The sequence below is a fragment of the Vicugna pacos genome, chromosome 17, assembly GCF_048564905.1.
Source record: "Vicugna pacos chromosome 17, VicPac4, whole genome shotgun sequence".
Taxonomy (NCBI): Eukaryota; Metazoa; Chordata; class Mammalia; order Artiodactyla; family Camelidae; genus Vicugna; species Vicugna pacos.
In genome coordinates this window covers 4,889,207-5,033,385 of record NC_133003.1, presented here as the reverse complement: position 1 = coordinate 5,033,385, position 144,179 = coordinate 4,889,207, and the positions used below count along the sequence as shown (strand labels likewise).

The window sequence follows — 144,179 nt, the reverse complement described above, 5'->3', positions numbered from 1 at the left end:
TGGCCAGAGTCCCTCTTCCGGGGTGCCGTCGCTCAGGAAAGGTTGTGCCTTTTCCAGAAGGCTGGCGTCTGACAAGAGTTCATCTAAGAGGCTCCCTGAGCCTGTGGCGCCTGAGGGCTGGGGCTGCGGGTGGAGCGGAGGAGACGTGAGTTGATCGGATGGGGCCTGCTGCTGCCACAGGTGTGTCTCGGCCTGTTCGGGCTGCAGAATTGCCGCGTGGGGGCTGCGCGGCTGAGCCGGATGCTGCCCGGTCTGTGGAGGACCGCTGCGGGGGACAGGCTGAGGGGGTGCTGCCGCGCCAGGGTGCAGGCTGTCGTGCGGGCAGGGCCCTCCGTGGGCAGAGGGCGTGAGTGCCGCGTGCACGGGTGCGAGACCCCCTCTTGGACTCGGCCCTGCTGTGGTGCCGCTTGGGTCTGTTCCCGGATGTGGAGGGTTCTCAACTCCCTGCCACGCCGGGGTGGGCTGGAGCACCAGGAGCATGAGTGGCTGGCCCACCCAGCCACCAGGGGGCGCACAAGGCACAAAGAAGCTGGGGGACAGAGGAGGGGCTGCCGCGGCAAGGGACCGGAAGCTGTCCAGTGGATCAGTTGGAGGCAAGTGATGAGCGCCGTGGTGGATGTTGGGCGGGGGCCGTTGGTCCGATGGGACAGTCGGGGCTGGTCTGGCATCGGGGTCTTCTGCCCGGGCCTTGGCAGGCGCCCCACTGCTCTGCTCCGGGTGCCGAGCTCTCCGGTTCTGAAACCATATCTAGGCAAGATGAGAGAAAGGGAGACAGGTTCATGAGAAGCAAGATCTTCCAAGTCGCCTTGCAACCGCCATGCCAGCACCGCTGGTCTAACAGGCTCCGGGCAAAAACACTGCCTTCGGCTAGGTTTTGACCCAGGGTCATGTGACCTTTGCCGGTCCCCAGGTCCTTGCAAAATGAGGGGCAAAGTCAGGGCCACACTGGAAGCCTGGCTTCCATGAGAGATCCCTCGCCGACTGGCTAGAATGTCGGGACCCCTCCCAGGCTGTCCGGCACCTCCTCTGCCCCGTCCCCTTCAGGAAATGGATGCCTTCAGGTCAGGCACCTGAGTGAATGCCTATGGGGAAACTTACCCACCCCATCCCTCTCCCCAACCCCCCAATGACCCACCCACACATCCAAAACCATCTCAAGTGCCTACGTATATCCAGCACCAGCGCGGGAGGAAAACGGCCCTCCCACCTTGGGACAAACCGTCTTCCACCTGCTGAGACCTTACCTGGATCCGAGGTTCGGGAAGTCCCGTTTGACGAGCCAATTCTTCCCTGGTTGCAATGCCAGGAAAGCGGTCCCTCTCAAAGGCTTGCACGAGGATCCTTGTTTGAGAGGGTGAGATGAATGTGCGCTTTCTCCCGGCCTCTTTTGGGCGGCGATCTAAAGGAGCACAAACAAAGAAGAGAGGACAATGAAGCCCACTTCACATTCAGGGCACACAAAATCTGCCGTATGTAGGAAATGGCACAACAGATAGATACGTAGGTAGATAGAGAGATAGAGGGATTGATAGATAGATAGATAGATAGATAGATAGATCGATCGATCGATGATAGGTACAGAGAGAGACAGATAGATTGAGAGATAGGTAGGTATTGATTTTCATAGGTTGATAGATCGATAGGTAGATTATAAATAGAGGGTTAGATACATTATCTATACACATATATATTTATATACATATAACTATCTCGATGTCTATAGTGTATTATCATGTGTATGTATAAGTATACACAGGCACAATGCATTCCCCCACCCACACAGACACATCCACACAGACACACCCACACAGACACACCCATACCCACACACACACACACACACACACACACACAATCACGGTTTCCATTTTTCATTATATTTTTTCAATTTTAAAAGTTTATTTATTGCTTGAATGTTTGTTTGCTTGTTTCTCTAGTTTGCTGTTTGGTTGTTTTCCCAGCATGTTTTCTGGAGTGCTCTGAAGCCCTGATGGGACAATGCTGGAACAAAGCTTGCTTAAGGACCAAAGGAGCCCGAGCATAATCTTTGTGAGTTGATAAGAGAAGGGAATTCTGCACTTCGGACAGTTTCAGGACCAGAGGATTTAAAGCCTTCCTGGCCATGCAAGACCCCACCCTCCACACAGGGCCACGATGCTCATGGTATGAGCACCAGCAATGCAAGCGCCAAGAAGGCTCGTTTCCTCTCCTAAGGCTTCTCTGCTGACTCCTTGTCACCCACGTTCAGAGATGAATCTGTCTCCAGGAACCCTTCTGGGAAAATGCCTTTGGAAAGCCAGGGACTCACCTTGAGTCAGAGCCTGAGGCTCGTGCATTGGATGCGATTGCCCGTCTGGTAAGATGTTCTCCGATGACGGACGGCTCTGCCTTAGGCTTCTTCTTCGTTGGTTTTGGAACCAAACCTAAGTAGAAGGAGAAAAACCCTTGTCACTCAAATGCTTAGGGATAGATCTCAAGAGCTATCACAGTGATTCACCACAGAACAAACAGACAAGCCAAGAATGGACAAACTGTAGACTCCATGTGCCCCCAGGGGAAGGATTTAGCCCCCAAAGGGACTGAACTTGCCACAGATTATGGCTTTCACCTCGGAAGAACTGCACAGGAGTCCAGAAAACACAATACGCACGGAAGAAAATCAGCATTTCCCCTGCCATCCTCCCTCTGGAATCCAAAGACTAAAACCCGTGAGGCAGGAGGCAATGTTTCCCTTCCCAAAGTCAGTCTGAAGGAGCTTGCTAATATTCTCTCTCTCTCTCCTCCTCTCACTTTCCCTCATTTCCTCCCCCGACCCACTCTCCCTGATCATCTCTCTCTCTCTCTCTCCGTTTCTTTCTCCCCTGGTTAGCTCTCTGTCTCTCTTGACATTTTCCATTCTTGTCAAACCTGCCACGGTCCCTGTTGGCCTGGTAGCCTCACTCTCCGCTCCTATCAGTCTACCTGTTTATGCCTGTTTGTCTTTTCCTTTGTCTCAGTCCCTGTCTCTGACCCTGTGTCCATTTCTCTCTCTTGTTTCTCTCACTTGCTCCCTCTGAGTCTTTGTGCCTCCTTTTTGGCCATGCTCAGTGCCCGAGAAATGTTCCTCTGTTCTCCCTTCTAGCCCCATGGACAGCACCCTTTCCTAACACACCACGCATAGGTGAGTGCTCTTGTCCAAAATTCACTGAATGCGGGCGACCCCCTGAAAAGCCCATGCTGCCTGGAAATGACTCCTTGCCAGGGAGCTCTTAGGAGCACAAGGTCCTGCCACTTCCAGGTCTGGAGGCTCTTAGGTCCCCGATCCCCACCTTTGAAATCTGTGTCACTGTCTTCAACTGTGAAGCCACATGTTGCCTTGCTCGTTCCCCAAGAAACAAGTGCAGAGTTAGGTGTGGATGGAGTGGAGTGGAGTGGAGTGGCGTGGAGAAGGGTAGGGTGCAGCGGAGTGAGGTCGAGTGAGGTCGGGTGAGGCTTAGGGGAGGGCAGGGTGGCGGGGGTTGGGGTTGGGGTTGGGGTTGGTGAAGGTGTGGCCATTGGGGTGGGTATGGGTGTCGGTGAGGGTGTGGGCGTGTTTGTTTGCATTTTTAGGCATCTCTGATGGGGCTGGGTGGGCAGTTTGTTGAACCTGCCAGTCAGTTCAGTAAGGGAAGCCTGCGCGTGTTAGTGCCCCTTGAAATGTCGCAGGCACTGTGCTCCTGCTCCTGCGGTTCTCCCCTTTCAGGACTCCTCTCCCAGCTGACCAGACAGGACGCCTTGAGCAGCGGTAGTGCCTCGGGGGTGAGCCACAAAGGACCGAACTCCCTGGCACGAGCAGCCTCACGCACCCTCGTTCCCTGGGCTTGGATTCCTGCCCACCCGTTGGCATAGGACCCAGGGCCACTCAGCTCCCCCTGGCCCTGTTCTCCCAAGGGACAGCCATTCCTTCTCGGGAGTGGAGTCCAGGCTTGCCTCAAGCACCCAGACCAGGAGCACCAAGGGGAGGAGACGGGTCCTCTCCCTAGCGTGCCCTCCACCACCAAGTGTCTGTAGCCAATTGCATATTGGGCTCGGAAGCCACGTACAAACCCTGCAGCACAGACGCTCATTAGAGGACGCCCCTTTCCCTGATGCTGGCTGGCTTATCTTCGGGTCCCTCCCAACGCACGAGAGACAAAGCCAGGCTAAGCCTCGGCAGCCAGCTTCCCGACCTGGAAGTGGGACTCCACACGGCTCGGGCCGGGGTGGGGGGCGTCCGGACACGGACCCCGAGAGAGGAGGAATTCAGAGACTGAGATTTACCTGAATTCTGCTTTCGGGAATGCCCAGGTCTCGGGCCAGGCTTTCTCGGGCCTTGATGCCAGGGTAGGGGTTCTGTTGAAAGAGGGCTTGCAGAGCGTCCTTTTGACTGAGCTTCAGAACCAGCCTCCTTCTCCGCTGTCCACTTGGGCGTGGGCCTGCCAAAGACAAGAGGAGGAAACGTCTGAGAGGGAATCCGGTCAGCCGCACCAACGGTGGTGCCGGGTGGTTACGGGTGGGGCCACGCCAGCCTGCCTTTTGTGTCCGGGAGGCCGGGGGGAGTAGACCCAAGTGTACAGATGAACATCCCTTTCTATCTAACGGAAGCACACGCAAAGCCCTGCTGAAGGGGAGACCCTGGGCCTTCCATCTTTGCCAAGTAGCAAAGATGAGAAGGTGCATGCTCTTGGGATCTACCCCCACCCAGCGGCAGCCCACAGAGCTACAAAGCATGCAGCTGGGAAGGCCTAGGACAACAGGCTCACGTTCCAAATGGGTGGAGGATATTCCCACCCAGGGGACGAGGCCGCCGTCTGCCGGCTGTGGAATGTGTGGATGGCCCCTGGCAGGATGGACCTCGAACTTTAGGCCAGCTAGAAGAGCCCGCCTTGCGGCTCCTCACACATCCATGGCACACCTGCTTGAACTACCTGAAAATCAAGCCAAGCACGGCCACATGTGGGTAGGTTGTGTCGGATAGCCACATTGCGGCCCTCGTGCCCCGACCCTGATTCTGACGGTGCCCGCGCTGGGACACCACAGAGGAGGAGCACCCCATCCTGGACGTCAACGTGTCATGTGGACTGGCTGCGTACATGCAATTCTTTCTCTGTGGAAAGCTTGGTGTGATGGAGCCCTGTCCTAGTGGACACTTGTTTTTGTAATGCAGAGGAATAGGACTGTGCTTGTTTCACACGTTCTGTGGAAAGCCCGACGTGGTATCGGGCACGTCCCGGGCTTCGGGACGACTTGGATTTCCTGAAGTGTATTCAAACTCTAGAACATCAGCCCTCCTGAGAAAGGAATTCCCTGCTAGCCGCTGTCAGATGCCAAACTAGGGTGTCAAGGTGTCTGCCTGGAAGGACGCAAGGCATGGCTTGCGCACCGCAAGCGACGCTTCCTTCACAAGCACCCTTTCTGCTTGCCTGCTCCAGTGAGATTTCTTCGGACAGAAGTCATGGAGCACACGGTAGCCTGGCCTTGGGGGCTTCCCCTTCAGAAAGCCCCACCCCCACAAGTGCCCCCAGCCGCCCCTGCCCCAGGCCCCACTCCCCACTTTGGAGTCGAGTGGGAGGCAATTCAAGGGCTTCTGGGATCAGTGCCTCCCGAGCCCTAGTGTGGAGTTTGGTGGCAAGGGAACCTATGCTCCTGCCGTGCTTCTTGGGAATTCTGCGTGTGGACTATTTCCTGGGACAGCAGAGAAACGGACCTTTTCCCATGGAACTCAAGCCGAGAGAGAGCTGCTAAACCACCATGAGAAAGAACCAGCGACACCAACTCAAATGTCCAAACGTGGTCCACTAGAAATGCACTTCCTGCAGTCGGAAGCCTTGGACAACGGATGCAGCTTTCTGTGCAGCTGCACGTCAGGACTTGTGAGAGAGGAGCTGTGGGTGGGCCACAGGGCTACCGCTCCCATGTCCATTTCAACGGGGCCAAAGAAATTAATGAAAGGAAAAACAAAACTACCTCAGCCACTCTCAATCATTTGGCCCAATGGCTTCCTTAAACACAGCCCAGCCAAAGCCTTCCCTGCAGTCTCAGGGGGCCGTTTCTCCCCTCGCCCACACCCCTGAGAGGGCAGGAAAGCATTTCAGATGAGCCAGCAGGTGAGCCCAGGTGCTGATGTCTACTTACCGTTGGACGTGCGTGAGTCATCCATGGCCGGAGAGACACCCGTCCGGCACAGAGGCTGCTGGCCAAATGCTGAGTTCCCGGGAGCACGGGCCTTATCAAGGGATCGGGCACGCCCCGCCCCTATTTATGGAAATCGCTGCCTCGGGATCCCAGCCCCCCCTTCCACCTTGAGAACGTTGAAGTGTTCCCATTTCCCATGTTTCCACGTTAGGGGACTTGGACTAAAAGGCCAATCCAGAGGCCAGCAAGGACCTTTATCTGGAAGCCTGGCATCCTCCGTTCCCCGGGCTGAATGGACTCCAGGGCTCTCTGGTTTTCCCACGTTTTCCCGTTCCACACAGTGTTTGCTCTCCCTGGCGTTCCCCGGCCCTGGCTTCGTGGTGACAAGGCTTGGCCCCACTCTTCTTTCCAGTGTGGAGGGACTAGCTTCCCGGTGCCTACTTCCCACTTCCCTCGGCATCTCCTGGACCTCATTGCATTCCAGGCCTGAGGCATTTCCTTGACTGGAGGCTGAGGTCCCACTCATTCCAATAGGAAGGCTGAATGCGCCGACGGACACAGGATTCGACACACGGGTCATGCTCTTTGGTCACAAATTTGGGAAACTTTTCCAGCTGTCATGTGAAGCCCGCCCCCTTCCTCACGGGCCAGGGAGTGCCAGAAGACAGGGGCAGACCCCACTACCACACAAGCTGGGCCACATGAGGTGGCTTCGACGTGCGAGGCTTGTCCTGGGCGAATCCAACATGGCTAGTTGCCCCTCCTGTCTGCCAGCATCTTCAAAGCCTTTCCAGGGAGGCCTGATGAGGGTCCGGTCCCCTAAAGTCCATCCAGGCCAAAACGTGGCAGCTACACCCGGCTACGTCCAAGCAGTTCTCTTGGCAAGCCTGTCTCCCAGGGAAGCCAGGCCCAGTGCACCTTCCAACAGTGGGTGGGGGAGGGGAGAAGAGGGGGAGCGGTGGGGGAAGAGCGGGAGGGGGAGGGGAGCGGGGAGCAGCCCTCAGTCGCCTGGGGCCATCTCCCAGGTCAACCCAGGTCAGAAGCTCTCCAGCAGCCCCAAGGACGCATGCCCAACGGCATCGGGTGCTCCGCCGGCGGGAATCCGGCCCACGCAAACGGACGGAATGCATTCCTAAGCGAACTCCCCAGCCGAAGCCGCCAAACGGGAAGCAAGGCCAAATCGATTGATGGTGAAAAGACATGGAACCAGGCTACCTGCAGACCATCATTCCTTCTCTGGACGGCGCGAGTCCGGGAAAGTCAGGCAAGAAACCAGAGCTGAAAAGGAGGGCCCGGCACCAGCACTTGGGAGAAGAGACAGACAACTCAAATCACGTTGGGGAGTGCAACGGTAGCCCCGCCTCAGCCAAGATGGACCCAGTAGGACAGAGATGGGAAGCGAGGGTGTGTTTTCAAAAATCGAATACCTGGGCAGGAGGAGAGGGAAGGGAGGGGGATTGGGAGGGGGAAGGGGAGGGGTGGGGTGTGGGGGAGGGGAGCGGGAACGGGGAGGGGAGGGGGAGTCGAGGACAAGCAGGAGGAGGAGGAGGAAGAGAAGGAGAAGGGGAATTCCAAAGCTTCCTTGAGAATGGTGGCAGAGCTGTGCTAGGAAGAAATATTTGGCTGCAACATACAAACCCATCTGACATTTGAGCTGAGCCTAGGCCCTAGATCCTTGAAACATGGAAACCCAAAACACATAATGGGCCATCTTTAGTGTACTGTTTTGCCACCCTTGTTCATGAGACTCATCCATGTGCACTGAGATGGAGACTGCAAGCTTCTTCAGCAACAATTGGGGTTGAGTCGAATTCTACCAGCACTTGGTTCAAACGATGCTTGTGTGTTTGTGTGTGTGTGTGTGTGTGTGCGCTGTAAGTATTTGTGGCCAAGAGACCATAAGAAAGGGAGAGAGAGGGATAGAGAGAGAGAGAACAAGAGAGAGGCAGAAGGAGACACACAATTGAGGGAGGTAGGGATGGAGGGCGTGAGCGAGAGAGAGAGATTGATTTCCTGGCTGATATCCCCAGCACCTTGGTTAATTGGAGCCCTGCTGAGAATAATCTGGCTATAATCTGGGAACCAAGAGAAGTGCTAGGAGTGTTGAGTAACGGTGCTCCCCTCTACTGGCCCTAATGGAAGCTCTCTTGCTCCCAGAATCCCAGTGACGGTGGTTCATTGTTGTAGGAATTCCAAGAGAATCTAGTTTGCAAGTTGAAGCTGGATTCTTATCAAGGGCCCCCGACCCCCTTCCCATTCATTCCCAGGCAACGGGGGACATGGTGAATCTCTGAGGAGTGGCATGGATGCTGGGGCCCAGACTACAAAGGGACCAAAACAGAGCCAAAGGCTTTGCGTTGAGTTCAAAGCCAGGTTTATTGGATCAAGGAAATGTCAGAGAGAACCCACAAATCCACCTCTAAGGCAAGAGGACTTGGGCCATCCTCTTGCTGGTTGGCATGCTAGCATCCCTTCCGACATCAGGGAGGATGCCCCTGCTAGTGCCCGTGCGTCCTGAGAGCGCCCGGGGAGCACGGCAGGGCTGAGGGAGGCCACGCAGTGGCGCCGGCAGTCTGGGCGCCTTGCCCTTGCTGCCGAGCCCTAGGAGTGTGGCTGGCTCCTCGTCCTTTGTTCTCAGCCGTGGCTCGGCATCCCAGGGAAAGAGGCCTGAATTGGGCTCGACCAAAGGCTTTCCTGAGGCCCTGGTGAGCCTGGCAGCATGTCCAGGAGGGCCTGGAATTCGTCATCACTGAGGGGTTCTTCCAGGCTTGGCCAGAGTCCCTCTTCCGGGGTGCCGTCGCTCAGGAAAGGTTGTGCCTTTTCCAGAAGGCTGGCGTCTGACAAGAGTTCATCTAAGAGGCTCCCTGAGCCTGTGGCGCCTGAGGGCTGGGGCTGCGGGTGGAGCGGAGGAGACGTGAGTTGATCCGATGGGGCCTGCTGCTGCCACAGGTGTGTCTCGGCCTGTTCGGGCTGCAGAATTGCCGCGTGGGGGCTGCGCGGCTGAGCCGGATGCTGCCCGGTCTGTGGAGGACCGCTGCGGGGGACAGGCTGAGGGGGTGCTGCCGCGCCAGGGTGCAGGCTGTCGTGCGGGCAGGGCCCTCCGTGGGCAGAGGGCGTGAGTGCCGCGTGCACGGGTGCGAGACCCCCTCTTGGACTCGGCCCTGCTGTGGTGCCGCTTGGGTCTGTTCCCGGATGTGGAGGGTTCTCAACTCCCTGCCACGCCGGGGTGGGCTGGAGCACCAGGAGCATGAGTGGCTGGCCCACCCAGCCACCAGGGGGCGCACAAGGCACAAAGAAGCTGGGGGACAGAGGAGGGGCTGCCGCGGCAAGGGACCGGAAGCTGTCCAGTGGATCAGTTGGAGGCAAGTGATGAGCGCCGTGGTGGATGTTGGGCGGGGGCCGTTGGTCCGATGGGACAGTCGGGGCTGGTCTGGCATCGGGGTCTTCTGCCCGGGCCTTGGCAGGCGCCCCACTGCTCTGCTCCGGGTGCCGAGCTCTCCGGTTCTGAAACCATATCTAGGCAAGATGAGAGAAAGGGAGACAGGTTCATGAGAAGCAAGATCTTCCAAGTCGCCTTGCAACCGCCATGCCAGCACCGCTGGTCTAACAGGCTCCGGGCAAAAACACTGCCTTCGGCTAGGTTTTGACCCAGGGTCATGTGACCTTTGCCGGTCCCCAGGTCCTTGCAAAATGAGGGGCAAAGTCAGGGCCACACTGGAAGCCTGGCTTCCATGAGAGATCCCTCGCCGACTGGCTAGAATGTCGGGACCCCTCCCAGGCTGTCCGGCACCTCCTCTGCCCCGTCCCCTTCAGGAAATGGATGCCTTCAGGTCAGGCACCTGAGTGAATGCCTATGGGGAAACTTACCCACCCCATCCCTCTCCCCAACCCCCCAATGACCCACCCACACATCCAAAACCATCTCAAGTGCCTACGTATATCCAGCACCAGCGCGGGAGGAAAACGGCCCTCCCACCTTGGGACAAACCGTCTTCCACCTGCTGAGACCTTACCTGGATCCGAGGTTCGGGAAGTCCCGTTTGACGAGCCAATTCTTCCCTGGTTGCAATGCCAGGAAAGCGATCCCTCTCAAAGGCTTGCACGAGGATCCTTGTTTGAGAGGGTGAGATGAATGTGCGCTTTCTCCCGGCCTCTTTTGGGCGGCGATCTAAAGGAGCGCAAACAAAGAAGAGAGGACAATGAAGACCACTTCACATTCAGGGCACACAAAATCTGCCGTATGTAGGAAATGGCACAACAGATAGATACGTAGGTAGATAGAGAGATAGAGGGATTGATAGATAGATAGATAGATAGATAGATAGATAGATAGATCGATCGATCGATGATAGGTACAGAGAGAGACAGATAGATTGAGAGATAGGTAGGTATTGATTTTCATAGGTTGATAGATCGATAGGTAGATTATAAATAGAGGGTTAGATACATTATCTATACACATATATATTTATATACATATAACTATCTCGATGTCTATAGTGTATTATCATGTGTATGTATAAGTATACACAGGCACAATGCATTCCCCCACCCACACAGACACATCCACACAGACACACCCACACAGACACACCCATACACACACACACACACACACACACACACAATCACGGTTTCCATTTTTCATTATATTTTTTCAATTTTAAAAGTTTATTTATTGCTTGAATGTTTGTTTGCTTCTTTCTCTAGTTTGCTGTTTGGTTGTTTTCCCAGCATGTTTTCTGGAGTGCTCTGAAGCCCTGATGGGACAATGCTGGAACAAAGCTTGCTTAAGGACCAAAGGAGCCCGAGGATAATCTTTGTGAGTTGATAAGAGAAGGGAATTCTGCACTTCGGACAGTTTCAGGACCAGAGGATTTAAAGCCTTCCTGGCCATGCAAGACCCCACCCTCCACACAGGGCCACGATGCTCATGGTCTGAGCACCAGCAGTGCAAGCGCCAAGAAGGCTCGTTTCCTCTCCTAAGGCTTCTCTGCTGACTCCTTGTCACCCACGTTCAGAGATGAATCTGTCTCCAGGAACCCTTCTGGGAAAATGCCTTTGGAAAGCCAGGGACTCACCTTGAGTCAGAGCCTGAGGCTCGTGCATTGGATGCGATTGCCCGTCTGGTAAGATGTTCTCCGATGGCGGACTTCTCTGCCTTAGGCTTCTTCTTCGTTGGCTTTGGAACCAAACCTAAGTAGAAGGAGAAAAACCCTTGTCACTCAAATGCTTAGGGATAGATCTCAAGAGCTATCACAGTGATTCACCACAGAACAAACAGACAAGCCAAGAATGGACAAACTGTAGACTCCATGTGCCCCCAGGGGAAGGATTTAGCCCCCAAAGGGACTGAACTTGCCACAGATTATGGCTTTCACCTCGGAAGAACTGCACAGGAGTCCAGAAAACACAATCTGCACGGAAGAAAATCAGCATTTCCCCTGCCATCCTCCCTCTGGAATCCAAAGACTAAAACCCGTCAGGCAGGAGACAATGTTTCCCTTCCCAAAATCAGTCTGAAGGAGCTTGCTAATATTCTCTCTCTCTCTCCTCCTCTCACTTTCCCTCATTTCCTCCCCTGAAACACTCTCCCTGATCATCTCTCTCTCTCTCTCTCCGTTTCTTTCTCCCTGTGGTAAGCTCTCTGTCTCTCTTGACATTTTCCATTCTTGTCAAACCTGCCACGGTCCCTGTTGGCCTGGTAGCCTCACTCTCCGCTCCTATCAGTCTACCTGTTTATGCCTGTTTGTCTTTTCCTTTGTCTCAGTCCCTGTCTCTGACCCTGTGTCCATTTCTCTCTCTTGTTTCTCTCACTTGCTCCCTCTGAGTCTTTGTGCCTCCTTTTTGGCCATGCTCAGTGCCCGAGGAATGTTCCTCTGTTCTCCCTTCTAGCCCCATGGACAGCACCCTTTCCTAACACACCACGCATAGGTGAGTGCTCTTGTCCAAAATTCACTGAATGCGGGCGACCCCCTGAAAAGCCCATGCTGCCTGGAAATGACTCCTTGCCAGGGAGCTCTTAGGAGCACAAGGTCCTGCCACTTCCAGGTCTGGAGGCTCTTAGGTCCCCGATCCCCACCTTTGAAATCTGTGTCACTGTCTTCAACTGTGAAGCCACAAGTTGCCTTGCTCGTTCCCCAAGAAACAAGTGCAGAGTTAGGTGTGGATGGAGTGGAGTGGAGTGGAGTGGCGTGGAGAAGGGTAGGGTGCAGCGGAGTGAGGTCGAGTGAGGTCGGGTGAGGCTTAGGGGAGGGCAGGGTGGTGGGGGTTGGGGTTGGGGTTGGGGTTGGTGAAGGTGTGGCCATTGGGGTGGGTATGGGTGTCGGTGAGGGTGTGGGCGTGTTTGTTTGCATTTTTAGGCATCTCTGATGGGGCTGGGTGGGCAGTTTGTTGAACCTGCCAGTCAGTTCAGTAAGGGAAGCCTGCGCGTGTTAGTGCCCCTTGAAATGTCGCAGGCACTGTGCTCCTGCTCCTGCGGTTCTCCCCTTTCAGGACTCCTCTCCCAGCTGACCAGACAGGACGCCTTGAGCAGCGGTAGTGCCTCGGGGGTGAGCCACAAAGGACCGAACTCCCTGGCACGAGCAGCCTCACGCACCCTCGTTCCCTGGGCTTGGATTCCTGCCCACCCGTTGGCATAGGACCCAGGGCCACTCAGCTCCCCCTGGCCCTGTTCTCCCAAGGGACAGCCATTCCTTCTCGGGAGTGGAGTCCAGGCTTGCCTCAAGCACCCAGACCAGGAGCACCAAGGGGAGGAGACGGGTCCTCTCCCTAGCGTGCCCTCCACCACCAAGTGTCTGTAGCCAATTGCATATTGGGCTCGGAAGCCACGTACAAACCCTGCAGCACAGACGCTCATTAGAGGACCCCCCTTTTCCTGATGCTGGCTGGCTTATCTTCGGGTCCCTCCCAACGCACGAGAGACAAAGCCAGGCTAAGCCTCGGCAGCCAGCTTCCCGACCTGGAAGTGGGACTCCACACGGCTCGGGCCGCGGTGGGGGGCGTCCGGACACGGACCCCGAGAGAGGAGGAATTCAGAGATTGAGATTTACCTGAATTCTGCTTTCGGGAATGCCCAGGTCTCGGGCCAGGCTTTCTCGGGCCTTGATGCCAGGGTAGGGGTTCTGTTGAAAGAGGGCTTGCAGAGCGTCCTTTTGACTGAGCTTCAGAACCAGCCTCCTTCTCCGCTGTCCACTTGGGCGTGGGCCTGCCAAAGACAAGAGGAGGAAACGTCTGAGAGGGAATCCGTTCAGCCGCACCAACGGTGGTGCCGGGTGGTGCCGGGTGGGGCCACGCCAGCCTGCCTTTTGTGTCCGGGAGGCCGGGGGGAGTAGACCCAAGTGTACAGATGAACATCCCTTTCTATCTAACGGAAGCACACGCAAAGCCCTGCTGAAGGGGAGACCCTGGGCCTTCCATCTTTGCCAAGTAGCAAAGATGAGAAGGTGCATGCTCTTGGGATCTACCCCCACCCAGCGGCAGCCCACAGAGCTACAAAGCATGCAGCTGGGAAGGCCTAGGACAACAGGCTCACGTTCCAAATGGGTGGAGGATATTCCCACCCAGGGGACGCGGCCGCCGTCTGCCGGCCGTGGAATGTGTGGATGGCCCCTGGCAGGATGGACCTCGAACTTTAGGCCAGCTAGAAGAGCCCGCCTTGCGGCTCCTCACACATCCATGGCACACCTGCTTGAACTACCTGAAAATCAAGCCAAGCACGGCCACATGTGGGTAGGTTGTGTCGGATACCCACATTGCGGCCCTCGTGCCCCGACCCTGATTCTGACGGTGCCCGCGCTGGGACACCACAGAGGAGGAGCACCCCATCCTGGACGTCAACGTGTCATGTGGACTGGCTGCGTACATGCAATTCTTTCTCTGTGGAAAGCTTGGTGTGATGGAGCCCTGTCCTAGTGGACACTTGTTTTTGTGATGCAGAGGAATAGGACTGTGCTTGTTTCACACGTTCTGTGGAAAGCCCGACGTGGTATCGGGCATGTCCCGGGCTTCGGGACGACTTGGATTTCCTGAAGTGTATTCAAACTCTAGAACATCAGCCCTCCTGAGAAAGGAATTCCCTGCTAGCCGCTGTCAGATGCCAAACTAGGGTGTCAAGGTGTCTGCTTGGAAGGACGCAAGGCATGGCTTGCACACCGCAAGCGACGCTTCCTTCACAAGCACCCTTTCTGCTTGCCTGCTCCAGTGAGATTTCTTCGGACAGAAGTCATGGAGCACACGGTAGCCTGGCCTTGGGGGCTTCCCCTTCAGAAAGCCCCACCCCCACAAGTGCCCCCAGCCGCCCCTGCCCCAGGCCCCACTCCCCACTTTGGAGTCGAGTGGGAGGCAATTCAAGGGCTTCTGGGATCAGTGCCTCCCGAGCCCTAGTGTGGAGTTTGGTGGCAAGGGAACCTATGCTCCTGCCGTGCTTCTTGGGAATTCTGCGTGTGGACTATTTCCTGGGACAGCAGAGAAACGGACCTTTTCCCATGGAACTCAAGCCGAGAGAGAGCTGCTAAACCACCATGAGAAAGAACCAGCGACACCAACTCAAATGTCCAAACGTGGTCCACTAGAAATGCACTTCCTGCAGTCGGAAGCCTTGGACAACGGATGCAGCTTTCTGTGCAGCTGCACGTCAGGACTTGTGAGAGAGGAGCTGTGGGTGGGCCACAGGGCTACCGCTCCCATGTCCATTTCAACGGGGCCAAAGAAATTAATGAAAGGAAAAACAAAACTACCTCAGCCACTCTCAATCATTTGGCCCAATGGCTTCCTTAAACACAGCCCAGCCAAAGCCTTCCCTGCAGTCTCAGGGGGCCGTTTCTCCCCTCGCCCACACCCCTGAGAGGGCAGGAAAGCATTTCAGATGAGCCAGCAGGTGAGCCCAGGTGCTGATGTCTACTTACCGTTGGACGTGCGTGAGTCATCCATGGCCGGAGAGACACCCGTCCGGCACAGAGGCTGCTGGCCAAATGCTGAGTTCCCGGGAGCACGGGCCTTATCAAGGGATCAGGCGCGCCCCGCCCCTATTTATGGAAATCGCTGCCTCGGGATCCCAGCCCCCCCTTCCACCTTGAGAACGTTGAAGTGTTCCCATTTCCCATGTTTCCACGTTAGGGGACTTGGACTAAAAGGCCAATCCAGAGGCCAGCAAGGACCTTTATCTGGAAGCCTGGCATCCTCCGTTCCCCGGGCTGAATGGACTCCAGGGCTCTCTGGTTTTCCCACGTTTTCCCGTTCCACACAGTGTTTGCTCTCCCTGGCGTTCCCCGGCCCTGGCTTCGTGGTGACAAGGCTTGGCCCCACTCTTCTTTCCAGTGTGGAGGGACTAGCTTCCCGGTGCCTACTTCCCACTTCCCTCGGCATCTCCTGGACCTCATTGCATTCCAGGCCTGAGGCATTTCCTTGACTGGAGGCTGAGGTCCCGCTCATTCCAATAGGAAGGCTGAATGCGCCGACGGACACAGGATTCGACACACGGGTCATGCTCTTTGGTCACAAATTTGGGAAACTTTTCCAGCTGTCATGTGAAGCCCGCCCCCTTCCTCACGGGCCAGGGAGTGCCAGAAGACAGGGGCAGACCCCACTACCACACAAGCTGGGCCACATGAGGTGGCTTCGACGTGCGAGGCTTGTCCTGGGCGAATCCAACATGGCTAGTTGCCCCTCCTGTCTGCCAGCATCTTCAAAGCCTTTCCAGGGAGGCCTGATGAGGGTCCGGTCCCCTAAAGTCCATCCAGGCCAAAACGTGGCAGCTACACCCGGCTACGTCCAAGCAGTTCTCTTGGCAAGCCTGTCTCCCAGGGAAGCCAGGCCCAGTGCACCTTCCAACAGTGGGTGGGGGAGGGGAGAAGAGGGGGAGCGGTGGGGGAAGAGCGGGAGGGGGAGGGGAGCAGCCCTCAGTCGCCTGGGGCCATCTCCCAGGTCAACCCAGGTCAGAAGCTCTCCAGCAGCCCCAAGGACGCATGCCCAACGGCATCGGGTGCTCCGCCGGCGGGAATCCGGCCCACGCAAACGGACGGAATGCATTCCTAAGCGAACTCCCCAGCCGAAGCCGCCAAACGGGAAGCAAGGCCAAATCGTTTGATGGTGAAAAGACATGGAACCAGGCTACCTGCAGACCATCATTCCTTCTCTGGACGGCGCGAGTCCGGGAAAGTCAGGCAAGAAACCAGAGCTGAAAAGGAGGGCCCGGCACCAGCACTTGGGAGAAGAGACAGACAACTCAAATCACGTTGGGGAGTGCAACGGTAGCCCCGCCTCAGCCAAGATGGACCCAGTAGGACAGAGATGGGAAGGGAGGGTTTGTTTTCAAAAATCGAATACCTGGGCAGGATGAGAGGGAAGGGAGGGGAGGGGGAGGGGTGGGGTGTGGGGGAGGGGAGCGGGAACGGGGAGGGGAGGGGGAGTCGAGGACAAGCAGGAGGAGGAGGAGGAAGAGAAGGAGAAGGGGAATTCCAAAGCTTCCTTGAGAATGGTGGCAGAGCTGTGCTAGGAAGAAATATTTGGCTGCAACATACAAACCCATCTGACATTTGAGCTGAGCCTAGGCCCTAGATCCTTGAAACATGGAAACCCAAAACACATAATGGGCCATCTTTAGTGTACTGTTTTGCCACCCTTGTTCATGAGACTCATCCATGTGCACTGAGATGGAGACTGCAAGCTTCTTCAGCAACAATTGGGGTTGAGTCGAATTCTACCAGCACTTGGTTCAAACGATGCTTGTGTGTTTGTGTGTGTGTGTGTGTGTGTGCGCTGTAAGTATTTGTGGCCAAGAGACCATAAGAAAGGGAGAGAGAGGGATAGAGAGAGAGAGAACAAGAGAGAGGCAGAAGGAGACACACAATTGAGGGAGGTAGGGATGGAGGGCGTGAGCGAGAGAGAGAGATTGATTGCCTGCCTGATATCCCCAGCACCTTGGTTAATTGGAGCCCTGCTGAGAATAATCTGGCTATAATCTGGGAACCAAGAGAAGTGCTAGGAGTGTTGAGTAACGGTGCTCCCCTCTACTGGCCATAATGGAAGCTCTCTTGCTCCCAGAATCCCAGTGACGGTGGTTCATTGTTGTAGGAATTCCAAGAGAATCTAGTTTGCAAGTAGAAGCTGGATTCTTATCAAGGGCCCCCGACCCCCTTCCCATTCATTCCCAGGCAACGGGGGACATGGTGAATCTCTGAGGAGTGGCATGGATGCTGGGGCCCAGACTACAAAGGGACCAAAACAGAGCCAAAGACTTTGCGTTGAGTTCAAAGCCAGGTTTATTGGATCAGGGGAATGTCAGAGAGAACCCACAAATCCACCTCTAAGGCAAGAGGACTTGGGCCATCCTCTTGCTGGTTGGCATGCTAGCATCCCTTCCGACATCAGGGAGGATGCCCCTGCTAGTGCCTGTGCGTCCTGTGAGCGCCCGGGGAGCACGGCAGGGCTGAGGGAGGCCACGCAGTGGCGCCGGCAGTCTGGGCGCCTTGCCCTTGCTGCCGAGCCCTAGGAGTGTGTCTTGCTCCTCGTCCTTGTTTCTCAGCCGTGGCTCGGCATCCCAGGGAAAGAGGCCTGAATTGGGCTCGACCAAAGGCTTTCCTGAGGCCCTGGTGAGCCTGGCAGCATGTCCAGGAGGGCCTGGAATTCGTCATCACTGAGGGGTTCTTCCAGGGTTGGCCAGAGTCCCTCTTCCGGGGTGCCGTCGCTCAGGAAAGGTTGTGCCTTTTCCAGAAGGCTGGCGTCTGACAAGAGTTCATCTAAGAGGCTCCCTGAGCCTGTGGCGCCTGAGGGCTGGGGCTGCGGGTGGAGCGGAGGAGACGTGAGTTGATCGGATGGGGCCTGCTGCTGCCACAGGTGTGTCTCGGCCTGTTCGGGCTGCAGAATTGCCGCGTGGGGGCTGCGCGGCTGAGCCGGATGCTGCCCGGTCTGTGGAGGACCGCTGCGGGGGACAGGCTGAGGGGGTGCTGCCGTGCCAGGGTGCAGGCTGTCGTGCGGGCAGGGCCCTCCGTGGGCAGAGGGCGTGAGTGCCGCGTGCACGGGTGCGAGACCCACTCTTGGACTCGGCCCTGCTGTGGTGCCGCTTGGGTCTGTTCCCGGATGTGGAGGGTTCTCAACTCCCTGCCACGTCGGGGTGGGCTGGAGCACCAGGAGCATGAGTGGCTGGCCCACCCAGCCACCAGGGGGCGCACAAGGCACAAAGAAGCTGGGGGACAGAGGAGGGGCTGCCGCGGCAAGGGACCGGAAGCTGTCCAGTGGATCAGTTGGAGGCAAGTGATGAGCGCCGTGGTGGATGTTGGGCGGGGGCCTTTGGTCCGATGGGACAGTCGGGGCTGGTCTGGCATCGGGGTCTTCTGCCCGGGCCTTGGCAGGCGCCCCACTGCTCTGCTCCGGGTGCCGAGCTCTCCGGTTCTGAAACCATATCTAGGCAAGATGAGAGAAAGGGAGACAGGTTCATGAGAAGCAAGATCTTCCAAGTCGCCTTGCAACCGCCATGCCAGCACCCCTGGTCTAACAGGCTCCGGGCAAAAACACTGCTTTCGGCTAGGTTTTGACCCAGGGTCATGTGACCTTTGCCGGTCCCCAGGTCCTTGCAAAATGAGGGGCAAAGTCAGGGCCACACTGGAAGCCTGGCTTCCATGAGAGATCCCTCGCCGACTGGCTAGAATGTCGGGACCCCTCCCAGGCTGTCCGGCACCTCCTCTGCCCCGTCCCCTTCAGGAAATGGATGCCTTCAGGTCAGGCACCTGAGTGAATGCCTATGGGGAAACTTACCCACCCCATCCCTCTCCCCAACCCCCCAATGACCCACCCACACATCCAAAACCATCTCAAGTGCCTACGTATATCCAGCACCAGCGCGGGAGGAAAACGGCCCTCCCACCTTGGGACAAACCGTCTTCCACCTGCTGAGACCTTACCTGGATCCGAGGTTCGGGAAGTCCCGTTTGACGAGCCAATTCTTCCCTGGTTGCAATGCCAGGAAAGCGGTCCCTCTCAAAGGCTTGCACGAGGATCCTTGTTTGAGAGGGTGAGATGAATGTGCGCTTTCTCCCGGCCTCTTTTGGGCGGCGATCTAAAGGAGCGCAAACAAAGAAGAGAGGACAATGAAGCCCACTTCACATTCAGTGCACACAAAATCTGCCGTATGTAGGAAATGGCACATCAGATAGATACGTAGGTAGATAGAGAGATAGAGGAAATGATAGATAGATAGATAGATAGATAGATAGATAGATAGATAGATAGATAGATAAATAGATAGATAGATAGATCGATCGATCGATCAATGATAGGTACAGAGAGAGACAGATAGATTGAGAGATAGGTAGGTATTGATTTTCATAGGTTGATAGATCGATAGGTAGATTATAAATAGAGGGTTAGATACATTATCTATACAAATATATATTTATATACATATAACTATCTCGATGTCTATAGTGTATTATCATGTGTATGTATAAGTATACACAGGCACAATGCATTTCCCCACCCACACAGACACATCCACACAGACACACCCACACAGACACACCCATACACACACACACACACACACACACACAATCACGGTTTCCATTTTTCATTTTAATTATTCACTTTTAAAACTTTATTTATTGCTTGAATGTTTGTTTGCTTGTTTCTCTAGTTTGCTGTTTGGTTGTTTTCCCAGCATGTTTTCTGGAGTGCTCTGAAGCCCTGATGGGACAATGCTGGAACAAAGCTTGCTTAAGGACCAAAGGAGCCCGAGCATAATCTTTGTGAGTTGATAAGAGAAGGGAATTCTGCACTTCGGACAGTTTCAGGACCAGAGGATTTAAAGCCTTCCTGGCCATGCAAGACCCCACCCTCCACACAGGGCCACGATGCTCATGGTCTGAGCACCAGCAGTGCAAGCGCCAAGAAGGCTCGTTTCCTCTCCTAAGGCTTCTCTGCTGACTCCTTGTCACCCACGTTCAGAGATGAATCTGTCTCCAGGAACCCTTCTGGGAAAATGCCTTTGGAAAGCCAGGGACTCACCTTGAGTCAGAGCCTGAGGCTCGTGCATTGGATGCGATTGCCCGTCTGGTAAGATGTTCTCCGATGGCGGACGGCTCTGCCTTAGGCTTCTTCTTCGTTGGTTTTGGAACCAAACCTAAGTAGAAGGAGAAAAACCCTTGTCACTCAAATGCTTAGGGATAGATCTCAAGAGCTATCACAGTGATTCACCACAGAACAAACAGACAAGCCAAGAATGGACAAACTGTAGACTCCATGTGCCCCCAGGGGAAGGATTTAGCCCCCAAAAGGACTGAACTTGCCACAGATCTTGGCTTTCACCTCGGAAGAACTGCACAGGAGTCCAGAAAACACAATCTGCACGGAAGAAAATCAGCATTTCCCCTGCCATCCTCCCTCTGGAATCCAAAGACTAAAACCCGTCAGGCAGGAGGCAATGTTTCCCTTCCCAAAATCAGTCTGAAGGAGCTTGCTAATATTCTCTCTCTCTCTCCTCCTCTCACTTTCCCTCATTTCCTCCCCTGAAACACTCTCCCTGATCATCTCTCTCTCTCTCTCTCCGTTTCTTTCTCCCTGTGGTAAGCTCTCTGTCTCTCTTGACATTTTCCATTCTTGTCAAACCTGCCACGGTCCCTGTTGGCCTGGTAGCCTCACTCTCCGCTCCTATCAGTCTACCTGTTTATGCCTGTTTGTCTTTTCCTTTGTCTCAGTCCCTGTCTCTGACCCTGTGTCCATTTCTCTCTCTTGTTTCTCTCACTTGCTCCCTCTGAGTCTTTGTGCCTCCTTTTTGGCCATGCTCAGTGCCCGAGGAATGTTCCTCTGTTCTCCCTTCTAGCCCCATGGACAGCACCCTTCCCTAACACACCACGCATAGGTGAGTGCTCTTGTCCAAAATTCACTGAATGCGGGCGACCCCCTGAAAAGCCCATGCTGCCTGGAAATGACTCCTTGCCAGGGAGCTCTTAGGAGCACAAGGTCCTGCCACTTCCAGGTCTGGAGGCTCTTAGGTCCCCGATCCCCACCTTTGAAATCTGTGTCACTGTCTTCAACTGTGAAGCCACAAGTTGCCTTGCTCGTTCCCCAAGAAACAAGTGCAGAGTTAGGTGTGGATGGAGTGGAGTGGAGTGGAGTGGCGTGGAGAAGGGTAGGGTGCAGCGGAGTTAGGTCGAGTGAGGTCGGGTGAGGCTTAGGGGAGGGCAGGGTGGCGGGGGTTGGGGTTGGGGTTGGGGTTGGTGAAGGTGTGGCCATTGGGGTGGGTATGGGTGTCGGTGAGGGTGTGGGCGTGTTTGTTTGCATTTTTAGGCATCTCTGATGGGGCTGGGTGGGCAGTTTGTTGAACCTGCCAGTCAGTTCAGTAAGGGAAGCCTGCGCGTGTTAGTGCCCCTTGAAATGTCGCAGGCACTGTGCTCCTGCTCCTGCGGTTCTCCCCTTTCAGGACTCCTCTCCCAGCTGACCAGACAGGACGCCTTGAGCAGCGGTAGTGCCTCGGGGGTGAGCCACAAAGGACCGAACTCCCTGGCACGAGCAGCCTCACGCACCCTCGTTCCCTGGGCTTGGATTCCTGCCCACCCGTTGGCATAGGACCCAGGGCCACTCAGCTCCCCCTGGCCCTGTTCTCCCAAGGGACAGCCATTCCTTCTCGGGAGTGGAGTCCAGGCTTGCCTCAAGCACCCAGACCAGGAGCACCAAGGGGAGGAGACGGGTCCTCTCCCTAGCGTGCCCTCCACCACCAAGTGTCTGTAGCCAATTGCATATTGGGCTCGGAAGCCACGTACAAACCCTGCAGCACAGACGCTCATTAGAGGACCCCCCTTTTCCTGATGCTGGCTGGCTTATCTTCGGGTCCCTCCCAACGCACGAGAGACAAAGCCAGGCTAAGCCTCGGCAGCCAGCTTCCCGACCTGGAAGTGGGACTCCACACGGCTCGGGCCGCGGTGGGGGGCGTCCGGACACGGACCCCGAGAGAGGAGGAATTCAGAGATTGAGATTTACCTGAATTCTGCTTTCGGGAATGCCCAGGTCTCGGGCCAGGCTTTCTCGGGCCTTGATGCCAGGGTAGGGGTTCTGTTGAAAGAGGGCTTGCAGAGCGTCCTTTTGACTGAGCTTCAGAACCAGCCTCCTTCTCCGCTGTCCACTTGGGCGTGGGCCTGCCAAAGACAAGAGGAGGAAACGTCTGAGAGGGAATCCGTTCAGCCGCACCAACGGTGGTGCCGGGTGGTGCCGGGTGGGGCCACGCCAGCCTGCCTTTTGTGTCCGGGAGGCCGGGGGGAGTAGACCCAAGTGTACAGATGAACATCCCTTTCTATCTAACGGAAGCACACGCAAAGCCCTGCTGAAGGGGAGACCCTGGGCCTTCCATCTTTGCCAAGTAGCAAAGATGAGAAGGTGCATGCTCTTGGGATCTACCCCCACCCAGCGGCAGCCCACAGAGCTACAAAGCATGCAGCTGGGAAGGCCTAGGACAACAGGCTCACGTTCCAAATGGGTGGAGGATATTCCCACCCAGGGGACGCGGCCGCCGTCTGCCGGCCGTGGAATGTGTGGATGGCCCCTGGCAGGATGGACCTCGAACTTTAGGCCAGCTAGAAGAGCCCGCCTTGCGGCTCCTCACACATCCATGGCACACCTGCTTGAACTACCTGAAAATCAAGCCAAGCACGGCCACATGTGGGTAGGTTGTGTCGGATAGCCACATTGCGGCCCTCGTGCCCCGACCCTGATTCTGACGGTGCCCGCTCTGGGACACCACAGAGGAGGAGCACCCCATCCTGGACGTCAACGTGTCATGTGGACTGGCTGCGTACATGCAATTCTTTCTCTGTGGAAAGCTTGGTGTGATGGAGCCCTGTCCTAGTGGACACTTGTTTTTGTGATGCAGAGGAATAGGACTGTGCTTGTTTCACACGTTCTGTGGAAAGCCCGACGTGGTATCGGGCACGTCCCGGGCTTCGGGACGACTTGGATTTCCTGAAGTGTATTCAAACTCTAGAACATCAGCCCTCCTGAGAAAGGAATTCCCTGCTAGCCGCTGTCAGATGCCAAACTAGGGTGTCAAGGTGTCTGCTTGGAAGGACGCAAGGCATGGCTTGCGCACCGCAAGCGACGCTTCCTTCACAAGCACCCTTTCTGCTTGCCTGCTCCAGTGAGATTTCTTCGGACAGAAGTCATGGAGCACACGGTAGCCTGGCCTTGGGGGCTTCCCCTTCAGAAAGCCCCACCCCCACAAGTGCCCCCAGCCGCCCCTGCCCCAGGCCCCACTCCCTACTTTGGAGTGGAGTGGGAGGCAATTCAAGGGCTTCTGGGATCAGTGCCTCCCGAGCCCTAGTGTGGAGTTTGGTGGCAAGGGAACCTATGCTCCTGCCGTGCTTCTTGGGAATTCTGCGTGTGGACTATTTCCTGGGACAGCAGAGAAACGGACCTTTTCCCATGGAACTCAAGCCGAGAGAGAGCTGCTAAACCACCATGAGAAAGAACCAGCGACACCAACTCAAATGTCCAAACGTGGTCCACTAGAAATGCGCTTCCTGCAGTCGGAAGCCTTGGACAACGGATGCAGCTTTCTGTGCAGCTGCACGTCAGGACTTGTGAGAGAGGAGCTGTGGGTGGGCCACAGGGCTACCGCTCCCATGTCCATTTCAACGGGGCCAAAGAAATTAATGAAAGGAAAAACAAAACTACCTCAGCCACTCTCAATCATTTGGCCCAATGGCTTCCTTAAACACAGCCCAGCCAAAGCCTTCCCTGCAGTCTCAGGGGGCCGTTTCTCCCCTCGTCCACACCCCTGAGAGGGCAGGAAAGCATTTCAGATGAGCCAGCAGGTGAGCCCAGGTGCTGATGTCTACTTACCGTTGGACGTGCGTGTGTCATCCATGGCCGGAGAGACACCCGTCCGGCACAGAGGCTGCTGGCCAAATGCTGAGTTCCCGGGAGCACGGGCCTTATCAAGGGATCAGGCGCGCCCCGCCCCTATTTATGGAAATCGCTGCCTCGGGATCCCAGCCCCCCCTTCCACCTTGAGAACGTTGAAGTGTTCCCATTTCCCATGTTTCCACGTTAGGGGACTTGGACTAAAAGGCCAATCCAGAGGCCAGCAAGGACCTTTATCTGGAAGCCTGGCATCCTCCGTTCCCCGGGCTGAATGGACTCCAGGGCTCTCTGGTTTTCCCACGTTTTCCCGTTCCACACAGTGTTTGCTCTCCCTGGCGTTCCCCGGCCCTGGCTTCGTGGTGACAAGGCTTGGCCCCACTCTTCTTTCCAGTGTGGAGGGACTAGCTTCCCGGTGCCTACTTCCCACTTCCCTCGGCATCTCCTGGACCTCATTGCATTCCAGGCCTGAGGCATTTCCTTGACTGGAGGCTGAGGTCCCGCTCATTCCAATAGGAAGGCTGAATGCGCCGACGGACACAGGATTCGACACACGGGTCATGCTCTTTGGTCACAAATTTGGGAAACTTTTCCAGCTGTCATGTGAAGCCCGCCCCCTTCCTCACGGGCCAGGGAGTGCCAGAAGACAGGGGCAGACCCCACTACCACACAAGCTGGGCCACATGAGGTGGCTTCGACGTGCGAGGCTTGTCCTGGGCGAATCCAACATGGCTAGTTGCCCCTCCTGTCTGCCAGCATCTTCAAAGCCTTTCCAGGGAGGCCTGATGAGGGTCCGGTCCCCTAAAGTCCATCCAGGCCAAAACGTGGCAGCTACACCCGGCTATGTCCAAGCAGTTCTCTTGGCAAGCCTGTCTCCCAGGGAAGCCAGGCCCAGTGCACCTTCCAACAGTGGGTGGGGGAGGGGAGAAGAGGGGGAGCGGTGGGGGAAGAGCGGGAGGGGGAGGGGAGCGGGGAGCAGCCCTCAGTCGCCTGGGGCCATCTCCCAGGTCAACCCAGGTCAGAAGCTCTCCAGCAGCCCCAAGGACGCATGCCCAACGGCATCGGGTGCTCCGCCGGCGGGAATCCGGCCCACGCAAACGGACGGAATGCATTCCTAAGCGAACTCCCCAGCCGAAGCCGCCAAACGGGAAGCAAGGCCAAATCGTTTGATGGTGAAAAGACATGGAACCAGGCTACCTGCAGACCATCATTCCTTCTCTGGACGGCGCGAGTCCAGGAAAGTCAGGCAAGAAACCAGAGCTGAAAAGGAGGGCCCGGCACCAGCACTTGGGAGAAGAGATAGACAACTCAAATCACGTTGGGGAGTGCAACGGTAGCCCCGCCTCAGCCAAGATGGACCCAGTAGGACAGAGATGGGAAGGGAGGGTTTGTTTTCAAAAATCGAATACCTGGGCAGGAGGAGAGGGAAGGGAGGGGAGGGGGAGGGGTGGGGTGTGGGGGAGGGGAGCGGGAACGGGGAGGGGAGGGGGAGTCGAGGACAAGCAGGAGGAGGAGGAGGAAGAGAAGGAGAAGGGGAATTCCAAAGCTTCCTTGAGAATGGTGGCAGAACTGTGCTAGGAAGAAATATTTGGCTGCAACATACAAACCCATCTGACATTTGAGCTGAGCCTAGGCCCTAGATCCTTGAAACATGGAAACCCAAAACACATAATGGGCCATCTTTAGTGTACTGTTTTGCCACCCTTGTTCATGAGACTCATCCATGTGCACTGAGATGGAGACTGCAAGCTTCTTCAGCAACAATTGGGGTTGAGTCGAATTCTACCAGCACTTGGTTCAAACGATGCTTGTGTGTTTGTGTGTGTGTGTGTGTGTGTGCGCTGTAAGTATTTGTGGCCAAGAGACCATAAGAAAGGGAGAGAGAGGGATAGAGAGAGAGAGAACAAGAGAGAGGCAGAAGGAGACACACAATTGAGGGAGGTAGGGATGGAGGGCGTGAGCGAGAGAGAGAGATTGATTGCCTGCCTGATATCCCCAGCACCTTGGTTAATTGGAGCCCTGCTGAGAATAATCTGGCTATAATCTGGGAACCAAGAGAAGTGCTAGGAGTGTTGAGTAACGGTGCTCCCCTCTACTGGCCCTAATGGAAGCTCTCTTGCTCCCAGAATCCCAGTGACGGTGGTTCATTGTTGTAGGAATTCCAAGAGAATCTAGTTTGCAAGTTGAAGCTGGATTCTTATCAAGGGCCCCCGACCCCCTTCCCATTCATTCCCAGGCAACGGGGGACATGGTGAATCTCTGAGGAGTGGCATGGATGCTGGGGCCCAGACTACAAAGGGACCAAAACAGAGCCAAAGGCTTTGCGTTGAGTTCAAAGCCAGGTTTATTGGATCAAGGAAATGTCAGAGAGAACCCACAAATCCACCTCTAAGGCAAGAGGACTTGGGCCATCCTCTTGCTGGTTGGCATGCTAGCATCCCTTCCGACATCAGGGAGGATGCCCCTGCTAGTGCCCGTGCGTCCTGAGAGCGCCCGGGGAGCACGGCAGGGCTGAGGGAGGCCACGCAGTGGCGCCGGCAGTCTGGGCGCCTTGCCCTTGCTGCCGAGCCCTAGGAGTGTGGCTGGCTCCTCGTCCTTTGTTCTCAGCCGTTGCTCGGCATCTCAGGGAAAGAGGCCTGAATTGGGCTCGACCAAAGGCTTTCCTGAGGCCCTGGTGAGCCTGGCAGCATGTCCAGGAGGGCCTGGAATTCGTCATCACTGAGGGGTTCTTCCAGGGTTGGCCAGAGTCCCTCTTCCGGGGTGCCGTCGCTCAGGAAAGGTTGTGCCTTTTCCAGAAGGCTGGCGTCTGACAAGAGTTCATCTAAGAGGCTCCCTGAGCCTGTGGCGCCTGAGGGCTGGGGCTGCGGGTGGAGCGGAAGAGACGTGAGTTGATCCGATGGGGCCTGCTGCTGCCACAGTTGTGTCTCGGCCTGTTCGGGCTGCAGAATTGCCGCGTGGGGGCTGCGCGGCTGAGCCGGATGCTGCCCGGTCTGTGGAGGACCGCTGCGGGGGACAGGCTGAGGGGGTGCTGCCGCGCCAGGGTGCAGGCTGTCGTGCGGGCAGGGCCCTCCGTGGGCAGAGGGCGTGAGTGCCGCGTGCACGGGTGCGAGACCCCCTCTTGGACTCGGCCCTGCTGTGGTGCCGCTTGGGTCTGTTCCCGGATGTGGAGGGTTCTCAACTCCCTGCCACGCCGGGGTGGGCTGGAGCACCAGGAGCATGAGTGGCTGGCCCACCCAGCCACCAGGGGGCGCACAAGGCACAAAGAAGCTGGGGGACAGAGGAGGGGCTGCCGCGGCAAGGGACCGGAAGCTGTCCAGTGGATCAGTTGGAGGCAAGTGATGAGCGCCGTGGTGGATGTTGGGCGGGGGCCGTTGGTCCGATGGGACAGTCGGGGCTGGTCTGGCATCGGGGTCTTCTGCCCGGGCCTTGGCAGGCGCCCCACTGCTCTGCTCCGGGTGCCGAGCTCTCCGGTTCTGAAACCATATCTAGGCAAGATGAGAGAAAGGGAGACAGGTTCATGAGAAGCAAGATCTTCCAAGTCGCCTTGCAACCGCCATGCCAGCACCGCTGGTCTAACAGGCTCCGGGCAAAAACACTGCCTTCGGCTAGGTTTTGACCCAGGGTCATGTGACCTTTGCCGGTCCCCAGGTCCTTGCAAAATGAGGGGCAAAGTCAGGGCCACACTGGAAGCCTGGCTTCCATGAGAGATCCCTCGCCGACTGGCTAGAATGTCGGGACCCCTCCCAGGCTGTCCGGCACCTCCTCTGCCCCGTCCCCTTCAGGAAATGGATGCCTTCAGGTCAGGCACCTGAGTGAATGCCTATGGGGAAACTTACCCACCCCATCCCTCTCCCCAACCCCCCAATGACCCACCCACACATCCAAAACCATCTCAAGTGCCTACGTATATCCAGCACCAGCGCGGGAGGAAAACGGCCCTCCCACCTTGGGACAAACCGTCTTCCACCTGCTGAGACCTTACCTGGATCCGAGGTTCGGGAAGTCCCGTTTGACGAGCCAATTCTTCCCTGGTTGCAATGCCAGGAAAGCGGTCCCTCTCAAAGGCTTGCACGAGGATCCTTGTTTGAGAGGGTGAGATGAATGTGCGCTTTCTCCCGGCCTCTTTTGGGCGGCGATCTAAAGGAGCGCAAACAAAGAAGAGAGGACAATGAAGACCACTTCACATTCAGGGCACACAAAATCTGCCGTATGTAGGAAATGGCACAACAGATAGATACGTAGGTAGATAGAGAGATAGAGGGATTGATAGATAGATAGATAGATAGATAGATAGATAGATAGATAGATAGATCGATCGATGATAGGTACAGAGAGAGACAGATAGATTGAGAGATAGGTAGGTATTGATTTTCATAGGTTGATAGATCGATAGGTAGATTATAAATAGAGGGTTAGATAGATTATCTATACACATATATATTTATATACATATAACTATCTCGATGTCTATAGTGTATTATCATGTGTATGTATAAGTATACACAGGCACAATGCATTCCCCCACCCACACAGACACATCCACACAGACACACCCACACAGACACACCCATACACACACACACACACACACACACACACAATCACGGTTTCCATTTTTCATTATATTTTTTCAATTTTAAAAGTTTATTTATTGCTTGAATGTTTGTTTGCTTGTTTCTCTAGTTTGCTGTTTGGTTGTTTTCCCAGCATGTTTTCTGGAGTGCTCTGAAGCCCTGATGGGACAATGCTGGAACAAAGCTTGCTTAAGGACCAAAGGAGCCCGAGGGCAATCTTTGTGAGTTGATAAGAGAAGGGAATTCTGCACTTCGGACAGTTTCAGGACCAGAGGATTTAAAGCCTTCCTGGCCATGCAAGACCCCAGCCTCCACACAGGGCCACGATGCTCATGGTCTGAGCACCAGCAGTGCAAGGGCCAGGAAGGCTCGTTTCCTCTCCTAAGGCTTCTCTGCTGACTCCTTGTCACCCACGTTCAGAGATGAATCTGTCTCCAGGAACCCTTCTGGGAAAATGCCTTTGGAAAGCCAGGGACTCACCTTGAGTCAGAGCCTGAGGCTCGTGCATTGGATGCGATTGCCCGTCTGGTAAGATGTTCTCCGATGGCGGACGGCTCTGCCTTAGGCTTCTTCTTCGTTGGTTTTGGAACCAAACCTAAGTAGAAGGAGAAAAACCCTTGTCACTCAAATGCTTAGGGATAGATCTCAAGAGCTATCACAGTGATTCACCACAGAACAAACAGACAAGCCAAGAATGGACAAACTGTAGACTCCATGTGCCCCCAGGGGAAGGATTTAGCCCCCAAAGGGACTGAACTTGCCACAGATTATGGCTTTCACCTCGGAAGAACTGCACAGGAGTCCAGAAAACACAATACGCACGGAAGAAAATCAGCATTTCCCCTGCCATCCTCCCTCTGGAATCCAAAGACTAAAACCCGTGAGGCAGGAGGCAATGTTTCCCTTCCCAAAATCAGTCTGAAGGAGCTTGCTAATATTCTCTCTCTCTCTCCTCCTCTCACTTTCCCTCATTTCCTCCCCCGACCCACTCTCCCTGATCATCTCTCTCTCTCTCTCTCCGTTTCTTTCTCCCCTGGTTAGCTCTCTGTCTCTCTTGACATTTTCCATTCTTGTCAAACCTGCCACGGTCCCTGTTGGCCTGGTAGCCTCACTCTCCGCTCCTATCAGTCTACCTGTTTATGCCTGTTTGTCTTTTCCTTTGTCTCAGTCCCTGTCTCTGACCCTGTGTCCATTTCTCTCTCTTGTTTCTCTCACTTGCTCCCTCTGAGTCTTTGTGCCTCCTTTTTGGCCATGCTCAGTGCCCGAGGAATGTTCCTCTGTTCTCCCTTCTAGCCCCATGGACAGCACCCTTCCCTAACACACCACGCATAGGTGAGTGCTCTTGTCCAAAATTCACTGAATGCGGGCGACCCCCTGAAAAGCCCATGCTGCCTGGAAATGACTCCTTGCCAGGGAGCTCTTAGGAGCACAAGGTCCTGCCACTTCCAGGTCTGGAGGCTCTTAGGTCCCCGATCCCCACCTTTGAAATCTGTGTCACTGTCTTCAACTGTGAAGCCACAAGTTGCCTTGCTCGTTCCCCAAGAAACAAGTGCAGAGTTAGGTGTGGATGGAGTGGAGTGGAGTGGAGTGGCGTGGAGAAGGGTAGGGTGCAGCGGAGTGAGGTCGAGTGAGGTCGGGTGAGGCTTAGGGGAGGGCAGGGTGGCGGGGGTTGGGGTTGGGGTTGGGGTTGGTGAAGGTGTGGCCATTGGGGTGGGTATGGGTGTCGGTGAGGGTGTGGGCGTGTTTGTTTGCATTTTTAGGCATCTCTGATGGGGCTGGGTGGGCAGTTTGTTGAACCTGCCAGTCAGTTCAGTAAGGGAAGCCTGCGCGTGTTAGTGCCCCTTGAAATGTCGCAGGCACTGTGCTCCTGCTCCTGCGGTTCTCCCCTTTCAGGACTCCTCTCCCAGCTGACCAGACAGGACGCCTTGAGCAGCGGTAGTGCCTCGGGGGTGAGCCACAAAGGACCGAACTCCCTGGCACGAGCAGCCTCACGCACCCTCGTTCCCTGGGCTTGGATTCCTGCCCACCCGTTGGCATAGGACCCAGGGCCACTCAGCTCCCCCTGGCCCTGTTCTCCCAAGGGACAGCCATTCCTTCTCGGGAGTGGAGTCCAGGCTTGCCTCAAGCACCCAGACCAGGAGCACCAAGGGGAGGAGACGGGTCCTCTCCCTAGCGTGCCCTCCACCACCAAGTGTCTGTAGCCAATTGCATATTGGGCTCGGAAGCCACGTACAAACCCTGCAGCACAGACGCTCATTAGAGGACCCCCCTTTTCCTGATGCTGGCTGGCTTATCTTCGGGTCCCTCCCAACGCACGAGAGACAAAGCCAGGCTAAGCCTCGGCAGCCAGCTTCCCGACCTGGAAGTGGGACTCCACACGGCTCGGGCCGGGGTGGGGGGCGTCCGGACACGGACCCCGAGAGAGGAGGAATTCAGAGACTGAGATTTACCTGAATTCTGCTTTCGGGAATGCCCAGGTCTCGGGCCAGGCTTTCTCGGGCCTTGATGCCAGGGTAGGGGTTCTGTTGAAAGAGGGCTTGCAGAGCGTCCTTTTGACTGAGCTTCAGAACCAGCCTCCTTCTCCGCTGTCCACTTGGGCGTGGGCCTGCCAAAGACAAGAGGAGGAAACGTCTGAGAGGGAATTCGGTCAGCCGCACCAACGGTGGTGCCGGGTGGTTACGGGTGGGGCCACGCCAGCCTGCCTTTTGTGTCCGGGAGGCCGGGGGGAGTAGACCCAAGTGTACAGATGAACATCCCTTTCTATCTAACGGAAGCACACGCAAAGCCCTGCTGAAGGGGAGACCCTGGGCCTTCCATCTTTGCCAAGTAGCAAAGATGAGAAGGTGCATGCTCTTGGGATCTACCCCCACCCAGCGGCAGCCCACAGAGCTACAAAGCATGCAGCTGGGAAGGCCTAGGACAACAGGCTCACGTTCCAAATGGGTGGAGGATATTCCCACCCAGGGGACGCGGCCGCCGTCTGCCGGCCGTGGAATGTGTGGATGGCCCCTGGCAGGATGGACCTCGAACTTTAGGCCAGCTAGAAGAGCCCGCCTTGCGGCTCCTCACACATCCATGGCACACCTGCTTGAACTACCTGAAAATCAAGCCAAGCACGGCCACATGTGGGTAGGTTGTGTCGGATAGCCACATTGCGGCCCTCGTGCCCCGACCCTGATTCTGACGGTGCCCGCGCTGGGACACCACAGAGGAGGAGCACCCCATCCTGGACGTCAACGTGTCATGTGGACTGGCTGCGTACATGCAATTCTTTCTCTGTGGAAAGCTTGGTGTGATGGAGCCCTGTCCTAGTGGACACTTGTTTTTGTGATGCAGAGGAATAGGACTGTGCTTGTTTCACACGTTCTGTGGAAAGCCCGACGTGGTATCGGGCACGTCCCGGGCTTCGGGACGACTTGGATTTCCTGAAGTGTATTCAAACTCTAGAACATCAGCCCTCCTGAGAAAGGAATTCCCTGCTAGCCGCTGTCAGATGCCAAACTAGGGTGTCAAGGTGTCTGCTTGGAAGGACGCAAGGCATGGCTTGCGCACCGCAAGCGACGCTTCCTTCACAAGCACCCTTTCTGCTTGCCTGCTCCAGTGAGATTTCTTCGGACAGAAGTCATGGAGCACACGGTAGCCTGGCCTTGGGGGCTTCCCCTTCAGAAAGCCCCACCCCCACAAGTGCCCCCAGCCGCCCCTGCCCCAGGCCCCACTCCCTACTTTGGAGTGGAGTGGGAGGCAATTCAAGGGCTTCTGGGATCAGTGCCTCCCGAGCCCTAGTGTGGAGTTTGGTGGCAAGGGAACCTATGCTCCTGCCGTGCTTCTTGGGAATTCTGCGTGTGGACTATTTCCTGGGACAGCAGAGAAACGGACCTTTTCCCATGGAACTCAAGCCGAGAGAGAGCTGCTAAACCACCATGAGAAAGAACCAGCGACACCAACTCAAATGTCCAAACGTGGTCCACTAGAAATGCACTTCCTGCAGTCGGAAGCCTTGGACAACGGATGCAGCTTTCTGTGCAGCTGCACGGTCAGGACTTGTGAGAGAGGAGCTGTGGGTGGGCCACAGGGCTACCGCTCCCATGTCCATTTCAACGGGGCCAAAGAAATTAATGAAAGGAAAAACAAAACTACCTCAGCCACTCTCAATCATTTGGCCCAATGGCTTCCTTAAACACAGCCCAGCCAAAGCCTTCCCTGCAGTCTCAGGGGGCCGTTTCTCCCCTCGTCCACACCCCTGAGAGGGCAGGAAAGCATTTCAGATGAGCCAGCAGGTGAGCCCAGGTGCTGATGTCTACTTACCGTTGGACGTGCGTGTGTCATCCATGGCCGGAGAGACACCCGTCCGGCACAGAGGCTGCTGGCCAAATGCTGAGTTCCCGGGAGCACGGGCCTTATCAAGGGATCGGGCACGCCCCGCCCCTATTTATGGAAATCGCTGCCTCGGGATCCCAGCCCCCCCTTCCACCTTGAGAACGTTGAAGTCTTCCCATTGCCCATGTTTCCACGTTAGGGGACTTGGACTAAAAGGCCAATCCAGAGGCCAGCAAGGACCTTTATCTGGAAGCCTGGCATCCTCCGTTCCCCGGGCTGAATGGACTCCAGGGCTCTCTGGTTTTCCCACGTTTTCCCGTTCCACACAGTGTTTGCTCTCCCTGGCGTTCCCCGGCCCTGGCTTCGTGGTGACAAGGCTTGGCCCCACTCTTCTTTCCAGTGTGGAGGGACTAGCTTCCCGGTGCCTACTTCCCACTTCCCTCGGCATCTCCTGGACCTCATTGCATTCCAGGCCTGAGGCATTTCCTTGACTGGAGGCTGAGGTCCCGCTCATTCCAATAGGAAGGCTGAATGCGCCGACGGACACAGGATTCGACACACGGGTCATGCTCTTTGGTCACAAATTTGGGAAACTTTTCCAGCTGTCATGTGAAGCCCGCCCCCTTCCTCACGGGCCAGGGAGTGCCAGAAGACAGGGGCAGACCCCACTACCACACAAGCTGGGCCACATGAGGTGGCTTCGACGTGCGAGGCTTGTCCTGGGCGAATCCAACATGGCTAGTTGCCCCTCCTGTCTGCCAGCATCTTCAAAGCCTTTCCAGGGAGGCCTGATGAGGGTCCGGTCCCCTAAAGTCCATCCAGGCCAAAACGTGGCAGCTACACCCGGCTACGTCCAAGCAGTTCTCTTGGCAAGCCTGTCTCCCAGGGAAGCCAGGCCCAGTGCACCTTCCAACAGTGGGTGGGGGAGGGGAGAAGAGGGGGAGCGGTGGGGGAAGAGCGGGAGGGGGAGGGGAGCAGCCCTCAGTCGCCTGGGGCCATCTCCCAGGTCAACCCAGGTCAGAAGCTCTCCAGCAGCCCCAAGGACGCATGCCCAACGGCATCGGGTGCTCCGCCGGCGGGAATCCGGCCCACGCAAACGGACGGAATGCATTCCTAAGCGAACTCCCCAGCCGAAGCCGCCAAAAGGGAAGCAAGGCCAAATCGTTTGATGGTGAAAAGACATGGAACCAGGCTACCTGCAGACCATCATTCCTTCTCTGGACGGCGCGAGTCCGGGAAAGTCAGGCAAGAAACCAGAGCTGAAAAGGAGGGCCCGGCACCAGCACTTGGGAGAAGAGACAGACAACTCAAATCACGTTGGGGAGTGCAACGGTAGCCCCGCCTCAGCCAAGATGGACCCAGTAGGATAGAGATGGAAGCGAGGGTGTGTTTTTAAAAATCGAGTACCTGGGCAGGAGGAGAGGGAAGGGAGGGGGATTGGGAGGGGGAAGGGGAGGGGTGCGGTGTGGGGGAGGGGAGCGGGAAGGGGGATGGGAGGGGGAGTCGAGGACAAGCAGGAGGAGGAGGAGGAAGAGAAGGAGAAAGGGAATTCCAAAGCTTCCTTGAGAATGGTGGCAGAGCTGTGCTAGGAAGAAATATTTGGCTGCAACATACAAACCCATCTGACATTTGAGCTGAGCCTAGGCCCTAGATCCTTGAAACATGGAAACCCAAAACACATAATGGGCCATCTTTAGTGTACTGTTTTGCCACCCTTGTTCATGAGACTCATCCATGTGCACTGAGATGGAGACTGCAAGGTTCTTCAGCAACAATTGGGGATGAGTCGAATTCTACCAGCACTTGGTTCAAACGATGCTTGTGTGTTTGTGTGTGTGTGTGTGTGTGTGCGCTGTAAGTATTTGTGGCCAAGAGACCATAAGAAAGGGAGAGAGAGAGAGAGAGAGAGAGAGAACAAGAGAGAGGCAGAAGGAGACACGCAATTGAGGGAGGTAGGGATGGAGGGCGTGAGCGAGAGAGAGAGATTGATTGCCTGCCTGATATCCCCAGCACCTTGGTTAATTGGAGCACTGCTGAGAATAATCTGGCTATAATCTGGGAACCAAGAGAAGTGCTAGGAGTGTTGAGTAACGGTAGTCCCCTGTACTGGCCCTAATGGAAGCTCTCTTGCTCCCAGAATCCCAGTGACGGTGGTTCATTGTTGTAGGAATTCCAAGAGAATCTAGTTTGCAAGTAGAAGCTGGATTCTTATCAAGGGCCCCCGACCCCCTTCCCATTCATTCCCAGGCAACGGGGGACATGGTGAATCTCTGAGGAGTGGCATGGATGCTGGGGCCCAGACTACAAAGGGACCAAAACAGACCCAAAGACTTTGCGTTGAGTTCAAAGCCAGGTTTATTGGATCAAGGAAATGTCAGAGAGAACCCACAAATCCACCTCTAAGGCAAGAGGACTTGGGCCATCCTCTTGCTGGTTGGCATGCTAGCATCCCTTCCGACATCAGGGAGGATGCCCCTGCTAGTGCCCGTGCGTCCTGAGAGCGCCCGGGGAGCACGGCAGGGCTGAGGGAGGCCACGCAGTGGCGCCGGCAGTCTGGGCGCCTTGCCCTTGCTGCCGAGCCCTAGGAGTGTGGCTGGCTCCTCGTCCTTTGTTCTCAGCCGTGGCTCGGCATCCCAGGGAAAGAGGCCTGAATTGGGCTCGACCAAAGGCTTTCCTGAGGCCCTGGTGAGCCTGGCAGCATGTCCAGGAGGGCCTGGAATTCGTCATCACTGAGGGGTTCTTCCAGGCTTGGCCAGAGTCCCTCTTCCGGGGTGCCGTCGCTCAGGAAAGGTTGTGCCTTTTCCAGAAGGCTGGCGTCTGACAAGAGTTCATCTAAGAGGCTCCCTGAGCCTGTGGCGCCTGAGGGCTGGGGCTGCGGGTGGAGCGGAGGAGACGTGAGTTGATCGGATGGGGTCTGCTGCTGCCACAGTTGTGTCTCGGCCTGTTCGGGCTGCAGAATTGCCGCGTGGGGGCTGCGCGGCTGAGCCGGATGCTGCCCGGTCTGTGGAGGACCGCTGCGGGGGACAGGCTGAGGGGGTGCTGCCGTGCCAGGGTGCAGGCTGTCGTGCGGGCAGGGCCCTCCGTGGGCAGAGGGCGTGAGTGCCGCGTGCACGGGTGCGAGACCCCCTCTTGGACTCGGCCCTGCTGTGGTGCCGCTTGGGTCTGTTCCCGGATGTGGAGGGTTCTCAACTCCCTGCCAAGCCGGGGTCTGCTGCAGCACCAGGAGCATGAGTGGCTGGCCCACCCAGCCACCAGGGGTCGCACAAGGCACAAAGAACCTGGGGGACAAAGGAGGGGCTGCCGCGGCAAGGGACCGGAAGCTGTCCAGTGGATCAGTTGGAGGCAAGTGATCAGCGCCGTGGTGGATGTTGGGCGGGTCCTTTGGTCCGATGGGACAGTCGGGGCTGGTCTGGCATCGGGGTCTTCTGCCCGGGCCATTGCAGGCGCCCCACTGCTCTGCTCCGGGTGCCGAGCTCTCCGGTTCTGAAACCATGTCTATGCAAGATGAGAGAAAGGGAGACTGGTATATCAGAAGCAATATCTTCCAAGTCGCCTTGCAACCGCCATGCCAGCACCCCTGGTTTGACAGGCTCCGGGGAAATACACTGCCTTCGGCTAGGCCTTGTCCCAGGCTGATGTGACCTTTGCCGGTCCCCAGGTCCTTTCAACATGAGGGGCAAAGTGAGGGCAACACTGGAATCCTGGCTTCCATGAGACTTCCCTCGCCACCTGGCTAGACTGTCGGAACACTTCCCAGGCTGTCCAGCACCTCCTCTGTCCGGTCCCCTTCAGGAAATATATGCCTTCAGGTCAGGCACCTGAGTGAATTCGTATAGTTAAACTTAAAATCGCACATTCCTCACCCCTAACCCCTCAATGAACACTCACACATCCAAAATCTTCATAAGTGCCTAGGAATCTGAACTCCGAGTCTGGGAAATGTAAAATGTCCAAGGGAGAAGCAGGGAGAACAGTGAAGTATTGTCCAAGAAAGATGAGAGCATGTTAGTTGGGGTGAGAATGAAAGGTTCTAGACATGGGCCAGCACATGCTATGATGAAGGCTAGGCAAATTGGGGGGGAACGGGAGTTCTGGGAAACAGCATTGGTCCTTTTCCCTGCTGTGCTCCTGTCCATCACTGATGGCTCCTCTTATCTATATGAAAGGGTCGTTTCCCCTGCTCTGACACCGTAGGCTCTAGGCCAGCTCCGAAGGGCGGGGACTGGAACACCCACACACCTCAGCCTGGATCTCATGTCCTACCCAGTCCTGGGGAACACAGATATCTCACCAAATGCTGTCGCTACAGGGCGAGCTGTTCTTGAGAAAAAGGCTCATGTTAGGAAGAACTCTTAGGCGAGAATGCAAATCAGGGCGTATAGCAGTTCGCACACGTGTCTTGGCCCTGAGCGCGCAACCCCGCCCCATGGCGGAAGGAGCCGCTCCCCATGCACGCAGCCCGTCCCTGCCCCCGTGCCCTCCTCGGCCACGCCCTTGGCCCGAGCGCTGGCCCGCCCCTTTATCAGGCAGGCAGGCAGGCAGGAGGCAGTAGTTCCCAGCAGCCCGGGGCTCATCTGAGCGCCTTTGTCCCTCCTCAGCCTGCCAGCCGCAGTGGCTGCACAGGCAGCGGCGCGGTCCCTTTAGCAGGCGCAGCTTGAGCCGAGTGACAGCCGCGGAGGGGCCAGACAAGAGCGTTGGCTGCGCCGGTGGCGTCGGCGTCGGTTTCCATGGAGGAGGCATCGGTGGTTGCGGTGGTGGCGGCGGCGGCAGCGAAGGCGACGGTGTTGGCTGCGGAGGGGGACACGGTCTCCGACATGGTCCGCGGGCAGGCGTGCGACGTGGGGCCGCCCTAGAGCAACCTCCGGTACATCGGGGAAGGATCCTGAGGCATGATGTCGTGATTGTCCGCACCCCGTGTGCCGGCCTTGCACCCCCGCGTAGTTTCCCACCCGACCTAGGTGTTCGCAGCCGCGGCCTTGGCCTAGGACCCTCGACCCTGATTCCAGCGCAGACCGCGACCCCGCCAAGCTGACCCGTCTTCTGCGCACCAGGATTCTGGGGCAGGGCCTGGCAGCTCTTGCTGGGGCTTTGCTCCCGCAGCTTCCAGGTCGGCCCTCGCTCTGCGCGGGGAGTCGGGGAGGAGCTCAGGTCGTGGGAGCCGCGCCCCCGTGGGGCCCTTCGTGAACCCCAGGAAGGGAACTTGAGCCACCACCCCAGGGTGCACCCCTCGCGGCCTTCCCTTGACCACCCCGAGTGAAGCCGCCAATTCCTTAAGATGTTCAAGGCGGTTGCGGCCATCGTAAGGAAATTGGTTGTCAGAGGCATGTGTGTAGAAACCCGGGATCATCGTCTCGTTTCGGCCCCTCGCTTGTGTTTCCCGCTGACGGCGTAGCTTCAGCATCTTCTGAGGTGTCAGTGGTGCACTCCTGAGTAAGCTTCCTTGAAAGCATGAAGTGGCAGCAGTGTTGGTGTGGAAAGATTCAAACCTGAAGTTCCTAAATGGATTCTGCTATGGTACTGTTCGCAGTTCAGGAAGGGTAAGTCAGCAACCCTGTCTTGATTTCTTCAAGAGTCATTTGGTTTTCGACCTCAGTTGACGCTCCCCCCGCCACCGCCCCGCTTTGAGCCAGACTCAGCATTCCTAGTAGCAGATAGGTATGCAGATGTCTTTGCACAATGACTGCGGGCTTTTCCTTCTAAGGCTTTTGCGCTCACTGTGTATGCAGCCCAGATGGAGTTTTTGGAGAAGTAAGTACAGGATCCCAGGTCTGGCTTGAGATACCTCAGTAGAGTCCATGGAATGGGGGTGACGGTGTTGTTATTGATTTGTTGTTTTAAGTAGAACCAAGCACCTGTCGTCTTATGTGCTGACGGAGACTTGTGGATTTGGAGGCTTCCTTCCACAACAGCCTTCATGGGAGTCTGTGTCTTGTGTTGAATGAAGGAAGCAAACCATTTGTGAACACTGTATGTTAGATACTGTGCTTGGTAAGTTATCTCATGTTACCTGAACTTCCACCTGCAGAGAAGAAAGGGCAGAGACAGCTGTCTTTCAGAGAAGAAGCTTTTGCAAGGTGAAGCCAGTATTTATCGTCATCCAAATACTCAGACTTGAGATTGGAGGTTGAGATCCTCTTTTGGTTGCTGTAGCCCTTTTGATTGCTCCCTGTTTTCCTTAATTAGTGTTGGCAATAATTTTGGAATTGTAGCCTATTTTACCCTTACAAGCAAATTGATTTCAGAAATGTATTCAAATTTGAATGTTCAAAATTTTAGGAATGCATAGTGGAAATGTTTTACCATGTTTGCTAGATAAGTACAAAGAGAATATATAATGTGTAAGAAAAACTTTTTAAAATGTCCTTCCAGTTTGTGTAACCTTTTGTTAATGAATATCTGGACTTGAAAACCATTCTAAGTGAAAGAAGACAAGCATTGGTAATCACATTCTCTATGAATCCATTGAATTGGAAGTCAAGAATATGCAAAACTCAATTTCATAGACATGAAATCCATCCCAGTTCACAGGTTAGTGGCTCTCCGTTTTCTCTCAGTCCTATTTTTGCTTACAACATCTTTATATGAATATGACCTTCATACTGGTCATATTCCTTAATATGTCATGCATTCATTCTTTATGTATGGCATGTAAGAGTGTATCAGAAACTATTTATCCCTTCTTATAATAATAGACATTTGGTTTAGTACATTTTCCGTTAGTATGAATTCACATTTTGAACATTTATGCATGCATCTTTTTTGTAGTAATCTGTTGTTTTAACATGTGTGAAGAATATTTGCTAGCAGTGATACTGGGTCGTTGTGTCTTAAATACACCTTAAATGCCTTTTGAGTATTTCCTTTTTTATTACCTTGGTTTCTCTTTGGTTTTTGTGAGTCCATTGTGTGCTTTTGGTCTGTGGTCACCCTCATTCTCAAATACATTAAACCATTTCTCTCTCAGTTGTCTTTAAACAGATGATTATATAATTTCAAACACTTCCTGAAAAGAATGGAAACAAATCCGTATATCCTGGCTTCCCTCTCCCATCCTTAATGATTTTGATGCTGTGTTTTACAACTTTATGTTTATTCTTTTGCAAATTCTTGCCGTTATTGCCTTTCCAATGATGGTTTTCTCATTTCTAGATCATCCTGCTTCTTTTCTCATCAGGGTCTAAAATTCTCAATCTTTCTTGCAGGGTAAGTTTCTTCTTGCAAGATTCTTTCCGTGTTTGCATGTCTGTGAAACTTTTGATCTCTCTGGTTATTCTAACTTATTGTCTTGTGGCATAGGTTATGCTAGATTGCACGTTCTTCTCATTCATGGATTTGTCTCTCTCTGTGAAGTCCCTTCTTGGCCTGCAAGGTTTGTGTTGAGAAATCTGCTGAAAGCCTGATGGAGATTCTCTTGTGATTGACTTGTTTTAATTTTGGTGCAATTACAATCGTTTCTTTATCATGTAATTAGGTCCTTTTCATGACAACATGTCTTGTTTTAGGTCTCTTTGTGTTTATCTTGTTTGGATCCCACTGTGTTTCCTGTAATGGTAGAGCTGATTCTTTCTTCAGTTTGGGAAATTTTAGTCAGATTCCTTCAGTTCCCTTTTCCAAACCCTTTTCCCCTTTTTTTTTTTATCTGGGGCCCCTTTGATTCATAGAATGGCATACTTCTTATTATCTCAGGATTGAAATACATGGCTTCCATTGGTTTTCACTTGCTTCTGTAAGTCATGTTCAGATTGTGTGATTTCCCTTATCCTGTCTTTGTTTTTTTAGCCTTTTTTATTGATTCATAATCATTTTCCAATATCCTGTCAAATTCGAGTGTAGAGCATAATTTTTCAGTTATACGTGAACATGCATATATTCATTGTCACATTTGTTTTCTCTGTGAGCTAAGACCTTGTATATATTTCCCTGTGCTATACAGTATACAATCTTGTTTATCTATTCTACAATTCTGAAATCCCAGTCTATGTTTTCCCACCCCCCACCCCCTTGGGAACCACAAGTTTATATTCTATGTCTGTGAATGTATTTCGATTTTGTATTTATGCTTTGTTTGTTTGTTTGTTTGTTTGTTTAGATTCCACATATGAGCGATCTCATATGGTATTTTTATTTGTCTTTCTGGCTTACTTCACTTAGAATGACATTCTCCAGGAGCATCCATGTTGCTGGAAATGGCATTATGTTGTTGGTTTTTAAGGCTGAGTAGTATTCCATTGTATAAAAATACCAGTTCTTCATCCAGTCATCTATTGATGGACATTTAAGCTGTTTCCATGTCTTGGCTATTGTAAATAATACTGCTACGGACATTGGGGTTCAGGTGTCCTCCTGAAGTAAGTTTCCTTCTGGATATATGCCCAGGAGCGGGGTTCCTGGGTCATATGGTAAGTCTATTCCTAGTCTTTTGAGGATTCTCCATACTGTTTTCCACAGTGGCTGCACCTAACTGCAATCCCACAACCAGTGTAGGAGGGTTCCCTTTTCTCCACAGCCTCTCCAGCATTTGTCATTTGTGGACGTTTGAATGATGGCCATTCTGCCTGATGTGAGGTGATACCTGATTGTAATTTTGATTCACATTTCTCTGATAATTAGTGATACTGAGCATTTTTTCATGATCATTGATCATTTGTATGTCTTCTTCGGAGAATTGCTTGCTTAGGTCTTTTGCCCACTTTTGGATTGGATTGCTTCTTTTTTTCTTATTAATTCATATGAGTTGCTTCTATATTCTAGAGATCAAGCCTTTGTCAGTTTCACTTGTAAAAATTTTCTCCCATTATGTATGTTGCCGTTTCGTTCTTATGATTTCCTTTGCTGTGCAGAAGCTTGTAAGTTTCATTAGGTCCCATTTGTTTATTCTTGCTTTTATTTGTTTTGCTTGAGTCGAGTGCCATAGGAGAACAGTTTTGAGATGTATGTCAGATAAAGTTTTGCCTATATTTTCTTCTAGGGGTTTTATTGTGTCTTGTCTTATGTTTAAGTCTTTGATCCATTTGGAATTTGTTTCTGTGTATAGTGTGATGGACTGTTTTAGCTTCATTGATTTACAGGCTGCTGTCTAGTATTCCCAACACCATTTGCTGAAGAGACTGTCTTTATTCCATTGTCTTTTCTTGCCTCCTTTGTTGAAGATTTGTTGACCAAAACTTTGTGGGATCATTTCTGAGCTCTTTATTTTTTTCATTGGTCCATATGTGTGATTTTGAACGAATACCATGCTCTTTTGATGCCTGTAACTCTATAGGATTGTCTGAAGTCTGGGAGGATTTTTCCTCCATCCTCTTACTTTTTCTTAAGTAATTCTTTGGAAATTCTAGGTCTTCTATGGTTCCATATAAATTTGATTGTGATTTGTTCTACTTCTATGAACTATGTCCTGGGTAATTTGATAGGGATTGCATTAAATCTGTAGATTGCCCTCTGTAATACCGGTCTGGGGTTGGGGCTCAGCACCCCATGGCAAGGGCATGGAGCAGGGGCCAGCCAGCTTCCACACTGGTACAAGGCTGTCAGGGTCCGAGGGCCACAGGAGGATGGGGAGCGAGTCCGGGCACTGCAGAAGCGGGAGGCCTCCAGATGTGCAGTCTGTGCAGGGGCTCTGTTTTCTGGGAGGGGGCGGGGTTGAGGGTGCGCTGGTGGGCGGCACTGCAGACAGGTGATCGCCAGCTGAGGCTGCTGAGTGGCTTAGGCACAGCGTTCTGGGCCTGTGGCTGGGACAGGCGCCACAGGCTAGTCTCACGAATCCTATACTGCCTCCCTGTGGCCTATGGCCAAAATTGCAGGATAACTCTTCCTCCCGCCGTGTTTCCCCAGGATTCTCTCAGCTTAACATGGTACTCACTTTAGAAGAGAAATACTTAAAGAAATTGTGTTGTTTGTTGAATGGTCCCTGGGGAGCTAGGAGGCGTTAAATTGCTAAGTGACAGAGTTTGGTGTAGCAGCGCAAGAACGATGCTTTGGCAAAACGGCCACACCACTGCGGTCAGGCGGCCAGTGCCCTCATTTCCTCCACTCAGTGTTTTATTTCTCTGCCCACACATTGGTACATCTTCAGAGTGCCCTTCTGAACTGTGAGAATGTAATCTTCCCTCAGTTCAGTTCTGAGTAGACTCAGCATGCTTAAGGGAGAGCAGGAGCTGTAGTTTGGCTGTGTGGGGATTTACACTGGGATCGTGGGAGACCTGGAGTTTTCCCCTCAGTACTACCGAGCCCTGGGTATCCCTCAGCCTGGCAGTCACTGAATGGAAGTGCTGTTTTTCAGAAATCTGCAGAATGAAGCCAGGGAAAGGGAAGGGAAGAGAGACATACATGCTCACCCGTTTTCCTGTCCCTGGCTTAGATGTCCCAGCACCTAGCTGTCAGGTGGCTAAGGTGACTTGGTCCTTTTCCATGAGGATAATTCAGCTGAATTTGGGGAGACACAGACAGCAATCAAGGATAGAAGGATCAAGGGTTGGAAAACCTTGTGATAACTTATAAGAGCCTCCACCAGGAGCATATAGACAGGGCCTGCCTGTGCTGCTGAACTCGAGGGAGAGGCCCACGGGGGTAGGTGGGCACGGCACCTGTCCACATAGTCGTTGTGCCACGCCCTGTGGACCGTGTAAACCTTACGGAGTGGCATCTATTTCTCCCATCAGACATTATGACGGTACTTGCTTGGAAGTGCATCTGGCTGACTGACGGTCAGAAGGGAAGAAGAGATGACAGTGATGAGGACAGACAGAGAAAGGAAAGAGTAGGGGAATTCAGAGAATTGATTCTTTTATTTTTAATTAATTTTTTTGTTTTTATTTATTTGTTTTGTTTTGGGGGATAGGTAATGAGGTTTATTTATTTATTTTTCGATGGAGGGACTGGGGATTGAACCCAGGACCTCGTGCATGCTAAGCATGTGCTGTACCCCTGAGCTGTACCCTGCCCCCTTGATCATTTAAACAGCTGGGAAATATGAAGGCCGAGTTACTCTATCAGAAGTGGAGGAATTAAGGAAGCATTTTGTTATTCAGCTTAACTCTTAGGAATGTTACCCCAGTGACCCTACCAATCTCACATCCTTTGCATCAATTTATTTCATAACTCCTTCAGCTGATATTAACACTCTACACTATTTTTCGTTTTTTAAACTTAATTTTAATTATTCATTTTTTAGTCTGGTGTTTTGGAATATACGTACCAGTCCTAGGAGAGACAGTGGCACGATGCCAATAAAAGAAAACCTTTTCTGAGATACTGTTTTCTCTATAATAGTAACATAAGAGTTACGAGTCCTATACTCTGAAATTCAAGCTGCCCTTTGGGGGAAGATTTCCTAAAAATGCACGTAAAAACAGAACTTCATAATAAAGCTGTGGCAATATTGTGATCTGTAATAAACTGCCAAAATAATGATTTGAAAATGTGACTTTGATACACATTGTATCGTATGTAACTTTGTAGGTAACTTTGAGACACATTGGCAACAGTCAACTGGTACAAAACCTTCATTTTCACAGAAAGGGATACTAACCACGTTTGGTGGTTAAATTCTGCAGATTTTGTATATAGTACCTCACCTCCTCTTAGTGCCTTAGGGATTCAAGAGGGCTTTGCTCCTCAAAATGTACGTGCCTCTTGGTCTAACCAGCTCCCCTCACCTCCTTCCTCTGAATCTTTATGACAGCCTGCTTCATCCCTAAGCTTAGCAAGCAGTGCCCCAAACATTAGCAATGAGGGAAGTTTTGAAATGTCACTGGGTTTGCCAGCAGGGCCGTCCCTTAGGTTCCCATATGACACAGTGCAGACTCGAGAACTGGACAGCCTGGGTTTGTTCCTGGCTCTCCACGTAACTGTCTGAATTTGGGCAAGTACCTTAGTCTTTATGAGCTTCTATTTACTTATCTGAAATGTGAGAGCTGATGGTAATAATGGTACAGTTCTTGCCTCATAGGGTTGTTATGAGTATTAGAAAGATAGATGGATAGATGTAGATGGAAGGATGGATGGATGGATGGATGGATGGATAGATGATAGATTAGATAGATGGGTGGATGATAGATTGATTAGATAGACAGACAGACAGACAGGTAGATGGATGATCCACTATAGCAATTGCACCTGGAGTATAGCAGGGTTTCAATAAAGATTAATTGCTATTATGCAGGGAGCAATGGCCTCATTCCTTAGGAAAATCCCTCTTCCCCTCCTCTGCTCCGAGTGAGTCCCATGCTTGAGAGACCTTGTCTCCCGGGTCATGTTTGCTCTGGCCGGAGTTGGCGCTTGTCCCCAGACTGGCCAGTCCTAGCATTCCTGCTCCAGTTGGCAGAAGTGATTGGACCGTTTCCTTCATTCAAGCTGCTCTAATTAGAATTCTTCCCTGGGGATGTGGACTCAGTGGGGACTCAGTAAACAGATGAAGCTGGGAGGTGAAAGGCCCAGGGCGCTGGGTGGTCATGCTTGTAGCCAGGAAGAGGTCGGTCTGAGAGGATGAGTCTGGCCCCTGGAGGGAATGTGACAGGGAGTCTGGCCACGTGCAGCCCTCGATTCCATTCTCCCTGAGACCCCGCTGCAGCTTGCTGCTTCCCACGGACAGATTCCTCTATTTGCCTGACCTTGCTGGGTTCCTTCTACTTGTCTCTTAGTTCGGGTTGCTCCTAAAAGCACACCCTGAGACAAAGATTCAGGAGCAAGTGCTTTATTTTGGAGGAGATCCTAGGGAACAAGGGTAGGGGAGTGGGAACGTGAGACAGGGAAGGGAAGGCAGCGGGCAAAGATCTCTCTGGGCGAGCTGCACTGGAGTGCCAACCTGCGGCCAGTTTTAATGCATCACTCAGTGAACCCACCTATTAGGAGAAAGTGGGGTGATTATACGACAGCTCATAGCCCCTCCCTGGTGAAGGGCTGTTCCTGGGGTACATGAATTTACTGATACCTCAGGCCAGTCGCACTGCAGGCAGAGAAGGTCCAAGGGATCAAAGAAAATCCTCAGGCAAAAATGCAAATGGCTGGAATTCAGGCCAGAGTGCTCTGAAGAAGTAAGGGTAGGGGATGTGGGCAGGACACCTGCAGCATCTGCATCGACTGACAGGGTAAAAAGCTCTGATCGGGTGCAGTACAGTCACCCTGACAGCGTGGCCTGATCCTCTTCTGTTCTCTGAATTTTTTTTTTCTTTTTCTGGAGATGCTGGGGATTGAACCTGGGATGTTGTACATGTTAGGCGTCTGCTCTACCACTGAGCTGTACCCACCCCTACAGAATACACAGTTTTGCGTGACTATACTCAGAGAAAGGCACTTGTATAATGATGTAATTGAGGTATTGTATTCCATGAAAGCACCATAATTGTATATTTATGTGCTTGAATTTTAAAAGCTGGTGATATTTGGCTAGAATACAAATACAAAATGTGTAATGTCAACTATAGGCCAGCTATTTTTTTAAACATCAGTAGAGAAAAAGCAAATAGCAGTTAATGAACCATGAGAAATTTCAAGGCTTCTCTATGTGAATTTGTCTTTGTGATTGAAAGTAGGCAGTGCTTAATAATCCTTTGATGGCTATAGCATCATAACTGGGTGAACTTTATCCATTTCTTTTTTTTAAATGGAAGTGTAGTTGCTTTAAAATGATATATTAGTTTCAGGTGTACAACATAGTGATTCAGTATTTTTATAGATTACACTCCATTGAAACTTACTATAAGGTATTTGCTATATTCCCTGTGTGGTGTATTGCATATTTATATATTTATTTGTTTTATACTTAGCAGTTTGTACCGATTAATCACCTAGCCGAATCTTTCCCCTTCACTGACCCCTCTCACCACTTGTGAAAACTAGTTTGTTCTGTGTCTGTCAATCTGTCTCTGCTTTGTTATATTCATTTTTAAAATTTTTTCTAGATTTCACATATAAGTGAAGACATACAATATCTATTTTTCTCTGTCTCACTTGTTTGACTAAGCATAATATCCTCCAGGTGAATCACGTTGTTACAAATGGCAGATTTTCATTTTTATGGCCGAGTAATATTCCATTATATATATATATATATATATGTATATGTGTATATATACACACACACACACACATACATACTTACACCATATGTTTATCCATTCATCTGTTGATGGACACTTATGTTCCTTTTATATCTTGTCTTTGGAAATAATGCTGCTGTGAACACTGGGGTGCATGTAGTTCTTCAAATTCAAATTTTCATTTTCTTCTGGTATAAACCGAAGTGGGCTTGTGCTGGATCATATTGTAGTTGTATTTTTAACTTTTTGAGGAACCTCCATCATAGTTTCCATAGTGGTCGTAACAACTTACCTTCCCACCATGTTCTTGGGCTCCCTTTTCTCCACATCTTTGCCAACATGTATTATTTTTTGTCTTGTTGACAATAGCCATTCTAACAGGTTTGAGGGGATTTCTCATTGTGGACTTGGTGTGCATTTCTCTAATGATTAGAGATGTTGAGCATCCTTTTTCATATGCCTGTTGGCCATCTGTGTGCCTTGTTTTGAAAAATGCCTGTTCTGATCTTCTGCCCATTTTTTGATTGGGTTGTTTGTTTTGTTGATACTGCTATATGAGCTCTTTATGTATTTTGATATCAAGCCCTTATCAGACATGTCATTTGCAAACATATTCTCTCATTCCGTAGGTTGTCTTTTCAATTTGTTGAGTATTTCCTTCACTGTGTGAAAGCTTTTAGGTTTAATTAGGTCTGATTTGTTAATTTTTTTCTTGCTGTTTCTGTCTCCTGAGGTGACAAATTTAAAAAATATTGCTAAGACTTACGTCAAAGAGGATACTGCCTATGTTTTCTTCTAGGAATATTATGGTTTCTGGTCTTACATTTAGGTCTTGAAACTATTTTTTGTTTATTTTTGAATATAGTGTAAGAAAATATTCTAATTTTATTCTTTCACACCTAACCAGTTTTCCCAGCACCACTTATTGAAGAGACTTTACCCCGTTGTGTGTTCTTGCCTCCTTTGTCATAGATTAATTGCCGATACATACATAGGTTTATTTCTGGGCTCTCTGCTCTGTTCCATTGATCTGTGTGTCTGTTTTTGTGCCAGTACCATACTGTTTTGATTACTGTAGCTTTGTAGTATAGTGTGAAGTTAGCACGTGTCATACCTCCAGCTTTGTTCTTTTTTCACAAGATTGTTTTGGCTTTTTGGGGTCTTTTGTGGTTCCATGCAAATTTTAGGATTATTTGTTCTAGTTCTATGAAAAATGTCATTGGTATTTTGATGGGTATTACACTTAATCTGTAGATTGCTTTGGATAGAATGAACATTTAAAACATGTTAATTCTTCCAATCCATGAACATGTGATCTCTTTCCATTTATTTGGTTCAGATTCCTTCATCAGTTTCTTTTAGTTTTCAGAGTGTGAATCTTTCATCTCCTTGGTTAAGTTTATTCCTGGTATTTTAATCTTTTTGATGCAATTGTAAATGGCATTATTTGTTTATTTTCTCTTTATACTAGTTCCTTATTAGTTAGTGTTATTAATAGTTCTGTGTATAGAAAAGCAACAGATTTCTGTCTATTAATCTTTTATCCTGCAATTTCAGTGAATTCATTTATTAGCTCTAATTGTTTTCTGCTGGAGACTTCATGGTTTGCTAGGTATAATACCATGTTATCTGAAAATAGTGACAGTTTTCCTTCTTCCCTTCCAACTGGGATGCCTTTTATTTCTTTTTCTTTTCTATTTGCTGTAGCTAGGACATCCAATATTATGCTAAATAGAAATGGTGAGAGTGGGCATACTTGTCTTGTTTCAGTTTTTCACCATTATGCTTGATGTTAGCTGTGGGTTCTTCATAAATGGATTTATTATGTTGTGGTATGTTCTCTTTATCTCAATTTTGTTCAGAGTTTTTATCATAAATAGGTGTTAAATTTTTTCAGATACTTTTTCTGCATCTGGTGAGATGATTATGTGATTTTTACTCCTTCAGTTTGTTAATATGGTGTGTAACACTGATTAATTTGTAGATGTTGAACCATCCTTGCATCCCTGCTCTAAATCATGTCGGATCACGGTGAATGGCCTTCTTTATGTTGTGTTGAATTCTATTTGCTAATAATTTGTTGAGGATCATTGCATCTTTATTAATCAGAGATATTGGTTGTAATTTTTTTTTTGTAGTGTCTGTATGGTTTTTGTATCAGGCTAATGGTGGCCTTGAAGAATGAATTTGGGAATGTTCCCTCCTCTTAAAATTTTTTGAATAGTTTGAGAGGATACATGTTAACTCTTCTTTATATGTTTGTAGAATAACCCTGTGAAGCTTTTGGTCCTGGACTTTTGTTTGGTGGGAGTTTTTTTAAATTACAAATTTAATTTCACTACTACTGATTGATCTTGTTCAGATTGTCTGTTTTCCCCTGATTCAATCTTGGAAGGCTGTATGTTCCTAGAAATTTTTCCATTTATTCTAGTTGTCCAGTTTGTTGGCATATAACTGACCATAATATTCTTTTATAATTTCTTTTTAATCTCTGTGGTATTGGCTGCCATTTCTCCTCTTTCAGTTCTTATTTTCTTTATTTGGGTCCTTGCTCTTTTGTTCTTAATGAACATGGCTAATGGCTTATGAATTTTGTTTGTCTTTTAAAACAATTAGCCCTTTGTTTCTTATATGGATTTTTTTTGTCTCAATTTTGTTTCCATTTTGATCTTTTTAAGTCCTTTCTTTTGCTGACTTTGGACTTAGTTTGTTCTTCTTTTGCTAAGATTAGGCTGTTAATACTTGAAATTTTTCTTATTTCTTGATGTAGGCCTGTATTGTTATAGACTTCCCTCTGAGAACTGCTTTTGTTGCTTCCCAGAGATGTTGGAAAGTTTTGTTTTTATTTTCATTTGTTTCATTTGTTTTCTTATTTTCTATTTGAATTCTTCATTGACCCATTTTATTTTGGTTTTTGGTTTTTTTCAGAAGCACGTTGTTTAGTCACCACATGCTTGTTTTTCCTACATTCCTCCTGTAATTGATTTCTAGTTTCATATCACTGTGTTTAGAAAAATGCTTGACATGAATTCCAAACACTTAAATTTGTTGAGGCTTGTTTTGCAGGCTAGCATGTTATCTATCCTGGAGCACATTCTGTGTGCACTTGAGAAGAATGTGTATTCTGCCTTTTTTGGGTTCAGTGTCCTGTGGATATGTATTAAGTCCAGCTGATCTAATGTGCCATGTAAGGCCAGTGTTTCCTTACTGACTTTCTGTCTGGATGATCTGTCCCTTGATGTAAGTGGGGTGTTAAAGTCCCCCGCTATTAATGTATTAGTGTTGTTTTCTCCTTTAATGTCCGTTAGCACTTGCTTAATACATTTAGGTGCTCCTGTACTAGGAGCATACATCTTATGCATGTTCTGTTCTCTTCTTGTGTTGATCCTTTCTCATTATGTAATGCCCTTCTTTGTCCTTTATTACAGACTTTAAAAAAATTTTTAAAGTCTCCTTTGTCTGATATGAGTATTGCTGCACAGCTTTCTTTTTGTTTCCATTTGCATGGAATATCTTCTTTCATCCTCTCTCTTTCACTCTGCATGTGTCTTTAGCTCTGAAGTGAGTTTCTTGTAGGCATCATATAAAGGTCTTGTTTTTTATCCAATCAGCCATCCTATGTACTTGGATTGGATCATTTAGTCCAAGTGATTATTGATAATTATGTACTTATTTCCATTTTGTTAATCGTCTTCTGATCTTTCTGTAGTTCTTCTCTTTTTTCATCATCTCTTAGTCTCTTATGTTGTATTTTGATAATTTTCATTAGTTTAAAGTTTCTGTTCTTTCCTCTCTGTTTGTGTTACTATTGTAGGTTTTGATTTGTGGTTACCATGGAGTTCATTTTTATTGATCTGTAAACTATATCTACTTATTTTAAACTGATGGTCATTTAAAATCAAACACAGTCTAAAAGCTCTACATTTTGTACTCCCCCTCCCAAAATTTGTGTTTTTCATGTCATATTTAAAATCATCGTGTCTATCACTTAATTATTTATTGTAGTTATATTTTTATTTTACACTTTTTGTCTTTTAATATTTTAACCTATGTATTAGGTTATTTAATAGTTGATCCACAGCCTTTACCAGTGGGATTTTTCCCTTCTTATACTATATTCATTCTTACTGTAGCCTTTTCTTTTTCACTTAAAGAATATCCATTAATATTTCTTATAAGCTCTGTTTAGTAGTCATGAACTCTTTTAGCTTTGGTCTGACAACCTCTATCTCTCCATCAGTTGTGCATAATAGCCTTGCTGGGTAGAGTATTCAACTTTGCAGGGCTTTTCCCCACTTTCAGCATTTTAAACATATCATGCCGCCCTCTTCTGGCCTGCGATGTTTCTGCAGAAAAATCAGCTGACAGTCTTATGGGGATTCCCTGTAACTGACTCTTTGTTTTCCTCTTTCTGCCTTTAGAAGTCTCTCTTTATCTTTAACTTCTGCCGTTTCACTTATGGGACGTCCGGGTGTGAGTCTCTTTGTATTCACTTGTTTGGAACCCTCTGTGCTTCCTGGATGTCTGTTTCCTTCTTCAGCATCAGGGAGTTTTCAGTCATCATTTCATCAAATATGTTTTGACCCCTTTCTCTCTCTCCTCTTCTTCTGGGGTCCCTATAATTTGAATGTTGGTATGCACGATGTCCTAGAGGTCCCTTAAACAACTCTCCTTTTTAAAAATTTGTTGGTTGTTTTGTTTTGTTTTTACTGTTCTGATAGGGTGGTTTCCATTACTGTACCACCCACATCACTGATACGTTCTCCCGTGTCACCAAATCTGCTATTATTTCCGTCCACCGTATTTTTCATTTCAGTTATTTTATTCTTTAGCTCTGTTGGGTCCTTTTTACTATTTCCCAGTTCCTTCTTAAAGTTCTCACTGTGTTCATTTATTATTTTACCAAGTTCAGTTAGCATTCTCTTACCATTGCTTTCAACTCTTTATCAGGTAAATGATTTATGTGGGTCATTAGGATTTTTTTCAGGGTGTATCCTTGTTATTTCTTTTGAAACATATTCTCCTCTGCTCATTTTGTTTACCTTTCTCTGTCTCTCTGAATTTAGGACTAACAGTTACCTGCTCTGGTCTTGCATGCGCGCCTTGTTTGGGAACAACCCTGTGCAACTGCGTGTGCTCAGGGGCCTTGGTGGGAGCTGGATCTGACAGCAGCACCGGCCGTATCTTCTCCCACGTGTGCTGGTGGCCGCCACCCTGGTGGGAGGTAGGGGTGGAGCTGGAGGCGCCAGAGCCAGGGCCAGGGCCAAGCTGGGGCTTCTCTGCTCAGTGGCTGTCACTGCCCTGTCAAAGGAGGGATCAGGGCCACAGGGGCTGGAGCAGGAGCCCTGAGGGAAGTAGGTTTCTCCCAGGGGTGCTGGCAGTCTCCGCCTTGGTGGGGGTGTGGGCTCAGGGCCTGAGGCCCGGGGGCTGCACTTCTGTGCTGGTGTCACTGTGTCCCCTGTGTGCTCGCGCAGCTAGAGGCTGGGCGTGACGGGAGGGGCAGCGCCGCGCAGCCGAGCTGACTTTGCTCCCTCCCACGGGTGAGCAGTGACACGCGCTGGCGATGGTGCCTGCGCCCTGGTCCGAGGCAGGGCTGGGGTCCAAGCCGGCTCCGTCCCCTCCAGGCGTGCACGCTGTCGTGGGCAGTGGCCGCCTCTGCCTCAGTGGGGAGCAGCGCCGGATCCGGGGTTGCTGGGTCAGGAGCCCGGTGGGGGCCGAGGGGCGGGGATGCAGCAGTCTCGATGGGCCAGCCGGAGCCCCTGGCAGTTCTCAGCCTGCTGCCTCCACACTGCGGCTGGGAGAGAGCCAGTCTGGGCCCTTCAGGAGCAGAGTCTCAGTTTCTTACAGCCCCCTTGTGAGCCTCACTGGTTTTCATACCGGCTGAGGGGTCTCTCTTCCTGGTGTCTGCCCCCAGGGCTGGGGTGCCCAGTGCGGAGCCTGGACCCCTCGCTCCCCAATGAGACGCTGAGCCTGTGATGTCCCCTCCTCTTCTGTGTGCGGGTCCCGACCAGGTCCCTTCCCCCTTCCTTCCAGACTCCGTGTGGACCTTTCTTCACAGCCCTGGCTGCAGGGGAGCTGTTCTGCAGGTCCCCAGGCTGATGTCAGTGAGAGTCCCTCTGTGTAGTTGTAGTTTCGATGTGTTCATGAGGGGAGGGGAGCCAGTGTCCTCTGAATACTTCGTCTCGATCCCACCTCCCATTATCCATTTGTTTAATTACCCAGGCTCCTCAGTGTGTTTATATTTAACGGGTCCCCATTATTGGCTGCTTAATAGAATCCAGAAAGTATTAGAATTAGAGAATCCTGAAATAGACCATGTAATGTGTGCCCTTTCTTGAAGCCAAGAACTGTAAGTGCTTATCTCTTTTATTTTTCACCATCTTCATGACAGGTTAAGAGGAAAACAGCCTTTGAAGAAGGTGGTTTATAATTTCTTTTCTTTTTGTTACTGGAAATTTCTATACCCAGAAAGACAAAAGCCAAAGTGTTCTTATGCCAAGTTGAAGTTCTTTTCTTATGACTTGAAATTCTTTTCGGGTTTTAGTGGCCATGTGACACACCTCGCCAGTACTTACCATTTAATAATTTAATAATTCTTCATATAGTGAAAGATTCTTTTCAGTCTTTTCTTCTAAATTTGTTTCCTATTTATTCATACTTATTACCCTTTTAATCAGACATACAGATGTTCCACGAAAGAATCTGTTCATTCAAAACTTCCATGTCTAGGAAGGTTGTATGAGTTAATCTGATAAGGAGGAATCTCAGTTCTTTTTTTAAAGTGCAGTCTCAGTGTAGCATTTTTGATTCAAATATATATTTTTCCTTGAAGACTGATGAAGCATGTAAAATTCTAGACACCCTTCCAAGGATTTTCCTGTCTTCTTTCTTTTCTCTTCCTCCTTCCTGTGACTCCCCTGTCCTCAAACCCTGGGGTTCCCTACATCACTTGGGCTTGGGCAATGTAGAAAGAATTTGGATGAATGTAAATTGGCTGTGGTGATAATATGATCAAAATAAAGGAATTACTATAAATGAAACTTTTTCTTCACTGATTTTTAAAAAATTTACTGGTAATTTTCAGGAATTTTTACATTGGTTTTTGTTTGTACAAGCATTTTAACATATTTAAAATGTTTTCCTTTTGTTCCCCTGTTTATTTGATATTTTATTTAATTCATTCTCAGCTATTGTAGCTATTTTACAGTAAAATGGGGCTGGTTAGGTTGTTTAGGTAAATAATAGTAAGTGGTGGTACAGTAATTGTTGACCTAGAAGCATATCTCCATTATGGTAAATAAAAAGTTAATTACTATATATATATATATATATATATATATACACACACACACACACACACACACACACACACACACACACACATATATATAATGATCCTATTCGAAATAGAATATCTGAAAAAATTGTCAAATCGGGCAAGCTTCGTGGACTAAAAATTAACTAGAGATTCAAGGATGGTGAAGAGAGATAAACAAAAAAACCACAACAAAACCCCTGATCTTGGAAGATTTCAAAACTTGTGTGTAGTTTTGCTTTTTTTTTTATTGTAGTATAGTCTATTTACAATGTGTTAGTTTCTGGTGTACAATGTAGTGATTCCGTTATACATATATATGTATATGTATATATTCTTTTCATATTCTTTTTAAAAAGCTTACTGATTAAAGTTTTTTTTCTATTTTTTCTTTATTACAAAAGCAGTGTGTTCTGTTGACCTGAAATAGACTGCCAGATATTAAAGTTTTCTTCTATTGTTTCTTTATTACAAAAGCAGTGTGTTCTGTTGACCTGAAATAGACTGCCAGATATTTCTGCATCAAAGATGTGTTTATTCTGGATCAGCAGAGAATTGCACTTTTGGGTCCACAAGCATGGTGGGTCACGTGCTAGTCCCAGCATACCAAGGGAAGGAGAAGGCTTTTACAGAGTGGAAAGGGAGGTGGGAGGGCTGTGGTATACAGAGCCCAGGACTTTTCATGGGCTGAGTCCTTGCCTGGAAGGAGAAGTCTTTCTTCCTCCTGTTGGGCTCTGCTGTCCTCACAGGGTGTGAGAGCTCCCCCTTGTGATCGCTCAGCTCTATTTAATTATGGTTTCTGTATATTAATTTTTACATTTTTCCCTTTTGATCAAAGTACCATTGTGGTCCTGAAAGTACCACTAATTGAGTCAGGTTTTCTAGTTTCACTTTTTTTTTTGGCCCTCAAAGTCAGGAAGGACTTTTCTTGGTGTGATTTCTCATGTCAGAGGGAAAGTACACAGATCGGAAACTCATTAAGGTCGCGTTCGAGTAACAAGGAGGGGCAGGAAGGAGAATTTGCAGCCACCTTTTAGTCTAAAGCCCGTATGTCATCAAGACCACGGACACTGGAGATAATCTGATACATGGTGATTTTCAGTATCCTCTGTGTATGCTTTTGTTATATGAGTAAAATTACTGTATTTCATTAGCTATGGTATCACTTAGTGATGTATATTTTCAAGTTTTGTACTGTCGACTAAAAAAAGACGCACTTCCTGAAAGTTGACAATTATGTTTTATTCGGCAGACAAAAACTGAGGACTTTAACCCAAGAGACAGCCTCTAAGACAGCTCTGAGGAACTGCTCCAAAGATTTAAGGGGGAGTCAGGGTCTGTGGGGGTTTTTGTGGCAAAGAGCAGGTAGTGGGGACATCAAAAGATGACTGTTAATTAAAGCAAACCAGACACCTCAAATTAAGGAATTCAGCACTTTTCTAGGTATGGGAGGATGAAAGAGTCTGGGCTCATTGAAATCATTCCTTTGACATGCACCGTAGCTGTCTAGGGCCAGTGTCCTGTTCTTTCCCATCCTGCCTCCCCTCGGGGGACACTGTTGGGGGTGGTGCAGTGGCTGAGGGCTTGGCAGTGGCAACCTGTTTGCCTCCATCCCTCAGGGCTCCCGTGGGGTGGGAGGGCAAGGATAGTGGCTGATGACTTGATGACCACAGCATCCTTTGTTTGCTGATGTGGCTGCAACATCTTTCATTCATAATTAACATATTTTGGTGGAATTCAGTGTTTATCATGACTCCCTCTGCTGCCCCTCGGTGGGGTACAGCAGGGCAAGCCCGGTGAAGGACACAGGTCATTGAATGGGGTGTCAAGAGATTAGTGAAGTGGGGGATCAGTGTCTGCGGAGGCTTGTGTAGAGGAGGTGTTTGTGTAAGGTTTGGGTTAATAGCAAGAGTTTGATCTCCATCTTCTACACCAGCGACTCTGCTGCCTGCTTCCCTGAGAAACTAGGAGCCATCATGGAGGCACTTCCACAAGCTTTGCTTCCATGTCTTCCCAGCTCCCTGTGCTCCAGGAGAAGGGGGTGCAAGAGGATGGTCATGCCCCAAGTCTTGGACGAGTCCCTGGGACAGGCCGCCGGGTCAGGGTCCTTGGCTATGTCCAGGAAAGAATTCAAGAGCGGGCCACAGGAGAGCGAAAGTAGCTTTATTCAGGGAGAGGCACACTCCGTACACAGACTGTGGGCCATTTCAGAAGGTCAGAGAGGCTGCCCCCGTGTATGGGGTGGTTAGTTTTCATGGGCTGGGTAATTTCATGGGCTGACACGTGGGAGGATTACTCCAACTATTTGGGGGAAAGGGTGGGTGGATTTCCAGGAATTGGACCACCGCCCATCTTTTGGCCTTCGGGCACCCTCGGAACTGTCATGGCACCTGTGGGAGTGTCATTTAGCATGTTAATGTACTACAGTGAGTGTCTAATGAGGCTCAAGGTCACTCAGAGTCAAATCTTCCACCATCTTGGGCCCGGTTGGTTCTGGCCAGTGTTCGTCGTGTCCTCAATGGCTGTGTCGTTCCTTTAGTGATCGTGCCCTGCCCCCTTCCCCCGTCCCACCTGCACCCATGACACTGTATGACGTGCGCTCCTGCAGTCCTCATGGAGGCCAGTCCCCTGCTGTGTCTCCATGTCGTGCAGGCCAGCCCTCTTCATGCTGCATCACTAGTTTCTCCACCTCCACTGACTCATGCCTGTGCATCAGCCATTTGTCCCTATCTTAAAAAACAAGCACACTCAACATTCTTCTCTTTCTTTTCCAGCTACTAACCCACTTTTCTCTGTTCTTTCATAGCAAAACTGTCTGGAAGATAGGACTTGGCACATAGTAGGTACTCAGGAAATAGTTGCTCAGTAACTGAACATGTGAAGGCACTTAAGAGAAGAAGGCTTCTGTGATAATCCGGGGGTGGGCTGATACGAGCCTTGCATTAATGAGAATAAAAGAGAAAGGGGCTGTGGAGGGGAAGGGGGTATATGGAAAATCTCCATAATTTCCTCAGTGTTGCTGTAAACTTAAAGGGCTCTAAAAAACGAATAAGTCTTCAAAATGTGAGAGGTAGTCTATAAACTTCAAAGGAAAACTTAAATTCTTGGTGACTTCGTTCACATACAGCTGACCCTTGAACAACACGTGTTTGAACTGTGTGAGTCCACTTACAATCAGGTTTTATTCACTCCATGCATACCCCATTACTGCCCACCTGGTTGGCTGAGCCCCAGTGTGCGGACCTGCGGGTACTGAGGACTGACTATAAATTAAATACAGATTTTGGACTGTGCAGAGGGCTGTACTCCTAAGCCCTGTGTTGTTCAAGGGACACCAGTATGAGTAACATAAGAGAGGAAGTAGCCTGTAATTGTAATTGATGGGACAATGGATGGATATACTTAATAGAAGTGATTCGTTGTCTTGCTTCAGATATTTTAATTTTCAATCTATCACGTATCTTTTCTTCTAAGAAAAAGAGACTCTGTCATCTGAGTATTACATCTCCTTGTTGACAGGGTAATTGTCTAAGATTTCCTCCTGAGGGTTGATGAGTAATACTAGGCTTGAGTAGAACTTGTTCATGTTCACTTTGAGTTCTAATTACAATGGCAAGTTGTCTGAGGGCTAGAAAGAGGTGACCCCGAGTATAAGCGTGTGTAGAGGAGAACCCCAGTGCTATGGTGGCCCCAGCAGCAGCTCACAAAACAGCGTGAGCTCCCCCCAGGCCCTAAGCATCACAGATGACCTGGACACGAGGCACACTTTTCAGGAATCCCCTCAGTAGGTAGGTTGTAAATCCAGCCCTCCCTTCTTATTCTTTCTTTTTAATTTGGAACCGTATTTTATTTGATTTGGGTTGATTCCTCAAACAGCTGTGGAGTGGGCATTTGTCATATTTTTGGCTGTCCTGAAGACCTTTGAATGCCTTTTCTGTATTTGGGGAGCTTCCTACTTTTTGAATGTCCTCTCATTAAAGAAGGCACCAGAAAGAAAAGTGCTCTTTTAGCTGCCCTTGCAGCTGTACCAGGTGGCTACCATGTGGCCTCAGCAAGACTTGGATCTGCAGGTGGTGAATGGGAGACAGCATGCACTGGGCAGAGTCCAGTTTGGAGGCAGGGCAAGGGCGGTGGTGGAAGACGGTGGTATTGGCGTCCTGGTGTCTGCTGTCCAGTGTCAGTGGTGAAGGCTGTGCCGGGGAGACGTTCTCACTGAAAAGCCCCCAAGGCTGGCTCTTGGGTCCTCCCAGAAACCCTGTGAGTCTCCTAATGGCATTTAGTAAGTGCCTTTTCTGCATAAATGAGCTTCCATGCCTCTGTGGGATAAGGTGCATTAGTAATAGCTTTTAATTACAAAAAGAACAAAAGAAAAGAAGATGCATCAGGAATACACACAGTCTCTGACTCCCTCCTCCCCAACCCCAGTGGGAGGGAAATGCAGAAATGCTGGTGGCTCTCTCTGTATTTATTGCTAATTTTAACAAGTAGTGTTTTCTGAGCACGAGACCTCCTCTGACATAATACTTTCAGTAGTCGTATGAGAAGGACTGTCGTTGTCCCATCTGTTAGATGGGACAGAAGGAAGTTAAATACCTAGTCTTATCCTGAGTTTCACAGAAAATGGAGCATAAATGCTAGCCCTTTTGTGGGAGGTGGTGGTCCCAGGGCATTGAGAGTGAGATGAATTGAGAAACACGGAAGGGAAGGGAGGTCAAAATACAGTGTGGTGTGTTGCCAAGCTGGCCACAGCTTCAGTAGAAACCACCAGTTACTTGGTCAAGGGGCATGTCTCTGGGTGGATCTTAAGGCACCTGTGTGCAATAGAAGATTCCATTGGGGGAAATAAGGAGGGAGAATTCATCTCTGTTTCTCATTGTTCAGAGTTTGTCCATAGGCCCTAACTTCTCCATACTTCCGGGTTGTGTTCCCCACCCCTCCTGGCAGTGTTGTGGGGCAGGGTCACCTATGGCCAGAGTCACCCTGTAGAGCAGGTGGCCTCCACCTGGGTGCAGAAGCTGCTGGAGCTTTCATCAGGGCTAGCAAGAGGAAATCCAGAATTCACCCCGGGGAGTCAGACAGCTGTCCTTGTTAGGAAATGGGGCTCTCTACTGGATAAGCTGGGGGACATCCAGGAGGCAGGTGGACCAGGACAGATCAGGAATGGACATGCAGGTACATCCCTCTCATCTCTGTCTCCATCACCATATGGTATTTTCCCCGCTTGTCTATGGCTGTGACTCTGTTTCCTCTTCTCATTAAGACACTAGTCATCTGGATTAGGGCCCACCTCAATCAAGTATGAACTCGTCTTAACCCGATTACATCTGCAAAGACCCTATCTCCAAATGAGGTCACATTCATAGGTATCAGGATTAAGGACTTCAACATATATTATGGGTCCCAGTTCAACCCACAGCAGCATCTCCATAACGTTCGGGTTGTTTTCGAGGCAATAAGGCTGTCATGCCCAATAAGCAACCCAAATATGTTGTGGGAGCCCCGGGGTAGGGAGGCTCGTGGGCGTCTAGGCGGGACTGGCTGTGAAGCAGACAAGTACTGAGCTAGACCTTGAGGGGCCACAGCGCTTCAGGGGCAGACTCAGAGGGAGCAAGCCCTGCGGAAATTTGGGAGGAGCAGGCAAGGAGGAGGGAGAAGAAAGAGAGCCAAGAGAAACTAGAGTCAAACAAGACATGAGAAAGTGTCCGAGGAGGAGCACAGTGCTTTTCCTAGGTCACAGCATCCTGTATGCAGAAGGGCCAAGCATTGAGAATTGTCGCTTCCATGGGATGATTTCATGACTCAATGGAAAGGACCAAAGGACACCCCTTAGATCTGCAGATAGGCAGTGATTACTAGGAGTGGTTTTGGGGGAATGGTAAGGGCTTTGGGTTGGGGGGGAGGTGACAAGCAGTCACAGGTAGAACCAGCAACAGCTCGTGGAGAAGTGTGCTGTGAACTGTGAGAATGAGGGTGGTGGTGAGAGGCCAGCAGAGCTGAGGATGCTGGTGTCCAGAGCAGAAGAAGCCACTGATGGGGAGAGGTAAAGAGGGGAGAGAGGGCATGTATCTGTGGAGCAAGTGAGAAATCAAGACCCCTGCTTCAACAAAGTGCCTTCGTTCTGATGTCGTCTGAACAGTGAGGGGGCTTTTACACATTATTTAATATGAAGAGAGTTTTAGAATATTTTTGAAAACTATTGAATTAGATATTCCAGCTCTTTTAAAAAATCTGTTATTAGCTGTAGCTCTACACAGAGTTATTTTTAGGAAAAGACTGAATAAACATATTCAGAGAATCCAGATTTATTTAGAGTCTTGTTTTCAAAAGGACATAAACAGGAATAATGATTATAGCTGTAATTTATTTGCATTTCAGTTCCTAAGTATCCCTTAAAATTTGGATACATCTAAATTTCGCCTTTAAATATTGACTTGCATTAGAAAAAGTTTCTCAGCACTGGCCTAGTAAAAACACTTGTTTAGGGTTTTTACACCAAAATGAGATTTTTAATACTGGTTAGTTTTTTCAAGCTCTCTGCGTAAGTAAATTTACTGATCATGATAGATTTTTGAAAAAATACATGTGCTGTTTATCATTATGAAATAAATTCATGACAGTTGGAAGAATTTGAAAAATATATAAATGTATCACGAATTTAGAATCATATTATTCTGCCACCTATCCCTAACCATTATTTTGGTTTTTTTTAATTCTTTTTTATTGTGAAATATTTCATTAGTTAATAAACATCCATTTATACACACTGGTTTCAATATATTCTAGCTATATTATATCTACTTAGGAAAAATGTTTTAAAGAAGTTATGCTATGTATTCATTCAATTGAAGACCCCTCCCCATTCTATTTCCTCTTCCTCCCCAGAGGTGATCACTACACTGAAGTTGACGTATACCATTTCTGTCTGGGTTTTCATGCTTCTGTAATGTGCGTAACCATTCATTAACAGCACGCAGAAGTGTCACCAGCAGTTGAATGGTCTGCCTCAGCCAGAACCTCACAAGTTGGTCTCAGCCCAGGCTGTGGCGGGTGGCCCTGCCAAGGCCTCCAGGCACCGATTGGAGGTGCCTGGTCTGGGAGCGCAGCTGTGACTGTGCACGTGGCTGACTGGGGTTGACAGGGAAGCTGAGTTCGTTACTGCAACTCCCTCTGGGACCTGTGGGACACAGGCAGAGTGCCACGTCTGGTGTGGAGAGGGCAGGTCCCTCCCGGGAGATCTGCCAGGCAAAGCCTGTGGTTGGACCCGAAAGATCACACACAGGATTTGGCCCGGAGCTGTATCCCTTAATATGGCAACTCTGTGTTCAACTTTTTAAGAACTGCCTAACTGTTTTCCAATAGGCTGCACCATTTTACATTCCCATCAGCAGTGTATGAGGATTCCAATCTCTCATCTTTTTTTTTAAACAACTTTATTCTGGTATGATTCCTGTACAGTAAACTACACATATTTCAGATGTACAGCTTGATGAATTTTGATAGATGTCTACACCTATGAAACCATCGCCACAATCAAGATAGTTAACATTTCCATCACTCCTCGAGAGGTGTTTATGCAGTTCATTGTTATTTGTGGCTTAAAATAAAATTGCTTAGTTGTGCTGCTCAACTCACCTAGTCTGAGAGTATTCAAAGTCACTTTTTAGTATGTTATTTGAATTAGTGACCCAGAGTTGTTTTTTTTTTTTTTTCGTCTCCAACTATAGCTTGAAAGTGGAAATTTTTCCCGTGCTGACTTCTTCCTTTTTCACTGTTCATGACCATCGTCATTTTCCCGCAGCCCCAAGGTGCTGAAGAGTGAGCTGTATGGGGAGAAGGCGGACATCTGGGCAGTAGGCTGCATCCTTTATCAGATGGCGACTCTGAGCCCTCCCTTCTACAGCACCAACATGCTCTCCCTGGCTACAAAGTTAAGCAACGTTGGGAGGCAGGCAGGATCTCATGTTGCCAAATCTACCATTCCTTTTCTTCTCAGATAGAACCTTTGTGATTTGAATGCAACTGTCGATGAAAAGAGGCATTGTTTTATTAGCCGCTTGACCCAGTTTATTTTTTGTTTCTTCCAAATCTGCATCTTGTGCTGTGGCCCACATTCCCCTATAATTGTCTTCAATTTATCCTAGAAAATTATCAAAATAAATATACCACTTTGCTTTTATTCTTAATTGTGTTTTGGACTACCCTCAACCCAGCATATTATATTATCCTGCACATCATTATGAACGTGAATTTAACTTTAAGTCAGCTTGAAAAATCCAATTTTTTGCTCAGAAACTTTCAATTTATATGAATTTTTCTGTTTTGTTTCTGATGAAAATGTGTGCATGAGTTTATGATGCTTGTTGAGTAACTCTAGTTTTGTGGCCAAGGACCACCCCCAAGAGGCACCATGGGTCCTTTACGTACATCACTCTCCTCTGTTTGGCAGATCGTGGAGGCGGTGTATGAACCAGTGCCGGAAGGCATCTACTCTGAAAAGGTGACCACCACCATCAGCAGGTAATTTTGTCTCACAACTGCGAACCTGTCGGGATTACCAAGAAATACCTCACAAAGTCACTATGTAAATATTTACAAAGAGGAAGGGATCCCAAAGAACCCAAGCCTAGAAAAACGTTTGTGCATCACCAGTCACGGGGACCAATTGGAAGTCACCCAAGTGTCCAAGAAGATGTAGGACATTGACTTGACATACTGCGACCATTAGATTGATGATTCAGAAGACTTTGTATCAGCCTGTGAAACAAGTGTGATCTGAAGCTTAGGAAAACAAACAAAGACAAAAATACGTGTAGATGTGAAAAAAGGCTGGGCAAGAACACTGGAAACTAAAAAAGGCCACGTCAGATGATAAAATTACAAGCGTTTTTTTATTCCTTTTTTTAAGTTGGTAATATTCTATTTTGAAGTTGATAATGTTATATAATAATTTCTCAAAGAAAGTCAGAAAGAAGTGCTCCAGCTAGCCAGGTAGGAGGAGTGTAATGAAAGTCCTTATCCCTTTGGAATCTCAAAGTTCTGTCCCCACAGGGCTTGTCCCAGCTGACCTCTCCCGTGCTCTCTGCCCCCTCTGCCCCATCCAAAGGGAGCCCCTGTGCGTCTCAGTAAGCACCCTCCATTTGGCCCGTCTCTCCTCCCCTTCCCCTCCACCCCATTCTCTTCCTTCTGATACACGTGTGGCAGAGGCCCTCCCTTCCTCTGGGTCGCTGCTGAGATTGGAGCTCTGTGTTACCGGGGCACCCTGAGGCCCCCCAGCCTCCCAGCACTTGCCTGCTTTGCAGAGTTCATGGACCTCACCACCCCTAACATAATGCATGTGCCTGCGGCCTTGTTCCTTTGTTGTCTCTCTTCCCCACCAAAAGGAAAACTCCACAAAAGTAGGGGCTTTTTAAGCTTACTTTACAGCTGTTCAGTGCCCAGAGCGATGCCCAGTGCAAAGCAGACGCTTAACAATTGTCTGGTTGTATGCATAAGTGACCTTTACCTGCCTGACTGTAACTTCTGGACCATCTTCTGTTCTAAAGTTGGCCCCAGAGTATTACTCTGCCCCATCAAGCAGAGTCAGATCCTTATTATTGTAATAGAAATCCGAGGGTCACCTCAGATAGAATCTTCATCGTCCCCCTGGCCAGTTCCCTTCAGACTCAGTTCTGTGTCTGTCCTCGCTCAGCGCCATCTCTGATGGAATGGAATAGACACGCTGCCATGGCTGCGCCCCTTCCCTCTGGCTTCCCCTCCCAGCCCATTGTTCAGGCATAATGGATACTCCTCATGTGCTTGTAGGATTGTATCTTGAATCCTTCCTCGCTCAGCACGACGCTGCCCTACGTCCTAGGCACCTCAGGCCCAGCAGTGGCTGAGTTTCACTAACTGTGGACTCTGAGCAAACAGTCTGACTATTTTCTCTGCACCTGTTTCCTCATCTGATAAAGTGGGGATCACAGCAGTACCAGCCTCATCAGGCTGGTGTGGTGATTATACGAAGTAACACGTGCAAATCACTTAGCACAGAGCGTGGCTGCGGATAATCTGGAGCCATGTTGGCAGTTCTCATTGTTAATGTCCCGGCCAGTGAGCTCACATCCCTTTCTAAATCATCTGAATTCCATGTTTACCAGATCTGCCCTCTTGCTAATGAATCCAGACAAACGTATTTAAAATACTCGTCTGCTGTTCTCTGCTATTTGCTTTCTGGGAAATGCCTTAAAAATTCAGGATGTCTCCAGAGATGTCAAAACAGGAGAACCAAACTGACTCATTGAAGCTCTCCTTTTCTTAGGTATTTGATTGCCACAAATTCTGGGGGACAGTAGTGTGGAGAAAAAGTACAGAGACCTTGTTCTGACCTTGTGGCACTGGGCAGACGGGGCCATCACTTGCTCCTGATCATCCCCTTGGCTGTTGGTATCCACACCTCTTAGCAGAGTCAGCATTAGATCCCAGAATTATCATGAAATGCTTAAGAACTGTAGTAGGTTCTAGAATCAAGAGGATTCTAATCCCCTCGTCCACTCACCTTAACCTTCCCGAGCCCCACTCTTCCCGTCTGTCATGTATGGGTAGCAGTAGTAACCACTCACGGGCTTGCTTTGAAGCTGGAATAAGATCAGGCTTCTGATGCTCTTAGCACAGTACCCAGCACATAGTAAGTCCTCCATAAAATTAGGTATTGGCATTATTAATAATATTATTTATGGAATGAAGCATATAAAAATTAAGATGTATTTGATGAAGGATGATAAAGGGGGAAATGAGATTACAGAAGGACTTGGTGTAGTCTGGGGATCGGGGAAAGCTTCTCTGAAGAAAGGACATATAATCTGAGACCCAGACATTCAGTAACTTTCAGTGAGCAGAGCGGAGAAAGCACTTCACAGACCCGCGTCTCTGAAGGCTTCCCTCAGCGGGACAGCTTGTTGGTCTGAAGAACTGGAAGAAACTGGAGATGCAGCACAGCAAGAAAAGGAGAAAACAGACAGTGAGTGGGTCTGGGAAGCTGCCAGGGGCCAGGGTTGACTAGCTGCTGTAGGCCACATCGAGGGCTTGAATTTTTAACTCCAGCACTGAGGAGTGGACTGAAGGGCTATTAATGGGTTGAGACATAGTGAAGATTTCTTCCTCAGCAAGGACCATTCCTCTAGGGAATAGAGCAGGGGGTGTGAGAAGGGAGGGAAAAGCAGGTCCACCTGTGCTGAGTGGTGACGGTGGCTTTGACTGGACTGGTGGTGGTGTTGATGGAGAGAAGTGGGGTTGTTTCGCTGTGTGTTGAAAGTTGAGTCAACAAATGTTGGAGTTCAGTTATACGAGGATGAAAAAATACTTAAGTTAACTGGGAAAATGGAATGACACTGAGAATATTAAAACAACTGGATTTGTGATGTGGAACTTCAGCAAATGGAACCAAGCCCATGGAGTAGAAGTTCTGGGGAGGCCAGGGTTAGCTCACCGTTACGAAGTGTGTGTCAGAATTAGAGTTTCCACAGTGGAGCAGGCTGCTGGGTGGGTGGTGAGTCCCCTGTCAACCAGGTTGTTTAAGAGGATGGACGATCACCAGTAGGGGACAATGCAGTATATGTTTTGAGTACACTTCTAATTCAAAATATTAGGGTGCCCATAATTAGTAGGAACTGAGCCTGAAATTTTATGACTGACTACAAATTCAGATTGCAGCATGCAGCCTGTAACAGATACAGTGTTCACTGAAAGTTGTTCAAGACTCAGTGCCTGGGTTCATATCCCAAATTTTATCTTTAGAAAATTTGACATACAACCAAAACCCATTGTGAGTTGCATGCAGTTACATATTCCAATTGCTTTGGATTTGTAGTCTTTAAAAATTAAGTTTAAAAAGAACTAGAGAACAAATTCAATATCCTGTTTTCTTAGTTTCTAAGCAGGCTTTTAAATTGGGAGAATAGCTTGGTAGCCCAGAAGAGTCTGGGGCAGAAAATACAATTTTTGTTGCTCTACCCAACACCAGCATTGCTGTTTTTGCCTTCCAGTCCACTGTTAAGAGAGTGTTTACTTTTTAAAAAGGAAGAACATTTCCTTTTATGCACAAAATATCCCAGTTGCCTAAGTTTTCTCTTTCTACGCCTGGTTGCATAAGCCGTCTGGTGCTTTGTGTCAAAGGCAATCATAATGACAAGGCAGTGAATGCCTTCAGCTTGTTCTAAGGACACGTGGATCTTTACATTTTCACCCTCCCCTCAACTCTTTGTTTCTTAGAACATGAAATGTTTACAGTTGAACGTTATTTCCACCTGGTCTCTCACCACAGAGCGGAGACAAAGTGGGTAGGATGAGTGCAACATCCCAGATTTTTTTTTAGAACATGACATTTTATTTGATTAGAGCGTCATTAAAGCATTCGGTTGCTCCTCAGAATTCCTCTGAAATATCCAAGCAGGGAGGCATTTCAGAACAATGAGGCTGAACTGGACCTTCCGGTAGGAGATGCCCTGAGATTCCAAAACGGTGTGCCCAAATATTTTAGATTAGGGACAGGTAAATTCTTAGATGCTCACTCATCGGTTTGTTCATTTGTTCATTCATTCATTCACTTGCTGAATACCCATCAGGACCCAGACTCCATTTTACATGCTGGGGGGTCCACGGTGAAGGAGATAGGCCCCTCCTCTCCAGAAGTTTCCAGTTTCTGGTGGTGAAACAGACCAAACTATACAATGATTGTAGTAGTTTTAAGGACTTAAATATACACAGACAATGAGAACGTGAAAGGGGGAGAGTAAGTCTGTCTGAAGATGGTCCAAGAAGCCTTCCTGATGAGGTTTGGAAGAGAGGGATGAGCAGATATGGCATGTATTTTGCGAAAGAATAGATACAGTCAGCAAAACACAAATTTAAGCAGAGGTGGGCACACAGGGCGGTGCTAGGCTGGTCGGCAAAGGACGTGGAGGAGCTTTCGGTGTGTTGCTGGTAGGGGGAAGCGGGGCTCAGGCTGTGGAAGGAGGTCAGGCCAGCTGAAGAGGGGCTGAGATGGCATGCCAGGAATTTTCTTTTTGTCCTCTTGGGCCCTGAGGGGCTGCTGAGGAGTTCTGAGTTGAGGAGTATGGTGGTCAGTTTTGGAGTATTCAGTTTACAGTATGAGTCAGAGGTGGACAAGAGACGTGACTGTCATCTAGCAGATGGTGTCAGTGTTCCAAACAGGTGATGATGAAATGGGCCATAGCTGTGGGATCAGAGGGAAGGACCCGGATCCCAGAAACACTGAGGAGGCAGAAGCGACCGAAGCTGGTGTGGGTTCAGTGAGGGATGGGATGGAAGAGAAAGGAAGTTATGTATTTTCTTTTTAACTTATTGAGTGTTTACAGCGTGCCAGCACTTTACAGAGATGGCTTGATGTTGTAGATACTACTATTATCCCATTTTGCTGATAGGCTCTCTGAGACACAGAAGCTAAAGCTTCCCCAAGATCAGAGTGAATAAAGGGGAACTGAGATTTAACCCCCAGCTCTCTGACTCAGAGCCTGCAGGCCTAACTGTGAGCTAACCTGTATCTCTTGGGTGGCGCCTTTTCCAACACCAGTGACTGCAAACATAGGAAGGGAGTGACTTTGGGAGGGGAGATGACTGAATGCCAGAACAGAGGTCATTCTGGTTCCCATTTACCATAATATGTAACTGCATAATGTGTAACACTAGCTTACATTTCCTTTTTTATTAACAAAATAAAGCTCAGATGATAATTCAACTGATATGTCCACGAATCAGTTTAAATACTCACGGACTAAGACTTGAGAATATCTGCACTGATGAAGGCTTACATGCTGGGCTTTTTGCTCACATGGTATTCATGTGCAACACTTGGGCAGCCAGGCATTTTTTATCAGTTTTCTTCTTTTTTTTCATCAGCTTTAATCTCTTTTGCCCATAAGTGAAGTTAGATGAGGAACCTGATTTAATTCGAAAGTGAAGTTCAACACTTAGCTTATCTTGAGATTATGAGCAAAAAAGTAAGCAGCTTGAATACTCGAAATTCTTAGTAGGATTGTCTTTGAATGTGTGAATATGTGGGAAGTGAAGTCTGATGGGGGAGGAACTTACAAGTTGGGGGCTTGGACCCTAGCTCATGTATGGTCTGGCCAGATCCCTGCACTCAGCTTAGACTCAGCAATCTGCCCACAGCCCTCCGGGCCTCTGCCTGGCCTCCAGTTCCATCTCCCTCTCCCTGTCCCATCACTGCTGCCCTCTGCCCAGGGTGGGCATTGGATGTGTCAGCACGGGAGGACTGTGCCATTTGCTTCCTGTTGGCATGGAGGTTGCAATCTCGTCGGGGTCTCTTGTCTACCAGCAGTTCGGATGCTGGACTGTGGGAAGGGTGATTGACCTCTCCACTCCAGAAGTTAAAGATAAAGAGAGACTTCTAAAGGCAGCAAGAGGAAAACAAAGAGTCAGTTATAGGGAATCCCCATAAGATTGTCAGCTGATTTTTCTGCAGAAACATCGCAGGCCAGAAGAGGGCGGCATGATATGTTTAAAATGCTGAAAGGGGGAAAATACCCTACAAAGTTGAATACTCTACCCAGCAAGGCTGTTATGCACAATTGAAGGAGAGATAGAGGTTCTCAGACAAAAGCTAAAAGAGTTTGTGTCTACTAAACAGACTTTACAAAAAGTATTAAAGGATCTTCTTTAAGTGGAAAGAAAAGGCTACAATAAGAAGGAAGAAATTATAAGAAGGGGAAAATCCCACTGGTAAAGGCTGTAGATCAAATGCAGAAAAGCTTTTGAAAAATTCAACACCCATTCATATTAAATAATCTAAAGAATAATGATTTATAGAGGGTGCGTATCTCAACCTAATACAGGAGATTTATAATATACCCACAGCTAACATCATATACAATGGTGGAAAACTGAAAACTTTTCCTCTAAAATCAGGTACAAGGATCTGCACCTTCTACATTTCTACTTAACATAGCATTGGAAGTCGTAGCCACAGCAATCAGAAAAGAAAAAGAAATAAAAAGAATCTATATCAGAAGGAAAAAAGTAAAATTGTCACTATTTGCAGATGACATGACACTGTACTTAGAAAATCCTGAAATCTCCACCAAAAGACTGTTAGAACCAATAGCTTGCTATTGAGTTGCTAATAGTTGCTTTCAGTTATAGTTGCTATTTGCATCTTGGCTTCAGGTCAGATCAAATTACATGTACATATATACATAACTTTATATAAACAAGCACACATAATTGTATCCAATGAGAACAAATGCAGAGCATCTGTTAGGAAACCATAATGGAGCCACATAGATTATGCAGCGCCTGCCCACGGCTCTGTTACCATGGAGACACGTGCACATTCGCACCTGATTTGCAGAGCAAGAGGACCGCGCGCTTCTCGTTACGTGGGCTGTAGTGATGTGTAGCTCCAGAGATCCGTCTGGTTTGCATTTCTGGATTTCTGAAGTAAGCACTTTGTGGTGGTTGTTTCAGAAAAACACGCCACGCCTAGAATTTGAAATTAAATCAGCGAGAACCAACTGTTTGCATTCTCCATCTTTCCTTTGCTCTTCCCTCTTTAAATTGTTAACCCGAATTATTTCAAAGTGCATCCAGTGAAGAAATGAACATTAAAATACTCTGAAATCTCCAAAAAGATGAATACACAGGACTCTGTTGCTTTTCTATACACAGCAAATACTAATGAACTATCAGAAAGAGAATGTAAGAAAACGATGCTCTTTACAATTGCATCAGAAAGAGTCAAATAGCTAGGAATAATCCCAGCCATCGAAAAGAATGAAATTTTGCCATTAGCACGCACGTGGATGGACCTGGACCTGTAATGCTTAGTGAAATAAGTCAGAGAAAGACAAATACTGTATGTTATCACTTATAGGTAGAATTTAAAAAGTAAAATGAAGGAATATAATAAAATAGGACAGACTCACAGATACAGTGAACAAACTAGTGGTTACCAGTGGGTAGAGGGGTGAAGAGGTACGGACTGTAAATATGTGTATACAAATATACAAGAATGTATTGTACAGCATGTGGACTATAGCTGATACTTTGTAATAACTTTACATGGAATATAATCTATAAAAAAATCAGTATGTTGTATACCTGAAGCTATTTTAACATCGTAAATCATCTATCATTTAAAATAAAAAAAGAAAAGAAAAAAAACCTCAAATAAATAAATACAAGAAAGTATAATAAGGAAAATTATAAATTAGAGTGTTATTTTTACTTCTGTTACTGATAGCAATTTTGTGTAGTAATTCCTGTGCATTGCCTGGAGACATCATTATAGGTGAAAGTTGTGTTAACTATGGGTTGCTAAATCAAATAGAAGGTGTGAAAATTAGATCTTTTTCTCCAAGTCCAAATAAGTTAAAATTTATTGAGAAGTACACATGATTCAGTGAAATTAGAGCTTTTGATTTTTTAAAAAATAGACTAAATAGTACAGTGAGTGCCAGAAGGATTTAAATTATGCTAAGCAGTGATCTTGATAACCGGCTCCCCGGGCATCTGGAGTAGCCTTCTGCTGGGGGTTGGCTGTGACGGGAGCAGTCCTCACTTTAGTGGGCTGATTGGTGTTTCCTACCTCCAAAATCTGAGAAAGTTTCGGCATGCAGTGTGTCAGATTAGCTGCTTTAAAAAAGAGCATTCCACACACCTTAAAACACCAAGTAACTTGGTTGAATTTTGTTTTTATGAAGTCGTGTTTTGTAAGACTCACTCATCAAGACGTGTTGACATTACCCCCACACAGCTGGGAAAGTCACTAAGCTGTGACGCCCCACCCCACCCCACCACCAGAATCCTTCCTTCCTTGTGGTGCATCACGTGTGATGTTATTGGGACACCTGTTTCTTTCACTGGCCAGCGAGGCTGTGTGGTTTTGGAAAAGAGCCACTTACCCAGGAGAAGCAGACCCCGCCCACCCCTCCTGAGACCGAGGAGCAGCTTCCTGTGTGTCCTCTGACCCTTGCCCACCAGCCCCCCTGCAAGGAGAACAGTGCTGTCCCCTTCTCCTTCCCAGACTTTCCAGATGTCTTCTGAGAAGTCTCAGACTGAACGCTGTGCTCGAGGTCTGTCTCACCCCAGGTTCTCTTGGGTGCAGACGCCGTGGTGGACACACAGCAGCATTTACCCTTGACCCTCCAGACCCCGCGGCCTGGTCCTGACTGTGATTAGCTTATGTATTCTTAGATGCCTCACGCAGGATGTAGAAGCCCGCCCAGATATTGTAGAAGTCAGCTGCATGATAGCCGATGTCATGATGAAATATTTAGACAGTTTATCCACATCCCAGCTGGCCATGGAGAAGAAGCTGGAACGGGAACGGAGGCGCACACAGCGGTATTTTATGGAAGCCAACCGGAACGCCGTCACCTGTCAGCGTGAGCCTGCCCTGCTGTCTCACGTAAGTGACAACCTTTCACTCTCTTCAGGATGCTTTCTGCTACACTCTTTGAGGCCTATCATGCTTGTGCTAAGGAAGATTCGTCTTAAGTTAGAAAAATATTCATTGCTACATATAATATTTCACCATTATATAGTTATATATTTGCATATATTTTGATACCTTAAAATAAGTCACTATAATTGATGTTCCAAAGGTGTAATGCATAATTTGTTGTAAATTATAAAACCAGAGTTATCAGAAAGATCTCTTAGAAATTCTTCATTTATAATCTTTGTATAAATAGCAGAGACTGCTTATAATTAACTTCTTCAGCAATCTGGAAATATGGATGAAAATGCTGTATGTTGATTTAGAGAAGGAAATCGAATTTGTCTTAAAATGTTTTTTATTAGTCTATGTAATTGCTTTCATTAGTCTTGGTGATGGTAATAATTTTGCCATGGTATAAATCAGAATGTGCGCTGTTATTTGCCTTGCCAGTAACCTTTAAATTATTTACATACATAAGTTTATTTCTGATTGTTGTTTGAAAAGGGATGCCAGAGCTACAAATACCCAGAAGGGCAAGTGGTGGTGCCGGTGACCCCCTTGTTGGTGTTCCTTATCTTCCTTCCTCTGTGCCTTTGTTCTGTCATGACCTGTAATCCATCCTTCGCTCATGCTCTGGGGTCCCCGAAAGTAGGGGTTTAGTAAGGGACCCTTCAACCTGTAAGTGTTCTTTAATACCCTCCTGGAGGTGGGCCCAGCGCAGTAGGGTCATAAGGCATCCTTGATCAGGATACCTGGCCATCCAATTCCTTTCCAGAGTCCAAAGGACCTGCTGTGCCTCAGCTGGGAAAATGAAGTGGCAAATCCATCTCAAGGAAGAGACAATTTTGGTTTCTCAAATAACAGCATTTCCAGCAAACTCTTTTGTTTTTTTTTTTTTCCCACAAGAAGGAAAGCACTGCTGTTTGATGGGTTTCTCTTTCCATACCTTGGTATCCAGAAGTTAAACTTCCATTGTTGGTTTCTTTTTTATGGATTTTATTTTATTTTTAAATTTTTCTTAGTACAGCCATGCCCTTCATTTTCACTTTTCATGATTTTATATAATTGAGGTATGGTTGATTCACAATATTATATTGGTTTCAAGTGTACAACTTAGTGATTTGGTATTTTTATAAATTGTGGTCCATTTAAAGTTCTTATAAAATCCTGGCTGTAGTCTCTGTGCTGTACATTATATTCTTGTGTCTTACTCAAATTATACCTAGTAGTTTGTGCCTTCTAATTCCCCACCCTATCTTGCCCCTCCTCCTTCTGTCTCCCCATTGGAAACCACTGGTTTGTTCTCTATATTTGTGAGTCTGTTTCTATTTATTATATTCATTTGTTTGTTTAATTTTTTGAGATTCCACATGTAAGTGGTGACATACAATACTTGTCTTTCTCTGTCTGGGTCATTTCACTAAGCATAATACCCCCAGGTCCATCCATGTGGTTGCAAATGGCAGGATTTCATTCTTTGTTTATGTCTGAGTAGTATTTCATTGTGTATATATACCACCTCTTCTTTACAATTCTGCTTATGTTATCCTCTAGGACTTTTATGGATTCCAGGGTTAGATTTAGATCTTTCATCCATTTTGATTTTATTTTTGTATATGATGTGGGAAAATGTTCTAGTCTCATTGTTTTTTGACATGGAGCTGTCCTGTATTTCCAGCACCACTTATTGAAGACAGTATCTTTTTCCCTTTGTTGTAGAGTAATTGACAATAAGTGCATGGGTTTATTTCCTTGCTCGATTCTGTTCCATTAATTTATGTGTCTGTTTTTGTGGCAAAACATAATATTTTGGTGACTGTAGTTTTTCATTATAGCCTGAAGGAAACATGAGTGCTCTGACCTTCTTTCTCAAGGTTGCGTTAGCTATTTGAGGTCTTTTGTGTTTCCATACAAACTTCAGAATTATCTCTTCTGCCTCTGTGACAAATGCCGTTGGTATTTTAATAGGGATTGCATTGCATGTGTAGACTGCCTTGAGTTGGTATGGTCATTTTCACAATATTAATTCTTCCAATCCATGAATGCTGTATATTTGTCCATTGTTTTGTGTCCTCTTCAATTTTTGTTTATTATTTTGTTATTTTATTTTAGTGAAGAGAGGAGGTAATTAGGTTTATTTATTTTTATAAGAGGGGCTGAGAACTGAACCCAAGACGTCATACATGCTAAGCATATACTCTACCACTGAGTTACACCCTCCTCTCTCTCAATTCTTTTCGTCAGTATCTTATAGTTTTCCAAGTACAGGTTTTTTTGCCATCTTAATTAGATTTATTCCTAGGTATTCTATTCTTTTTGATGGATGATAAATGGATTTGATTTCTTAATTTCTCCTTCTGATAGTTTGTTCTTAATGTACAGAAATGTAACAGATTTTTGAATATTAATTTTGCATCCTGAAACTTTATTGAATTCATTGATGAGTTATAGTAGTCTTTTGGTGGCATCTTTATGATTTTCTATTTTTAATATCATCTGCAAAATGTGAGTTTTACTTCTTTCTTTCTAATTTGGATTTCTTATATTTCTTTTTGTGATCAGTGTGGGTAGGACTTCCAACATTATGTTGGATAAAAAGGATAAGACTGGGCATTCTTCTCTTGTTCCTGATCCAAGAGGAGATGCTTTTAGCTTTTCACTGTTCAGTAGGATGTGAACTGTGGGTTTATTATATATGGCCTTTATTTTGATGAAGTATGTTCCCCCTTATACCCACTTTCTGAAGGTTTTTTTTATTATAAATATATGTTTTTAATATACGTTTATTGAAGTATAGTCAGTTTGCAATGTTGTGTCAATTTCTGGTGTACAACACAATCCTTCAGTCATACAGGAACATACATATATTCCTTTTCATATTCTTTTTAATCTTAAGTTACTACAAGATATTGAATATAGTTCCCTATGCTATATGGTATAAACTTGTTGTTTATCTATTTTGTATAATACTAGATAGTATTTGCAAATCTCAAACTCCCAATTTACCCCTTTCTACACCCTTTATCCCCTGGTAACTATGTTTATTTTCTGTCAGTGAGTCTGTTTCTGTTTTATAAATAGGTTTGTTTGTCTTTTTTTTTTTTAGATTCCACATATAAGTGATATCATATGATATTTTCTGTTCTCTTTCTGGCTTACTTCACTTAGAATGACATTCTTCAGGAACATCCATGTTGCTGCAAATAGCACATTCATTATTTTTTATGGCCGATTAATATTCCATTGTATAAATATACCACATCTTCTATATCCAGTCCTCTGTCAATGGACATTTAGGTTGTTTCCATGTCTTGACTACTGCAAATAGTGCTTCTATGAACATTGGAGTCCATGAATCTTTTTGAATTAAGGTTCTCTTTGGATACAAGCCCAGGAGTGGGATTCCTGGGTCATATTGTAAGTCTATTCCTAGTATTTTGAGGAATCTCCATACTGCTTTCCACAGTGGTTGCAGTAAACTGCATTCCCACCAGCAGTTTAGGAGGGTTCCCCTTTCTCCACAGCCTCTCCAGCATTTATCATTTGTGGACTTTCGAATGATGGGCATTCTGACTGGTGTGAGGTGTTACCTCATTGTAGTTTTGATTTGCATTTCTCTAATAATTAGTGATGTTGAGCATTTTTTCATGTGCTTATTGGCCACTTATATGTCTTCATTGGAGAATTGCTTGTTTTTTAGGTTTTCTGCCCATTTTTGAATTGTGTTGTTTACTTTATTATTATTAAGATGCATGAGCTATTTATATATTCTGGAAATTAAGCCCTTGTCATTCTCATCTTTTGCAAATATTTTCTCCCATTCCATAGGTTGTCTTTTTGTTTCACTTATGATTTCCTTCGCTGTGCAAAAGCTGATACATTTAATTAGATCCCATTTGTTTATATTTGCCTTTATTTCTATTGCTTGAGTAGACGGCCCTAGGAGAACATTGCTGAGATTTATGTCCAAGAATGTTTTGCCTGTATTTTCTTCTAAGAGGTTTATAGTATCTTGTCTTATATTTAGGTCTTTAAGCCATTTCGAGTTTATTTTTGTGTATGGTGTAAGGGAGTATTCTAATTTCTTGATTTACATGCAGCTGTCCAGGTTTCCCAACACCATTTGCTGAAGAGACTGTCTTTATTCCATTGTATGTTCTTGCCTCCTTTGTCAAAGATTAGTTGACCAAAAGTTTGTGGGCTCATTTCTGGGCTCTCTATTCTGTTCCATTGGTCTATATGTCTGTTTTTGTACCAATACCATGCTGTCTTGATGACTGTAGCTCTGTAGTATTGTCTGAAGTCTGGGAGAGTTATTCCTCCAGCCTCTTTCTTTATCTTCAGTAATGCTTTGGCAATTCTAGGTCTTTGATGGTTCCATATAAATTTTATTATGATTTTTTCTAGTTCTGTGAAATATATCCTGGGTAATTTGATAGGGATTGCATTAAATCTGTAGATTGCCTTGGGCAGTGTGACCATTTTAACAATATTGATTCTTCCAATCCAAGAGCATGGGATACCTTTCCATTTCTTTAAGTCATCTTTAATTTTCTTAGTCAGTGTTTTGTAGTTCTCCACGTATAAATCTTTCACTTCCTTGGCCAGGTTTATTCCTAAGTATTTATTTTTGGGGATGTAATTTTAAAAGGGATTGTTTCTTTACTTTCTGTTCCTGCTATTTGTAAGTGTAAAGAGATATAGCTGATTTCTGTATGTTGATGTTGCATCCTTCTACCTTGCTGAATCCTTTATCAGCTCTAGTAGTTTCTGTGTGGAGCCTTTAGGGTTTTTTATATATATAGTATCATGTCATCTGCATGTAATGACAGTTTTACCTCTTCTCTTCTAATTTGGATCCCTTTTATTTCTTTTTCTTGTCTAATTGCTATGGCTAGGACTTCTAGTACTATATTTAATAGAAGTGATGAGAATGGGCATCCTTGTCCCTTTCCAGATTTTAGTGGGAAGTCTTTCAGCTTTTCACCTTTGAGTATTATGCTTGCTATAGGTTTTTAATAAATAGGTTTTATTATGTTGAGATATGTTCCCTCTATACCCACTTTGATAAGACTTTTTATCATAAATAGGTGTTGAATTTTATCAAATGCTTTTTCTGCGTCTATTGAGATGATCATGTGATTTTTGTCCTTTCTCTTGTTGATGTGGTGTATCACATTGATTCATTTGCATATGTTGAACCATCCTTGTGTCCCTGAGATGAACCCAACTTGATAATGATGTATAATTTTTTTATGTGTTTTTGGATTCTGTTTGCTAATATTTTGTTGAGGATTTTCCCCTTTCATTTCTTAATTTGTTTTTTGATTTCTCTTTCTCTTTTCTTCTTGGTGAACATGGCCTGAGGTTTTTTATTTTGTTTAGTCTTTAAAAAAACCAGCTCTTGATTTGATTTTTTTTTTTATTTTCTATTTTATTTATTTCCTCTCTGATCTTTATTATTTCTTTCCTTTTACTAGCTTTAGGTTTTATTTGTTCTTTTTGTAATTGATTTTGGTTGTAGGTTAGGTTGGTTATTTGAGTTTTTTTATGGTTTTTTAAGGAAGGCCTGTATCACTGTTAACTTCCCTCTTAGGACTGCTTTTGCTGCATCTCATAGATCTTATGTGGTTGTGTTTTCATTGTCATTTGTTTTAAGGGATTTTTAAACTTCCTCTTTGATTTTATTGTTGACCCATTTGTTTTTTAGTAGCATGTTGTTTAGTCTCCAGGCAACTGTTTTTTTTTCTCACTCTAGTTGTTTTCTAATCTCATGTAGTTGTGATCAGAAAAGATACTTGATGTAATTTCTGTCCTCTTAAATTTGTTGAGGCTTGTTTTGTGACCTAGTGTTTGTTCTAGTCTAAAGAATGTTCCATGTGCACTTGAAAAGAATGTGTGTTCTGGCTTTTTCTTTTTGAAATGTAATATCCTGAAAATTTCAATTAGTCTAAATGATCTGTTGTGTCATTTAGTATTCCATTGTGTTATTGGTTTTCTGTCTGGAAGATCTGTCCAGTGATTTTGGTGGGGTACTAAAGTCTCCTACTATTACTGTATTCACCTCAGTTTCTCCCTTTATGTCAGTTAGTATTTGCTTTATATATTTAGCTGTTCCTATATTGGGTGCATATATGTTAATGAGTGTAATATCCTCATCTTGTTGTTCCTTTATCATTAGCTAGTGTCCATCCTTATCTTTCTTTATACAATTTGTTTTAAAGTCTGTTTTGTCTGATACAAGCATTGCTACCCCTGCTTTCTTTTCATTTCCATTTACATGACATATCTTTTTCCATCCCCTCATTTTCAATCTGTTGACTTTCACCCTGAGTGTCTTGTAAGCAGTATATTTTATATATTTTTTGTATTGAAGTATATAAGAGCAGCATATTGTAGGCTCTTATTTTATTATCCATCTCCTACCCTTTGCTTTTTGATTGGAACATTTAGTTCATTGACATTTTAAGTGGTTATTGATAGATACGTATTTATTGCCATTTTAAACCATGTTTTCCTGTTGGTTTTATATTTCTTCTTTGTTTCTTTTTCTTTTGTGGTTTGATGTTTTTCATATTATACTTGAGTTTTCTTCTTTTGGGTTTTTGTGACTCTATTATATGGTTTTGGTTTGTGGTTACCATGTTTTTCATATATGTTAACCCATTACTATATATACTTGGTTTAGACTGGTCATCATGTAAGCTCAAATACGTTATTAAAAAAAAAGAAAAATCTGCATTTTATTATTCACCTCGTCCACATTTTGTGATTTGATGTTCTCTTTTACATCTTCATGTTTATCTTTTTGCTGTTCATGGTAGTTATCATTTGCTTTTCTAGTTACAGTTTTCTTTTCTATAGATTCTTGCTTCTTTTCTACTCAGAGAAGACCTTCCAATATTTATTTTAGGATAGGTTTAGTATTGTTCTATTTTAATTTTTAGTTGTCTGAGAAATTATCTGTCTCCCCTATTCTAAATATTCACCTTTCTGGGCATGGTATCCTAGGTTGCAGGTTTTTCTCTGCCAGGACTTTGGATGTACCGTGCCACTCCCATCTGGCCTGCAACATTTCTGTAGAGAAATCAGCTGATAGCCTTATAGGAGGGGATCCCTTGTAGCTAACTCTTTGTTTTCCTCTTGCTGCCTTTGAATCCTCTCTTTAGCTTTGACTTTTGCCATTTAAATTTTAATATGCCTTAGTTCTCTTTGGGTTCATCTTGCTTGAGACCTTCTCCACTTCCTGTACCTGGATATCTGTTTCCTTCTACAGCGTCAGAAAGCTTTCAGTCATAATTCTTTCAAATATGTTTTGACCTCCTTTTCTCTTCTCCTTCTCGGGCCTCTATCATGCATAGATTGGCATGCTTTACATTTTCCCATGGGTCTCTTATATTGCCTTCATCTTTTTTCATTCTTTCTGCTGCAGTCAGTGTCCTGCCCCTCCCTTTGTGTGTGCTTGTTAACTGTGGGGCTCTTTATGGCAGATGCAGGCTCCCTTTCACACTCTCTCAGTTGTGGCCTGTACCACACTCCAGCCCCTTCAGGCTGTCTCCACCCAGCCAACCCCACTTCTCTGCCTGGATTCCTTCCTCTGAAGCCCAGGTCAGCACCTAGCCACCACACACTAGTGGACATGTGTCTTAGGCTGGAGAATGAGCAAGATGGCACACATCCTCTGTGCTGGGCCCCCTGTTCTGTCTGCTGCATATCGAGGACTGCTCTCTCCTCCGAGCCTCTGAAGTTCCCTTCTGTCCCAGCTAGTCTCCCGACTGGTGAATAGGCTTCCAAAGGTGAGGGAACCTTCCCTCTTCCATAGCTCCCTACCAGGGGCACAGGTCCCATCCCAATTCTTTTTATTTGTCCCACCCAGTTACATGGTGATGTGTCTCATAGGAGAAGTTTTGATTTTATGAGATATTCTGTCAGAGTTAAGCATTCTGTGAGCACTGTATTCCACAAGTAGAAGTGTTTTTGATGTATTTGTGGGTGGAGATGAGTTCCACATCCTTCTAGTCTGTCGCCCTGATCCAACCGCCCCTTCTTTATACCTTTAGTTGTAGAACATATTTTCTTCTGGATTCCAGTCATTCCCACCACGAGTCACTCTGTAAGTGCTTGGTATTGTGCTATGCCTGAGGGAGGAGGTGAGCTCAGCACCTTTCTTCTCTTGCATCTTGGCCACCTACCTCTAGAATTGTTCTGCACGTCTATTCCTTAGTGCTACCTTTTCTTTCACCAGACAGCACAGACCTTTGCTACTAAACACTTTGCCACACCCATTCTTTTTTGTCCAGTGTTAGCTTGCAGACCCACTTTTTTTGTCATCATGGACTCCATGAACTTTATAGCATATGTGTCAGTGGACCCACTGATGTGACTTCAGCACCAATATTTGTAATGATACTTTAGTCCTTTTAAGATATATTCTAATGAGGTTTAGGTCCCGCAGAAAAAAGAAAGAAGTGGGTATTAAAAACTGAATTTCTCTTTCAGGAAACCTTTGAGAAGGCAAGATTGAGTAGCAGCAGCAGTGGAGCAGGCAGCCTGAAAAGTGAGCTTTCAGAAAGCTCAGACCTGCCCACTGAGGGGTTCCAGGCGCCCTGTGGGAAGGACAAAGTCAGGGCCTGTGACGGAATCTTGTCAGATGATACTTTCAACCTGTAAAATATTGACAAACGTATTTCTAGTGAAAGGGTTACAGCATGAATGCACCCTTGACTCCCTTCTATTTCAAGGTTCATTTACTTTTTATTTTTTATTACTGTGCAGATATATATTCAGAGCTCGATGATGAATTGGACATTTTGGATAACTCCAGCATCTCCAGTTCAAGCCCTTTGAAGGAATCTACATTCAGTAAGGCTTCTTTTTCTGTTTGTAGGGTTCCAGAAGTTAGTGGTTTGGGACTGGTACCCAGGAGTCAGGTAGTTGTCACCACACATATAAGTGAGTGGTTTGCTTCCTAGGTGCAGTACACATTAATTAGGACATGTGTGTCTGTCACTCCGACAAAGCCCAGAGGCCAACAGCACTGTGGTCTTCCACTGCCTCCTGTCAAATGAATAGTTTCATTATTTCTTGCAGCAAATGCAGGTTCTAACTGGGGAGTGGAGATAACTTATTTGGAAACAGACTTAACAACCCAAGGAATAATGGAGGTGACCTTTTACGAGTCTGTTGATTGGAGGTTAGAAACCTGGAGAAGAAATTCGTCTTGGTGTAGACTGTTTCATACAACTTTATTTAAAGTAATGCAAAGGGATGTATTATACTTAAAACTCTAAAGTAAAATAAATGTTTTAATTGTGTAGAATTACAGGAAAATGCTAGGTAAATTCAGTAAAAATGAACCTTTACTCTTAATTCGAAACAGTAAAGAAAATAGTCAAGATACATTTAAATAAAATGTAAAGAATGTTCCTAATAGAAAGATAGGATTCAGTTGACTCAACAAATCTCACCCAACAAATCTGAAACTGAAAGAAAAGACCAGCTAAAATAGTTAATGGAGAGATAAGAATGATTCTTTTAAAGAGTAAGTTGATGGAATATTAAAGAGGATAAGTAGAAATACTCTGAAATTGATTAAGTGTAAATAATCCCATCTCATCAGTGACTATACTGCGAACATTTCGTAAAAGAAGGTTTAGGATGTTCTCTCTGAGCATCAGAATAAAAGCCTAAGGATTTTGTTTCATTCTTCATCCCTTTCCAAAATTAATTGTTTCATCAAAATGGAGAATAGATGTTCTGGTTTTTCTGGGACAGTCACGATTTCCAACACCCTGTTCTGTTTTCCCTATAAATTCCAGGCTGCTAAATAAAATATCTTGATTTCCAACTGGGAATACATAAATATTTTGCAATAAGAATACTCATGTATTTAAACATATGTAGCAAGACCTGGAAGCAATTAATCACTGACTGTTTTGAGATGAACTCAGGGTTGTCCATCCCCAGTAACAAGGACAAGGGGTCGGTGGGGAAGTGAGGAAGGGAAAGCTGGACCCTTAATTTGCATGTGGTTACTTATCGCTGCTTGGCAAGGGATTTAGGATGATTCTGACATAAGTACTTTATTGTACTTTGTTAGCTGATAATAATGGAGTTTCTTTGTTTAGCACCTTTTCTTTAGGGATAGACCCTTAAAAAACCTGTCAAGTAAATAGTAATTTGCAACATGATATTTCAGCTGATGCTTTCCTAAGGGAGGACAGTCTTCACAGTAGGTACAGTTGCTTAGAGATTATTTAAACAAATGAATGAGGAAATAAGTAAAACATTTGCAGCAGGAAAATGTGAAGTTATTTTTATTTTCTTGTTTCAGGCATTTTAAAGAGAAGTTTCAGTGCTTCAGGAGGAGAAAGACAATCCCAAACAAGGTAAGTATGTACACACTGAGCTCCTGGAAATATTTTTTTTTTAATTTTTGTTAAAATTTTATGTTATTGAGTTATAGTCAGTTTACTACATTGTGTCAATTTCCTGTGTAGTGCACAATTTTCAGTTATACATGAACATACATATATTCATTGTCGCGTACTTTTTCACCATGAGCTACCCCAAGATCTTGTATATATTTCCCTGTGCTGTACAGTATAATCTTCTCTTGTTTATCTATTCTACATATACCTGTCAGTTTCTGCTTCTAGACTCTGCCAAGCTGAGGTTTTGGTGGCTAGACTGATACCCGATAGCAGAGGCTACAATGGGCATGCAATCCTGGAGGCTGTTGGAGCCCACCCTCCCAGAGCTGACTCTACCACAGAGCGTACTGGGAGCGTACTGGGAGGGGTACTGAGCTGGGGCCTGGGGTTTGATCTGGCCCTGTGATCCTCAGCCCCTCAGTCAGTCTCGCTGAGCTCAGGGAGGTAGGGCAGTAGCGCTTCCTGAGATCACTGGGGCCCTGGATCCTTATGTCTTGTTTTTCCGCATCCCCAGGGTGTAGGTCTCATGCTCATGGCAGATGTGTCAGAGGTGGACCGTGTCACAGCCACAACCCAGGTGGCAGGCAGTGGGATGTGGAAGTCAGGAAATGCCATTCCTTTTAGGGATGTGACCCAGATGTCTTTCCCTTCCCTTCTGGTCACAGACCAGGACTTAGTCACGTGAACACATTTAGCTGCAAGGGAGAATGAGGACAGTTGGGGCATTCGGTTCTGAAAGATTTTTATTTTGCAGCAACTAAGCACTTTCTGCCACAGTTGTCTCTTAGGCTAAGGACTAAAATGAAACTCTCTGATCTGGCCTTTGTCATGTCCCTGGTGACCTTCACAAGAGCAATTCAGTGGCCTTAGGTGAGATTGGTGGGAGCAGAAGCCTGACTGGTGGTTTTTGTGAATTGCAGAGGCAGGGGTGAAGAGCAAGTTAGAGAAGGTGAGGTGTGAGCTGGACCGTGACCTGGTGGGGAATGTTTGATGGGAAAGGCCTTCTAGAATCAGGATGACTGTGGGTGAGTGGCCTGAGGGGAGACTGAAGACGGAGGGGAACTGAGCAGCTGGAGCCGGAGAGCAGGACTGGGAAAGCAGGAGGGACAACCCTTCATCTGTGTCTGAAGAAAGGGAGGCAAAGATAACAGTCAGCTCAGGAGGCAAAGAAGAGGACGATTACGCTTGGTGGTTTCTATTTATTACATGAAGTTCCAGGTCTGCTGCTGAGAGGATGATCTAGACTCAGGAGTTTGGTCAACTAGGAAGAGCCGGTATCGAGGTGGCAGGAGACTGAGCAGGGACAGGTGGAAGGGCTGCCCGCAGCTCCGGGTCTGCGGCGCCAGTGCAGGCCAGGTCCCTGTCAGTGGTGGTGACAGCCCGCAGGCGTGGAGCCGCGGGTGATGCTGGCCGAGGCAGTGGCTGAGGGCTGGTGACAAAAGGCTGAGGCTGTGGATCTGCTTTACCAGTCGGGCTTTGTGGGTGCAGCAGGAGACCCTGACTCGGGCTGACCTGTGTAACAGGCTTCATTAGAAGGCCATGGGGGACTTACAGAATTAGGATCCCACAGAATCAACCTACCAAGGGGCAGGAGCCAGTTTGGCCCTGGAAGTCTGTGGAGGAGGCACTCCTGGAAGAATTGTGAAGGCTGTGATGCTGGGCCGAACGGGCTCCCAGCCCATTTGTTCCATCTCTCTGTCACCTCTCTTAGGATCCAATGCAAGAGAGTCAGGTCAGCCTGGCTTGGATCAGGCCCTGTCACTGCTGTGGGGAGGGCCGAGTCCCTTCAGGTCCCTTCAGGGTCTGTGTGCATGCTGAGCAGTCCAGAAGGGTCCACAATCACTGCTGGGTTTGAGGGTGCTGGGAAGAGCATCGTGGAAATGAATTTCAGAATGGAGAACCTGCCTGGTAAAGTCCCGAGGCCTTCAGTTAGGCGGCAAAGGAAGGGGCACATGGCAAATCAATTCTGTTGAGTCAAAGATACTACCTCACTGATAACTTTATCTTTTCCAAGTGAGAGTCAGGAAGGGTTAGGGTGGAGCCTTTTTATTTCCTAAATCTTTTCCAGTGTTGCTAGTAGCAAAATTCAGAAAAAGTATCAGAGTGTGAAATATACCAAGTACGTCATCAAGGAATCCCGTAGGAGCCCACAGTGTTCTTCAGTGCGCCAAGGTGCAGAGAAGCAGTGGTTAGAAGATAGAGAGCAGTGGGGAGAGAAACAGTCCAGCCCCTCAAGGGAACCAAAATAAATGTTTGTGGGAATGTGGGCCTGGGTTAGAAGAACCCCCATCTCTGGGTCCCCATCCCTGACCCAGCAGCTCTGCTTCCAGTTGCTGCAGACAAGGATGCCACACACAGGAGCCTGGAACATGGGAGCTGTTGCTGACTCAGCCCAGCAAGTAGGGGGACAGGAGTGGGAGATGGGAGCTTGGCCATGGAGCTGGGGGTCTGATTGGCACCATGGAGTAGCTGCGTCCTCAACTCTGGCACCAGAGTTTCTGTACCTCGACCACGTTGTGAGTTCAGTAGACTTCTGTGAGCTGGTCTGTCTGCACGTGAGAGAGGGTTCCATGTCCTCCCCTAAAAGAATTAACAAGCGCACTTTGGAATCTAACTATTCCCTTTTAAGTTTTGTGATTATATTTTTTAGAACATCTTCAAAAGACTTTTTTCTCTATTATTGGATACTTTACTCAGTGATACAAAGTTGCTTAAGTACATAGAAGAGATAGAAAACAAGTATTTTAGTACAAAAATAAATTATGACATATGGGTGCATTCCCCAGTTAAGAGAATTTTTATTAAGCTGGAAATTTTCAGTCAGGTGAATTTAGGAATCTTAGCATTGCCAAATAATTCTAGTCCTTTTTACCTGAAAGGATGCGTGCAATGTTGTCTTATTTGCAAGATTTCAATTGAAGTCCAAACCTTCAAAAACAAAAGAAACATATGTAGTATGTATGTTAAAGCTTGAAACAGATATTAAAAGGTCATCATTGTCTAAACATTTCTAGCAAATTGAATAAACTAGAATTAACAGAAAGCAGAAGTATAATCTGAAGCTCATTGAAATAGGGACACTATGAGTGGGCTTTAACTTGAGGTTAACAACCAAGTCAACAGGGGGAAATTGGCCCCAGTGTTGAGGCTGAAGTGTCAGAAGGCGTGTGCATACGTGAACCGGTGACTAGAATCTGAGCTAAAGCTGCGCCATGTGTGGGCCAGTGTGACACCCATCATGGAGAACGAGCTGGTTTAAGGCACACTCTCGCCTCTCAGGGAACTCACAGTGTAGGGGAGATGGGTAGACTTTACAAGAAAATATGTGGCAAGAAATAGCCTATACTTCATAACAAATAAGAGGAGAGAAAGTGAGTAACTTTTTGACTTCCTTCCAGGTTACCCCCAGAGCTTCTATGAATTAAAAGGAGACCACTCCAACATACATTTATAATTCTTTAAAAGGCATTAAATAAGGCTGAAGTTATTTGCAACCTAATTTGTTTGGAATTATCCTGGGTTTCTTGGTTTATTGGTATGAAATGTAAAACCCTCCCGCACTGTATTTAAAAGCTAAATGAAAAGTTAGAATCCAAAAGAAGATGGCAGAGCTACAAAATATAATAAAGATAAATGGAAAATAAAGCCTGTGGACACTTTTGGCTATTTTATGCCACGTATTCAGTGGGAAATGAGTTATGATGAGACCCTGGGCAGCTCTCCCCTTTGAGGAGCCTCATTTGCTCCTAGGACAAGGGAATTGGTCCCAATGAGAATAAGCCACAGAGAGGAGCACACTTGATCTGAGCACAACTTCCAGGATTTAGAATTCAGTCTTGATTCAGGCTGAACAGTACGGAGAGAAAGTTTAAGCATATATGCTCAGCTTCGGTCATCTCAGATACCAGGAGCTAGATTTAAGCCAATTGCCTGCTAAAGAACCAAGGCACCTCCCTAGCCACTTGAGATAGACTCTCTTGAGCAAATGGACCAGGCAAATGGATACAACATTAGCAGATGGAACTAGGAAGGGGAACTCCTGCCTCCTCCGGGAAGTACTGGATTCTCAAGGCTGATGAAAGAAAAATTGATATTGAACTGGAAGGCACCCTGATGATGCGATCCAAGACATTATCAGTTGGTAAAATTTTTTCAGGAATATAATTAATGCAAGACCCGGAAAGAGGCTCCAGCTCTTAGAAGTCCATATTCCTTCTATGAACTATTTAGCAGAAGTCACTTTAAACCAGAGAATGATTTCTTTGGGCTCCTTTTCTTGCCAGCCTCCTCCCAGATCTCAACTCTTCGTCCCTAAATCACCAAAAGTACTGGAAGCCATACGCAAAGCTGAGGTATTGGATCAGTGGCAAGTGCCCCATTCCTTGGCTCTGGAATTGCAGCCTTTCACTCATTCAAAGCAGAGTCTCCAATCTCCATTCCCAGGGCTTCAGGTACTAAGTCTCCTGTACCAGGATGTCATGTAGCAGCCATTCCCAGAAGACCTGGAGGTGTCAGTGTAGCTTTTCTAATAGTATATGAGTAGCCCGTGGAGAACTTCCAGGTCACCCACGTTTCCTGACAATAAACAGGTCATTCAGTATTCACTCAGGATAATTTGCTTTTAGTTATGCCTTTGGTTTGCGAGAACAGAGATTTGATTTTGCATCTTTATTCCTCACATATGATTGCAGAGTTGTAAATAGTTTTCCTTGTGATACTCCTACAAATTTTTATCAATTTGAGTTGTCACCAAGTAGCTGATTTAACTACAGTCACTCATACTCTCTCGAGGGCTAACTGGTTAGCACTCCTAAAGATGCAGAACTGTAAGATAACTTCATCCCCCTTACATTTAAGTTCCATCCATTAAGTAACAAAAGGCAGATGAAAATTAACTTAATGGTATGCTTCTCATAATACTGCTTTTAATGAATGCACGCAGATCTTTTGATGGTCTTTTTGAATAAATTTTCTTGAATGAGAATGGGAGAAATTACTTGGTTTCAACAGCTTCAAAGAGGTAAAATTCACACAAAATAAACTACACTTATTTAAAGTGTGAAAATAGATGTTCTGAGTATGCACATCCTGTGAAATCACGATTAAGATAGTGAACATATCCATCCAACAGTGTCCTGGTGCCCATTTGTGCCCTTTGCTCCTGCTCCTCACCCCCCACCCCAGGCAATCACTGGTCTGCTTGCTGCACTGTGGATTGGTTTGTGATTTAGAATTTAATATACATGGGATTATATAGTACATACTGTCATTTGTCTGGACATATTGCAGTCAGGGTGATTATTTCAAAATCTGTCTGTGTTGTTTTGTGTATCAACAGTTCATTCCTTCTCACTGTTAAGTATTAGTCCATTGTGTGGCTATACCATGGGTTGTTTATCCGTTCATCTGTTAATGGACATTTGAGTTCCAGTATTTGGCTATTACACATAAAGCTGCTATGAACGTTTGTGTTTGTATGGACATACACTTTTTTCCTTTGGGGTAAGTACCTATAAGTGAAATGGCTGGGTCGTATGTAGGTGTGTGCTTAAATTTTTAAGAATCTCAAAGTATTTTCTTAAGTGGTTGTAGCATTTTCACATTCCCAGTTTGAGAGATTTGAACTCACATGTTGAAGTTAATTATAATATTTGTGGAAATCGTCTCTTATTTTGATATGTACATCTCCAAAATTAGAAGAAGTTAAGAAGGAAAATGGAATTGACTTTTCATGGTCAAAGTCTTAATGAGCACAAAATATTATCTATTTTACAATAATTATGTGGAATAAATATCCTTATTGTTAATGTTTACTTGATTTTTATTTGCATATACACAGAGTTAACCAAAAGCTGAGTTGATGTCTGTGTCATGAAAAAAGTGCTTAAAAGTTCAACAATTAGGACGGTCTTTGAAATTTACAACTTTAATCATTTTCAATGATCTAAATGATGTAAAATTTCCTGCCTCAGTTTGCTGGGGGAAAATTACAAATGGGCTTGGCCTTTATCAGTTTGTCTGGGTTTTATAGTCTCACTTAGTTGATATATGTGTTGATAGTTCTAATTCAGTGTATCATAGCAGTTTATTTCAATTTACAAGAAATTATCCTACAGAGTAAAATTTGTTAATACACACAGAGGCTGCAGCCTCTTCAATACATGCACTCAAGTCCCAGTAAGCTTTGGTCACTGTATTATGATCCTCTTAAAACATCAGTTGATTCATCAATTAGTGTTTATTACCATGTGCTGGCAGAAAGCAGACTATGGCTGGCCCATCTTTGCATTCCCCAGGTCACAAATAATTGTCATTTAATAGATAAATGACTATTATCCTAGCGTAAATTCTGTGTCTCTCTCTGTAATATGACTAAAACCTTACCTACTGGCTTAAACCTACAGCCTTTGCCATAGTCACAGATTAAGACCTTTTTAAAGATCCTGTTGCTCAGGCAATAAGATTTTTCCACGCATGTTTGCATCCTGTTGCCAAGGAAACAGGGTAGCATGGGCAGGCTGGTTTGAGACATGGAATAGTTGAGGTATCAGAGATGCCTGCAGTTCACAGCTTCTTTGGCAAATCAGGGTATGCATAACTGTATTCAAGGGTGTGTGCCTGACTCCAGGCTTTGTGTATAAAGATGACTGTGAACGTTTGTGTCCATCCAGTAACATACATGTGACTCGAAAGTCCTTGTGTAACCTCAGGAACTTGGGATCTGGCCTCTTGGTAGCAGAATCGTGCTTATTTTGACTTGCTGCTGTTCTCTCCCCTCAACTGCTTTTTCATAACCCAGATCTAGTTTCGTTTAAGTTGAATAAATACTTGCCAGATTTGACCTGGCTTATCTGCCAATATCACAATCAAGCAGTTTTACAACAACAATTTACTGTCAGTCAGACCGTTGTATTCCTTTTCTGTGACAGTTCTAAAATTCCCTGGCTTATTGCTTATTAGTTTCTAGCTGTCAGTGGAGGACAGGTGGAGAGCCACAGGAGTGCCATACCCCTTCCTGTAATGGTATCAGCTCCATTAAAGTTATAGGTGGATAAGAGGCCCTTACTGAGCCGGAGAAGGCAACTCTCCATAGTGTCACTTCTTCACACGGGACATGTTTATGAGCGTCACCACCTGAAACAGACTCTCCTGCTCTAAACCCTAGTTAGCTCAGATGGTGCAGTTGCATCATCTTAATGTGGAAGCCATGTCTCTCATTTCATAAGGTTAAATGTCTCTTCTTTTTATCAGCGTTAGTGTGTTGACTGCTTTACAAGATTGAATTAAATGATGTGCTGCACTCACAATGCATGTGAAAATATTTCCTTTGTTCGGAGAGATATTTGAAAGAATTTATGAGGTATCAAGTTCTAGATTCCATCTCCTTTATGACCAAGACTCCCCTGACAAGATAATTATCCAAATTATTTACCTTCCATTGAAGCAATCATTGCAAACTTGGTTTTAAACATTACAAAGCTAGTACCTCCAACTGCCACCTTACATGGAGTGGTCTGTGGTGGGAGTCATAGGCTAACACTCATAGTCAGGGCTTCAGTTTCTGGTGTGGCTTATGAATTCTGCATAAGTCGCACCAGGGCTGAAGAGAGTTGGAAGTGATGACCTTTCAGAATTTTTTTAACCTTCCATTTCTCTGAAATTCTGTTTTATCAGTCTGAAGTGCTGTTGGTCAATGCCCATTTCAAAACTTTCAGCGGACACAATCTTCATTATGATAAGCTTTTTCACCATAAAACATTTCTGGAATGTCTTCTTTGTGTTAAACCATTTCTATCTTTTCTAGCTTGCGTTGTCATGGAAACTACCCTCTACAGCCGTAATGTTATATTGGACATAAACATTCAATCTGGTCCAGTCTAGAGGCAGACTGTCCTCAGGCTGTGCATAATTTCCATCTTTTGTCCACCCTTGTGGACCAAACAACTTTATCGTTAAAAGTTGTCCTTTCTGATTAAGAGTTTGATCTATTTTGAAATTACAGATAACTGTTTTCTTGTGATCTGTGATATAATTCCCAGAGATATGAACAGTTTTTCTGCTCGACCTGTGCAATCTTGTAACTTCCAAGATTATAGAAACTATTTCTTTTCACCACCCCATCTCCAGTGTCTAGCACACTGCCTACACACAGTGGTTGCTTACTAAATATTTTTGAATGAATGAATGAATGAATATGTGATAGTTATTTTTAAAGATTCCCTGAAGTTTCTTAAAGAGTAACTTAGAATTCTATGAAGGGGCAGCAAAGTTGAAAGCAACTCAGCCTAGCCAGAGAGGTCTATTTCACACATACCCAGTAGCACATTTTTTCTTAAACAAAGTATCTTTTTAAGTGAAGTACACTTGATTTACAATATTGTGTTAGTTTCAGCTGTACAGCATAGTGATTCAGTATTTTTGTAGGTTGTACTACTTCTCAAGTTATTGCAAGATAATATCTGTAATTCCCTGTGCTATACAATATGTCCTCATTTTTTATTTTATACATAGAGGTTTGTATCTCTTAATTCCATTCCCTTAATTTACCCCTCCCCTTTCCTTTTCCCCTTTGGTAACCACTAGTATGTTTTCCATATGTGTGAGTCTGTTTCTGTTTTACATAAATGTTTATATTATATTTTAGATCCCACGTAAAAGGATAGCATACAGTATTTGTCCCTCTGTATCTGACTTATTTCATTAAGCATAATATTTTCCACATCCATGCATGTTACTGAAAGTGGCAGAATTTCATTCTTTTCTATGGCTGAGTAATATTCATATATGTGAACACACACCCATACCCACACCCACACCCCATATCTTCTTTATCCATTCATCTGTTGATGGATTGCTTGGCTATTGTAAATAGTGTTCCTTTCAACATTGGGATGCATGTATCTTTTCAATGTTTTTTTCCTGAATACATACCCGAGAATGGAACTGTTGTATCACATGGTAGTTCTATTTTTAGCTTTTTGAGGAACCTCCATACTGTTTCCCATAGGGGCTGCACCAATTTACATTCCTATAAACATTTATGAAGTTTCCCTTTTCTCCACATCCTGTCCACCATTTGTTATTTGTAGACTTTTTGATAATGGCCATTCTGATAGGTGTGAGGTGATATCTCATGGTGGTTTTGACTTGCATTTGTCTGATGATTAACAGTGTTGAGCATCTGTTCATGTGCCTGTTGGCCATCTGAATATCTCCTTAGGAAAAATGTCTATTCTGGTCTCTTCCTGTTTTTAATTGGGCTGTTTGTGCTTTTTAAAAAATACTGAGTATTATGAGCTTTTTGTATATTTTGAATATTAACCCATTGTTGGTCATATCATTTGCAAATATTTTCTCCCATTTCATAGGCTGTCTTTTCATTTTGTCTGTCTGTGGTTTCCTTTGCTGGACAAAAGTGTTTAAGTTTGATTATGTTCCTTGTTTATTTTTACTTTTCTTTGTTTTGCCTTAGAAGACAGATCCAAAAAGATATTGCTACAATTTATGTCAAAGAGTATTCTGCCTATGTTCTCTTCTAGGAATTTTTTTGGTATCATGTCTTATATTTATGTCTTTAAGTCACTTTGAGTTTATTTTTATGCATGGTCTGGGGGACTGTTCTGATTTCATTCTTTTACATGTAGCTGTCCAGTTTTCCCAGCACCACTCTTTTCTCAATTGTGGATTTATTTATGGGCTCTCTATTCTGTTCCTTTGAGCTATATGTCTGTTTTTGTGCAAATTCCAAGCTGTTTTGATTACTGAAGTTTTGTAGTATTGTCTGGAGTCTAGAAAGATTATGAATCCAGCTTTCTTCTTTTCCCTCAGGATTGCGTTGATAATTCTGTGTCTTTTGTGATTCCACATAAATTTTAGGTTTATTTGTTCTAGTTCCATGAAATACGTTCTGAGTATTTCAGAAGGGATCACAGTAAATATGTAGAATGCTTTGGGTAGTACAGCCCTTAGACAATATTAATTCTTCCAATCTAAGAACATAGGCTATCTTTCCATTTCTTTGTATCATCTTGCATTTCCTTTATCAGTGCTTTATGGTTTTTAGCATATAGGTCTTTCACGTCCTTGGTTAAGTTTATACCTTGCTATTTTATTCTATTTTATAATCTGGTATGATTTTATTTTATTTTTATTGAAGTACAGTCAATTACAATGTGAATCTTTGGTGTACAGGACAATGTCCCAGTCATGCATATATGTACATATATTCATTTTAATTTTTTTTCCATTAAGGGTTATTACAAGATATTGAACATAGTTCCCTGTGCTGTACAAAAGAAACTTTTTAAAAGTATTTTTATATACAGTGGCTAGCATTTGTAAATCTCAAACCCTCAAATTTATCCCTTCCCACCTCCTTTCCCCAGTAACCATAAGATTGTTTACTAAGTCTGCAAGTCTGTTTCTGTTTTGTAGATGAGTTCGTAGTGTCCTTTTTTCTCTTTTTTTGTTTAGATTCCACGTATAAGTGATATCATACAGTATTTTTCTTTTCTCTTTCTGGCTTACTTCACTTAGAATGACATTATCCAGTCCATCCATGTTGCTGCAAATGGCATTATTTTATTCTTTTTTATTTCAGAGTAGTATTTCATTGCATAAATATACTACAACTTCTTTATCTGGTCATCTATTGATGGACATTTAGATTGCTTCCGTGTCTTGACTGTTGTATACAGTGCTGCTATGAACATTGGTGTGCATGTATCTTTTTGCATTAGAGTTCCCTCCAGATATATACTCTGGTGTGATGTTAAGCGGTACTGTTATTTCACTTTCTCTTTCTGCTATTTTATTGTTAGTGTAAAGAAGTGCAACAGATTTCTGTATTTTAATCTTGTACCTTACTGCATTGCTGAATTCATTTGTTCTAAAGATTTTTGTGTGGAGTCTTCAGGTTTCTCTATATAGAGTACCATGACACCCACAAATAGTGAGTTTTACCCCCTCCCTTCCAATTTGGATACATTTGTTTGTTTTTCTTGTCTGATTGGTGTGGCAAGGACTTTAAATGCTATATTGAGTAGAAGTGGTGAGAATGGGCATCCTCGTCTTGTTTCTTGAATTTAGTGATAGGTTTTCAACTTTTCACTGTTTAGTGTTGGCTCTGGGTTTGTTGTAAATGGCTTTTTATTATGTTGAGATTTGTTCCCTCTATACCTGCTTTGGTGAGAGTTGTCATCAGCGGATATTGAATTTTATCAAATGCTTTTTCTGCATCTATTGAGATGATCATGTGGTTTTTGTCTTTTGTTAATGTGCTGTATCACATTGATTGATTTGTGTATGTTGAACCATCCTTGGAATGAATCCAACTTGATCATGGTGTATGATCCTCTTTATGTATTGTTGGATTCAGTTTGCTAATACTTTATTGAGGATTTTTGTATCTATATTCATAAAAAAATACTGGCCTATAATTTTCTTTCTTTCGTAGTCTTTGTCTGGTTTTAGTATCAGAATGATGGTGGCTTCATGGCATGACTTTGGGAGTGTTCCCTCCTTTTCAATCTTTTGGAAAAGTTTCAGAAGGATAAGTTTAAGTTCTTCTTTGTTTATTTGGTAGAATTTCCCAGTGAAGCTGTTCAGCCCTGGATTTTGTTTTCAGGGAGTTTTGTTTTTGTTACAGATTCTATTTTGCTTCTACTGATCGGTCTATTCAAATTAATCTGTTTCTTTTTGACTCAGTTTTGGCAGGCTGTTTCTAAAAACGTACCCATTTCTTCTAGATTGTCTAATTTGTTGGCATGTAACTATTCGTAGTATTCTCTTACAGTTTTTGTTCCTATTTCTGTGGTATCAGTTGTTTCTCCTCTTTCATTTCTTATTTTATTTGGGTCCTCTCCCTTTTCTTCTAGGTGAGCTGGTCTAGAGGCTTGTTGATTTGGTTTGGCTTTTCAAAAACCTAGCTCTTGATTTTATTGATCCTTTCAATTTTTTTTAATCTCTACGTTGTTTATTTCCTCTCTGATCTTTACTATTTCCTTCCTTCTACTGACTTTGGGTTTTGTTTGTTCTTCTTTTTCTAATTCTTTTACATGGTATGTTAGGTGGTTTGTTTGAGATTTTTCCTTTTTTTTTTTGTGGAAATCCTACATTACTATGAACTTCCCTCTTAGAACTGCTTTTGCTGCATCCCAGAGATTTTGTGAGCTTGTGTTTCGTTGTCATTTGTCTCGAGGTATTTTCTGATTTCTTCTTTGATTTCATCATTGACCCATTGGTTTTGTAGTAGAATGCTATCTAGTGTATATGTGTTCATTTTTTCCCGTTGTCTTTCTTTCTGTGGTTGATTTCTAGTTTCATACTGTTGTGGTCAGAAAAGATGCTTGCAATTTCTATCCTCTTAAATTTGTTGGGGCTTATTTTGTGACCTAGTATATTTGGTCTATTCTAGAGAATGTTCCGTGCAGTCTTGAAAAGAATGTGTATTCTGGGCTTTTTTGGACATAGTGCCCTGAAGATATCAGTTAAGTCCAACTGGCTTATTTTGTCCTTTAGGCCCTCTGTTGCCTTATTGATTTTATGTCTGGAAGGTCTGTCTATTGATGTCAGTGGGGTGTTAAAGTCTTCTGTTATTGTTTTCTTGTCCTTTTCTCCCTTTATGTCTGTTAGTATTTGTTTTTAGTATTTGTATTTGGATGTTCTTTAATTGGGTCTATATATCATAACAAGTGTAATATCCTCTTCTTTTATTGACCCCTTACCATTGTGTAATATCCTTCTTTGCCTTTCTTTATGAACTTTGTTTTAAAGCCTGTTTTGTCTGATATAAGTATTGCTACCTTCACTGTCTTATAGTTTCTATTTGCATGAAATATCTTCTTCCATCCCCTCACTTTCAGTCTGTATGGTTTTCACCCTGAAGTGAGTCCCTTGTAGGCAGCATATTGTTGGTCCTTTTTTTAGAATCTAATCTGCCATTGTATATTTTTTGATTGAAGCATTTAATCGATTGACATTATAGTAATTGTTGATAGGTATGTGCTTTTTTCTTGTTAAACCCTGTTTTCAGTTTGACTTTGTAATTCTTCTTTCATCATTTCTTCATTTTGTTTTTCCTTTTATGGTTTGATGGTTTCATTTTGTATTATGCTTGTGTTCCTTTTTGGTTTTTGTGAATCTTCTGTATGTTTTCAGTTAGTGGTTACCCTGGTTTACAAGTTTGTTGACCCATAACTGTATCTACTTTTTTTAAACTGAGGGTCATGTGAATTCAAACACATTCTAAAAGATCTACATTTTTACCACCCTATCCCCAAATTATGTATTTTGTTATCCTAGTTTACATATTGGTGTTTATCCTTTTGCTTAATTGTAGTTATAATTGCTTACAGAAAAATAATTTATTTTTTTTGAAGCTGTGTTGTACTCTCTTATTTAAGTATCATCAATCCTTTTATTTATTTGCCTTCCCTATTGTGATTTTCCTTTTCCGGTGGATTCTTGCATCTTTTCCATTTAGAAATGACCCTTCAACATTTTTTTTAGGGTAGGTTTAGTATTGCTGAATTCTTATAGTTTTTGCTTGTCTGAGAAGTTTTTTATTTCTCCTTCTTTTCTAATTGATAATCTTGCTGGGCAGAGTACCCTAGGTTGCAGGTTTTTCCCTTTCAGTACATTAGATATATCATGCCACTCTCTTCTGGCCTGCAGAATTTCTGCAGAGAATTAGCTGATAGCCTTATGGGGATTCCCTTGTATACAACTGTTTTTCTCCTGCTACCTTTAGAAAACTGTATTTTTAACTTTTGCCATTTTAGTTATGCTATGTTTTGGTGTTTTGTTTCATCTTGTTTGAGACTCTGTGTGCTCCTGTACCTAAATATCTGTTCACTTTTTTAGTTTTCAGCTATAAGTTCCTCAAGTATTTTTTGATCCCCCCCTTCCTTCTGGAACCCCTATAATGTGTAAGTTGGAATCCTTAATTTTATACTAGAGATCTGTTAAAATTACACTCTTCTTTAAAATGTGTTTTTCTTCCTGCTGTCTGATTCAGTGATTTCCATTATTCTGTCTTCCAGATCATTTATGTGTCTTCTGTATCACTAAGTCTATTGTTTATTTCTTCTGGTGTGTTTTTTATTTAAGCTATTGAGTCATTCATTTCTGGTTGAGTCTTTTTTTTATATTTTCTAATTTCTTGTTAAAATGTTCAGTGTTGAAATCAATTATTTTCCCTTATTCAGTTAACTTTTTATTACCTACATATGAATTCTATATCTGATTTAGTGTTTATTTCTGTTTCATTATTTATTTTCACAGGGTTCCTTTTGCTTTTTAATCGAGAGTAGTTCCTCTGACTTTTTATTTTGCTTAACTTTCTGCCTCTACAAGCTGAGATGAGACAGTTATCCACTGCAGTCTTGAAATGGGTGTTCTTGTGTGGGACCATCCCCATGCAAACTGCATGTGCCCAGGGTCTTTTGTGGGAGAGCTGGATTTGATGTTGTTGCAACTCACCCCTTTCCTCAGGGTGTATTGGTAGCTATCAGCGTGGTAGGAGGTGGGGCTGGAGATGGAGGAGCTAGAGCTGGCACCAGATCTGAGGCAGGACTTCCTCTTGGCTCAGTGGCCATCAGTGCCCTGCTAGGGGTGGGGTCTGCTCCAAAGTTGCTGGAGCAGAAGTCCCGAGAGTCAAGCTCAAGCTGGCTCTGTTCCTATAAGTGTGTTTTTTTCCCTCCTCTCTGAGCCGGCCCTTTGCCCCAGAGGAGTGGAGAGCCGAAGCAGATGTGGTCCGTATATGGACAGAGTTTCAGTGCACTGCCTGTGTAGGCATCTGCAACTCCACTCAGATATTTGAAGCACCTTTGTTGTATTGCATTAAATTAAAGTATGGTTCTCATAACTTCTCAGGGCATAGATGGCTCTTCTTTCATTAAAAAAAAAAACTAATAAGAAATTGGCTCTACCAGTCTGAAAAGGCTACAAACTGTATGATTCCAACCAAATCATATCCTAGAAAAGGCACAGCTACAGAAATGATAAAAAGATCATGGTTTCCAGGGGTTTGGGGAGAGGGAGGGAGGGAGGAATGAATAGATGGAGCACAAGGGATTTTAGGGCAATGAAATTATTCTGTATGATACTATAGTGGTGGCTACATGTGATTATGCATTTGTCAAAGCCCATAGAATGTACAACATCAAGAGTGAACCCTGATGTAAACTATGGACTTTGGTTGATAATAATGTACCCATGTTCATTCATCGACTGTACCAATTATGCCTCACTGATGAGGGATGTTGAGGGAAGGGGAGTATATACGTGTGGGTGGGGAGGGCTATGTGTGAGCTCTGTATTTTGTTCAATTCTGCTGTGAACCTGAAACTGCTCTAAAAGAATAAAGTCTATTAAAAATTTTAAAAAGAAATATAAACTGACTTGATTACAGTAGAGAAAAAAACAAGGTTGAAGTTTATTCATGGCTCCCCTTTGTAGGGTCTAATGCCTCTTCCACTAGGTGGAAGGCGCTGAGACCAAGTTGCAAAATGATCATTAAATCGAGAATTTTATGGTAGGGCAAACGAGTGATGTTAATAACACTGGGGAATTAAGGAAAAATATAGTCATCTTAAATGCAAAACTCATCTCATTTTATAGGAATAGTGATAATTTCTTCTTCAAGACAGCAGAACTAAAGCATGGAAGATATTACATGTAAAATTTTAAATGTCATTTCTTTCTAATACAAAATAAGTTGTTTTGATTTTAAATGTGACAAGAAAATCACTCAAGGTAGTAAGATTTAGGCTCGGAATCATTCTTAGAGCTTATGAACAACTGTGGCAGGAAGAGGCCTTGGTCATAGAGTGTCTGCTCTGCTCTGGTTTCAAATATGTTTATTTTCACTCTTTATTGAACTTTTGAGAGCATCCTCAGATAAAAGTACCTTTATGTTCACACGTGAACCATAGTGGGGTATAGGTTTTCAGTAAATGTTAGTCACAATCCAAGTCGAATAAATCCTTCTAATTCTGTTTTCAGGGACTTCACTGGTGGAATAGGATCAAGACCAAGACCAGGTAATTTAGTGTTGGAGGCAGTAAAATCATCCATACCTCCCTGAAATTCAATGTATTGTATGTTAAAGTCTCATATCTTTCTCCCTTTTATTTCTTCAGCTTTGCTGCCTCTTGACCTGCTTCTGAAAGTGCCACCCCTCATGCTCAGGGCCCACGTTAAGGAGCTAGAGGCCGAGGTAGTGACAGGGTGGCAGGCCCACAGCCTCCCTGCTGTGATTCTTCGCAGTCTCAGACACCATGGTAGTACCCATTAGGTCAAGTTGATGTCAGATGCACATGGGTGGAGAAGGTTGATGGTTGGGCCTGAAATGTCTGAATGATGCTTGGGAGGTAATTTTACTACAAACAGCAGGAGAGTTTTGTTTCATTTTCTACCATTATTAGTTTGGCAAGTTAACAGAGTCTAAATGCTTTCTGTGTTCACTTATTTAATGAGCTAGTGTAGGTTGTTTTTCTAAAAGCTGCATTTTTGCTTTGGTAGGAATGTTAGCCAGTTGAATTTTGAGGCTGACAGTGCATACCTACTAACAAAAAGTAGTAATTGTGTTTTACATACATACTTATGTGAGCCCTACACCTAATGATACAAGAGAGTAAAGTGTATCTTTTTCTTATCTCCTTTACTCTGACACAGATACTTCTTTACAGTTAGTAAATTTGATTAAAACAATATTATATATTGTTTCTCAAGGAATGTAAAAATTATGGATTCTTAAAATATAAAATTTTACAGTAATGGTTTGAGAAAAAAGTATGTGAATTAATATTTCTAATTTCTGTTAAAGAGGACCAAAGTTCAACAGTGATAGTAAGTTTTTAGCTAAACCTGGACAATTCAGGGAAAAAAATTAGTGATTGTGCTTTAAACATATGTATGAGTGTATGACTCTCGAGTATAATGTTCTATTTTACTACTTTGGCTAATTCAGAATTATTTCTGGGTACTGTTTTCACTTTGGCTTCCTTAATTCACATTTTTTTGTAGAGTTAACAGGTATAGTGAACATAGGAGATGTGAATTGATTTACTGTAATATTAGTCCGTGTCTCCACATTTATTAAATGTGCTTTGGAAGAGTTACTGACAGTTTGGGGCCATTTACACCATCAGCATAGATGCGAAAAAAAGATGGCTTTGTTATTAAGATGTTCAAAACTATCTGTTGACCATGCTGTACCCCTGCTATTTTGGCATAAGGTAAGTTCATAACATAATCATGAAGCTAAAATGATTGTTGATCGGCTTTATAATAGTGAGAACAGAACACATACCTAGATAAGCAATTTCAAGTTCTGTTGTGACTCCTAATAGAAATTGCTTTTCCTGAAGGGAGTGTTGGGTTTGAGACTTGGCTTGATGTCAGCGATCTCTGGATATTTAAACAAACCATTTAGCACAGTTCACATGTAATATATTTCTTAGACCTACGGTTTGTTATACTGTCTAATTTTTAAAAATTTACTGATTGATGTATTTTTATTTAAAATAACACATATATATAGCATCTTAATTGTTGTCAGTGAATGCTGAAGTTTCCCTATAAAGAATGATTAGTTTCTACTAATACTGGAGAATACACTGTGATGCATATGGGAAAATTTGGGTTACTATCTATGAGTTATCTCACTTTCAAATAAAAAAGCCAAAATCTTTGTTTTCTTTGATCTTAATGCAAAATGGTTTTTCTCCATATTATAGAAGTCATACATTTTTAAATGCTGCAGGTAAACTTGGACTATTGGTTGCTTTATCAAGTCACAAAAAACTGGTACCAGCCCCATCCACTTCTATTACCTCATCTGCAAACCAGGCTTCATTCCATTATGCATAACCAACAACTAGGGTCGTGTATTGCCTGAATGTTCTGGGGGGGAAAAAGTGTCGGGGAGGAGAGAAACTTGTGAAAACCTGGGCATGCTCCCAAGAGCATGAGCATCATTTTCCATGGGAACTGTTATCTTAGAGGGCCAGGTGGCTGTGTTGGAACATGATCTTCCCTGTGTTGACCTGTAAATGCGCACTTCTGTCTCATGCTGTGGTGATACAGAAGTACTTTGTGCATCGCCAAACTCCTGTAGCTTGGTTAGCTTTTGCATCTGTAGCGCTGAACGTAGTATTTTCCCACCATAGTATTTTCTCCTGGAGAATTCTGAGCTTCTTCAAGAGAGCTGACTTTCAGAGAAAAAAGTTCCCTCTAGTAGGAATAAAGGGAGCCAGTATGACTCTGTTAGTGATGGTAGCATATCCCAGGAACAACTAGGCCTGGGAGGGGCCAGGTGATATGAACTAAACCAAATGCATATGTTCTTTTTTGATCACAAATTCAGGGGGGAAAAAATAAACCTGTCTGTAAAACATTTCCCCAAAACTGAACTTAATTTTTCTATTGAGACCCTATTTCACACATCAGAAAACATAATCAGTTAGCCTAAAGGCAAATCACAGCCCACGTTTCCATTCGGGCCTGTGTCCCCTTTACATGAAGGCAGGACCTCTGTAGCACTTACTCTGTCCATTCACCTCCCCAGGGCCTGGGAGGGCTGGCCTGTTCTTCCCCACTACTCCAGAGGTGGAGATTTGGGAGCTGAGCAGAGCCCTGCTGCTCTGACACCCCAGGAAGCCATCTTTACTGCCCTGTTCCATCCTGTGTCATATGGCACAGGGCACTTCTGCATGGCTGACCCCCCAGAGTTCCTGTGGGGACCAGGCCCCCAGACTTACCACCCTTGAACCCCCAGACCTAGAGAGAATCCCATCAGCCACTCTCCCCTTCTCACTGTCCCCACCCCAGGCTTGGCCCAAAGTGAGCTGGAACTTGAATCTTTTCTGACACTCTCTTTTCTTCTCCTTGTTCCTTCATCCTCCCTCCTCAGAGAAGCTTTCTCTTACCCAGAAGGGGCAGGAAGAAGAGTTTGTTCAGCTGTAGGTCTGTTGACTCTCTCTGCCTTTTGCTTAGACATTGCTTTTTAAAGCCCAGGAATGTACCCTCTCTGTTCCCTGGCTCCTCTCTCCTCCCCGTCTTGGGGAGGTGCTAGCCTCACGCTCTGCTTCTTGATGATGGGAGTCTCCTGAGGTCAAAAGTGAGTGTGAGAAATAATACAGCAGTGAATGTTCCACACAGCATCTTGCCATGTGTATTAGGTAGTCATTTTAAGGGACTTAACAACTTTAAAAATGCTCAGATGATGTATTTTGAAAAAAAATAATGAAAGACAGAGTTTGAAACTGGAGGAAACTGTAATCCGTACACACGCACAGATTCAGCCCATTGTATAAAGGAGATTCCGCCAGAATTCAAGATTGAAGGGCCTCAAAGTAGCCTTGCTTCTTTGGCCTTTAAACGGCTTGTTCCTGAGGCTGGAATGAAAGGAGGTGTTACTCCCAAAGGGGCAGGGAAAAGACCCCAGTTCTTGTCTTACTTGAAAGATAGAAATACAGACGGTAGATGGAGCTTTGTGCAGAAAATATTGTAAAGGATTTATTTAGGGAAGGGAAAATACACCCCTAAGAACGGGAGGCGGGCTGATCCAAGGGCAGATAGCAATGGTCTTTGTCCCTCCTCTTTTACCCTCGCTTAGCAGTGGTCTTTTGATTGACAGCTCTTGCCCCTGGAATGCCCAGTCATATATGTCCCCTTTGCACATGTCCTTACACATGATGCACACAGAGAAACCCATGGGGGGTGCCTAAGCTGCAGTGCTAATTATATTACAGGGAGCACTGGGTCATGTCAGGTTAGGTCCTTGTCACTGCCATGCAGTTACACCATTGGGTTCTAACCGGTTCCTTGCTGGCACTCATTTAGAGGAAGTAAAAACCCTTTATGCTGGAGGTGGGCATAACACCATCTTCTGGACCATCCTCCCCCTCCCCACCCATCTGCCCGGTGCCCCCACTTGTCTAGATACCAAACAGAAGGGCTGAGGCTTTGATGCAGCTTCCTGTCATCCCATGGGAAGTTCTACAGGGGAGCGGGCGGTGGGGGCACTGGGCCCAGACTGTCGAGTCTCTTGCTTATCATTTCTCCCTATTGTGGAGCTGTCTGGTGGTCTGTGTTGGGAAGGATTCCATGCCGCCCCCACCTCCACTCCCGCCATCATCTCTCTCACTTCCTCCCCACTCTCCTCCAAGAGAGTCGTTCTCTCAGTGACTCAGGTCGGAGCTTCAGCCCCTCCTGGGCTCCTGCTCCCCACAGTCACCATGTGCTGCTCTACATGGGCCTGGCTTCGGCTCCAGCCTCTTCTCATGAGATCATCTTGCCTGACGTCACCGTCTCATATGGCCCCTGACTACCCCTTCAGCTCACCCAGGACTGTACCTCTCCATGGTCCTGAACGCAGGACAGACTGGGCACTTGGCTGACTCCTGTCCTTTGCTGGAACTTCCTCTCACTCAGAAGCTGCCACTCAAATAGACCTTCCCTCACACCAAACCCCAGTCATATGCCTATTGAAATCGTACTCATTCTTCATGGTCTTCTCAAATGGGACTTTGGCATCAACTCTCTGTCCCCCATCCTGTGGTTCTCCGGGTGGACCTCCCAAGAACCCCTTGTGAGTTCAGTGTTCTTGGTCTAGCGTCTAGTGCCTTCCACACTGCTGTGCAGAGATTCACTGCTGAGCATTTGTAGGTTTAAACTACAGTTGAGTTCCTTTATTGCATTTTACAAAAGGAAAAGAAAGGGGCCAGAGCAAATCTGTTCACCGTCCTTAAGTTTACAAGGTTGTACTGTCTTTCAGGAGGGTGGTTGGTCCCATATAGAGAAACCCATGTATGTTTTGGCCCCATTCACAAAGGGAAAACATTTTTTACTTTTTCAAGGAGCTCCTGCTTGAAACTCTCTTCCCTAGTTGTTCAAAAATTCCCAACTCTTAGCAGAGAGAATTCAGAAATAGGCTGGTACTACACTTTGGTCAACTGGGGGAATGTATGTAATCCATCTTTTATTCAACTTATAGTACTTAACAGCTCCGGGCTTGTGTTGTGAATTGTAGTTTCAGGAGACGGGATATATAATATAAATCATGCCTCAAAGCACCAGGAATGGGCAACTAACTTGGCCACCGTAATGTGCCATGAGATGATAAGGCAGACTGGAGTGCACTGCACAGCTGCAGAGACCACACGCGTCCAGTTTATTACATGTACCTGCTTTCCAAAAAGATTTGACCATTAAATGTTCAAAGGTACAGGTAAAACATGTTTAACATAGCAACTCCTTTTAAGAAGAGGAATAGTATTTCAGGCCTGGGAAGGAGCATAAATATTATTTCATATTTGAAGTAACCCGAGGAAATGTCCATGATTTCACAGTCTCCCAGTGCTGAGTCAGGAGGATGAGTCAGGGTAGTGTTAAGGGGCCGCCTCATTTCATATCCCAGCTCTGCAGTCTTGGTTGGACAGTTTTCTTAATCTCAGTCATCTATAAAATGAGGATAAAAATGACTACCCTTCAGAACGGTTCTTAGGATGACATGAGACGAAATGTGTAAAACCCTCCCCCGCACCTTGCCCACGTCCATGCTACCAAAGCACTGGTCTTCCTCCGGGTCCTCCTGCCACCCCAGAGGGAAATGCTGGCTGTCTAATGTCATGCTTATGCTAGTAAATACAATTTTTGACACTTTAAGTAAATTGCCTCTTACAGTGAATTTTGTAGTTTCCTTCTAAGTTTTAAAAACGTAATAAGGTTCACTATTTTAACAAAACTATAAAAGGAACATGGAGTATTCCAATTTTAAACTTGGATCTCATTTAAATTTTAATGAGACCAAATACTGTCTATCTTTTGCAATAGGAACCACATAGATATGAATCATGGACATACTCTGTAGATCTGACATTGCAATATGGTCAGCTTCTATGATGTCTTTTTAAGGGAAGTTTGTTTTAATAAAAATAGAATAATATTGTCTATTTAAACACGGCTTGCAATGTTTCTGAGTATTTAGGATGCATAGTAATTTCAGTGTGCTAAACTGAAAGATTGAGAGAATGCTTTAAAACTCAAAATGATGTGGCTAACGTTTGCTGCAATCTTGGTAGTTACTAATATTTAACTAAAGAACACAAATTTTAAAAGATATCTATTTGAATTTTTATCATTTTTGCTGTCCTAAAATTATTAAGACCTAAATAAATACACATTTTGGGATGGGGAATATAAAAAAGAGCAATGATTTAATAAGATAGAAAAGGAGGAATAATAATTCTCCTACCCAGTATTAGCTGAAGTTGTTCAGGAAATCAAGAGGACTTGCAAATGTTACAGCCAGACTCCCATCACTACCAGTCTCAAATTTAACTCTTTCTCCCCAACTCTAACCCCTGTGATCACTCACATCCCAGTAATCCTGCCAGAGCAGCCCAGAGTGCTGAAGTAGTCATGACATCCTGTCTTGTCACGAAACGGCTGCAGGAGGGACCTGAAACACTGTTTTGGTGGTGAGATTACAAATTGCCTGTAGTCTAGGTAATGGGGTTGGGAACTGCCCTTTAAGTTGAAAAGAAATAGCAGATTAGGTAAAAACACAGGTTAAGTGTAAAATACAATAAAGGGAGTAGTAATCAGACAATGTAAAGAGTATTTACAAATCAGTAAGAAAAAAGAAGTTTGGGACCCAAACAGAAAATTCACCAAAGTGCAGTAAACCTCATCAGCATTCAGATAAATGCAAAATAAAACAAAATCAGATTTGCAGAATCGAAGCATTTGATAATATATAGTGTTGATCAAGGTGTAGAAAAATGGATTGTCTTCTGGTCAGAGTGCAAATTGATTTATCCACTTCAGAATGTATTTGTTAAAATAGGAAATATCTATACTCAGCTATTTAATTTCTCCTCATTTACTCTAAAAGACTTCTTGTGCTCATGCACATTGTGGCATGTGCATGTATACTCACTGTAGCATCACTTAGAACAAAATTTAAAGCAAGCTAATTTCCCAGAAGTGGCTGAGAAACTATGATGCATTCAGAACATGTCATACTGCTCAGTAGCAGTTATAAATAATGAGCCGTAACTGCGTGTTGACAAGAAGAATATTTGTGACAGACTGAAGATAAACACTGTAATGGGGGAGGGTATAGCTCTGTGGTAGAGTGCATGCCTCGCCTGCATTAGTCTTGGGTTCAATCCCCAGTACTTCTAGTAAGAAAATAAGTAAATAAATTAGCCTAATTACCCCCCCAAATATTTTTTTAAAAAATTGTAAAACGGTCTTATGATGTGTCACCATTTATTGCAAAAGAGGAAAGGAAAACATGAGGTAATACTATAGATTTTCTACAGCAGTGGCTTTCAAAGTCGTTTTGGAAATGACCCTCAGTAAGATACACAGTTTATATGACTGAGTGGGCCCTTACTTCATGCAGTGCACTCTGAATTTTTCTAACCTGTTCTATTTCTTTGCATCCCATTCCATTCCCTTTTTTTTTTTTCCAAAATACTGGTCATGACTCATTAAACTGATTTTAAGACTCAACCACAGACTGAAAAATACTGTTCTGAAGATACACACTTAAGTATGTCAATGGACAGAAGAGCAACCGGAAGGCAATGCGCCACGCTAACAGCAGAGATTACTTCCGGGGGAGGTGGCTGGTGGGTGGTGGCTGCAGGGAGCCTCGAGCTGCTTCTGTGACACTTAATGTTGTTTCACATTTGTTTGGTCATTTTATAGTGGGCATGTGTATTTACATATTTTTCTAGAGACTAAGCAATCAAAACGGTTTTCAAAAGTCAAAGACTTACTGGGATTGACAGCGTAGTGGTCAAGGGCCTTAAGAAACATGATTTTAAGTTACATTGCATAACTGAGAAGTTCAGAAGGCAGGCGTTCCAGCTAACAATCTCTGTTTTTGCATGTAGGGCCACAGATGAGCACATTCCTGTGGCAAGGTAGAGTCAAAGCCATGTGACACCCCACTCAAAGTGTCATCACAAATCTGAGAACTCTCTGCCATGCTGTCAGATTTTAACTCATTACTTATGAACATTAAGTCCACATGCCAGGAACATAAACTAGTCAGCATAAAACTGATCAAAAACCAAGCCCTCTGGTTTCTGAAAATGCAGAGCTAATGTTCCTGTAGCAGCGTCAACTTGGCCACATTAGTTTTGGGTATCAGTCTAGACAATTACATTTTAAGAATTATTTCTACAAAGGAGCACGACTGTGGGAAATACAATGTACGTACACTTTGCCATCTCTGCAGGCCAGAGCAGATACCTCTAGCTCTCTGCTTTCTATTTTTGAGCTACCTTAATCCTCTCTGGTTTAGCATCACATTTTTACCCTAAGGGAAATTTATTAAACCTCATCTTTTAAACGATCAAGTAGTTGATACTTAAAAGGAGTTAGATACAGTGCCTAGCAGAGGTAGAACCTTTAAATTTCAAACATTTAAACAGGGTATTAAATGTACACAAACTAGAGGTAGATTATTTCTTCAATGAATTTCTCAACAAACTCAGGAAAGATACCCATGAAGAAAATAACATTTCTTTAAATGTTCCATTTATTTTCTCTTTTGGAGTTTGTCTTCTAAATATAAATTTTCCTATGCTAATAAAAAAAAGTTGACTCTTTAAAATGACTACCTTAAATTTTCTCTTTAAATGTTTTGAAAACTAAAGTTTTTATGCAAGCTTTCCCAGAAAGCATTTCTATAAGAATCATTTTTTCAAAGTCCTAGCTGTTTCTGAAGCAATGATTGTATTCACATTTAATTTTATACAGACTGGTTGATTTCAAGGTTTTAATTTCAAGGTTGTGTGGAGGTAAGGAAAGAAAGATCTTGCACCTTTTCTTTGAATGAAGAGAAACTGGCAAGAAAAGCGTTGTTTCAGAAAGTGTGCAACTGGTTCTGGGGAGGAAGGGAAAGAGCATGAAGGTGGGGAGAAGACAGCCTACATCCATGTATCTGAAGTGTCTTCCACTTTCTCCAGTGTGGATCTGAGGGTGAGGGGAGGCAGAGGTGGCCTTGTGGCTGATCTAGGGGGCTAGGACATTCCTTTAAATAGCTTTACATTCCTCAAAGTTAAAAACAGGCCACGTGTGACTCTGACATTTGAATCTGGGAAAGCAGCTTATATGCAATTGGACACCAGGCTAGACTTGAACTGTGAACGTGATGTGGTGCTCTGATGAGAATTCAGGAAAAATTATATGTGTCTTATTTAGACCTGAAGAGAAATGAAGGTGAAAAGTATACTTTGTGATAATCACAGGTTTGAAATAACATGATTTTCAAACCCTTGATTATTATAAATCAGAATTTTTTGGGTTTTTGTTTGCTAAGATTGCCTATTCAATATTTTCATTGGGTAGTTTCAATAAATTAGTTTTTTATGTTATTGAGGGCATAATGAATTTAAAAATTTTAAGTATGATAGTCTCTTAACTGCATATATGTGAAACCTAGCTTTTCAATGACCACAGTAGCCAAGACACCACTGACTCCTGGTGGCAGCATACTGTAATTGCAGGCAAAATTCCCAAGTGATAAAACAGTCTTTCAGATGTTATAAATGATGACATCATTATGTTACTTAGAAGTCTGAGAGATAGAGGGAAGGGATTACACCTCCAGTGTCGTAAGATATTGAAGTGTTACAAGGTCTCTACATACTGTCTCATTGGTAGGATGAAAGTTTTTACTTTAAATCTTTATTTATTTATTTTTTTCAGAATTTTACCCCATTTCCCACAAATGCCACTTTTGAAGGGGAAAACCAGGGTCTTAACTAACTGGAGAATTTGTCATCCACAGCATCTGCAGGAATTGCCATGTCCCAGAGGAAAGTACGTCAGATCAGTGACCCCATCCAGGAGATCTTAATCCAGCTGCACAAAATCATCTACATCACTCAGGTCAGTGTCCTAACTTCTTCCTTCCTTTTCATTTTACGTACAAGTTCGGGGCACAACTGCTTTGTGGAACTTTCAGTTAGAGCCATGCTTGTTCTTACTCCCTCCAACTGCATATGACTGGGAACATTTTGGCTTAGCAAAACTGTTCCTAAATCTCAGTGACCCTTAGGCCTTAGGAAAGCAAGCACTGGCTACACATTATTTACATAAATCTGTGTCTTGATAAGCAACTTGAATGGTCATTTACCAAAGGTAATGTCCTGTTAATATGAAAATAAACTTTTAGAGACAAGTAAGTGTAGACATTTGGACAAGAAAGTGACTATTATTTTGAAGTTTAAGATTATACATCTTCACTCATTCATGTTTTTTAATTTGACATAAAATTATTAGGTGCCTGCTATGTACCAGCCACTGTTCTAGGCACTTGAGACATATCGATGAGCAAAACGTACAAACGTTGCCTCACACTAAGTTTCAGAGAACCAGTCTGGTGATTCTGTCTGTTGCCAATTGTGGCGACTCCAACTAAACATTCAAGTAGTAGAGAGAAATCCCGCCAGGCAAGTGGAACAGCTGGGCCCATTGTAAGTCTAACTTGGGCTAATACGCCTACTGCCCCCCAAAAGCAAACATAACAAAACAAACAAGAAACTATTTGAATTAGTGTATTGCAGTGACATTATAAGACCGTAGAACTTAGAGTCACTTGATTGCTGGTGTCTGAGCTTCCCTAAAACCCTGTGGATTTCCTTGTTCTCAGTGAACAGTCACTCTGGTAAACATCTGGGGGTCTCTGGTAAACATTTGGGGAAGGCTTGGAGGAAAATTTATATTGCATACTTACAGCAGTGCTCAGGGCCTTTCCATAAGGGGCCGCAGCTTTCCCACCCATCGAGAGGCTCTAGGTCTTGGAACTGACTGAGGTCTGGAAACTGAGTGAGAGGCTGTGACTCTCCACTGAGGCAGCAGCCACTCACATCACATTTTTGTCTGGCAGACCTAGAGTTCCTTTTCTGTCATATGGATTAAGGAATGCTCTAGTAGGCAGACCACTGTTCCCTTCACAAGAACACCCCGACCAGTTAAGGGCCATCAGAGATCTCTATGGGCCAGGCATTCTAGTTAACAGGATACATCCCTGCCACCCTTTCTGGTAAATGCCCCCAACTTGTTACTGGTGATCAGGTGCCACCTCTTGGCCCCTGCTTCTCTGGGGTCACATCATCCCTGTTGGGATCACGTACTGACCGTGTCTTACCCAGCCTACAAATGAGACCAGCCACAGAGGTGTTCAGGGATGCTGGTGCTGCCCTCCCGGATGTGTTTCTCAGTGCCTTCGTGCAGGGAGCAGCTTCTGAGTGTTCTTGCTGAATACTCAGAGAGTGAGTGTGCAGGTCACACATGGTAAAGCCACACCAAAATTCCTGTCTCTCCACGCCTTTGAATCCCCCTCCTCTACAAGCCAGGGAAACTGGCATTTTATCCTCATTAAACACAGACCACGACTGAGTCCAAGTCTTTGTGCCCCAGCCAATCAAGTTACGAACTCTGGCTTCACAAACTAACAGATTAAATCTGGACTCTCTTGTAAGTGCACATGTATGAATGAATTCGGCCTGATCGAGTCCTATATTTTGTCCTTCTCAGCCTAACACCCTTAGAATCCACTGCTGCACGTGGTCTCTGGGATGCTTCTGATACATAATAGCCAGGTCTTGCAATTTCCTTGATGTGCTAGCTATTTCCTCCTGGGTCTTACTGTGCACCACTTCCCCTGGATCGTACTGAGCTGTGACCCTAGTTACTGACTGGACCCTCCCTGTTGTGCGTCTAAGAGGGATAAGCACCCCTTTTAAAGGCAGTACACCTCATCTGTCCCAGGGGAGGTTAGTATAGAGTTTTCAAGCAAAAAGAAGGCTTGTCTTCTCAGATGCCAAGTTTTAAGCTACTTCCACTGGCAATGATGTCTCCCAGTGACTTGGGTTTTGACTTTGTCCATTTCACCTGGGTCCCACAACATGTCCTTACTTGGAGATTTAGTATCCTAATCTGTTTTTTCTAACTGGCACATGAGAATCTTGGTGAAGTGTGCATTCAGGTGACACTGTCATTTAGCAACCTGCTTAATTAAATTTTTGTCAGCCTTATCAGTGCCATGGTAGCAAGAAATACGTTCTGTTAGGGCTGTTGTGGAATCTTTCTAGGTCTTGGTCCATGACCTGAGCTGAAAGTTAAAGGACCCAAGCTGGTCATTTTCTTTCTGTAAGTGCCCCAGTGCATCTGAAGGACACACCCCTCCACCCCGTGTCCCCACGGCCTTCACATGTCCTGATGGCGGCGTGCAGCAGCCGCTCAAGCTTCCAGGGCAGTCGCTTAAGTTGGCTCTTCATCCAGGTGACAGCCTGATTAACCGTGATGCCGTGGATTAACTGTGACGCTGGGATTACTGGCAGAAACCCCGGCAATGGGATCAGCTCCAAGGGTTCAGTCAAACCAGCTTACACATGCAGCTGTGTGGCTCCTTCTCCTGGACATTCCTGGTACCAGATCTGTTCCAGTGAGGGTCCAGTTGGGGGACAGAAACCACACAGTGATTTCCACAGGGAATGTTTCATTTAAAGGACTGTTTAGGAATTAATAATAATAACAGTGTATTATCTCCTAAGGAGAGGAAGAGAAATCTGAAGACTGTAAGAAGAGCAGACAAGGAAGTCACTACTTACAGGGCTGAGGTCCAGACCTCACCGGAAAGGTCAGAGAAATTTACTGAGGAGCTACTCTGTGGAACTTGCTGGAAATCAGCATGTGAGGGTGATGTGCTGGGGAGAGCACTCTGTGGGGCCAGGGGAGGCTGCCCACAGGTGGCTGCTGCTCCTTGGAACTCTGGGAAGCTGCCTGCAGGGTTCGTGGCACTGCATCTGGCTGGGGGTGAACATGGCTAGGGGTACCTGTTGCTGCTGACCATTCAGTGATGTCGGACTGAGGCCAGGCAGGAGCATCCCTGGAACCACAAAGAACCTCCGTCCTCCGCTAGCACCCTCTGCTGATGGAGCAGAACATCCTGCCGGCTGGTGAGGGAGAGATGTTCCAGCATCACAAGCAGGGCAAGGAAGGGTGGACTTGGAGCCAAGGGGAAACAAATTGACAAGTGGCACCAGTAGCCTGGGGGGCCAGGCAAGGGGCTCCCTTCTTGGGGGCCTGCGCATCTCTGACTTCTCACTGTTCCCCTTTGATTTCTGCCCAGCCTGGGGAGTAGCCAGGCTCTTATCTGTCGTGTCTGGGGCTTTGTGTGTGTGTGTGTGTTTAGCAAATCTGCTATTCTTTTCATTGCTCTGAGGGCCAGCCTTTTTGAGACTCAAGAATCTAAAATTGATTACCTTTTCTCCATTTTCTGCTGTCAACCTCTTTCTTAGGCAATCCCAAAGAATTGTCTCCCTGATTAAATGAAAGCAGGTGAAGGACATGTGATGGAGCAGAAAATTGGTCAATAAATCAAAATATAATCTGCCATGTCTGTACTGAGTAAGAGATTATGTTCAAAAATACATTTACATTTAAATACTGATATAGACATAACAGGGAGCATGCTTAACTTCAGTGTTATGAAAATAACTTCAAATAGCTTATTGGTTACCTTAATGATTAACTACAAACTTGGGAATAGATATCTTCTGAAATTTAGATATAGTTTCCATATCCATGTCTTGATCTTTTTTACGTAATAAAAAAACCCTTTTTAATGGAAATGTTTCATTTCTTTATTGGATTTCGAAGTATTTTAAAGCCAGAATGAAGCAATCACAGATACTATGTTGCTTTTACAGTGCCAGCATAACACACAATTTCATATTTTTGGCTAGATGGCATTACTTGTTACAAGTTCAGCTAGAACCATGTTGGTTGTAAGAGTGTATTTCCAGAATACTTGAAAGTTTACGGCATTGCACAAAGTAAGAACTGATGGCTCTTTGGGAGAACTCTAAATTACAGTGCTAACCAAAGTCAGAGCCTTTCAAATAAAGGAGATAAGTACAAGTCTAAAGGTCACACTTATATATTTCCCGAAGTTTGAAGACCATGGTCAGATTTCCCTCTCTGCTAATTGCAAAGGAAACTTCTGAAGTAAAACTGAAATGACAAAACAAAAAGCCCTTCTTGTTCACATGTTTATTTACTAGACAAACTCTCCCAAACTTAGGCTGAGATAGCCATCCTGAATTGCAAGGCCAGATCCCTCCTGACAACCAGCAAGTAACCTTAAACGGGAAACTGCTAACCTTGTGTTGGTGGTGGCCTTTCCTATCCAGTTTCCAGAGATAAGTCTGGAAATCATCTAAAAGCAACTGTAAAAGGATGTTAGAATCCTTACCCAACATTCACTGATTGGATATCTGTTTTCATTAAAAATAAAACAGTAATCATTTTTTACATTATTTATTTTATTGAGTTATAGTTTACAATGTTGTGTCAATTTCCAGTGTAGAGCACAATTTTTCAGTTATAAATGAACATACATTTATTCATTGTTGCATTCTTTCTCATTTTGAGCTAACATAAGATCTTGTATATATTTCCCTGTGCTCTACAGTATAATCTTGTTTATCTGTTCTATATATACCTTTCAGTATCTACAAATTTTGAACTCCCAGTCTGTCCCTTCCCAACACCCTCCCCACTGGCAACCACAAGTTTGTATTCTATGTCTATGAGTCTCTTTCTGTTTTGTATTTATATTCATTTGTCTCTTTCATTTCTTTTTTTAGATTCCACATATGAGTGATATCATATGGTATTTTTATTTCTCTTCTGGCTTACTTCACTTAGAATGACATTCCCCAGGGACACCCATGTTCCTGCAAATGGCATTATGCTGTAATTTTTATGGCTGAATAATATTCCATTGTATAAATATACCACTTTTCTTTATCGAGTCATCTGTCGATGGACATTTAGGCTGTTTCCATCTCTTGGCTATTGTAAATAGTGCTACTGTGAACATTGGGGTACAGGTGTCTTTTTCAATTTGGGTTCTTTCTTGACATACACCCAGGAGTTAAATTGCTGGGTCATATGGTAAGTCTATTCCTAGCCTTTTGAGGAATCTCCATACTGTTTTCCACAGTGGCTGCACCAAACTGCATTCCCACCAGCAATGTAGGAGGGTTCCCCTTTCTCCACAGCCTCTCCAGCATTTGTCATTTGTGGATTTTTGAATGATGGGCATTCTGACTGGTGTGAGGGGATACCTCATTGTAGTTTTGATTTGTATTTCCCTGATAATTAGTGATATTGAGCATTTTTTCATGTGCTTTTTGATCATTTGTATGTCTTCCTTGGAGAATTGCTTGTTTAGGTCTTCTGCCCATTTTTGGATTGGGTTGTTTATTTTTTTCTTATTGAGTCGTATGAGCTGCTTATACATTCTGGAGATCAAGCCTTTGACAGTTTCATTGTTTGCAAAAATTTTCTCTCATTCCATAGGTTGTCATTTTCTTTTACTTATGGTTTCCTTTGCTGTGCAGAAGCTTGTAAGTTTCATTAGGTCCCATTTGTTTATTCTTACTTTTATTTCTGTTGCTTGAGTAGACTGTTCTAGGAGAACATTTTTGAGATGTATGTCAGATAATGTTTTGCCTATGTTTTCTTCTAGGAGGTTTATTGTATCTAGTGTTATGTGTAAGTTTTTGATCCATTTTGAGTTTATTTTTCTGTATGGTGTAAGGGATGTTTTAGCTTTATTGACTTACATGCAGCTGTCCAGTTTTACCAACACCATTTGCTGAAGGGACTGTCTTTATTCCATTGTAAGTTCTTGCCTCCTTTGTCGAAGATTAGTTGACCAAAGGTTTGTGGGTTCATTTCTGGGCTCTCTGTTCTGTTCCATTGGTCTTCATGTCTGTTTTTGTACCAATACCATGCTGTCTTGATGACTGCAGCTCTATAGTATTGTCTGAAGTCTGGGAGGGTTATTCCTGCAACCTCTTTCTTTTTCTTCAGTAATGCTTTGGCAATTCTAGGTCTTTTGTGGTTCCATATAAATTGTATTATGATTTGTTCTAGTTTTGTGAAATATGTCCTGTAGATCACCTTGGAGGTGTGACCATTTTAACAATATTGATTCTTGCAATCCAGGAGCATGGGTTATCTTTCCATTTCTTAAAGTCTTCTTTAATTTCCTTAATGAATGTTTTATAGTTCTCTTTGTATAAGACTTTTACTTCCTTGGTTAGATTTGTTCCTAGGTATTTTATTAATTTGGGTGCTATTTTAAAGGGGATTGTTTCTTTACTTTGTTTTCCTGTTGATTCATTGTCAGCGTAAAGAAATGCAACTGATTTTTGTACATTAATCTGTAACCTGCTGCCTTGCTGAATTCTTCGATTATTTCTAGTAGTTTTTGTGTGGACCTTTTAGAGTTTTCTATATATAGTATCATGTCATCTGTATTTAGTGACACTTTTACCTCTTCTTTTACAATTTGGATCCCTTTTATTTCTTTTTTATTTCTATTTTTATTTCTCTGTCTTGCCTGATTGCTGTGGCTAGGACTTCCAGGAATATGTTGAATAGGACTGGTGATAGTGGGCAGCCTTGTCTTGTCCCAGATTTTAGTGGGAAGCTTTTGAGTTTTTCACCATTGAGAGCTATGCTGACTGTAGGTTTGTCATATATAGCTTTTAGGTTTTGAGATATGTTCCCTTAGTACCCACTTTGGTGAGAATTTTTATCATAAATGAGTGTTGAATTTTATCAGAAGCTTTTCTGCATCTATTGGGATGACCTTGTGGTTTTTGTTCTTTCTCTTGTTGATGTAGTGTATCACATTGATTGATTTCTGTATGTTGAATCACCCTTTGGTGTTTGATTTAGGGAGGTGGCAACAGTAGGGAATTGTCAGATCAAAAAGGTGTCTTCAGGTACTTTTCCATGCCTTCTCCACTCTAACATGTGACTTCCTACTACTTACTCCTCAAATCTAACTCATGCTGGCTGGGCCCTAATGTATACGAGTTCATTTCTCTTTCTTCCTGATAAGATTGGTCCCTGCCATCTGATTTCTCTCTCTGATCAGGTGCATATTCAGACACGCTCACAGGCAGGCTTCTGATGATGTGCTAACACAGATATGGGCTTCCTGGTCCATAGTATCAGGTCCTTCAGGACAAGGACCAAGATTAGCGTGTTTAGCATGGTTCTGGGCATGACACAAGAGCTGGAGCATCTCACAGAATGCATCTTTCTTTGTCAAGCCTGTTATTTGCAAACTTAATTCAATTCATATGTGCGACTAATATGTAATTGAGTTGTTTTATGAAAAATAATATCAATAAAATGAAAAAAGAGTAACATAAGTAGAACTAGCCTTTTGAAAGAGAACAGAGTAATATATTTGTTCTGGATTGTAGAATGAACAAGTGTAACATCAAGTCATGCAAGTTAGGGTAAAATTTTAATTCTTATTTAGTCCCATGCATTGAGTACTTTGACTGACCCTCAGTAATGCTTCCTGGGAGTCAGCTATGCATTGCTAATGACTTGCTGATAATGATTTTCTCATTTTATGCAGCTTCCTCCAGCTCTGCAGCACAATTTGAAAAGAAGGGTTATAGAGAGATTCAAGAAAAACCTCTTCCGCCAGCAGAGTAACCCTTGCAACTTGAAATCTGAAATTAAAAATGTACGGTGCTCTACATACAGGAATTCTTTTTGGCTACCAAACAAAAACACATCGTAGGAATTAATTTGTCTGCCTCCTGAGCTTTTGTCATCTACTTAAGGTCTGCCCACTATGAAAGGGCATTGTCCATGGTTGTCTTAGTCCATTTGGGCTGCTATAGTAAAAATACAATAAGATGACGTGTTTATAAACAGCAGAAATTTATTGCTCATGGTTCTGGAAGCTGGAAGCCCAAGATCAGGGTGCCGGCATGGTCGGATCTTGCGTGGACCTGCTTCTGGACTGCAGACTGCTGACTTCTTGTTGTGTTCTTACATGGGAGAGGAGGCAAGGGAGCTCTCCTAGGGCTCCTTTTACGGGCATTTTAAAGAATAAGAACACTTATATAAGGACTTTATCCTTCTGGCCCAATTTACCTCCCAAATGGCCCACCTCCCAATACCATCACCTCAGGGTTAGGTTTTAACATACAACTCCATGGGGGACACAGACATTCAGACTGTAGCATAACTTGAGATAGTAAATCAAGGCTATGCCTTTGCCTCTAATTTTCTGACCTTCATTTCTGAAGCCATCAGTCTCAGAAGAGTAATAGAAAGTTGTTTCAATATTATTGCATGTTTTCCTAAAAAATGTTATTAAATATCTCTAAGTGTGTATCTATATATACATTTAATATAAAATATATACAATCTAATATCTCATACACACACACACACACACACACACATTAGATAGTTCTAGTCCAATCTTTATTAGGATACTCTTCAACAGACCCCTGAGTTGAGCTTTGCAACTTGGAACAAGTCAGCTAACATCTGAGGCCATGATTTTTCTCAGCTATGAGGATGGAATGAACCATTTCTAAGGTTCTTTCCATAATCGATGTTCTGCAGTCTCCTAGACTGTGGGTGCTGGTAGATATTTCTATTCTTAAATAAGGAAACCAAATCACCAGCAGGTTAAGCCAACCAGGCAGAAGGAGCATTGCTTATCTCTGGTTAGCACAACTTGGTGACAGAAGCCCCTTTGTCCTGTTTGACAGCTGCAGGGACACAGGATCATCTTTGCTTTCAACCTGGCTGAGAGGCAGATTCAGTTACCCTCTGTAGGGTGCTCTGCCCCCTTGTCTGATATTTTAAGCTCATGGTGGTTCACACCCTTATGAAACTGTACGATCAGGGAGGCAGGCCTTGCCTCCTGTGAGCTAAAGAAAGCTTCCACTTGGTGTATTAACCAGTTCCTCCACTAAAACTTTGTTTCTGCATCAAGAATTAATCTCCCCTTTCTCTATGCGTTTTCACTCTTATTGTTGTTTTAAGTAGCTCATCATTCAAACAGACTTGCATTATTATGGTTTCTCCAAAGGCAGTGAGTGTGTCTTGTTCATCTTTGATTCCCCAGGGTCGTACCCAGTGCCTGGTAGGTGCCTGATGGTTAATATTGTTGAGTATCAAATAGATTCTAGGTTGATGCACCTGCACGCTGTCTAACATGGCCTATGATGGTTCTATTCTTTATTGCACTGTAAGTATAGATACATTTATATACTTCTGCCTGAGAAGAAAGAGCCCACCTTGTCCCTAGTCTGAAAGCTTAATGAGGTGTTTGTGACCTGTTTTTCCCCCTTTGTGATGTAGTCTTTAGCAGCGGGTTTTGTTCAGAAATGGCTTTTTCATCCACTGTGCCATCACAGAGGAGGGGCCCATTAGCTTTGACTTCCACAGCCGTCCCACACCATGGCCGTGGAAAAAGTGGTGACAATACACGAAGTGCTCTCAGTTTCCCCCTCCCCCTCTGAAGCTCCCCCTGACTCTGCACCTGCAGTCTGAAGGTATTTTCATGGGATGACTGTGCCTTACTTATGAACCACCTAAGACCTGGGGTATACAGATGAGCCAAAACATGGATGAGCCCTTTTCTGAAAAATGAAGCTCTTTATTTTTTGACTCACCTGATGTGTCTTTGGTCCAGCCTGCTCAACCTTGGCTAGAATTGCAGGAGAAATAAAACATCTGAGTAACTGGATAGGTGTCTCTGAGGACCAGGATTTTCAGCATGGGAGAGAAAAGCAGCAGAGACAAAATAGAAGGTATTAATTCAAATCAGAATTGGAAAGATCAGTATGAATGTGTATGAATTCATGATAAATCTTATCTTTTAAAAAATGCTCATACTTCCAAAAATTTCACTAAGTTTGTTTACAAACTAAGCAAGCAGCAGTGTGCTCCCTCTGCACCCACAGCTTTGGAAATACAGCCACTGGCAGCTCTAGAGCAGAAACTGAATGAGACTAGGCTGGAATATCTTAACATCATAGGGTGCAGGGCAGGGATTCTGTCCAGGGCTCCCAAGGGTGTGTCAGAGGACTCAGGAGCCCCCTGATCTCTGTTGCATAATTAGAGCATTGAAGAGAGTGATATCCACAGTGGATCAAAGGCACCAACTAATGTTTAAATCTAAGGCTTCATGGTAGTGGAAAAAAAAAGAAAATCACTTACTGGTTACCTTTGAAAGACAGTGAGTGACCAACACCTTATTTCAAAAATTGTTTACAGAAGCAAAGTATCAAACATTTATTCTGCCTTTCCCTTGTGAATTCTGTCTCAGGGTAACTAAATTGATGAAAGGAAATTCTCTCATTATAGAACTCCCTCTGCTAATAAGTACCGAAGGTGTAAAAACACTATCATTTTGCAGCCCCTTTAAAGAAGTGATGGGTCTTGACATGCGCCTTCTTGGCCACTGACATCTCGAAAGAGGGACAGCCGGGCATCCCATGCTTCCTCATGTGCGTGAGTAGCACCATCTGTGAAGTTTACTGTAAAGTAAACTCTTGAACCTGCATCCAATGAGCCGCTAAGATTTAATTATTAGAAAACAGTGAGTGTAAATACTGACATTTGTGTAACAAAATGGCCTCAAAAGCCTAATAAAACCTTATAGAAAGGAGCTGTAGGTTAGAAGAAATGGAAAAAAAAAGTTAATACTTTGTGACTTAATATGTTAACATAATTCAGTGAAAGAAGACAAGGAAAACCTAAAGAAAGAAAGACCAGAGGCCTGGCGAGTGAAGTGTGATGCGAAAAGTGCTGAAACTTTTCTCACTTCTGACACCTAATCTCATTCATTTTGGCTTAATTTCCTTCCGAGTCCTTCCTCAGTTGATTAGCTTCGAACTTGTTTATGTAGTTGTCCCACAGCAAAGATAACCTTATTTTATTATATGAAAAGAAGATACAGTTTGGGGAATTTAATGAGGATTACACTTGTAGTTTCTTACTGTTTTCTTCTTTTTAGTTTTTTGCCCAGAAAGTAACTGTGTTCTCAGTTGACCAATAAGGCGGTAAAATTGTTCAATATTTGCTCAACATCAGTGTGTTTGGGGAGGGGGAGGGTAGTGACAGTGATAGAGCTTTTCCTCTTTAATAGCGACTTGTTTAGTTTAATAGTACACACAGCCATTTGCCCTTTGGAACTGTAGGTGTTTGTTCAGAGCAGAAGAGCCCTTTTATATCAGTTCAGAAGGAGGATTGTACACGTTCTTCCAAGCAGAGCATAATGCCAAAGAGAGCAGGTATCCCTCAACTCAATATTCATGAGCCAAGATAGGGCCCCACGGTGCTGGTCTGGGACTGGTGATCCACCTCGTGACATCAGCCGGCCGGAGAGGCCACTGCTCAGAAAGCTTCTGTCGTATCACCCAGATTTCCACCTGCTGGGCGAAGATTTACTTGCCATCTGGTATGTCCAGGCTTGAACTCACCATCTTCCTACTTTCTTTGCATCAGATATCACTGGAAGCATCCATTTTCCTTCTGCTTGGTCTTCAAACCATGCAGTCACCTCCAGCTGTTCCACTTTATCTCTTGCATCTCCTACCTCATTAACACCTGAGGAGTCTTCATTGTGCACGTGGTTTTGCTTGGCCTTTGATATTATAGCCCTGGTCCTGCCAGTTGGAAGCGAATTACATTACATCTCAGTTTCCTCACCTGTAAAATGGGCATAATGCCTACCTTACAGGGTAGTTGTAAGAACCAAATAGAACATCAAATGTATCTAGAATGCAGTAAGCACCAACTAGTGGCTGTAGGTGCTCCTGTTATTAAGTAAGAATATTTGATCTTCAGTAGCCATTCCTTCCTTCTGGTTACCACCTAGTCTGAAGTTTTGGTAACCTTCTGATGCTGGTTTCCTGTGTTTTTTAAAAAACAACTTTTATTGTGGTATGGTTCCTATACAGTAAACTACACATATTTCAGATGTACACTTTGATGAATTTTGATAGATGTCTACACCCATGAAACTACTGCCACACTCAAGATATTTAACATATCCAGCACTCCCCAAGAGGTGCAATTTTCAAAATCCCAATTTATCCCTTCCCACCCACTTTAACCCTTGGTAACTGTAAGTTTGTTCTCTATGTCTGTGAGTCTGTTTCTGTTTTGTAGAAAAGTTCATTCATGTCTTTTTTTTTTTTTTAGATTCTACATATAAGTGATATCATGCAGCATTTTTCTTTCTCTTTCTGGCCTCACTTAGAATGACATTCTCCAGGTCCATCTATGTTGCTGCAAATGGCATTATTTTTCTTTTTATGGCTGCATAGTTTTCTGTTGTGTAAATATACCACAGCTTCTTTATCCAGTCATCTGTCGATGGACATTGGTGTTGTTTCCATGTCTTGGCTATTGTAAATAGTGGTGCTGTGAAAATTGGGGTGCACGTGTCCTTTTGAATTCTATTTTCCTCCAGATATATGCCGAGGAGTGGGATTAATACATCATATGGTAGGTCTATTCCTAGTCTTTTGAGGAATCTCCATACTGTTTTCCACAGTGGCTGCACCAAACCACATTCCCACCAACAGTGAAGAAACATTCCCTTTTCTCCACACCGTCTCCAGCATTTGTCATTTGTGAACTTTTGAACGATGGCCATTCTGACCGGTATGAGGTGATACCTCATCATAGTTTTGATAAGCATTTCTCTATCAATTGGTTATGCTGAGCATCTTTTCATGCGCTTCCCGGCCATCTGGATTTCTTTTCCAGTCGGTTTTGCCAGACGTTGGCAGTGTTCTTAATCACTTGCTTCCAGTTTCCTGCCTCCCCATCTAACTCCGGGTTCAGCTGCCTCGGCCTCTGCTCTCTGCAGGTGCCTCCTCATGATCTGTCTGCATTCACCCCACGGCCCCAGCCCCATTCAGACTGTTATGTATATATTGCATCCAGAGTGATCCTTTTAAAACAGAATGTGCTCATGTCTCTCTCTCTCTCTCTCTATCTCACACACACACATGCACACACACAGACACACACACACACACACTTTTCATGGGTCTGAGTATAAAATGCTAAAATTCTCACCATGATGTTCATGTCCTGTTTGGTCCAAGCCTGAACCCCTCTCCCCACCCTCACCTTGTACCACTCTCGCCCTTTGCTGTCTCCTCCCTGGCCACAGGGCCCACCTACCATGCTGCTTCCATCCCAGCCTGCAGATGCTCTTTCCTCTGCCCGTGATGTTCTGCCCACTCCGTCCTTTACTCACTCTTGCTCATTATTCTGTCTCTCAGCAGAAGCATTATTTCAGGAAAGCCTTCCTTGTCTCAGTTAGTTCTGTCTGTGACCTCCTAGAACCACCGGCCTGGCCTTCAGTGCATTCAGCTCAGTTGCAATTTTACATATATCCAGGCGGGTATTTCACAGACACATTTTTCCCTAATTAGGCAGTCAGCTCCAAGAATACGGTTTTTGGCCACCATTGGTGGTTTTCGTAGCTTGGATCTATGCATGGGAACACAAGGGTTGGTTTAAAAAAATACTCCCTGAATGAATGAACAGCACTTGCCTTCCTCTCTTCAGCCTAAATCCCCGTGCCTCCAGAACATGGGGTTAACGTCCTAGCCCTGTATCACTCTGCCCCTAATGTGCAACGCCCAGCCTCTGCCCTCGAAGTCCTCCCAACTGGAACGTCCACTTGGCTTCCTTGTGTCCACCCAAATCCAGCCTTTGAAGTTCAGCTCCAGTGGGCCCTCTGCAGAGCTTCTGAAAACCATGCTGGTAAAGGGGGTGAGAAGGGATAAATTGGGAGTTGGAAGTTTGCCCCTCTCAGGGAGTGATGGGAATGGTAGGTGGTGACGGTTTCCTCGGTGTATCCATCTGTCAAAATTCATCAAAGTGTACGTTTGAAATATGTGTAGTTTACTGTACAGAAATGATACCACAATAAAGTTATTTTAAAAAATAATTTAAAAAACCACGTTGGTCTTCATAGCTTTAGCATCCTTCTATGTGCAAGTTTAGATCTCAGCACCTCATTTCAAACTTCCTTATTTAATGAACAGAGAATATGAATCCAAGGTAACTACTGTGGCATAGTCTAAATTGTTCCTTTTGATTCTGGTTTGTTAATATAAATCAACATTTTTAAAGTAATTGTATTACACAGACACAAAACTTGGCCAGCCCAAGTGCTGGTTAAAATGAAAGTTGAAAGGAAGTTGAAAATTTCATTAAAAAATTCAGCTATATAGAGGGGAATTAAATGATTGGAACTTTAATAAATTCTGGCTTTTAGTGAATTACTCTTTCCTTTGCAATGTTGAGAATTAATTTGTGGAGATTAAAATTAATTAATGGTGACTGAGAAAGATGTATTAAAAAACTTGTTTGCCTTGGTGGGACAAGAAGGCATTTTCAAAGCAGATACATGACAAAGTATAGATTTGCTCTATACATAATGTTCTGTTGAATAATTGGAGTTTATTCCTCCCACACCTGATAAAAATAACATTTTGGTATTGCAGACCCCACGCCATTATTTTTCTATCCATTTTAAGTTTATTCTCATAAGACTGTAAAGTGTAGGGTGTGTGTGTGTGTGTGTTTCACCTGACCAGCGAACTGTCTGCTTGCTTTCACTGTAATTTGCCTGCCTCTAATTTATAAGTCCTTTTTTCTGGACGGTGGGGAGGGTGGTTGGGGGAGGTAGTTTCATTTATTTACTTGCTTATACTTAGAGGAGTTACCAGGGCTTGAACCCAGGACCTCATGCATGCTTAGTATGCGCTCTACCCCCTGAGCTACACCCTCCCCTCTTAAAAGTCCTTTTGAAAGGAAGAAGATGTGTCTTTATCTGTGTCAGAGGGATTGACAGCCGAAGAGCCCCGGTCCCTCTTGCAGAGACACGCACGGAGATCTCATGTGACTTCACTCTGAATGTGAAATAAGATGCAGTTTTACTTTTTCTGTTTCAGTTATCTCAGGGATCTCCAGAACCAATTGAGCCCAGCTTTTTCACAGCGGATTACCATTTATTGCATCATTCATCAAGGGAACAGAGCCTGTCCCCAAATAACTCAACAGGTAATGGTCTTCAACACAGGAATCTGGCTTTCATGAAGAAACAGATTGTTTGGTATTTTTCTTTCTCTTTCTGGCTTACTTCACTTAGAATGACATTCTCTAGGGACATCCATGTTACTGCAAATGGCATTATGTTTTTTTATGGCTGAGTAGTATTTCATTGTATATAACACAAGGAAATACATTCAAGATCTTGTAGTAGCTTACAGTGGAAAAGAATATGAAAAGGAATAATATATATATATTCATGTATGACTGAAGAATTGTGCTGCACACCAGAAACTGACACAACTTTGTAAACTGACTATAACTCTATTAAAAAAAATGAAAGAAAAAAAAACAGTTTGGATCAACAGCTATCCTCAAAAGATTATATTCAATTTAAAATAAAAATAGATCTTATATCTATAATCCATGATGGTAGTTGAGAGGGACGTGCAGTAGGAGACTGGCAATTCCCTGAGATTTACTTTACCTACGTGGGACAGCTTCCATGATCATTAATTAATACCAGAAGCAAACAGAATCCATGTGGTTAAATTGTATTTCCTTTTATCTCTTCTTATCTGATGATGGTAAATCAAATGCCCAAGAGCATCCGGGGAGATAAAAAGCAGAAAGGGAAGAGTTTGAATAAAACAGAAAATTTGAAACATACCTGAAGAATCACATCAAACGTATTTAATTTTTTTTTATTTTTTGGAAAAATTTCACATAGGGAGGCAATGTAACTTAGGGATTAAATATGAACACTCTGTGAACCTAGAAGCCTAGGTTCAAATCTCAGCTCAGTCACATAGTAGCTGACCTTGAGCAAACCATTTGACCTCACTGAACCCCAGTTTCCTTGCCTGTAACATGGGGATAAAAATGTTACGTGCATTTTAGGATTACTGCAAGGATCAATGTAAATACATAACAAACGCTTAGCAAGTATGCCTACGGGCTGAGCATACTGTAACTCTCCTAATTACGTGTGACTCTCAGAAGAAATCTTCAGGCTACTCTGAGGCTGTAGAATTCCTGTATAATTTTTGAATCCCTGTAAACTACAGTTAGGTCCCTCAGTGGGGCAGAAACAGATGTGAACCTTTTAGGGTTAAATGAAAACCTGCCATTACCTCAGCCAAGAACATCGCTCATTGCTGCTGTGCTTTTGTTGGTGCCTACCTTAGGCAGATCATTTCATATAATAATTATCAGACTTTCCCCAAGACTTGGATTCCTGGGATAAAGCTAATCTGGGCAGGCAGATTTTCATTTAAAATAGCCCCTGAGAAATGTATAAGATCAGATATACTGTTGTCTAAACTCATTTGCTTTCATTTATTTCTTAATTGGAGTATCATTGATTTGCAATATTGTGTTAGTTTCAGGTGTACAGCAAAGTGATTCAGATATATATATATATCTGAATATATATTATATATTCCTTTTCAGATTGTTTTCCTTTTATAGGTTTGCAAGATATTGACTATAGTTCCCAATGTTGTACGGTAAATCCTTGTTGTTTATTTTATATACAGTAGTGTGTATGTGTTAATCCCATACTCCTAATTTATCCCTCCCCCCAGCCTTTCACCTTTGGAAACCATAAGTTTGTTTTCTGTGTCTGTGAGTCTGTTTCTGTTTTGCAAATATTTGTATAATTTTTTAGATTCCACATATAAATGATACCATACAACATTTGTCTTTCTCTGACTGACTTCACTTAATATAATGTGGCATACATACACAATGGAATACTACTCAGCCATAAAAAAGAATTTAAAATAATGCCATTTGTAGCATCATTGATGGAACTAGAGATTGTCATAATAAGTGAAGTAACTCAGAGATAGAAAGACAAATACCACATGACATCAATTGTATGTGGAATCTAAAAAGAAAATAAGACAGCTGAACTTATTTACAAAACAGAAACAGACTCATAATGGAAAAGTCACTACTTTTAAAAGTATCTCCCAGGGCAAGTCAGTCAGTCACAGGCCAGAATTTTCACAGCAGCAGCTCCGTTGAGGGAAGAGCTCTGGTTAAAATCTCTCAGTGGTCAGAGAGGGACTTGACAGACTTTTGCAGAAGCTGGACACATCACCACAGAGCAGACTGAGTGTGTCCCTTGTCACAGCAGGCTGGGCAGAAGGGAAGACAGCAGAACCATGAAGTACTTTTGGCTTTAAGCCAGGCTTAAAAAGCACACTGCCAGGATTCACATCCTCACGCCTCCCCTCAACCTTCAACCTGTTCTCTTCTCTCTCCTGAGTGTGAGGGGAGCTCCTGGCCTCTACGTGTTGATTGATTAGAGTGGAATATGGTCAACACTGCTTTGGGTGGCACCAGAGTAGGTTAAGCAGTGACATATCATACTCAGACTAAACAGGAAAAGAAATCTTGTCCTCTAGCTTTAAATGTATTTTATTTCCCTCCTGGCAGCCAATGGAAGGGGTCAGATCTTTGTTGTGGTTCACTGGCTATTCCTTCCTCTACTAAGAATTTATCCTTGCTAGTACATTTCCACTCTTTTTGTCTTGTGGATGAGGGAGCGTTTCTTAATCTTTTCTTTAACTTTCAGGTACTGTGTTTAGAGTCACTCCTTTCCTGTTCATAAGACACACACACACCCACACACACACACACACACACAAGTTAATTGACCAGTTTATCCAATGCCTTTATATCTTGAGAATTATTTTTTGATGGCCACCCCAAAAGTGGAAAGCTATTAAAGGAAGAGAAACAAAGCATCTGAGTATTCAAAGCCAAGATAATTTGGAATGTGTTTCTAAGTACTCATCTTCATCATTAAGAAATTGACCATTTTCACTGCCCGCTTATAATTGCCAATATAATCCAACTAAAAAAAAAAATGAACCAAGTGCCAGACTTGCAATAATTTGTCTATTTCAGGTCTACCCACCAACTTTGATCTGGAGGAGGCCATCACGTATGAACAGATGCAGGTGAGGTTTCTGCAGCGCCTCTAAATGTTTCTATTTTGTTGCTTTCAGTTCAGTACTAACCTGATTTCTTTTTCCATTTTAGACTGTGATTGAAGAAGTCCTAGAGGAAAGTGGGTATTACAATTTTACTTCTAACAGGTGAGATCCAGGGTTTGCTTTCAAATATTAAAGTTCAGTTTAGAACTTAGAATTGATCCCCACCAACCTTAAGTGAAAACTGGCAGCCAGTGCTGGGCAGGGGACACATGGACAGAATCCCCAGGAGGAACATTTCCAGCAACTGCTGGGACTTTCCTGAGAACTCCCTTCTAGCCAGCTTGCCACAGGCGGCTGGCTCTTCACACTCGACCCTATGTGTTTCCACCACCAGAAGCTGCAAGAAGGAAGCCCAGAGGACCCTGACCACCGAGAGAGTGCAGCTCCACTTTGGGCATCAAAATCTGTTACCAAACTCAGGTCCAGCAGCTCGCCACTCAAAAATCAGTACTTAGGAGTGACAAATGTTGGTAGATAGGACAGTTGCCTTTTATTCGAATGCTGGCAGTCTGGGGCGATGGTGGACTTAGTGTCTACAAAAAACAACTCCAAAGAGTCTGCTCGATCATGAATGTTCTCTAGGGAAAAAGAAAGTGACCTCAGTTAAATCATTGAGATGGTGGTCAGAGTCATTTCTCTCCCCTCCCCCCCCAATATGCAGGCTTGTCTACCTCTTGTGATTTTTTTTAGATGCCATCTTGTTCACATAGTTTGTTCATAAGATGACTGAAGCGGAAGCTAGGAAAGAGATCTTGTCATCTGTTGATTACTTTGTCTCCATTTCTACTTCTTTGATCTAGGAAGCAACCAACATGTTAGACAAGGTATTGTGTGATCAAAAGATTTGAAAGGTGCTCTAGGGCTGGGGTTGAGCAGGGCATGGCGGTGCCTGATTTAAGGTTACTGACCAGACAAAGAAACCTCCTGCAGAGAGCTCTTTCCTTCCAGAAGCTGCTTTTACATTAATTTATTTGAGAGGCAATCCCAGAAAATTCTGGTAGGTATTGAAGACCTCAGTGAAGATTTCATTTTCAAGCAAATTGCCATTTTGGTAATTGAACCACAATTGAACTTGATCCCACTGGGAATCTGTGTGCTCCAGGACTGAGGGAGCTGGGATCCTGATCTCTGATTCCCATCAGCCCTTGTTGGAGGCCTCTTTCCCCAGGGGACATTAGTTTCCTGGCATTTTGGCCTCCTCTAAGTGTGGGCAAAGCAGATTCTAGAGGCCAGTGAAATCCTCAGGAAATGGAATGCAGATGCTGGCGGTTAGAAATCAGCCCAGCATATTTTGAAGGGGTTTGAATGAGGGGATATGGGTGCTGCCAGTGTCTACTATAAATGAATTATCTCTGGACACTGTCGAGGAGCCCACTGGTAACTGAATTATCAGATTGACGGTGAGCCACCACTTACAAATCCTGTACGGCTAAAGTTGCTTTAGGAGGCCTGTAGATTCTGCTGTCCCAAAGTGGCCTTTTCTGCCTGGAGATACAACCTTTCTGTCCAGCTGATGAAGCTATCTGGTTACCACTATTTAAATTATTCACAAAGTCTTTCCCAGAGAAAGTGGTCTTGAAAACACCCTGTTATGGTCATTATATGGAAATTAGATTCTTCGGCATTAATTCAGTCTCCAGACTTTTTTTCTCTTCTGTTTCAACAAGTTATTCTTATGAATCGCACATAAGCATATTCAACTGCTTGTTCTTTTGGCTTGACAATGTATTTCCAAAATTCTACCTTTGTAAGTTTAGTTCTGCTGTGATCTGTAACTTCAGAGAAATGCAGGCATATTGTTAATAGAAATCACCCTCTCCATCATCACCTGCTCCCACAGTCCTGGATGGATTTGGATCATTCATTTTCTATTCTTGATCTGAATACATTCAGCCTTCCACGGATGGTGTGAGTGTCTCTGTTCTTGACTTTTGGCAACTTCTTATTTCAAGTGCCCTTGCTTGTAGTGGGGCAAAAATCATACTTACCACTGTTGCATCTGCATTTTCTCAGAGTCTTGGTATCATGTGCTATGACTGTCTTCAAATTTTTGCAGAGAATCAACTAAGTATCAGTGTAAGGAACTAAGAGAGGCTCTTACAAGAGGACTTATTTTTCCTTTTTTAGAAATAATAATTTCAGTCTTTCTTTGAAATGTATGGTTATTCTTTTGAATTCTATTATTACTGAGATTTAAAAAAATCAAATACTACTACCTCTTTCCAAGACACATTCCTGTATTAAAAGACATTGCAGATTTTCTTACTATGGTAAATAAACAATAAGATGCTTAATAATGAAGGTGAAATTATTTAGTTATATTCAGAATTGTGAATACAATGTGAAGACATGAATTTAATGATCAAGTTAAAGCAATATATGATGGTTATGACATGAAATTTTCTTAAAATGCTCCAAGTTAAAATGAATAATCCATTTAAAGAGCCACATGGCTGTGACATTCCCTCTTCAGTTTCTAATATCAAAGATAGGATATATCACTGGGAGTGAGTTTTCATGGTTTACTAGTAAAAATAACCCATGGTTGTGCTTAAAGCCATTACTTGTTCACTGGTGTTCCCAATTAATTTCCAAGAAGTAAATCAGGCTCTACATAGGCACCTAACACTTCCCAAGCTGAAAACACACATAATTCCAAATATGAATCAGATCAGCTGTGACAGTAATGATTTATCCATAGTCAAAGATAGAGGATGCTAAACATCACAGGACATATAGAGGTATTTAGAATTATTACTTAGTATCAGCAGAGTGTATTTTCCCAAATAGGTTTTGTAAATAGCCAATATCCTCGAAGATGTTAATAGATGCTCCCTGAAAAATAAAGTTCCGTGACCAAATATATTTGGGAAACTCTTGAATGTATGTTGTTCCATTTTTGGAGAATGTTAACATTTATTAATATATTAAAGACTTTGAAGTGCACTGTAGGAAAGTAATCTGTTGACCTTGTTCACCCCAGTGATTCTTCATCCTTTACTTGGAACACAAAGTGAGAGTACCTGCCGAGAAATAACAGTTAGAAATAGGAAGCATTGTTTAGCTCCTGCACCAGTATTTATCCAGATCTGCTACTGTTCTCATCATCCTCTTAATCATCATTGTCATCATTGCAAAATATTATACAATGATCTTGGTTCATCACCATGGCCAGAGAATTACATGCTAATTCCTGTATAACTCAAGTTTACAATTTAAGACTGTCCGTTCAAACTCAGACACATGTGTACAAAGCATTGAGGCAACAGCTAAAGCATTAAGCAAAGATATGGTGCATTTTCAGCTTAGATCGTGAAGTTTCTGTTTAGTTAGGGATAATGAGATGAGATTCTCAAACTAAGTCTCAGGACAAGGGCATTATCTAGCTATTAGCTGTCTTTAGGGAAGTTACTGAGAACTGTTTAAATAATGGTAAGATGGCTTGAGCAGATGTAGGAGAATGTCTCAAGCACAAACTGCTGCATTTGTTAAAAAAAAAATGGTAGCAGAAACAGAAACAGCAGTGAGGGACCCTAGCCAGAACGATGGCTTTGGGAAGAGGGGGTAGTATGGAGTTGAACTGAAGACAGCTGTGTAAGAAAATGAAACAAGGTTCAAACAAGCTGGGCCAGCCCCAAGAGGGTTCTATTCCTGATCATTTGCAGGCTTGTCTGATTAATTACATCTGTTACACACATAACAGTTCGCTTCCTTACCGGAAGTTTACTGCCTGGCACACCTGAATTGATCAGCGTTGTTTGTGAGAGTAAAAGCGTTTTGTAAGTGAAGAGATGACCTGCATATCATCCTTGTATACTTAGGGGTATGCATTAACATTTAATTTTGTGACAATGAAATATTTGTTGAGATTTTTTAATAAGTACATTGAATCAGCTTGCATTGATTTTTCCTGTAATTAACTGTTGAACATGTGAAATAGGCATTTAAGATACAGGCTACTTTGGAGAGGTGATTTTTCCACTCTAAAAGGTTATTAGTTCCCACTGAGTTTATAGTTGGAGAAACACAGTGTTAGCAGTGAACTTCAGCAAAAGGCAGCTGTCTGACAATCTCCACTTTCTGTCCTGTTTAGAATCACATTTTGATTCCATGTGATTTGTTTGCTTATATACCTGAGCTGCTGCTTTTGAAATTGAATGTGTGAACTAAAACATTTGAGGCTGTAGCTAACTCTTTCCACTTCTGACTCTTGCAGTTATCACTCCTATCCCTGGGGCACCAAGAATCACCCAACCAACAGATGAAAATCCTGCATTTTGAAATTGATGTGGTTTTCCCAGTCAAGTTCATGTTCTCAACGTGAGACACTACTGCAAGCTGCCTAGGGATGGGGAACTGCTAGAGGAGTGTGGAAGAGAGAAGACTAGCCTGCCTTGGTGCCGGCATGGCCCCTTCCAAGAGGCCATCCCGGGGGTACATTAGATGCAGGATGACGGAGCTGTCAGCGTGCTCCTGGGGGAAGATGCTGCAAAATTCATCTGTGAGAAGGAAACCCACTCCTCGCTGAACTGTTCTCCATTTTCAAAACAAAACAAAATTTTTCCTATTTTTCAAAGGAATATTTTGTATTTTTAGAATTGCTGGAACTATTTATGTAAAGGCATCAAGCCTTCCACGTATGAAAAATAGTTTTAGATAAAAATATAGGACCCAGAAGAGTTAATATATTGGGTGATTCACTGAGCCCTCAATTTTTCTGCTCTTAAAAGAAATACACACTTTATGACTTTGTAGCTTTTTGTTTGCTTTAATTAAATGATTAGTTTTCTCTTAAGCACTTGGGTGCTTGTGGTCTTGAACTCTAAGACAGCATAGACAGTTTTTGTAACCTTGCACAGTCTCTGAGAATAATTGTCGCATTGAAGTCGGACCGATAGAAGATACTGACCTATAGTTTGTGTATACGTACATACACATGTAAGGGGAGGAGGGAGGTTTCCATCAGGCTAATTCTTTGCTGCTAATCAAACTCATAGTGCTTTTAGATCACTTTCAAGTGTCACGGTCTATGAAAGAGATGCGGTATTCTTTATTCTGAGTCCCTCGTAACTAACATTGCCTACATTGGCGTTAAGTTTTTGTTGTTTAAGAACTTGAAATGAAAATATGTTATATAATAAAAATATAAATTTCTTCTTTATTCACTGAGACTTCTCTAGAAAAGAGAACTAGGAATGCCAAAACAGCACCCCATTCCTGTGTAGGGACAATTTATGATGAAAATTCTCTTGATTCGTGTTGGGCTAAAATCTCTCAAGTTGGCTTCTTATAACTGGTGTAATATCAAGAAATTATTGTGAAATCAGACTACTTCTAGCTATTTTAAGAACATTTTAATTCTATGTAAGTCATCTGAAAGCTGAAATTATGCTTTTTATTTACTTCTCACTAAATTCTATATTTACACTGTCGTACGATGATCAAGTAGTATTTTTTTACTATGATCAAATAGAATTTAGTTCAGTATATTTACAGTGCTTGAAACACAACATTTTGTATAGGATGGGAAAATCTCAGTGTGAATTCATACTATTTTTACAATGAGTATGTTTAATAAATAAATTAAATATTCAAAATCCCTTCAACTAATGCCTTTGAAAACTGCCAGTGAATCTTTGTCTTTAAGCCAAATTAATAATTACAAATACACTGTAATTTAAAGTAACAGATGAGAATATAGAAATGAAAATTTCAGTTTGGGCCTTCAACCAAATACATTCATGTAAATTGTACATGTGAAATCGTAAAGCTGTGATGCTTTTGATTAAAGCCAGGGAAAATTTGGTTTCTGTTCTGGCTTCACTTGAACCTGCAGAGTTATATTTTTATCTCTTTTTCATGTGTGGAATGGCCACATCTTTATTGTACACAGGCCTAGGATCACACATTTTCATTGTTACAGAAGCCAATACCTAGGAATAAACCAAGCATTAGGGTGAAAAGCTTGAACCATCTCAAATGGTGTAGAAAAGAATAGTATTCAGAGGTGACACCTTGGTTAGAAAAGAGAAATTATTTATTTGAAGGTATTTTTAAATGTGTACAGTTAACCCTATTAACCAAAAATGGAGCAAAAATTTTAACCCTTTTAGAACTTACAAATGGCATTTATTATGCTAGAAGTTAGGAAGAACTAACAGAAATTAGCAAATAAATGTCTTTTTCAACAGCAGCTTTAGGCCCATCAACTCTAAGCTGACCGATGCATTCTTTCACCAAAATAATATTCATTAAACTAACCAATGAGCCAAAATAAAAGTAACTTGCCAGTCAGTGAATGAGCACTCTCTCAGTGTAAGAGCTGGCATTTAAGAGAAGACTGGGCACTGGGAAGGGAAGAATGTTGTGCCTGGAATCATGTCCCAACAGGCATGTTAACTTTCCCAAAGCGCTCACTTCTGAGCTTCCTGCAGGGAGCCCTCCCCTCACAGTGAAGCCAGAACCATTATTATGTTCTCACTGTCTGAACTGTCTCAGAGCAAAGAATTTGTACCTTACACTGAGTCTTGTTTTGTTTTGTTTTTTGGTTTTTTTTTTTTTTGGTCTTTTCTTGATTGCATTTAAATACTCTTTCTTGGTATACTTCTTATATTATTTGTTGAAACCATGTCTAGGCAAGATGAGAGAAAGGGAGACAGGTACATCAGAACCAAATCTTCCACGTCCCCTTGCAACCCCCATGCCAGCACCCCTGGTCTGACAGGCTCCAGGCAAAAACACTGCCTTCGGCTAGGCCTTGACCGGGGTGATTTGACCTTTGCCGGTCCCCAGGACCTTGCAAAATGAGGGGCAAAGTCAGGGCCACACTGGAACCCTGGCTTCCATGAGAGATGCCTCGGTGACTTGCTAGACTCTACGGACCCCTCACAGGCTGTCCGGCACCTCCTCTGCCCAGTCCCCTTCAGGAAATGGATGCCTTCAGGTCAGGCACCTGAGTGAAATCCTATAGTGAATCTTAAAAGCCCACATTCCTCACCCCGTAGCCCTCAGTGACCCACTCACCAGACCAAAACCTGTATAATTGCCTGGGAATCTGAACTCCGAGCTAGAAAATGCACAATGTCCAGGGGGCATGCAGGGATAACAGCCAAGCAATGTCCAAGAAAGATCAGAGTATGTGATTTGGGGTGAGATGGAAAGGCTGCAGAGGTGGGACAGCACACCCTGTGATGAAGGTTAGGCAGATTGGGGGGGAGGGGAGTTCTGGGACACAGCAGTGGTCTGCTTCCCTGCTGGGCTCCTGTCCCTCAATGATGGCTCATCTGAACTATATGAGCGGGTCAGTTCCCCTGCTCTGACACCTTGGGCTCTAGGCCAGCCCCCAAGTAGGGAGACTGAAGCATCCACACCCATAAGCTTGGATACCGGCTCCTACCCACTGCAGGGGAACACAGACATCTCATCCAATGATGTCGCTGCTGAGCGAGCTCTTCTTGTGAATACTGCTCAAGTTTGTCAGGAAGAAATCTTAGGGGACAATGCAAATCAGAGTGGATACCAGTTCACACAAGTGTCTTGCCCTTGAGAGTGCAGCCCCGCCCCCTGGATGAAGGAGCCACTCCCCGTGCACGCAGCCCGGCCCCGCCCCCGTGCCCTCCTCGGCCACGCCCCTGCCCCGGCCGCCGGCCCGCCCCTTGCTCAGGCTGGCTGGCAGGAGGCAGTTGTTCCCATCGGCCCCGGGCTCTTCTGAGCGCCGCTGTCCCTCCTCCCGCCTGCCAGCGGCGGCGGCTGCACAGGCAGCGGCGCGGTCCCTTTGGCGGTCTCAGCTTGAGCCGAGCGGCGGCCGCGGAGGGTCCAGCCCAGCGGGTTGGCGGCGCCGGTGGCGTCCGCGTCGGTTTCCATGGAGGCGGCAGCGGCGGTTGTGGTCGTGGCGGTGGCGGCGGCGAAGGCGACGGAGATGCCGGCGGAGGGGTACACGGTCTCCGACATGGTCCGCGGGCAGGCGTGCGACGTGGGGCCGCCCTACAGCAACCTCTGGTTCATCGGGGAAGGATCCTGAGGCATGATGTGGTGATTGTCCGCACCCCGTGTGCCGGCCGTGCACCCCCGCGCAGCTTCTCACCCGACCTCTGCGTTCACAGCTCCGGCCTTGGCCAAGGACCCTCGACCCTGATTCCAGCGCCGACCCCGACCCCTGCCAAGCCGCCCAGTTTTCTGCATGTCCGGGGTCTGGGGCAGGGCCTGGCCGCTCTTGCTGGGGCTTTGCTCCTGCAGCTTCCAGGTCGGCCCTCGCTCAGCGCGGGGAGTCGGGGAGGGGCTCAGGGCGTGGGGGCCGCGCCCCGCCGGGGCCCTTCGTGACCCCCAGGACGGGAACTTGTGTCCGCGCCCCAAGGTGCACCCGTCGCGGCCTTCCCTTGACCACCCCGAGTGAAGCCGCCAATTCCTTCAGATGTTCAAGGCGGTTGCGGACATCGTCAGGCAATTGGTTGGCAGTGGCCTGTGTGCAGAAACCAAGGATGATTGTCTCGTTTCGTCCCCTCACCTGTGTTTCCCTCTGACGGCTTATCTTCAGAACCTTCCGAGGTGCCAGTGGTTCTCTCCTGAGTAAGATTTCTTGAAAGCATGAAGTGGCAGCAGTGTTGGTGTGGAAAGTTTCAAACCTGAAGTTCCCAAATGGATTCTGCTGTGGTACTGTTCGCGGTTCAGGAAGGGTAAGTCAGCATCACTGTCTTGATTTCATCAAGAGTCATTTGGTTTTCGACCTCAGTTAACGCTCCCCCCGCCACCGCCCCACTTTGAGCCCGACTGAACTTTCCTACTAGCAGAAAGGCATCTAGATGTCTTAGGATATTGTCTGCGGGCTTTTCCTTCTAAGGCTTCAGCGCTCAGTGTGTATGCAGCCCAGATGGAGTTCTTGAAGGAGCAAGTGCAGGCTCCTGGGTCTGGTTTGAGACCACTCAGAAGCGTCCATGGAATGGTGGTGATGGTGAAGTTATTGATTTGTTGTTTTAAGTAGAACCAAGCACCTGTCGTCTTTTGTGCTGATGGAGACTTGTGGACTTGGAGGCTCCCTTCCACCTCAGCATTCATGGGAGTGTGTCTCTTGTGTTGAATGAAGGAAGCAAACCATTTGTGAACACTGCATGTCAGATACTGTGCTTGGTAAGTTATCTCATGTTACCTGAACTGCCACCTGTAGAGAGGGAAAGGCCAGAGACAGCTGTCTTTATGATGCGAAGCTGTTTGGAGGTGAAGCCAGTACTTATTGTCGCCCAAATAGTCAGACTTGAGATTGGAGCTTGAGATCCTGTTTCGGTTGCTGTAGACCTTTTGATTGCTCCCTGTTTTCCTTAATTAGTGTTGGCAATAATTTTGGAATTTTAGCCTATTTTACCCTTACAAGCAAATTGATTTCAGAAATGTATTCAAATTTGAATGTTCAAAATTTTAGGAATGCATAGTGGTAATGTTTTACCATGTTTGCTAGATAAGTACAAAGAGAACATAAAATGTGTAAGAGAAATTTTTTGAATATTTCCTTCCAGTTTATGTAACCTTCTGTTAATGAATATCCGGACTTGAGAACAATTCTAAATGAAAGAAGACAAACATTGATGATCACATATTCCATGAATCCATTGAATTGGAAGTCAAGAATATACAAATCTCAATTTCATAGACAGGAAATACATCCCGGTTCACAGGTTAGTGGCTGCCCGTTTTCTCTCAGTCCTATTTTTGCATGCAACATCTTCTTTATATGAATATGACCTTCATACTAGTCATATTGCTTAATATGCCATGCATTCATTCTTTAACTATGGCATGTAAGAGTGTATCAGAAACAATTTATCCCTTCTTATAATAATAGACATTTGGGTTAGTACATTATTCGTTAGTATGAATTCACATTTTGAACATTTATACATACATTTTTTTGTAATAATCTGTTGTTTTAACATGTGTGAAGAATATTTGCTAGCAGTGATATTGGGTCGCTGTGTCTTAAATACACCTTAACTGCCTTTTGAGTATTTCCTTTTTTATTACCTTGGTTTCTCTTTGGATTTTGTGAGTCCATTGTGTGCTTTTGGTCTGTGGTCACCCTGATTCTCAAATATATTAACCCATTTCTCTCTCTGTTGTCTTTAAACAGATGATTATATAATCTCAAACACATCCTGAAAAGAATGGAAACAAATCTCTATATCCTGGCTTCCCTCTCCCATCCTTAATGATTTTGATGCTGTGTTTTACAACTTTATGTTTATTCTTTTGCAAATTCTTGCCGTTATTGCCTTTCCAATGATGGTTTTCTCATTTCTAGATCATCTTGCTTCTTTTGTCATCAGGGTGTAAAATTCTCAATCTTTCTTGCAGGGTAAGTTTCCTATTGCAAGATTGTTTCCGTGTTTGCGTGTCTGTGAAACTTTTGATCTCTCCGGTTATTGTAAAGTATTGTCTTGTGGCATAGGTTATGCTAGATTGCATGTTCTTCTCATTCAGGGATTTGTCTCTCTCTATGAACTCCCTTCTTGGCCTGCGACATTTGTGTTGAGAAATCTGCTGAAAGCCTGATGGAGGTTCTCTTGTGATTGACTTGTTTTAACTTTGGTGCACTTAGAATCATTTCTTTATCATGAAATTAGGTCCTTTTCATGACAACATGTGTTGTTGTAGGTCTCTTTGTGTTTCTCTTGTTTGGATCCCACTGTGTTTCCTGTATTAGGAGAGCTGATTCTTTATTCAGTTTGGGAAATGTTATTCTGATTCCTTCAATTCCCTTTTCCGAACCCTTTTCTCTTCCTTTTCCATCTGGGGTCCCTTTGATTCATAGAATGGCATACTTCTTATTATCTCAGGTTTGAAATACATGGCTTCCATTGGTTTCCACTTGCTTCTCTATGTCATGTTCAGATTGTGGGATTTCCCTTATCCTGTCTTTGTTTTTTTAGCCTTTTTTTATTGATTCATAATCATTTTCCAATATCCTGTCAAATTCGAGTGTAGAGCATAATTTTTCATTTATACGTGAACATGCATATATTCATTGTCACATTTGTTTTTTCTGTGAGCTACCATAAGACCTTGTATATATTTCCCTGTGCTATACAGTATATAATCTTGTTTATCTATTCTACAATTCTGAAATCCCAGTCTATGTTTTCCCACCCCCCACCCCCGTGGGAACCACAAGATTACATTCTATGTCTGTGAGTGTATTTCTATTTTGTATTTATGATTTGTTTGTTTGTTTGTTTGTTTGTATAGATTCCACATATGAGTGATCTCATACGGTATTTTTACTTCTCTTTCTGGCTTACTTCACTTAGAATGACATTCTCCAGGAGCATCCATGTTGCTGGAAATGGCATGATGTTGGTTTTTAAGTCTGAGTAGTATTCCATTGTATAAATAAACCAGTTCTTCATCCAGTCATCTGTTGATGGACCTTTAGGCTGTTACCATATCTTGGCTTTTGTAAATAATGCTGCTATGAACATTGGGGTGCAGGTGTCATCCTGAAGTAGGTTTCCTTCTGGATATATGCCCAGGAGCGGGGTTCCTGGTTCATACAGTAACACTATTCCTAGTCTTTTGAGGATTCTCCATACTGTTTTCCACAGTGGTTGCACCAAGATGCATTCCCACAACCACTGTAGGACTGTTCCCTTTTCTCCACAGCTTCTCCAGCATTTGTTATTTGTGGACATTTGAATAATGGCCATTCTGCCTGATGTGAGGTGATACCTGATTCTAATTTTGTTTCATATTTCTCTGATAATTAGTGATACTGTGCATTTTTTCATGATCATTGATCATTTGTATGTCTTCCTCGGATAATTGCTTGCTTAGGTCTTTTGCCAAGTTTTGGATTGGATTGCTTGTTTTTTTCTTATTAATTCATATGGGTTGCTTCTATATTCTGGAGATCAAGCCTTTGTCGGTTTCATTTGCAAAAATTTTCTCCCGTTCTGTAGGTTGTCGTTTCATTTTCCTTATGATTTCCTTTGTTGTGCAGAAGCTTGTAAGTTTCATTAGGTCCCATTTGTTTATTCTTGCTTTTATTTCTGTTGCTTGAGTCGAGTGCTGTAGGAGAACAGTTTTGAGATGTATGTCAGATAACGTTTTGCCTATATTTTCTTCTTGGAGTTTTATTGTGTCTTGTCTTATGTTTAAGTCTTTGATCCATTTTGAATTTGTTTCTGTGTATAGTGTGAGGGACTCTTTTAGCTTCACTGATTTACAGGCTGCTGTCCAGTATTCCCAACACCATTTGCTGAAGAGACTGTCTTTATTCCATTGTCTATTCTTGCCTCCTTTGTCAAAAATTAGTTGACCAAAAGGTAGTGGGTTCATTTCTGAGCTCTTTATTCTTTTCCATTGGTCCATAAGTCTGATTTTGTACCAATACCATGCTGTTTTGGTGCCTGTAACTCTATAGGATTGTCTGAAATCTGGAAGGGTTATTCCTCCATCCTCTTACTTTTTCTTAAGTAATTCTTTGTAAATTCTAGGTCTTCTATGGTTCCATATAAGTTTGATTATGATTTGTTCTACTTCTATGAACTATGTCCTAGGTAATTTGATACGGATTGCATTAAATCTGTAGATTGCCTTGGGCAGTGTGACTATTTTATCAAAATGGAAAGACATCCCATGCTCCTGGATTGGAAGAATCAATATTTTAAAATAGTCTTCTTTAATTTCCTTAATCAGTGTTTTCTAATTCTCCATGTGTAAGTCTTTCACCTCCTTGGTTAGTTTAATGACAAGGTGTTTTATTAATTTGGGTGCTATTTTAAAGGGGATTGTTTATTTACTTTCTTTTCCTTTTGGTTCATCATTAGTGTAAAGAAATGTAACTCATTTTTGTACGTTAATCTTGTAACCTGCTACCTTGCTGAATTCTTCATTTATTCTAGGAGTTTTTGTGTGGACCTTTTAGATTTTTCTATTTATATTATCATGTCATCTGCATATAGTTGACACTTTTACCTCTTCTTCTCTGATTTTGATCCCTTTAACCTCTCTCTCATGCCTGATTGCTGTGGCTAGGACTTCCAAAACTATGTTGAATAGGAGTGATGACAGTGGGCAGCCTTGTCTTGTCCCAGACTTTAGTGGGAAGCTTTTGAGGTTTTTACTGATGAGTATTATGCTGTCTGTCGGTTTGTCATATATAGCTTTTATAATGTTGAGATATGTTCCCCTATACCCACTTTGCTGAGAGTTTTTATCATAAATGGGTGTTGAATTTTATCAAATGCTTTTTCTGCATCTATTGAGATGACCATGTGGTTTTTGTCCTTTCTCTTGTTGATTTGATGTATTACATTGATTGATTTGTGTATGTTGAACCACCCTTTTTTGTTTGAATTAGAGAGGTGGCAACTTGTGTTGGGCAACAGTAGGGAATTGTTAGAGCAAAAATGTGTCTGGAAGAACTTTTCCATCCCTTCTCCACTCTTACCTATGTCTTCCCACTACTTACTCTTCAAATGTAAGTCATCCTGGCTGTGCCCTAATGTATATGAGTTCATTTGTATTTCTTCCTAATAAGATTAGTCCCTGCCATGTGATCTCTCTCTCTGATCAGTTGCACATTCAGACATGCTCACAAGCAGGCCTCTGAGGATGTGTTAATAGAGATATGGTCTTCCTGGTCCATAGTATCAGGTCCTTCAGGACAAAGACCAAGTTAGAGCATTTAGCATGGTTTTGGGAATGATACAAGCATTCCAGCATCTCAAAGAATGCATCTTTCTTTGTCAAGCCTGTTATTTGCATACTTTATTCAATTCATATGTGCAACTAATATATAATTCAGTTGTTCTATGAAAAATAGTATCAGTAAAATGTAAGAAGAGTACATAAGTAAAACTAGCCTTTTGAAAGAGAACAGAGTAATATATTTGTTCTGGATTGTAGAATGAACAAGTGTAAACTCAAGTCATGCTATTTAGGGTAAAATTTTAATTCTTATTTAGTCCCATGCAGGGAGTAATGTGACTGACCCTCACTAATTCTTGCTGGGAGTCAGTTATGGATTGCTACTGACTTGCTGATAATGATTTTCTCATTTTATGCAGCTTCCTCCAGCTCTGCAGCACAATTTGAAAAGAAGGGTTATAGAGAGATTCAAGAAAACCTCTTCAGCCAGCAGATAAACACTTGCAACTTGAAATTTGAAATTAAAAAGGTATGGTGCTCTACATACAGGAATTCTTCTTTGGCTACCATACAAAAACACATCGTAGGAATTAATTTGTCTGCCTCCTGAGCTTTTGTCCTCTGTTTAAGCTCTGCCCAATATGAAAGGGCATTGTCCATGGTTGTCTTAGTCCATTTGGGCTGCTATAGTAAAAATACCATAAGATGATGTGTTTAGAAACAGCAGAAACTTTTTGCTAACAGTTCTGGGAACTGGAAGCCCAAGATCAGGGTGCCAGCATGGTCGGGTCTGGCGTGGACCCTCTTCTGGGTTGCAGACTGCTGACTTCTTGCTGTGTCCTTACATGTGAGAGGAGGCAAGGGAGCTCTCCCAGGCCTCCTTTTATGGGTATTTTTAAAAATAGGACCACTTATATAAGGACTTTATCCTTCTGGCCCAATTTACCTCCCAAAGGGCCCACCTCCCAAAACCATCACCTCAGGGGTTAGGTTTCAATATACAACTTCGGGGAGGACACAAACATTCAGACTGTATCATCACTTAAGATAGTAAATCAAGGCTATGCCTTTTCCTCTAATTTTCTCACCTTCATTTCTGAAGCCATCAGTCTCAGAAGAGTAATAGAAATTTCTTTAAATATGATTGCATGTTTTCCTAAAAAATGTTATTAAATATCTCTAAGTGTGTGTGTATATATATACATTTTATATATTATATATGTAATTTAATATCTCATACACAAACACACACAGACACACACACACACATATTAGACTGTTCTAGTCCAATCTTTATTAGGATATTCTTCAACAAACCCCTGAGTTGAGCTTTGCAATTGCAACAAGACAGCTAACATCTGAGGCCATGATTTTTCTCAGCTATGAGGATGGAATGAACCATTTCTAAGGTTCTTTCCATAATCGACATTCTGCAGTCTCCTAGACTGTGGGTGCTGGTAGGGGTATTTCTATTCTTAAATAAGGAAACCAAATCACCAGCAGGTTAAGCCAACCAGGCAGAAGGAGCATTGCTTATCTCTGGTTAGCACAACTTGGTGACAGAAGCCCCTTTGTCCTGTTTGAGAGCTGTAGGGACACAGGATCATCTTTGCTTTCAACCTGTCTGAAAGTCAGGTTCAGTTATCTGCTGAAGGATGCTCTGCCCCATTGATATTTTAAGCCATGGTGGTTTATGCCCTTATGAAGCCCTACGATCATGGAGGCAGGCCTCGCCTCATGTGAGCTAAAGAGACCTTCTGCTTGACATATTAACTAGCTCCTTCACTGAAACTTTGCTTCCTCCTCAAGAATTGATCTCCCTTTCTCTATGAGTTTTCAGTCTTACTTTTGTTTTAAGTAGCCCATCATTCAAACAGACTCACATTACTTTTTCTCCAAAGTTGGTGAATGTGTCTTGTTCATCTTTGATTCCCCAGGGTTGTAACCAGTGCCTGATAGTTGCGTGATAGTTAATATTGTTGAGTATCAAATATATTCTAGTTTGGTGCACCTGCACACTGTCTAACATGGCCTATGTTGGTTCTATTCTTTATTGATATGTAAGTATTTATACATTTGTATACTTCTCCACGAGCAGAAATAAGCCACCTTGTCCCTAGTCTGAAACCTAAATGAGGCATTTGTGACCTGTTTTTCCCCTTTGTGATGTAATCTTTAGCAGTGGGTTTTGTTCAGAAATGGCTTCTCCATTCACTGTGCCATCACAGAGGAGGGGCCCATTAGCCTTTGACTGCCACAGCCGTCCCACACCATGGCCATGGAAGCAGTAGTAACAATACACGAAGTGCACTCAGTTTCCACATCCCCCTCTGAAGCTCCCACTGAAATCCAGTGACTCTGTGCCTGCAGTCTGAAGGTATTTTCATGGGATGTCTATGCCTTACTTATGAACCACCTGAGACCTGGGTTATACAGATGAGCCAAAACATGGATGTGCCCTTTTCTGAAAAATGACACTCTTTAATTTTTGACTCACCTGAGGTATCTTCAGTTCAGCCTGCTCAAACTTGGCTACAATTGCAGGAGAAATAAAACATCTGAGTAACTGTATAGTTGTCTCTGAAGACCAGGATTTTCAACACAGGAGAGAAAAGCAGCAGAGACAAATTAGAAGGTATTAATTCAAGTTAGAATTGGAAAGATCAGTATGAATGAGCATGAATTCATAATAAATCTTATCTTTTAAAAAATATTCATATTTCCAAAAATTTCACTAAGATTGTTTAGAAACTAAGCAATCAGCAGTGTGGTCCCTCTTCACCCACAGCTTTGGAAATATAGCCACTGGCAGCTCTAGAGCAGAAATTGAATTAGACTAGGCTGGAATATCTTAACATCACAGGGTGCAGGGCAGGGATGCTGTCCAGGGCTCCCAGGGGTGTGTCAGAGGACTCAGGAGCTCACTGCTCTCTGTTGGATAATTAGAGCATCGAAGAGAATGATATCCACAGTGGATCAAAGGCACCAACTAATGTTTAATGATAGTGGAAAAAAAAAAGAAATACCTTACTTGTTACCTTTGGAAGACAGTGAGTGACCAACACCTTATTTCAAAAACTGTTTACAGAAAGAAAGATTCAAACATTTATTCTGTCTTTCCCTTATGAATTCTGTTAGGGTAACTTAATTGATGAAAGGAAATTCTCTCATTACAGAATTCCTTCTGCTAATAAATACAGAAGATGTAAAAATATTGTAATTTTACAGCCCCTTAAAAGAAGTGATGGGTCTAGACATGTCCCTTTTTGGTTGCTGACATCACTAAAGGGGGACAGCCGTGCATCCCATGCTTCTTCATGGGCATGTGTAGCACCATCTGTGAAATTTACTGTAAAATAATTGCCTGAACCTACTTCTGATCAGCCTCTAAGATTTAAGTATTAGAAAATAGTGAGTGTAAATACTGATGTTTGTGTTAACAAAGTGGCCTCAAAAGCCTAATAAATCCTAATAGAAATGAGCTGTATGTTAGAAAAAATGAAAAAAAAAGGTAATACTTTGTGACTTAACATGTTATATATTTCAGTGAAAAAGGAAAAGGAAAACCTAAAGAAAAACAGATCAGAGGCCTGTTGAGTGAAGTGTGATGAGAAAAGTGCTGAAACTTTTCTCACTTCTGACACCTAATCTCATTCATTTTGGCTTAATTTCCTTCCGAGTCCCTCAGTTGATTAGCTTTGAAGTCATTTATGTAGTTGTCCCACAGCAAAGATAACCTTATTTTATGTTATGAAAAGAAGATACAGGTTGGGGAATTTAACGAGGATTATATTTGTAGTTTCTCTCTGTTTTCTTCCATTTAGTTTTTTGCCCAGAAAGTAACTGTGTTCTCAGTTGACCAATAAGGGGGTAAAATTGTTCAATATTTGCTCAACATCAGTGTGTTTGGGGAAGGGGAGATCAGTGACAGTGATAGAGCTTTTTCTATTTAATAGTGACTTGTTTAGTTCAATAGTACACAGAACCATTTGCCCTTTATAACTGTAGGTGTTTGTTCAGAGCAGAAGAGCCCTTTTTTATCACTTCAGAAGGAGCATCATACACATTCTTCCAAGCAGAGCATAATGCTGAAGACGGGAAGTGCCCCTCAGCTCAATATTCATGAGCGAAGAGAGGGCCCCACGGTGCTGGTCTGGGACTACTGACCCACCTCATGGCCTCAGCTGGACAGAGAGCCCACTGCTTAGAAAGCTTCTTTTGTATCACCCAGATTTCCACCTGGTGGGCACGGTTTTACTTGCCATCTGGTATGTCCAGGCTTGAACTCACCATCTTCCTCCTTTCTTTGTGTCAGGTATCACTGGAAGCATCCATTTTCCTTCTGCTCGGTCTTCAAACCATGCAGTCACCTCCAGCTGTTCCACTTTTTCTCTTGCATCTCCTACCTCATTAACACCTGGGGGTCTTCATCATACAGGTGGTTTTGCTTGGCCTTTGATATTAT

General features: G+C 44.8%; 1 protein-coding gene across 1 annotated transcript; it reads left to right on the top strand.

Annotated features, from left to right (window-relative positions):
• The first annotated feature begins 52,466 nt into the window (after positions 1-52,466).
• LOC140686651 (serine/threonine-protein kinase Nek10-like) lies at positions 52,467-130,344 on the top strand. Its single transcript, XM_072940854.1, is given in 17 exon segments — positions 52,467-52,757; positions 56,236-56,375; positions 62,017-62,155; positions 62,665-62,735; positions 71,427-71,640; positions 80,173-80,356; positions 80,449-80,535; positions 82,007-82,061; positions 98,112-98,149; positions 98,249-98,389; positions 106,022-106,051; positions 107,926-108,026; positions 115,597-115,707; positions 122,975-123,083; positions 125,991-126,043; positions 126,126-126,181; positions 130,296-130,344. Coding segments are annotated over 17 exon segments (1,869 nt in total).
• The last annotated feature ends 13,835 nt before the right edge of the window (positions 130,345-144,179 follow it).